Here is a 144,179-nt window from a genome sequence, read left to right on the forward strand (position 1 = left end):
TTAGTGCCATCATTCCTTTCCTTAAACTCTCTCAGTGGCTCCTGTCACTTTCAGGGTGAAGTTCAAAGTCCTTAGCTTAAATGTGTGGCTCCTGCCTAGTCTCACCTACCAGTCCTCTATAGTACCTGTGTTTCAGGAATTTAATTCCAATTATAAATAGGTGCTTGAATACTCCATACACATATCACCCCCATAAATTTGTGTCTGCCCTATCTATACCTAGAGCATATGCCTCATTTTCTCTGCTTGCTAATTTCTACTAACCTTATTATTCTCAGCTTAAGTCTCAACTTCTTTTTTAACCTCCCTAGATCAATTAAACACTTCTACTCTGGAATCATCTATGATATTCTGAAACCCCAGGCTTACTCTCTTGTAGCAATTGCACTGTTATAACACTTGTTATTCCTCTGCTTCCTCTATCAGGGGCAGGTACTTGCTTCTGCATTCTTCTCACTTTTTGGAATCTGGTAATGGTAACATGTTATAAATGATTACTGGATAAGGTTTATGGTGCTTTAGAGATGAAAAAGAAACTTTCCATTCATCTGCACATTTGAGCTTCACCCCAAACTTGTCAATTTCCCAAATAATCATGTCACTATTTGTTAAGGATCTACTGTGCAAAGAGAGCCCCTTTCTGTAGGAACCCTAATTGTGGCAGGAATTGTGTATGTGGAATAACAACCACAATAGCAATTTTGTCAAATCAAAAAGCAGAGTTGTTTTGCCTGGAGCAGTGCATTTGGTGGCAGACATTGAGGATATTGTGACACGCTTTCAATCATTTGTCCCATATATATAGTGTGACCAGAATTTTCCTCTGTGAGATCAACAATAAGTAGAAACCCTGTTCTTAATGAGTCTGAAATTGAGTTGAGCAGTTGACACAATGAAATGTTCAGTGTCCATAAGGAAGTGAAGAAACAAAATAATCTGAAAGATGTCACAAAGTACTAGATAGTTTTTTTTGCTAAATGAATGGTATAGGCATTTTTTTCACTTTCAAAAGGTGATGTGACATTCCTATAAGCATATTTCAAATTGATAAAAATCATATATATTTCCCCATAGAATGTAAAGGCAGAGAGGGAGGGAGGGAGAGAGAGAGAGAGACAGAGAGAGAGAGAGGGAAGTGGGGGAGGGGAACCAATATATGGCTAGATTCCTGGCAAGTGGTTCAAGATCCATTTACTACCCATAGTAAATATTTTGCATTGAATTGTGTTCCCTCAATAAGATATGTTGAAATGCTAACTCCCGGACCCTCAGAATGTGATCTTATTTGGAAATAGGGTCTTCACAGAGGTAATCAAGTTAAAATGAGGTCAGTAGGGTGGGAGCTAATCCAGTATGACTGACACCTTTATGAAAAGATGCCAAATTTCCAAAAGACACTTGGACACAGAGATAGATATCTATAGGATGACGATGTGATCAAATGAAGAGAGAAGACAGCCTTGTGACTGGATTGATGTGTGTGAAAGCTAAGGAGTACCAAGCATTGTCCACCAAACACCAGAAACTAGAAGAGGCAAGGAAGGATCTTCCTCTAGCATTCTCATAGACAGTGTAGCCATACTGACACCTTGATTTCAGACTTCTACCTCCACAACTGTGAGATAATAAATTTCTGTTGTTTTAAGTCACCCAGTTTGTGGTACTTTGTTACAGCAGCCCTAGGAAAACTAATAAAATAATGAACTCTATGGCAACTAAAATTATTCCTATTTCTTATGCCATAATGTGTTTTTTTGTGCTTAAACAAGACCTATATAATCAGACCACATTTATTTCATTTTATTTCAGGGAATACCAGGAAAGGGACTTTGTATAGATGTAACAAAAACCCTGGAAGCTGTCCATAATTTGAGGGAGGGGCTCTCAGTAGCCCCTTCCTTGCCTCAGCCTTGGTCAGAATGAAGCATGTCTGGTAAAGTGTTGTGTCCACTACTTGCTGGACTACTCCACAGTAGTTCAACTACTATTGTTGAACTTCACCCCATCCAGCTGCACTCAGCTGCAAATATTCAGCATCTGGACCAGTAAGAATCTATCTTGACTGTGCATGGGGAATCTGCTCTTCAACAAAAGGTGGTCTAATGGCCACCTTGATACCCCGTGGTGGGGGTGGGGAAGCAGGCAAGCATGCTCAAGATGGTACAGCCTTTTGTCTATTCTCCTTGGTGTGTACTTGATCTGTATGACATGGTTTTTGCTCTGTCTCCCTCTGAAGTTCAGCTGGGTCTGGAGGTCTATTAGGATGCCCAGCTGGGGCTGGCACCCCTCCTCTTTGCTAGACTTTAGGCTTGTGTATGCAGGCCTTGTGTGTCCTGTTCATTGTTATACCATTTGGGACCATCTGACATTCAGGGACTCAAATATGTATCACAAGAACAGATTTCTAGCTCTCCTTGCTATTGTCCTTCCTTGCTACCAAATTCTCAGCACTTATAGCACTTCTTTAAGTAGACTCAAAGATGCCTTGGGAGAAGAATACTATTTCTTATGGGACCATCATTCATAGAGTAACAACCCTGAATGTCTCACATGCCCTTCTCATCCTGTTCTTCCCCTGACACACATCCAAGTCCAAGTCACACTTGTCTTTAAGACCTCATGAGTAAGCTGCTGTTTCACTTTGACTATATCACCCCTCTCCCAGGCCAGCACAGCACCCCACCTAGAGGGTGTCCCTGGGCCTACAGTTTTTCCTAAGGGTAAAGAGAGCCCAAGGTGGACATCCAGCTCCTCTAGCATTCTGGGATGCTTCCCAGGAGGTCCACTTTGATCTTACCTCATCCCTGAGGCAATTAGTGATTCCCTCAGGGCTAGACCTCCAGGGATTAGCTAGAGACCGAGAAGAGGGAGAGGCTCAGAGCAGCTAGTGTGTAGATTGGCCGATTGCATTCCTGCTGGTGGTGGCACCCTAGTGGAAAGCCCAGCCAGGGATTTTACCTATCTATCTGCAGAGCCCAGCCAATAGCCCTGTCTGGCCAGGGAGGTTGGTTGGCAGTTCTGCCCAGTTTGAGTTCCCAGCTGTAGATCCCATTCTATGGACCTGTTCAGACAGGGTGGCAAGCTAGCAGACCTGCCTAACTACTGAGCATAGCTTTCAGCCCTGCTTAATAAGAGAGCCCGGCCAGAGACTGTAGGGAGGCTTAGAGCTCAGTTCATCACCTTGCTCGGGCAGGAGGCTAAGCCAGCAACCCTGCCTAACTGCAGAGCACTGCTTGTAGCCTTACCCAACTAGGGAGCCTGGGCATCTGCCTTGCCCAGTCTCAGAGCCTAGGTTGATTGCTAAGCATAGTCTCCAGCCCCACCCCATCAAATATCTTGAATAGCAAGCCCAGCCCACAGGAGAGCAAACCCAGCAGCCCTTGCATGAAATCCAACCTGTGATCCCACCTAACTACAGGTACAACCTATGGTACTACTTGATCATGCAGTCTAGCCAGCCACATTTTACGAGGCCAGCGTTACCCAGATACCATAGACATATAACAGCACTAAAAGAAAAGAAAACTATAGGCCAACATCCCTGAAGAACATAGATGCAAAAATCCTCAACAAAATATTAGCAAACTGAAGTCAACAGTACACTAAAAGGATCCTATACTATGATCAAGTGGGATTTATTCCAGGGATGTAAGGATGGTTCAATATATGCAAATCAATAAATGTGACACACCACATTAACAAAATGAAGAATAAAGTCATATGACCATATTAACAGATGCAGAAAATCATCTGACAAAATTCAACATTGTCTTAGGATGAAAAGTTTCAACAAAGGTACAGAGGGAATATACCTGAATGTAATAAAGGTATTATATGACAAACCCATAGCTAACATCATACTCAACAGTGAAAACCTCAAAGGTTTTCCTTTGAGATCAGTAACAAGACAAGGATGCCCACTCACCACTCCTATTCAACATAGTCCTGGAGGTCCTGGCCAAAGCAATTAGGCAAGAAAAACAAAGAAAAGACATCCAAATCAGAAAGGAAGAATTAAATTGTTTCTCTTTGCAGATGATGTAATTTTATATGTAGAAAACCCTAAAGCCTCCACCAAAAAAACAGAACTAATAAACAAAATATATAAAATTTCAGGGTCCAGAACCAACATATGAAAATCAGTTGTGTTTCTAAACACTAAGTGAGCTATCTGAAAAAGAAATAAAGAAAATAATCCCATGTACAATAACATCAAAAAGAACAAAATATTTGAAATAAAATTAACCAAGGACAGAAAGATCTGTACACTGAAAACTAGAAAACTTTGATGGAAGAAATTGAAGAGGATGCAAATAAGGGAAAGATATCCTGTATTCATGAACTGTATTAATTCTGGGGTCTGATAAATCTGCTGCCATCATTGCCTGTCATACAACTCAGGATCATGGAATTGTACAGATCAGACACATGGCAGAGACTGAACAGCCAAGGAGATGAATGCAGACTAACCCCCAGCCCTTGCTTTCTCTGCTGTCCCTGAGCTATGTACCCAAGGAAGGGGATGCTGTCATCTTGTTCCTCTTCTTCCTCCTTCTTCTTCTCCTTCTTCAGATTTGCACAAAGGTACTGTGTAGGTAGCTGTGGTCCTGGGGGTCACCGCTGACAACTGATCCTACTCAGAAGAACAGACTTGCTCCCATTTGCTGAGAAGGTCTCATGTGGGAAGACAATCTCCTCTCTCAAGACCAGAGCCCAGGAACGTTGGGTCAGGACTGGCTGTGGCATATGTCACCTCAGGGATCCAGCCCCACCATGCTCCCCTTTCTTCTTTCTTTCTTTTTCTTTCTTTCTTTCTTTCTTTCTTTCTTTCTTTCTTTCTTTCTTTCTTTCCTTCTTTCTCTTTCTTTGGATTTCCTTGGGTCATCAGCTTTTCCTTTTAACCACCTTCTCTGAACTGTGGGTGTTATGGACTGAATGTTTGTATCCACCCAAATCTGTACATGGAAAATTAATCCCCAATGTGGTGATATTTGGATGGAAAGGCCTTTGGGAGGTGATGAGGTCATGAGGGTGGAGCTCTTATGAATGGGATTAGTGTCCTTATCAGAAGAGGCCAGAGAGCTAGCTCACTCTCTTTCTATCCTGTGAGGACACAGAAAGAAGACAGCTGTCCATAAACCAGGAGAAGGGCCTTCCTTCACCAAGGACCCAAGCACACTGGCACCCTGATCTTGGACTTTGAGCCTCCAGAATTGTGAGAAATAAAGGTCTGTTGTTTCAGCCACCCAGTCTATAGTACTTTGTTATAACAGCCTGAGCTAACTAAGACTGGGGCTCCTTACCTTTTTTTTTTTTTTTTTTTTAAATATTTATTTATTTTGGGGAGAGTAAAAGTAGAGGAGGGGCAGAGAGAGGGGGATAGAGGATCCAAAGTGGCTCTGCGCTGACAGGCTGACAGCAGCGAGCTTGATGTGGGGCTTGAATGAACTGCAAGATCATGACCTGAGCTGAAGTCAGATGCTCAACTGAGCTACCTAAGTGCCACTGGGCTCCTTACTTTTAAGGCAGGGCTCCCTCAATGTTTCTGGTTTATTTCCTGTTCCTGTCTGTGATAGTTCCTATTGTAGCTTGCAATTCCCACCTTCTGGGAGGTCTCACTGAGGGTGGGTGCTGGCTACATTAGTCAGGGGGTCTGAATGTTGAAGGGCATCTTTGGAGGATCTGCAGTCAGACAGAGCTGACTGTTAATTCCTGCCTTTCCCTTGTAGCTGTGTGCCCTTGGGCAGATTACTAAACCAGAACCTCAGTTTTTAATTCCATCAAATGGCAATGACGATATCACATAGGATTGTGGCTGCACTAGATGACATCTATGGAGACCCCAGTATTGTATAAAGACCACTCATAAACAGTAACTATTATTGTTCCCATTACTGCTCAGAGAGGCCTCAGCAGAGAGCTTGAACTTCTCAGTCCCTCCCTTCTTTGCATCGAGTGAGGAAGGGCTCTGGAAGCCCCAGGATTTTCATCTCGGGATTTAAAAGGTCACTGGAAGCTCTGGTGCTGAGAAAGGCCCATCCCTCCACAATGACTCAGAAGCCGTGACTAACCAGTCCCTTCACACGAGCTGGCTCATAAAGGAGCAATGGCAGAGCGAGACTTTACCCTAGAAGACAAAACAAATTCCCCCACAAAGGACCCCCAGCAGCGGCTGGCCAGGAGTCTGCATCTTCCTGGCTTCTGTGTCTCGTCCTTTTCCTGGCGGGGAGCTGGCCTCCCTCTGAGGGCCGAAGGTGGATGGTCAGTGCTGTTCCCAGGGAGCCTCCGGGGACACCCGAGTCCTGGGTGCAGAATGCTGCTCAGAACCTGATCTCTTAATCAATTCTGTCCGTAACAACAGGACTTCAATGCATGGCCGGGGATGAAGTGGCTGAGAGAAACTCGGGACACATTTGAACAGTAGCCCAGAACTCAGACAGAATCTGAATCACCTTGGCACAGGCCTGGGTCTTGGTTGCTGCCAGAACATTGTAAGAAAAGCCATTCTTGCCCACACAATGGCATGAGGAAACAGGAAGTGCGGCAACATGACTTTAATTACTATCCTTTCTATGGGCAGGGCCACAATTCAGTGCGAGGGCCTTACCTTTGCTCCTGTATGTTACCACACAGCAACTGCTGAGAGCAAGTTGGAAAATAGTGGAAAATGGGAACAATTACAAGTGCAACAAGAGCGACCCTGGGCCTGGAGATCCGACGCTGCACTAGACACAGACCCAGGCTGACCTGTGCTGAATTCCGCTTCTGTCTTTTCCCAGGGATGCCTGCCACTGGTAGAATTATTGAACTTTTCTAAGTGTTGGCTTTCTCATCTGGAGAGTGAGAATACAAATACTCCCTGTTTTTTAGGGTTGGTTGATGATTAGAGATCCTGTATATAGCTACTGGCAAAGGGCCAGGCACAGAGCTGACTCCCAGGCAAGGGTAGGTATTGTTATTTCTAACCCTTGGATGTAACCAATCCTGCTACTTACAAGCGCTGAGTGAGTCAGTCACGTGACCATTTTTGAATGCGTTTTCTCAAATGAAGGCTCTGGTGTCTCTGCTGGTGGCTGTGAGATGAACTAAAATATAAACAGTCGCCAGCATAGTTTATGCCATGTGCAAGGCATCAGTAAATATTAGTGGAAACTGAAACTCACATGGTCAGACAATACAATCCTTTCTTTAGCTGTGAATTTTTTTTCCATTGCATCTGGAGTCTGAGGAAGACCAAAGTCCTGTTGGCTATTTAGTGGTGTCCCACTCTATTCCTCATACTTGTAGCCGAGTTTTAGATGGGCTTGATATCATTTCTTCTTCTTGTTTAATTTTTATTTCATAATCATAAACTTTGTACTCCAGATAGACTCGGAAGGAGTAAGAAAAATATGGAACGCATAGACTTGCAGTGAGATATTACTTGTCCTGCTTACTTCCTTATGTCGTAGTGAGGAGCAAGGGAGGCAAAGCATTGGCAATAATATGTAGAAGGCAAAGAACACAACAGTGGAAAAAGTCACAAGTTCTGCTTCTGCCCTCAGTTGCCTTGTGATCTTGGGCAAATTAATTTCCCTTTTAGTCCCTTAGTTTCTGCAACTGCAAAATGGGACCAGTAATGCCTAATGCTGGCCTCGGTGGGGGACCGATGTCATGGGGACCAAGTAGAGGGTGTTTGTGAAAGCATTTGAAAAAGTCGAAAGCTTGCATTAAATTACAGTAGTATAATAGTCTTTATTTCACAGATGATGAAACGGAGTTAGTGTGAGGTGACATCCCCCTGAGCATTCAGGGCAGAGCTGGGGATCTGGCCAAGCCTTGTGGGCTCCGTGTCTCTGCCTCCTGTGGACATCCTCCGTGCTCTGCTCAACAGCACTGACTTCTCTTTACTCTCGCTTGCCAAACTTCCCAAAGTGAAGGCAGGCCCAGACCCATTCTTTGCGGGAGGCCACGAAGAATAAGGCCATTTATATCTCTGTTCAGATGACTGGAAAATCCTTTTGTCCTGCTTCACTGAAAAGCATCTCAGATCAAAACTTGGGGAATCTAAGAGCCTAAAGAGCCATCTAGTGGTAACACCTGTGAATGACTCCATCTTTCGTTGGTAGCTCCACTGGCATGGAGGTAAGAGGAACAGATTTGTTTTCTTCCCCTCTTAAATTTGTCAACCCTGGCAACCACCAAATGGAAATTGATGTAATTCTCCACCCTCTCTTCTTGTAGACCAGACTGCAGAGTGGTGCTGGATGAAAACTGGGAGCTTCTGCAGGCTTGAACTGCTACAAAGTTACAATTTCTATTCTTAGGTTCTGGCTTGCAGTTAGATGTGCCCATGTGACTGAGTTTTAGGCAGTGGAATGTGAATGGAAACAATATGATTCACTTGTAGGTTGGGCTCATAAAACTTCCCACATGTGACCCTCTATGCTTTTTGTCCTTTTGTAGTTTGATGGAGATGGGCAAGACTGTCTTTGAATTCCTGACTAACTCCGTGGCATTGCTTAGCCAGTTGCTGGACTGGCTTCACCTCTGCCCATGTGCCACTGGGCCATCACTGTGGGTTCTACTGACAGGTGGTATGGGAGACTGTCCACTGTCACTGAGCTCCTCCACTGTCAATGTTAGGAAAACCCTGTTGTGCCATGCTGGGGTTTTGTGTTATAGTCACTACCATGACCATTTCTCCTAGTCTTGGGTCTAAGAAAACCAAAGATCTTTGCACCATAACCTTTTAAAATTCATGAGGTCCTGGGTTTTGGCACCAACCTCTGCCCTCAACCCCTCCCAGCCACAAAACTCCACCCCCTCAAACAAAACAAAACAAAATTCCCAACAAACTGACCTCAATTCTTATTCTGCATAGGCTTGTCCAGCAGGGCCAATTCAGGTGTGGCCAAGTAGATTTAGGGCGGCCATTCTGTAGCAGACTTTTCATATCAAAGCATGTGCAGATGTTGTAGCTGGACCGCCTGCTCTATCATTTACTAGTTCTTAGCATTTGAACAATCTACCTAACTTCTCTGCTTGGGTCCTCTCCTCTGTAAAATATAGATAATACCAAGATCTACCTCATAGTGTTATTATGTGTTATTGTGAGGATTGAATGAGAGACTATGCTTAGAAGGTGCATAGCACATAGGAAGTGATAAAGCCTAATAATTTAAGCAGAAGCTTAATTTTCTAGCAGACGGGGAATCGCTTCTGCATTACAGTAATTCCTGGCATGACCAGCTAGTCTTCTACAGCATAAGCAGTTACAAACCAGGGAAGGGGAGAGGAACAAGGAAGCATTACAAGCTTGAGCCTTTCACTCAATAACTGTTTACTGAATGACTTCTGTATTTGACAGGCTCTGTGCTAAGCAGTGGGGATGCAGTGGGGAGCAAAATGTGCGCGGTCACTTCCTGGAGATTATAGTCTAGTTGGGACACACACATTTTTTTTAAAGATTTTATTTCTAAGTAATCTCTATACCAATGTGGGGCTCAAACGTAGAGCCCCAAGATCAAGAGTCACACGTTCTACCAACTGAGCCAGCCAGGTGTGCTGGGACACATATTTTAATCAGTTAAATACACAATAAATAAATGGCATGAGCTCTGATAAGTGATATGAAGGTAGGGTACATGTTGTGTAAGTGTATGAAAGGAACGTAAGCCTGGGCTAGTCTGAGAAAGTTTTTTGCTGCCTAGGAGGGGACTGGTTCATCAGAAGCCTGTTTGCCTGAGGGTCTGAGGAGCCTCTAAAAAAGACCTTGCCCTAAGAGGGGAAAGGTCTGGATAAACTAGACCCAACCAGGAGGCCTTGGTGGCAAACTGGGAAGGGCAAGTTTGAGTATAGTGTGATGTCTGCTATTTCAGTTTGTTTCCTCATTCAGTCCCTATTGGTTCTGGGTCTAAGTTTTTGAAAAGTGAAGAAGAGGGGTGGGAAGAGGAGACAGATTATGTCACTCATTTGGTAGTGGCCTGGCTTTGCTCCAGAGCATGGGTTAGACATATCTCAGGCATTCTTAAAAATATTCTGAAGCTATTTTTGCAGAAGTTGGGGTTCTACATATACAAGCAGAGGCAAGAAAGAATAGAATTTGGATTTTGACCATTACTGTGACCCCAACCTCACTCACAGGTAGCATTTGAAAGTTTGGGGCAATATGGGACCCGTGAAAATTTCAAGTATATTCTTCTGTTGCATGAAGCAGTTTAGACTCTGGGTTACACCACAATGTACCAGGCACTGAGTTGGCATTAACATTATGTGACACAGCTTTTGTCTGGCTCATAATTTGGAAGGGGATACACAGAACTCCAGTTCAAGGCTGATCTTACACCTGAATTTTGTTGGAGATTAAAGTCCCCAATGATGTCACAGTTTGGCAACACTGGGAGGAGGTATTGAGATCTATAATAATGATGTGGTTTAATCATGGCAGGAAAGACTCAATGAAAATTACTCTTATATGCTTGACCCTTAAGAAATGAATAACTGCAAAATAATCCAGTGAAGAAATGGGCACAAGACATGAATAGACACTTCTCCAAAGAAGATATCCAGATGGCCAACTAACACATGAAAAATGCTCAACATCACTCATCATCAGGGAAATACAAATCAAAACCACAATGAGATACTACCTCACACCTGTTTGAATGGCTAATATTAACAACTCAGGCAACAACCGATGTTGGTGAGGATGTGGAGAAAGAGGATCTCTTTTGCATTGTTGGTGGGAATGCAAGCTGGTGCGGCCACTCTGGAAAACAATATGGAGGTTCCTCAAAAAACTAAAAATAGAACTACCCTATGAACCAGCAATTGCACTACTAGGCATTTATCCACAGGATACAGGTGTGCTGTTTTGAAAGGACACATGCACCCCGATGTTTATAGCAGCACTATCAACAATAGCCAAAGTATGGAAAGAGCCCAAATGTCCATCGATGGATGAATGGATAAAGAAGATGTGGTATATATATACATGGCATGTGTATACACACACACACACACACACACACACACACACACAATGGAGTATTACATATATGTATATATGGTATGGAATATATATATATGGTATGTATATATATGTGTATACACACACACACACACACACACACACACACACACACACACAAAATGGAGTATTACTCGGCAATCAAAAAGAATGAAATCTTGCCATTTGCAACTACGCGAATGGAACTGGAGGGTATTATGCTAAGTGAAATTAGTCAGTGAGAGAAAGACAAAAATCATATGACTTCACTCATATGAAGACTTTAAGAGACAAAACAGATGAACATAAGGGAAGGAAAATAAAATAATACAAAAACAGGGAAGGGGACAAAAGAGAAGAGACTCCTAAATATGGAGAACAAACTGAAGGCTACGGGAGGGGTTTTGGGAGGGGGGATGGGCTAAATGGGTAAGAGGCACTAAGCAATCTACTCCTGAAATCATTGTCACACTATATGCTAACTAATTTGGATGTAAATATTAAAAAATAAAAAATAAATTAAAAAAAAAAGAAATGAATAACTGCAGCCATCTGCCCATGAAAAAGAAAGGCAAAGGATGCCTGGCATGTCTTTTTTTTTTTTTCTCTTTTCTTTTTTGCCCTGGGATAGTGATCTCCATGTTGTTTTGACAGAAACAGTTCCATTCTGGAATCTACTTCAATGAGTTTTTAATCCTCTAATTTAATCACTCTTCTGGATGATCCAAAAACACGTTCTGGGATAAAATATTTTACAAGATTTTCCTTTAATGAATCCCACTGGGATCTAGCAGAAGCCTAATTATTTCTCTTAATTAGTTCTCCTATATGAGGAGGCTCAAGCCAACTGCTGCTGCTAGTGTCCTCACTTTGCTAAGAGCTTCAGCCCCTGGTATTTGGCAGTTATCACTTACCCAGACAGATGGTGGATGGGCTCATCATCCCAATGACTTGTGTACCCAGTAGAAGAGGATAAATGCATATTCCACTCAAGAATACTGATTATCTCTCCAGAAAGTGGCTTTGTGAATTAAACAAGTTTTGCTTCAAATTTTGTAGCCACCATGATATGACTTGGGGTCACATATGCAAAGCTCATTTGCATAAGAATGTGATATCAGTGGAATATCTTAGATGGCCTCTGATACTTGGGTTTATCCACTATGTATTGTCTTAGGCCCAGTTCATATACCAGATCCATGTTAAGTCACCTTTGACCTCCACTACAATGGGTAACATGGTGTCATGGAAGGACGTAGGTTTTGAAGCAACACTTAAATTCGTATCTTATTTCTATTTAAAGTTAGCTTAGTGATGTGCAATTTCCTTAATTTTTCTGATCTCAGTCTCCTGAGCTATACAAAGGACAGAAAATATACTGAGCACTGTTATTGTGAGGATAAAATCTGACAAGCTAAACAATAAATACTGAGCAGAAAATATCATTTCTTCATCTGTGCCCTTCAAAGCACATGACTTATATCTCTACCCAGCATTTACTTCATTCTACCTTGTATGACAAACAGTTTTAAAATTAGTATGTGCAGTCCAGGCATGTAATGGCCTGTAATGGCCATGTGTGACCCACACGTGTAATGGTTCAACATAGTAGAAGTTTATTTCTTTCTCTTGCAACACTCCAGAGGTCCACAGAAGGGGATCTGTTCTATGTAATAGAAGAAGATAAGGCTGGGAAAAGTTGGATTACTAGGAACATAAATATTTCTTTATTAAAGATAGGACATTAAGCAAATACAAGATTAAGGGTGTTATTTTCCCATTCAAGCCTTTCTTTTAGTTAGTCTGAAGGTAGCTAGCCTCACGTTGAAAAAGAAAGAGAAACATGGGGACAAGCTAGAAAAGAAATAAAACAGACCTCAGAGCTGTGTCTAGGAAAGAAATTAGGTTGTGGTAATTGGCACATAAAACTGAAAGCAAATTATATCCAGTCCAGAGGGGTATATACCTGTCTCTGTCTAGAATGCAGTTCCTTTAAGAGCAGCGATTTTGCTTAATACTCTGAATCTGCTTTTACAGTACCTGGCAATTTATAAATGCTAAATTGAATTGTAGCTCTTGTATCCTTTGAGTGAGAGCTACATTAGTATTGCAGACTTAAATGCCAGCGTTTGGACACTGCCGGAGGTGGAGGGGGGGGGGGTGGTGGTGGCTATAATGGCCTTGATGCTAATGATAAGAAATGGGTCAAGGTAGAATCCCAGAGCTGCTGCAACTAAGGAGGATATGATGTTTATTAAATGTGCCCACAGAAAATATTTTGCTACTTACAGATTCCCATATACCTTTAAAGAGAGCAGGTAATATTAAATGGCAGGTTCTTTGTTCCTTTCAGTGACTTGATAACTTTGGTTCTATAGTTTTGGATAGAAAGGGAGAAAAATAAGGAGTTTCTGGCATAGGGGATGAGGTGAGGACAACTGTCAGGGTAAGGTTAGGGGCAAAGAAAGGAGGAAGGAGAAGTTGAGACAAGAGAGGCTGGAAGCAGGTGGCCTGAAGGGTCTCTGAGTCTCCCTGGTGCAGGGCCTCAAGGGAGTGGTGAGAGAGTACAACCATTCCACTGGAAGCCGCTTCTGTGCTGTGCTGTGTAGCCCTCCTCCCTCCCCAAATCTCCAGCCAAGGCAAGCAGCCTACATAGGCACAGGTGAGGGGAGGCCTCCTTGTGAACTGAAAGAAGAGGAAAGTTTCCATTCTGGGAAAAGTGGTATAAACCAGAAAGAAATGTGGAAAAACAGGCGCCTAGAAGGTAAAGCAGTGGAAGCTAGGAGATAAAAGCCCGCTTCTCTCTCCAGTGCTCGAGGGCTTCGTGCATCCACAGTACTTGGCATTGAGCTCATTGCACCTTGATCTCCAAAAGCTGGTGGCCCCAGCTGGCATCTTTTCCTCTGAGGAGCAGGGGTTCAAAATTGGAATCTCTGAGCAAGTGCTCATGGTGACAGTACTCATTCCTTCCGTGTCCTAGAAGGCAAAGGGACAGTTTTAGTTACTACTAAATGTGGTCCCTAAATGTCTCTGTGGATCCTTCCCTAGTTGGGCCAAACTACCTGTGAGTGCTAAGGCCTCCTTTCACTGCGACTAGACATAGGTCAGAAGGTCCTCTGTGCCTACAGCTGAACAGGGCAGGGGAAATAAGCATTCGTCATTTGTTGGGTTCTAATTAGGTGTCAGGATCACTTCTAGGCATCCCAGCATTGATAATCCTTACAGAAGCTTTACCAGGAGATATTATTATCCCCATTTTATCTATGAGTAAACTGGGCTCAAAGAGTTTAAGTGACTTGTCCAAAAACACATGGCTGCTAGAAGGCAGACTTGAGACTCAAATTCAGACTATTTTATTATTTATTATGCATATACTTGTTCATATTATATGTGTATTTTTGGTAAAACCTTGTTCTAGGTGCCGCAGTTATGACAGGAAGAGGCTGTCCCTGACCTTACAGAGCTCACAGTATAGCAGGGAACACAGATGAGGGAAATGGGAGTTAAACATATAGAAACCAAGGAGGCAGGTGCTGGCTTACTGCAGGTTTCCAGGCAGGTTTGAAGGAAGGCTAAAGGGAACTGAAATTGAGGGAAATGACAAGAAAGTAACTCAAGTGAAGAAACTTGGGATGGAAGTTTTCATTTTTTCAATCTTCACATTTTTCATTTAGTGAAAATATTGTGTTCATTTAGTTTCAATAGTGTCTGCCTCCCTGTCCTGTTGTGAGGACCCCATTTAATCTGAAAATATACTTTAAAAAACTCTTCTAGTCATTCATTCTTTACTCACGCAGCTTATGCACTTTTGATGTCGATAGTATTCTAGGACTATGCTAGGTGCTGGGAACACACTGGGAACAAAGCAGATGTAGTCCCACTCCGCCCTCTTGTGGCTGTCAGCCCATGAGGGACCCACCATTTATCCAACAGTCACAGAAATATTTAAACTCTAATAAATGCTCTGCATGTTACTTAAAGCTGAAAATATGGAGCAAACAAGCAAAAGGGAAAAAAGTAAGAGAGAGGCAAAGCAAGAAACAGACTCTTAACTACAGAGAACAAATTGATGGTTACCAGAGTGGAGGGGTTGGGGGATGGGTGAAATACGTGATGGGGATTAAGGAGTTCACTTGTGATGAGCACAGACTGATGTATAGAAGTGTTGAATTACTATACCATATACTTGAAACTAATATAACACGGTATGTTAACTAATTGGAATTAAAGTAAAACTTAAAAAATTTTAAAAACAAAACAAAAAAAAAAACTGAAAAGAAAGATGAGTGGCTAAATGTCAGGTATTGTGGAAGGTTAGTGTGGGGGCCCCTGGGTGGCTCAGTCGGTTGAATGAGACTCTTCATTTTGTTTCAGGTCATGATCCCAGGGTGGTGGGATTGAGCCCTGAGTTGGCTCTGCACTGAGCATGGAGCCTGCTTAAGATTCTCTCTCTCCCTCTGCCCTCTCACTTGCTCATGCTCTCTCTCTCTCTTAAAAAAGAAAGAAAGAAAGAAAGAAAGAAAGAAAGAAAGAAAGAAAGAAAAAGAAAGGCTAGTATGAGAGGGAATTAACTGCAGACACAGGTGTGTTCAGAACGTATTGAATCCCTCTCTGGCAGGCAGCTACTCATTCTACTACACAATACCTAGCCTGCAAATGTTTCATCAGACGATGTTGTGGATGGAACTCATTTTTGAAGTCAGGTAGATTGGACTTCACATTTTGGTTCTGCTTTTTACCAGTTGGGTCACACTTACCCAGTGTGGGTGTTAATTAAGTGGGGTTAATGATGATGATGATGAAGCCCCACTGTGTGCTCGGCAACGTCCCGTGTACATGAATTCATTTATCAAGATTGTTGTGAGGCTTAAGTAGTGTATTTAAAGTATGTGGCACAGTTTGTGGACAAAGCAGGAATCCAGAAACAGTAGCCAGTAACAGTGGTATAACAGGCGGGTGGAAGTGTCTGCCCCCTGCATAAGCAGTAAAGGGGTGCACTGTCTGTGGAGAATTTATAAACAGTAATAAAGCTGTCTGGAAATTGGTTTGCTTTTTATTATCACCATAAACTAGGAATTCTAAACAACGTCAGCTACAAAATACTTGTCCCTGAAAGAGAAGAAAAACAAACCACCATGAGTACTGTGGAGTTTGAATTAATTATGACATGTACACATATATACGCTTCATCCAGTATGCTTTTTTACTGATCTTTTTTTTTTTTTAATTTTTTTTTCAACGTTTATTTATTTTTGGGACAGAGAGAGACAGAGCATGAACGGGGGAGGGGCAGAGAGAGAGGGAGACACAGAATCGGAAACAGGCTCCAGGCTCTGAGCCATCAGCCCAGAGCCCGACGCGGGGCTCGAACTCACAGACCGCGAGATCGTGACCTGGCTGAAGTCGGACGCTTAACCGACTGCGCCACCCAGGCGCCCCTTTTTACTGATCTTTTATCAAAGATTGGAATTTACATGGAAATTAATTTGGAGAACTTACAGTTCTTCCATGAGCCCTCAACATACGTGGACTCAGCTACATGTGTGGGTGTGGAAAGTAAATTCAAAATGATGTGGAATTGTTTTAGCCCATTTGGGGCATGGTTTCCTAAGGATCTATATATGTCTGCATTTAAGCAGTAGATTCAAAATAAAAATGGATAGCGCAGTGATTGGGAGACGAAGAAACTGGAGTTACTTCAGTTCCATCCTTCTCTGTGCTGATCATTCTTGGAACATCATGCAGTTTGGTCTCTTGGAAGCATTTCTTTATGTCTTTACTGCCCTCTCTTTTATTTAAAAAAAAATTTTAAAAATAATGTTTTATTTATTCTTTTTTAAAAAGATTTTTTAAATGTTTATTTATTTTTGAGAGACAGAACGTGAGTGAGGGAGAAGCAGAGAGAGAGGGAGACACAGAATCCAAAGCAGGCTCCATCCAGGCTCTGAGAGGTCAGCACAGAGCACAATATAGGGCTCGGACTTATGAACAGTGAGATCATGACCTGAGCCAAGTCAGACGCTTAACCGACTGAGCCATCCAGGCACCCCTGTTTTATTTATGAGAGAGAGAGAGAGAGAGAGGGAGAGAGAGAAAGAGCATGCGCGCACGCGTGCGTATGAGCGGGGCAGGGGGCAGAGCAAGAGAGGGAAACACAAAATCCGGAGCAGGCTCCAGACTCTGAGCTGTCAGCTCAGCCCCACATACTGCCCTCTCTTTTAAAGAAAAAGTAAGTTAATATAAATATGAAGTCTTAATCCACAGTTCCTTCGTTTTCTACTTTAAGTATTTCAGTTCTTTTATGTTTATTTATTTATTTTGACAGAGACAGAGTGTGAGCAGGGGAGGGGCAGAGAAAGAAGGAGAAAGAGAGAATCCCAAGCAGGCTCCGCACTGTCAGTGCAGAGCCCGAATCAGGGCTCGAACTTCGAACTGTGAGATCATGACCGGAGCTGAAATCAAGAGTTGGATGCTTGACCGAGCCACCCAGGCGCCCATAATTATTTCAGTTTTAATTTTTATTGGCGTGAATATATATACATAGTGCAAAAAAAGGGAACAATTTTATCACCTGCATTCCTTGTTTTATCATCCTGATTATTTGTTTTAGTTCATGATTATTACCGAAATCAAATTTATTTTATGGAGGAAGGAGGTGTTAAAAAATAACCCCCACTAGATGTCAGATATGTTGGGTATGGGCCATGAATGCTATTCTCCTCACTATTTTTATTCGTTAGATCCGTTAGATGCTTCGTTGTCTCTGCATAAACCTGCCGATAAAATACTATTGCTTCAGCTTCGCTGCTTCAGTTTTGCCTTGGAAGGAGATTGAGGGGGGTGAGTAATGACTCATTGACTTTCCTGTGACCACAGAAGAAATTCCTGAAACTCAGGCAATTAGTGACTGAGGGGTAGATCATTTATTCTAAAAGCATCAATCACAGGAACAGAGGGATGTGATCAAAATACATGAACGTCTTTAAACTGCTCGCCTGAGACAGAGGAAGAAAGGGTGTTCATTGAATTGAAGAGCTGGAGTGACAGGGGAGAAATCCTCAGGCACACTCAGGTCTTGGTAGCACCTGAAACTGCCCCCTGGACGCTGTTTTCGTGAGAGGTGGTCTGGGTAAGGGAGCATGCACTGCCTCTTCCATATTCGTTGTAATTTAACCATCTTTACTGACAGGTTCAGGTATGTGATGGCAGTGGGCTGGGCTGTGCAATCCATTGTGCAAGTTTCCACTGAACAGCTGCCATTCTCTTCCAGCATTTATTGAGTGCCTATGAGGTACAGGTGCTATGCTAGGAAGAACTTTTACATACACTCTTTTAAGAACGTGTGAGATGCCATTAAGAGACAGCAATATGTGAGGTAAACAAGCTGGGCTTTGCTGTTAAACAAACCTAGGTTCAAACATGAGCTCTGCCAGTTCCCAGCTCTGTGACACTGGGCAAGTTGCTTAACCTCTCTGAGCAAGCACTTTCTCATCTGTAAAATGGCTTCCCTGAGTAGTTGAGAAAAGTGAGGGCAGCAGTGTAAGTAAAGCCCAAGCATGGCACGTGACATAGTAGGCCATAAAATGGGTACTGTTTTTTCTTTTGTTGCAGACGAAGAAGACCTAGAGAGGTGTGTGACTTATTTAGAGTGTAACAAACCAGCTTTTAGTACTTGGTATGTTTATTTCTTACTAGGGTGCCCCCTGCTATGGTTTCCCTCCAGGGGTTTGCAAATCCATACTTCTTTTGTTAGGTGGGGTCTGTCCCCCACGTTGGTGTTGACAGAGGTGATAGAACCACATACAGACATAACATCCCCTGTTAGAGCAAGAAGAAAGTATTTCCCAGAAGAAGCTGTTGTACCCCAGATGGGGAAGGTGTGCAGGTGCTGGATAGACAGAATATTGGGTGTCCACTCAGTGGTATTATAGGTCTTGTAGTTCTGCATTTTGTTAACTATTCAGAGCTACTAGAGACAACACATGCATGTCCTTAGAATTCCTGGCTTTCTCCTCCTGCTAGGTGATACGTAGTCTATGTGATATGGTTTTTTTTTTGTGAGGCTGGCATTGAGTGAAGGTGCTTTAGCTTCCCTAATGTTGAAATTCATGATGGAAGATTCGAGGAGCTCACATTTAGAAAATAGGTGGGGAATTCCCAGGACCTGCATCTCTGAATTAGGGGTCAGAGTATTGGGAGCATCTGACATCTCCCCAAGAATGCCCTTAATTGCTTCAGTTAAGGATAGGGGCTAAAGCAAAGAGGGGTAACAAAATGCTGCCACAGGAAAGGTCCTTTTTCTACCCCCATCCTCACTTCTAACTTAAAAAAACAATTTCAAAATGTACCCTTTGTATCCATGTGGGAAATATTTGTCCCTTTTCCCCATGATTGGCAGGTCATATGACATTGATAAAACATCAATGTGGCCCTGATGTCCTATTTATTTTAGTTACTGCAGCACCTCAAAGAGGGTTTTGCTACTACTAATTTGTTCACCTGCTTTATTTGTACTCTTGCCTGCCTATAAACCAGCTGACAGAATTAGGAGCTGCATTTAGACGAGTTTAAGCTCTAGATTATAGAAATAGAGAATTTGATCTTCTGTCTAATTCATTCCTTAGTACATGCAGGCTTAGAAAATGCTTCTTGAATAGAGGAATAAACAGAGATACTTCCACATTTCAGAGACACAATGTTGTGGATGTAGATTCTGTGATGCAGTTTAGTGTGTAGGATGGTTATTAACATGTGCCCTTCAGATAGACACCTATGGAAAAGAGGGACAGGAAGCAGGACTGGGCAGAGGGGGAAGCTCTTTGAATGCAGGTCTGGTGACAGCCCCAACCAACCCATGGGGGAGCTCTGGAGAGAGAATGGCTCTTCAGGGGTATCTTTGTTGGGCCAGAATCACCAGCCTTTACATCACTGTGTCAGTCAGACATTGTATATAAGTCTCCCTAGGAAGGATGTGACCTTGGGCAAGGCAGCTCTCTGCAGCTGAGGCAATTCTTAGGGCTGACACCAAAAGGCTGTCAATAGTGGTGCACTCCTTTACTGACAGGGGATGTAAGCAGAGCACACTGTGTCCACCATACAACGGTATTTTATCAAAGAGTGGGGTATATATGACTGTGTGTGTGACCATTAACATTCATCAACCTGGAAAAAAAGTGACTTCTACCTTATTTACATGCTTCAACTGGGGTGACATAATGGCCTTTGAACACAAGGTGGCGCTGCAGTGCCAGTTCTGAGGCACTTAGATGAAGCTAGGAATTCTGGAAGAAAGGACCATCCTATTCTCTTGAGAGAGTGAGAGAGCGAGAGCGAGAGAGAGCGAGCGAGAGCGAGCGAGAGAGAGAGAGTAAACATAGGAAAGAGGCTGAGATGCTGTTTTGAAGTTGCTTTTTACACTGACAACTGACTCAGAAGAGGTGAGATACCTTCCTTTCTCCCTCCCTCCTTCCCTTCCTTCCTTCTGAAGATACTCACCTTAGTGCCAGCTCCTGGGCTCCAGGCTCTGGCTTATCACTGAGGTAACACAAATGTCAATATTTGGCTTCTCTTTTGGGAGCTTTGATGGAACAAGGAAATGACATCTGTATGTATTCCACAAAGCATGGGCTTCATGGGTGTTACATTCCCAAGTCAGAGCTTAGGCAGTGATGGGGGACCTGGAGAGGAGTTAAAAGCATGGAATTAGAGTACTTAGCTCTCCATCAAGAGTCAGCTGGTAGCACAGGGGTTCAGCCCATGGTTCTGAGGTCACACGTCTGGATCTATATTTGACCACTACTACATTCCAGCTGTGCAAATTTAGGCAAATAACATAATCACTTTGTGCTTTTAAAAGGCCTCTTGGCTAGAACTATAATCACAGTTCCTCCATCATAGGGCTTCTGTGAGAATTAGCTGACAGCTAATCCATGTAAAGGGTTAAATGCCTGGCATATGACTGGGCGAACTATTATTTTCAATATTTTCTATTAGTTCCCAGATGTTGTCGAGGATTTATACTTTTCCAGGTTTTATGCTAGTTGCCTAGGAAGCAAGGATGAACACAGAACCCTCATGGAGCTCACAGCAGACAGGTGTCCCTATCAGGCAATTAAAATGAGGTGTGAAGTCCTAGGATTGAGACACATGCAGGGTTTATGGGAGCAGGAGGAGAGGCCCCAAACTCATTCTTGATGGGGAAGGACATCAGTGAGGAGCTTGGGGAAAGCTTCTATGCTGAGGTACTTCTTGAACTGTCATTAAAAGATGAGCAAGAGTTCAAGTGAGGGTAGAAATGGATGGCTGGATAAGAGCAATCCAGGAAACTAGTGACAGAAATTTGTGAGCAGGGAACAACTAATAGTTTAGTGTTGCCCAAGTATGAAGTTTGAGTATGAAGGGCCAAGGGTTTAAATGCCAAAGTTTTAGTATGAAGTGCATCACAGACTTTGTCATGACTGGTGAAAGTCATTGCAGGTTTCAAGCAAGACAGTGATCAGGCACTCAGAGCAGATTCAGTGTTAATGGCTGAATGAATAAAGGCCGAGTAGGATTTTCGCAAATCAGTGTAGGGAGTATCAGTGGGATTAGGACTAAGGTGGATGACGGCATCAGTTCAAGTCTAGAGACTCAATTGTAAATAACAAATATATGTATATGTTTATGTATGTATATATACATGCACATGTATATGTGTCTATATTGTAAAGGCAATGCATGCTTATTATAAAAATAGTCAAGTTGTACAGAAAGCCATAAGTTAAAAGATAAAACTTTTCCTTCTATTCATTCAGTTTCCTAATCCTGACTCTTGAAGGTAACTAGTGTTGAAAGTTCTCAGGGAGCCTGGGTGGCTCAGTCAGTTGAGTGTCCAACTTTGGCTCAGGTCGTGATCTTGTGGTTCATAAGTTCGAGCCTGCATGGGCTTGCTGCTGTCAGCACAGAGCCAGCTTCGGATCTTCTGTCCACCCACCATCCTTCCCCCCTCCACCGCACCTTCCCCCCGCTCCTGCTCTATCTCTCAAAAATAAATACATATATTAAAAAAAAAAGAAGAGTTTTCTTGGGTTTCTTTCCAAACAAATGCGGGCAGACCTACCTACAGAGAAAAACGGGGTGTGGTGCTGAGATGCTGGACTCTGGACCCAGCCTGCCTGGTTACAATGATAACTCTCAGTCCCTGTTAGCTTCATGGGCTTAACTGCAGTTACATAAGCTCCCTATGCCTCAGTTTTCCTAAGTGTAAAATGGACACCTACCCCATAGGGTTGTTATGAGGAGTAGGTGAGTTAATATATGCAAAGTACCTAGAGTATCTGGCTTGTAGTGTTTGTTATTTTTATAGAGAATCTCTTAAAAATGAGGAAGAGGATATTATAAAAATGCTTTGAGGTATGCCTTCTCAATTACTGAAGAAACTTGCATATCTTTTCACATCAGTAAACATAAATCTACCTCATTGCTTTTAAAGCTGTGTGGCACTGTATGGCATGGATATACTATAATTTTCTTAATCAGTCATATTTATGAACATTTATGTCGTTTTCAGTTTTCTGTTACAATGGCTATCGTGTCCTTGTTCAAGTATTTCTGTAAGGCAAATTCCTACAGTTCACATTCCTGGTGTAAGGGAGAGCCCTACCATACATTAACTATTCTTTTTCGGTGAAAGCAGCTGGCAGCTTCTCTCACCCTCAAGCACATCTTGAGGGATGACATCTTTCATCTGCAGATGTATACCAGGCTGGGACCCTGCTCCGAATAAAAGGTTTAATAGAGCCCATGGGAAGCTCTGGGGAGGCGTTAGGTCAATAGCTGTAAAAAGTCCCTCTGGGAGGCCGGGTGTTCTACTCTTCTCCCCTTTCCTTCCTGCATGCATCTATCTTCTGCTTTGGGAGATCGATTTTGGTGATCCTAGTGATGGGGAAGAGTGGCGAGTGCACAGAAGCCAGCCCTCCTGCAGCTCTCTTGCCCTCTGGGGAAGTGGCTCTGAGTGAACGTCTAAGCCTGTAGCACCTGGACGGAACCCTCTGGTTTGGCTATAAGCCAGGAGCTCACAGATTTTCAAAGAACTACTGGTATCCAGAAGAGGGTCCACCACCAGCCCATCTGGCAGAGGCCAGATCCGTTACAACACTTGGGCACTGCCTACTCCCAAGCCCTCTGGGGCATGTTTCTGCTGCTGCTAGAAGCACCACCACGCCCAGCCTGTGAAGGACAGACGCTGGACCTGCACCTTCGCACTAGGTGGCATCCTCCAGCCCTGTGGAAGGGGGATACAGTATTCTTTTATATCTGCGGTTTCGCGGTCCGCAGTTTCGGTTACTCTCAGTCAACCACAGTCTGGAAGCAGAGGCTCCTCCTTCTGACGAATCATCGGGAGGTCAATAAGTAGCCTAACGCTACGTCACAGTGCCTGCGTCATTCACTTGACGTCATCCTGTCACGCAGGCGGGATGTTGTCTCTCAGTTATCACAAGAAGGGTGAGTACAGTACGGTCGGTGTTTTGAGAGTGAGGCAGCGTTCTCTTAACTTTTATTGTAGTACTTTGTTATTATTGTTCTGTTTCATTATTAGCTATTGTTGATCTCTTACTGTGTCTGATTTATCAAGTAAACTTTATCGTAAGGTAGTGTTGATTTTAAACAGGACAAAGAGCAATTTTATTTAAGTAAAAAAAGTGAGTTTATTCAGGAATAGCAGAGGAATTGCAATTTGGGAAAAGCAGGCTGTGGTGAACCATAGGCAAGTCTGAAGAAACAAAGAGAAAGTCAACGTTTAATTAGGTTTTAGGAGGAAATTGGGGAGGGTCGTTCTGAACAGAAGTTCACTGGAGAAGGACAACAGTGTGAGGTTGTGTAGCTCTCTCAGTGGCTGCAGGCAGTTGTTCGTGTGTTGTTGCTGGGGCAGGGAGGGCTCTTCCTTCCTTGGTTTAAAGGCAGGAGATAGGTGTACCTGGGTGGCTCAGTTAAGCGTCTGATTATGGCTCAGGTCATATTCTCACGGTTTGTGAGTTCTAGCCCCACGTTGGGCTCTGTGCTGACAGCTCAGAACCTGGAGCCTGCTTCAAAATCCGTGTCTCCCTCTCTCTCTGCTCCTCCCCCGCTCGTGCTCTCTCTCTCTTTCTCAAAAATAAACATTAAAAAAAAAAAAATAAAGGCTGAAGATAAATTCCTACGTGAAATGTGCCTTCCAGCTTCTGGGACTTATGTCATACTTAGAAAGTGTTTATAAAACTATTAACCTATTTTTCCTGTTACTTCTCTAATTATATTTCTTTGTTTTTATGTAAATGTTTTAAAAATCTCTCTGGAATTTATTTTGGTATTGGAAGCAAGGTAAGAATCTAGCTTTATTTCCTTTTTTAAGATGGCCAGCTAGTTGTCCCAGTGCTATTTATTGGTTAATCTTTCTTTTCCCTGCTGATTTGAAAGGCTTCTTTTTTCATATGTCAAACAGCCTCGCTCTCTCTGCATGAGATCTGGGTTTTGTCTCCATCTCTGTCACTAATTTCATGTTATCTTTGCAAAGCTCCATTCTCATGGGCCTTAGTTTACTTCCGTATAAAATGAAGGGTTGGTAGAGATGATGTTTAAATTCCTTTCTAGCCTGAACACTGTAGCCTGATGCCACAATCCCATCATGATATCAGATCTTCCCTCATTAAGTCTTTTCCAACCCATTGTGGAGACAGGCTCACCTAGCACCCAGTGCTCAGGGTCTGTTGCCAGGGCTCTGTCTACATCGTTTTTATTGTTTCCTTTTTCTTCAGGGAATCATTAGGTTTGAATCTTTGAAAGCTTAATCCCTCTTTTACACAAATTCTTGTGTGGCCTCTCTTGTGAGACAGAAGGAAAAAAAAGGATCTTAATAAGAGGCTCTTAACTGAGGTCTCTGGGGAAGAGGGTTATGAAGAAAGTAACAGGAAGTTGTTATTTAAACAGTTAACAAGCTTTATGAAAATGGGACCCAAGGACTAATTTCGACATTAACCTTCCTTGCTTTGAGTAAGATGTCTGTATATATAGTGAGCTCACATTAGTTTATGCTGGTGGTAGTTGGGGGGTGGCGGTGGTGGTGAACAAATATTTACTGAGTTCCAGGTGTTTTACATACAGAATTGATTTAATTCTTTACAGATGTCGCCAGGTTAGTACAACTAACTCTGTTCTGAAAATGCAGAAGCTAAGCAGTAAGTTGCCCTAGGCCACCCACAGCTCAGTAGGTTTGGAATTGGAGGATTTGAACTCAGGTCCATACAATGCTTTCTCCCCCTCATACTTCCCACACTACAGTTCCCCAGGGGAAGGTGTGATTAATAGTGAAATATGTTGATTGCTAAGAAAAGGGGTGATGGATCTATTTCCCTTGGTAGATAGTCATGGTACAAACCTGTAAGGGTTGACGCTGATGGAATCGCAGGGCTCCACAAATTGATGCTTTTGATTGAGGATTAAATTAGCTGTATTGGCCAGAATTCCCACCGGGTGGCGCTGCAAGCTCAGCAATAGAGTCCTCCTTCCTGCAGCAGCCACCTTGAGCCCATGGGTGCCTTTCGTGACCTCCACACAGATTCAGCATCCTCCAGTAGGTGGGATTTCTCTTTAAGCTTACTCTGAATTCTGGGCAGGTGGGAGCACAGCTGAGTTGGTTCTCTTTTGAGTTAAAGAGGGCCTAGCATGATTCTTTTCCTTTTCATGACCTGAAACTGGTACAGGATCCATCTTCTTGGCAATTAGGTGGCCCACGATGAGGCTCCTGTGCTGTGGGGTGGCTGCACCCCCAGTTATAACAGATGGTATATTTCAGGTTGGGAGAGATCTTTCTGCTTCTGCTTTTGATGTGGTACAGGCAGAAGCATTAATAAATGTCAACTGGAAGGTCCCAATGGAAAGTCGAGAAGTGAGTTATGAGACCCTGGTGTGCTAGGGTTAAGGCAGCAAGAAGGAAGCAGTGTAAGGGAAGAGAACTATTATTTATCGAATGCTTACTTTGTGCCAGGCACTGAGAGGGGAGCTTTCTCTATGTTATATATATTTTTTTAATGTTTATTTATTCCCCATGTTATCTTACTTAGTCCTCACAATAATCCTGTGAGTTAGCTGCTATTATTGTCCCCACTTTATAGATGAAGAAACAAAGTCTTGGAGAGATGAACGGACTTTCCCAAAGTCTCTGAGCAGTTAGGATTCTAGTCTATGCTTCTAGGACCAGATCCTAAAGATGTTGGAAGCATGGGTACAAAGGAGGAGCTCTAAAATCCATCATTTAGTAATGCAGTGCAACCAGCATCAAACTCACTCTTTCTTAAAGGTTCAAGAAACTATTTATTTAAAAAAAAGGGGTGGGGGGGTGCAATATTATCACCATGTTACAGATGAGAAAACTGAGACTCAGTAGCACACTAGGATTCAAATAAAGGTTTATGTGACTCAGAGCATTTGCCATTTTACAAAGGCAAATATCATAGGAGCATGCAAACTTATCTATTCATTCATTCACTCAACAAACACTGACCAGGCAGCACCTAAGCACCAGGCATGGTAGCAGCTGCTTTCACTTAAGATTAGTTCTTTGTAAATATTCTTTAGTCCTACAGGTTCAGCTTTGTATCATTCATCCTAGTGCAGTGTCCTGCATCAGAGGCAGTCAGTAAAGGCTTATGGAATGGAATGGAGTTGAATTGAACTGATTAGAGATAGCTGGAGTGCTTGAAGTCATTCAGGTCCTTGGACTTTCCACGTCTTATGAAACCCAATTACTGAAACTATTCAATTTGATTCAATGCAGCCAGCACTTATTGAGTGCCTGCCATTTTATTCCTTTAGTATTTAGCTAATTTTGGCCATACCACCAGCCAGCTGCTAAAATTAGATTATAAACTGAAATATAAAGCTAAGCTAAAATCTAAAGCAAGGGCAGGAACATATATGCCTTGCACTAGAGGTAGGTGGAAGAGGGGAACCTGAAACTCTAGGCTATGGAAAGGTGGTATTTTGTTTACATAAAGCTGTATTTGGAGTTTGTTTATTCTTTTAACTAGCTGTGTGAACATGCACAGATAACATACCTTTCTGAATATCGCTTTCCCCCTTTGTGGGATGCATTGTTCATCTCATTGGATCATCACCAGTATCAGCTCCTTGCAGACAGTCTGAGTGCTGAGTGTTATATTTTCAATTCCAGGCAGAGGATCTGGCAACTAGTTAGTGCTCAATAAATATTGAGACAAGGACACTGTTCTTTGAAGTAGGTAAGGCAAATTCCCAGTTTTATAGATAGGGAGACAGATTCAGGGGCTTTGTTGAATGAGAGAATTAAATTGAGATTTGTTCAAGGTTATGCATCTGAAAGTGGTAGAAGCCGGGTTTTCTGAATCTTGGCCTTGTAATGTACTGATCTGAGTTTTCCTGTGAAAGTGATATCCTAAGAGATCTCTGTGGTCCTTTGTACCACAAATGCAACAATTATTCTTTAAGCACTTACTCTGTGCCAGACCCTGTATTATATTTTGAAGGTAAACATGAAGATGAGATACAGTCCCAGCAGATGAGATACAGATGAGATACAGTGCTTGAATTTAGTCTGGTGGAAAGTACCAAAAGCAGCAATCATGAACAGGCTGTTGGTGCTAGGAAAGAGAGTGTTTGGGAGGGAGAGGGAGAGAAATGAAAGATCCGAGAAGGCTTCCTGGGAGATGTGTCATGTGGTAGGTTGAGAACTTAAATATGAATAGAAGACAGCAAGGAGAAGACTCAGAAAGAAGAGTCTGTGTAACTGTGGAGTGCGGCTGGCTTCATGTCCTCTGTTAATGCTCTTCTCACCTGGAAGGAGGGAGAGGAACATGCAGTCTCTGAGGTAAAGTATGGAAGCATGCATTTCCTTTTGTAGGGAAGGAGGTCAGCACATGGTTACCTGGCCACTTTATCTCAGGAAATTCATGTTGACACAGGCCTATCTCTGATAACCTCTATTTCTGGGTGGATGGCTTTGGTATTTTGGTTTGGGTTCCCCAGCTTGAGACCTTGAGACAAGGATTTGAATGCATTCAGTTTATTAGAAGGTGGAAGAAACATAGAAAGTGAGGAGGAAGTGATGGGGAGAGGGAAGTCAGCCACTTAAGCATGAGCTTTAAGCTAGTTGTCAGAGTGGGAAATGGTTGCTTTGTTCCATAGAGAAACTCTAGAAAACACTGCAAAGCACATGTTTCAGAATTCTCCCAGCCAATGGAAGAAGGAGCTGGGGTATTAGTAGTTATTGGTTGTAGGCTACCTAACTCTCCCTTTCCTGGTGTGTGTATGTGTAAATGCCAGGCATTTCCAGTGCATGCAGTGGGTTCTGTTAACATGAGGTAGCTCTATGAGAAGACACAGGTTCTGACATGAATGTAAATAGTGAGGGATCTGAACGGGCACAGAAAGAGCACTGACAGTGTCTCCTACACTTGGGGCCTTAGCATCACATTGTTATACGTTGTATTATCATATTGGTAATGATTCTATCAGATGTCATTGAAGCTTTTCAATTGTCCAATTCCTTCTAGTTCCAGCCGTAGCCCTTCAGATGGGAAAAAAGGTAAGATACATAAATTCAGTACAGAGAACATGGTTTTCGTGACTAATCTGGAGAGTTCCTGGTTTATTCCAAACTCCACAGGAATTCATCTATGTATCCCCTTGCCTTTTGTAATGTTTGAGCTGACATACCACAATACCAGCACCTGGTCCCATCTAGAGGCATGACTCCAGTAACAGGAAGAGAGTGGATCATAGGACTCCTCTCTCTTGATCTAAGGTGATCTGTAACTCCAACAGACCTACAAAGTAAGCAAATAGATTAGTTTAGAAGTTACTGAAACATACATAGGAAATAGTTAACCATGCCAGACTAAGGACTGAATACTCCAAAATGGTGACAGAGATTCAAACACTGATTTTCCTAAAAGGAAGATTCATTGTGGGCCTAGTTGATGGGGATGAGGGAAGAAGATGGATTTGAGTTAGACTTTGAAGGATAAGGTAGGGTTTAGATACCTTATCTAAATGGAGGGGAGGATGGAAAGATTCCAGTAGAAAAGTCACTCCAGGAAGAGGTGAGGATGAGTAGGGCAAACTCAGAGATTGCTGAACAACCTGAAGGAAAAGGTTCACATTGGAGAGGATGAGAGAATTAAGAGGCATGTGGATATACTTATGGAGAGCCTTTGAGTTCAGCTTTAACACTGTAAGTAAGTGGCTTTCAAAGCATTTTTCATGATGTTTCCTACTCCTTTTCAGACACCATTGCTAGAGGAGGAGGGACAGTGGGGAAAGATTCCACGCCTCCTCCTCCAGTTCAACCAGGGCAGCTCAACTTTATTTCCTTTGCATTTTGGGTTTCCAAATACACTCATTTTAACAAAGGTTTAAGAAAAGTCTTTAAGAAAGGTTTAAGAAAAGACTGAAAAGCATGGTGGTAGAGATGGGGGAGCCATCAGAGTTTTAAATCAATGGACAAATTGTCACATTAAGTTAATAAGTCATTATTAGGTGCTTGCATTACCACAAGCTGGGCATTGGGAGATGTACAGATGAGTAAGGAAGTGGTGTACAGATGGCAACCATGTCAGTGCTCAGGGAAGATACAGGGAAGGATTTCTGGAAGCATGGAGACAGGTTATTAGCAGATTTTAGTTATCCTGACATGAGGTGATAACATCTGGAACAATAACTATAGCATTTTAACTCTTTCCTCCACACCTTCTGGACTTTTGTGTTTACTTTGTGCCAAACTTCCTGCTGATACCTCTACCCTATGCCAAAGATTTCTTTTGTTTTTTTTTTGGAAGTGCCTATGACTCTATAGGTTAGGGGATACAACAGTGTACTTCTAGATCTACAAGAAGCAGTGGATAAGTAGAGTGGCCAAGAGTGAGGCAATAGGGGTTTGGGATTCATAATGACCTACAGAGCTCTTGCAAGGCCATTTAGACATTCAGAGTCAATGAGAGAAAAGCCATGAGTGGGCCAAACAATAGATGTCTGTGAGCTGGCAGCCTCTTCTTGTTCACTTGTTCTGATCCATGCCCATATAGCACATGGCTTTTCTCTGCATTGGTATAGACCTGCAACTTTCTGTATCTTTCTCGACTGCTCTAGTGTGTTGACTCAGTGTCTTGCCTGTGCAGAAGTTATTGGCAGAATTTTAGAAGCTCACTCATTTGGCAAGAACAATGATGTGCAAAGGGACATGCTCACACTAATGCCGTATTGTGCAGATATAAAAAAGATTTTTTAAGGGAAAAATTTTAGAAGCTGAAGTGTTGAAGGACAAAAACCCCATAGTCTTATTATCCCACAAGGATAGGTTCCATGCTTGGAGTTTCAGGAGAGAAACTTCCCAAATGCTCCATATATGTAAAGCTACAGTGCCAGAAGGACATCTATATTACTGTTAGAATAGAAGGTTTCTGGTTAATAGGGTCACCAACCATCCTGTTTTGCCTGGGACTGTTGTTTAGGTTATAGAACTCAACGTCTTGCATCCTGAGAAACTCCCCAGTCTCTTGCAAATTGGAATGCTTGAACAAGGAGTCTTGTTAGAAAAAAGAAGCCATCAGAAAGGCTCAGGTACTGGTCATAGTATGTTTGTTGAGCTAAACCATACCTACTGAGTCAGTGCTCTATTAAGTTACCAAAGGGGGAATGGAAGTCAGCCTCCACAGGATTTGTCTTTCCTTATTCTATCCCCTACTGTGTGGCTTATGAAATTCTCTTCCATTTCCCCAGCTGACTCTATGTCACTGTGTAGGAGTGGGAAGTCAATGAAGTTTCTGCATCTGGGTTTGCTAAGGACTTATATAGATAAACATAGTAATGAGATTACATTCCAATCCAGTGTTTGGGATTCTCAGGGAGAGCTTTTTGGAGCTCTTTGACCATATCTATAATAAGAATGCAGAAAGTTATTCACTGTCTGAATCTCCTAGAGGTATGTTTATTATTCCTCTTTGAGGATGAAGCAGGCTCTTTACCCTTTACTCCAGAGTGCAGGAGAAAATTCAAGGCCATTGTCCATTTGTCCAATTAGAGGGTGCTGCCCGTATCAATCATCCAGCATTACCTAGGTCAAAGCCTTATTGCTTGGAGTTCTCTCCCCTGATGCCCTTGGGTCTTATAACCATGCCAGCAGAGCAAGATATCCCAAAGTAGGATATCCTAGGATATCCTAGAGAACAACCTTGTGTTCTCTACTTATATCCACTTCTTCTAGGAAATCTCCACAATGGGTGTGTATACACAGTTCCACAAAGTACCCAATTTAAGACAGTGATGCTTCTCCCATTATTCTTAGTCAACCCAGAGAATTCACTCTATGGTGAGAGTCATATGAAAGTCTCCCCATAACAGGCCAGTCAGCTTCATTCAACAAGGCTGATAGCATACTTCTTCATGCAAATTAACCATTAAAACCTCTAAGGATGTCTCTGGCTTGGACACTTATGATAGAAGAGACAGTTTAATTCTAGTTTTTCATACTAACACACTTGCTTCTGGTGATGTTTCCCTTGGGCCTCTGTTAGATTTGCCACATTTCATATCAACTATTTCATATCTACTGGGGTTGACTTCCATGGCTCTAGTAGCATTATAAAGGGAGACTGTCCTGTTTCCCTTCTGGATATGCTTCTACTGTTTCCAAGGGAGTCAACTGCCCTGTTAGCTGAATTGTAGTCCTGTAGGGGCTGGGGTGCCCCACCTCTCTGTCTCTGAGATAACCTATTATTTTTTCTTATGGCTCAAAAAAGACTTCCAATGTAGTAAAAATGCTCATGTTTTGAGCATTCTTATCTTCTTTAGAAGCCCTTTAACTGCAGACCTACTGAGCTTCCATGTTTAATGGTAACCCAGATGACTGGTGACCTACCATTGTTACCCAGCATTGAGGTTTTCCAATTGCAGTAGTCTGGTTAAATTATTTTCCCACTTCCAAAATCCTGTAACACTGGAATGAATGACCCACCACATTTGATGCCACCATATATATGTGATATATAGTAACCCACACTACTAATGATGTGTGGTGTTCATTATGAAAAGATTTACTGAGAATTATCTACAAGTGGAGGAGTAGTGGAGTACATAGGATCCCCTGAATCTCCATAGTTGTGCATTGAGGTGTGTTTGGTCTACAGAGATGGGTAATGCCGTGGAAGGCACTCTGTAGAAGAATGTTAACTGCTTTACACATTTATAGAGAAGGCAAGGAAGGAGAGGCTGGGACAGGGGGGCACTTAGTTTTCCATGTAACAATGGGAGTAGGCCTGAAGAGCCTCCTGAGTTTAGCTAGGGAGTTTGTGAAGCTGTCCTTGCTATCAGGGGAACCCTCACTTCTATTCAGTTAAACTAGCTCATTGTGAAGACCTCTGGGCATGGGGAGGAGGTGGATGTTCTCTGGCCTTTGGAAACCAAAGGCTTCTCCAAAACCTTTCTCCAAAAAGACATGTTTAGATTCAGGTTCAGCAGTAATAAATTTCTTTAACAAGGCTACAACTTTCAGTATATCCATATTGGAAATCCTCCCTGATTTATGTAGCTCTGGGACTCGACTGTTAAACTATTTACATGCACTGTCTTGGGCTAATAACAAAGAATTTAAAATCAGAAGACATAGGTTTGAGTACATGCTTGGCCATTTACTAGCTATGTGGTCTTGCAGAAGTCATCAATCTTTCTGAATCTGTTTTTTCATCAGTAAAATATCTAACTCTTGGGACTTCTCTAAGAGTCAAATAAAACAACAAATGTCAATGCTATTTTCAGACTCCAAGGCACTCTACAAGAATTTGCTATGATTATTATTGCTACCTGCAGAATTCTAGGGAACCTGATGGCACATAAATGGTACTGCTTGGCTCACCCTGAAGCAGCTGTTCTGGTTGTTTACCGCACATGGGTGAATAGTTTACTCCAAGGGAATAGTTTACTCATTACAGGATTGTGACTGCTACAGATAGCACAGGGTGCCTCCCACCTCATGTAGAACATGGCCCATGCCATCCCAAGAGCCAGCCAGATGCCAGATGCCACACTATGTGTGCAGTAGAGAGTAGCCAGGCCTGCTGTTTTATAAAAATGTAATGGCAGGTATCTAATGTGATTGAATCTTGGGTGAAGAAGCCTGATTCAATGACATGTTGTTCTGAATCCCCTTACAGACATTCTTGGACAATGAACTCCATGTTTTACCTGATTGCCTGTATGAGTTTTCCTGAATTTGGCTGAGCCTTCAACTGGCTATTCATCTTAAGCAATATGGTACAGTGGGATGAGCATGTACTCAAGAGAATAAACAGACTTGGGTTCAAATCCTAACTTTGATTCTTAGAAAAGGCCTTTGCTGAGTTATTATAACTTTCTGAGTTTTCTCACCTATAAAAAAGGGGGGAATAATAATATTTACCTTGTAGGGTTGTCGTGAGGAGTAAATAAGATGATATATGTAAAGCACCCAGTCCAGGACCAACTGAGCTGCATCTAAAAGTCAACTGTACAAAAAATAGCCATTGAGCCATCTGCAGCCCATGTGACCCTAGAGTAGGGTCCAGTTAGGATTTGTTAATATGTTCCAGTGCTTTTCAGGTTTCACTGTGCCTGCAAAGCAGTGGGTAACCTTGCTAAAATCCAGGTTCGAATTCAATAGGTGTAGAATGGGGCTTGAGAGCCTGAACTTCTCACAATTTTCCAGGTGAGACTGCCGCTACTACTCAGGGGCCATGTATTGACTAGTGACATGTTTTAATCTTAGCTAGCACATCTAACCTAGTAAACTAATGCAGCCCAACCATTTGTCCCTACTGTTCTTGCTTAACTCAGAAGTTCTCAAGCACCATTTAACTAACTGGTGCCTGCAAGACTGCAGAAGAATCACTTGTAAAAATAAAGATTCCTGAATCTACCCCAGGATATTCTAGTTCTATAGGTGAGGGAGTTGGGGGGGGGGGGGCTTCGAATCTGTATTTTTTAATTAATTAATTTTAAAATTTACATCCAAATTAGCTAGCATAGAGTGCAATAATGATTTCAGGAATAGATTGCAGTGGTTCATTCCCTATGTATAACACCCAATGCTCATTGCAACAAGCATCTTCCTTAGTGTCCCTTACCCATTTAGCCCATCCCTCCTCCCACAACCCCTCCGGCAACCCTCTGTTCTCTATATTTAAGAGTCTCTTATGTTTTGTCCCTCTCCCTGTTTTTATATTATTTTTGCTTCCCTTCTCTTATGTTCATCTGTTTTGTATCTTAAATTCCTTATATGAGTGAAGTCATAGGATATTTGTCTTTCTCTGGCTGACTAATTTTGCTTAGCATTAATACCCTCTAGTTCCATTCATGTAGTTGCAAATGGTGGAATCCATACTTTTATGGATTCCTAGATGATCCTAATGGGAACCAGCCATGCAACAACTGCTGCCAGATGTTGGATTAGCATGTTGAGATCTCTTAGTTATTATAATTGAAGCTGAACAAACTCATATATAATCCTGAGTGCTATATCACACAACTGGGCACCATGGAGGGTTACTGACAGAAGGGTAAATGGGAGTGAGTCAGGTCTCTTTGGGCACTTGATTCTCATCATGACCAGTACTAGAAATCCCTTTCCATTCGCCACAATTATTAATAAAATAGTCTTATGTCTACACATTTATGAAATTCTGAGTATGTGGTCACTCATGGCAAAACTTGGATATTCCTAGCTTTTGCTTTGCAAAGCAGCAGTAGGCAGTATTAAAATGCCTAGGCTTTGGAGTCAGATAGACCAGAGCTTAAATCCTGGCTCTATAGCTGAATAGTTGTGTGATCTGTGGGTAAGTCATTTAACCATATAAACAACAGTTTTCTGATTTGTAAGATGCGGATAACATTACCTACATCATAGGTTTGGTGAGGATTATCAAGACAATTTCATTTTTAATCTTGCCACATCAGAGGATGGCAACCTGATCCCTCCACCTTCTCAGGTCAGAAGCCATACAGTCATCCTTGACTCCTCTCTCATATCCTACATTCAGCATGCCACCAAATCTGTGTGCTTCACTTTCAAAATTAACACAGAATCGAGCTACTTTTCACCAACTCCTCTGCTGCTGTCCTGGTTTATGCTACCATTCCTGTTTTTGCAGTAGCTTCCTAACTGGTTTCTTGGATTCTACTCTTGCCCCACCATGCATGGTTTATTCTCAATATATTAAGCAGAGTGATCGTGTTAAAATGAAAGTAGATCATGTCACTCCTCTGATCCAACCCTCTGTCAGTTTTCTCAGAATAAAAGCCGAAGTCCTTACATTGGTGTTTTACAAGGTCCTATGTGATCAGACTCCCTGTTACCTCTCTGACCTCATTTCTGATTACTCTTTCTCCTCTGCACTCTTACTCCAGTCACAGAAGCCCCGTTAATTTTTGACAGACATGTCTGGCAAGCTCCAACCTTTCTTTCTTTGTCCCAGAATACTCTCTGCCTGCAGTGCTCTTCTCTCTGATATCTACATGACCAGCTGCTTCAGCTTCAAGTCTTTGCCCAAATGTCACAGTGATGGCTACCCTGGACCACCCCATTTAAAATTTCCTCTGTCCCTGTACTCAGGACCTCCTTTACACAATGCTGCTTTTATCTTCCCCCCATTATCTTCTAACGTATCCAATAAGTTACTTTTTTATGTTTGCTCTTCATTTTCTGTCTTGCTTCGCAGGAATGTCAGCTCCACGTGGGCAAGGGTTTGACTTTCTCTTCAATGTATTCCATGGACCTACATGTACCAACATCTGTTACATAGTAGATGATCAATGCATATTTTTAAAATATATGAATAATGCATATAAAATGCTGATCATAGTGCCTGACAGCAGTAAGTAAATGGTAATTTTTATCACTTGTGCAACACCTGAAAAGCTGTTCCTATCTTGGAAGCCCCTGCCTAGAGCTCTGCTCAGCACTTGTTTGCACCTCAGGGCATCTCTCATCACTGCCCAGTGAGGTGGGTGGAGCTGGGATTCCCACCTTTGTTCTGTCAGAGAGAAGCAACTAGACACATGAGGCTAAGTAATTCATATAAGTAGTGTGTTATACCAGAGTGGAATGGATTCCTGGGCTCAGTTCTGAGCCATGCTTTTTTTGTGCAGAAAGAAGGAGAAGACTTCTTACATCAAATTCTTAGCTTTCCCAAACCTGGATTACGTGTTAATCAAACATCCAAAGTGCTGAGGTGCACAAGTGCCAAGATAATGTCAATAGTCTAACGTGAGACTCATTTATCTACATTACCTTGAAACAAAGATCTGTAAATTTGGGTGACATTGAATTGAATGACAAAGATCAATTACAAGAACTTACACACAGTGGATAAAAAAAATCACGGATTCCCCAAAGAGATTGTAAATGTCTTGCCTTTTTCTGTTATTTGGCTAAAAGAAAGTCAGTTTGGAATAATGCTAAGCTCAACTAGAAATAAGTTATAACAAATGGACTGGAAATTTAAAAATGGAGAACAAAACCATCTATAATTCTGTTATCCTTATAAATCAATAGTTGTCATTTTAATGTTCTCTTCTGCTTCTTGCTTATATGCATATGTTATTTTTGCATGACAGAGTAATTTTTTCTTTTTTTGATTTAATGTATCCTGTACTTTTTAGCTTCAACTATCCAGTATTTAGAAATATCCTATTTAACAGTTACATAAAATACCATCTGGTTGGTGTACCACAGTTCATTTAACAATTCTCCTGTTGTTGGATTTGTAGTTTATTTTCAACGTTTCGCTGTTTACATGGTATTGCAATGAATGTTTTCACATCTGCAACTTTTCCTGTAGGGATTCTGTCCTCCCCCTACCCGTTCCCCTCATTTTGATATCAATTCCCAAGAATGTTTCTACTGGATTAAAAAAAAGTTTCGTTTTTTTGCTCCTTTTTATGGTTTGTGATGGTTTCATCAGGTGGCTAATATATATTTTATATATGGGAAATTAGAAAATAATAGACCATTATCCCTTGCTTGCTAACTTTCCAATCAAGGCAATAGCTTCTATGATGGCCTTATCTTGGGGATGATACTATTGGAATTCTTTTCTCCTCTGGAAGACTCTTTTTGGAGGACTATATTGTCATCCATTAGGTATCTGAACTCTTGTTTCGATTCCCTGAGACAGGCTCTGGTGGGAAGAGGGCTGGATTTGGAGTTAGAACATGGATTTATTTTATTTTTTTTAAGTTTTAATTTATTTATTTTGAGAGGGAGCATGCATGTGAGCAGAGGAGGGGCAGAGAGAGAGAGAGAGAGAGCGAGCAGGGGGAATATCCCAAGCTGGCTGCACACTACCACACCACCAGAGCCCAAAGTGGTGCCTGAACTCAAGAACAGTGAGATCGTGACCTGAGCCAGAAACAAGAGTTGGACACTTAACTGACTGAGCCACTCAGGTGCCCCAAAAAACTTGGTTTTAAATCTTAGCTATGCCGTTGAAAATAAATACTTTCTAAAGTTTTTTACATAGTAAGGTATTATTATCTTTTTATTACAGAGAAAGAAAAAAAACCCAGTTATCCAAATAGACTCCCAAATTCCCAAAGAGTGCTCTGAGGCTTTAGATTTCTGCTTTGGGTTTTAGACCTGACTCATTAGAAAGGTATATCTGTGGTGCATGTAAGATTGTGTTTTCCAGTGTGTTGATTGCATGTGGTAGAAAGACAGACCTGGATTTGACTCTAAGGAGATTTGACAACCTCTCTGAAATGGGGATAATAATAGTGATAGAGGGAGAATTAAATGAGACCACGTAAGTCAAACATCTTGCAGAGGGCTTCTCTAGTGCTAGTTACCTGCCCCACCCCTCATCCTCATACCCCAGGAGGGCTTAATAGATAATGACAGATTATTTTTCATAAGCTTTAAGAGTAGGAGTAAGTTTACTATAGTCCCAATCCATTTTATTTTGGTGTCCATAAAATATTTAGGAGTATTTTAAGTAGTGTTTTCTTATTTCAAGGGCATCTTGAATTATTTCTGGAGATAGTCGACCCAGCTGGCTATATTCAGCAAAAGAGAGCCTACACTTAAGCTATTTATTTCAGTATACTTGCTATGCACTGTGTCTTTTCTGTTGGACCAGATAGAATGGATTTATTTTCAAGTCAAGATGAATGCTTATGTCCAAGACTCAGAGTTTGGATGCAGAATTGCAAGCATTGGTAGTTTAAGAGCATAAAAATTGCTGCAACTTGTCCATGAGATTGAAAGTAATAATTTCTCTCATCCATTGCAATCCTATTTAAAAAGGTCTTTGTTTTACTGTTAAAAATATAACAGTTCTTTCCACTTCTGTACCACTTTGTATTTTGTATAATATGTTCACATGAATTACCTCAACCAAATATTACTTCCTTGAGGGATTCAGATTTGAAAGGCATTTTTTATTTAAACACTCACTATGTGTTAGGTTCAGTTACTAGGCACTTCCACATGATTTTCTCATGAAATCTTCACTTTCAATGCTTGATAAGGTGTAGGAAATTGGAAAGCAGGGTAACCAGGACACAAACCCAGGTCTTGGGTTCTTCGTCTAGTGCTTTTGCTTTTTTTTTTTTTTTTCTCCCAATAATCTTGTTCCTCAAGTTGATAGTGTGATGCTCTTGAAAGAGTACCAACTTGAGTCAGAGAGTTGGGGCTTCAACCTCAGTGAGTGGCTCATGGGATCTCGGGGGAGTCATGTCCCCTCTCTGGGCCTCAAGTACCTCATTTATAAAATGAAGAGCTTATATATAATGGCCTCTTTGATTTCTCCCTGCACTGACAAGCCTTTGGGACACACTCCTATAATGGGAAGATTCTGAGGATGTGCATTCACTGGAACACTGTCAAGATTTGGTAAGGAGTTTATGAGATGACCTTCAGCTTTGGAATAATCTCCTTATCTGATTCTACCCCAATCCCAGCAGTTTTGACTTTCAGTGTCCCAAATAGCCTGCTCAGGGAAAACCAGAAGTTTGATATGATCCTGCCTCCCTGTTTAACACAGAAGACTTTTTCCTCATTCTCAAGGAAAATAATGAGAAGAGAAAATGGAAAGAATTATTCTGATCTATTTTTATAATAGCCTCAGATGCATAGACTGTTACTGTTGGCAGAAACTTTGGCCAGGATTTGTTTTATCTAGTAATTTAGAATTCTAGGAAACTGAAGCCTAGATCAAGGGAGTGCAAGGAGGCCCAAGTGAGATAGAGGCAGTCTGAACAGAATTCAGGGCTCCTGGCTCCAGTGCTTTTACTCCCAGTGAAAGGAAACTTGGAGCAATGTTTATTTTCTTTTGTCTTCTTTTTTTTAATGTTTATTTATTTTTGAGAGAGAGACAGTGTGAGTGGGGGAGGAGCAGAGAGAGAGGGAGACACAGAATCCAAAGCAGGCCCCAGGCTCTGAGCTGTCAGCACAGAGCCTCATGCAGGGCTCGAACTCACGAACCGTGAGATCATGACCCGAGCTGAAGTTGGACGCTTACCGACTGAGCCATCCAGGTGCCCCAAGCAATGTTTATTTTCATTTCATGCTAGCCATCAAGTATATAAAGCTGTTGGTTCACTGGTGCATTCTTAGATTGCTTTAATAGAAGCAGCAGACATAAAACGTGTAGTACTGATAAGAACTTAGGTTTTAGAGTCATGTAGTATATTAAGTATGTAATAGCATTATGCCTAAAAAAACACGTACATATCTTAACTAAAACTGCTTTATTGCCAAGAAATGCTAACCATCTTTTGAGCTTTCAGTGAGTCAATCTTTTTGCAGGTGGAGGGTCTTGCTTCGATGTTGATGGCTGCTGACTAATCAGAGTGGTTGTTGCTGAAGGCTGGGGTAGCTGTGGCGATGTCTTAAAATAAAACAACAGTGAAGTCTGCCACATTGATTGACTCTTGCTTTCATGAACAATTTGTCCATAGCATGTGATGCTGTTCGATAGTATTTTACCCACGGTAGAACTTCTTTCAAAATTGGGGTCAGTCCTCTCAAACTTTATCAACTAAGTTTATGTAATATTCTAAATCCTTGTTTGTCATTTTAACCATCTTCACCAGGAGTAGATTCCATCCCCAAAACCATTTTCTTTGCTCATCCATGAGAAGTAACTCTTCATCCATTCAAGTTTTATGATGAGACTGTGGTACTTTAGTCATATCTTCAGGTTCCACTTGTAATTCTGGTTCTTTTGCTGTTTTCACCTCATCTGCACTTACTTTCTTCACTGAAATCTTGAATCCCTGAAAGTCATCCATGAGGGTTGGAATCAGCTTCTTCCAGACTTCTGTTAATATTGATATTTTGACCTTGTCCCATAAATCACGAATGTTCTTCATGGCACCTAGAATGATGAATCCTTTCCAGAAGGTTTTCAATTGGCTTTACCCAGATCTGTCAGAGAATCACTTTCTATGGCAACTATAGCCTTATAAAATGTATTTCTTAAATAATAAGAATTGAAAGTTGAAATTACTCCGTGATCCATGGGCTGCAGAATGAATGTTGTGTTAGCATAAGTGAAAATAAGATTCATCTTACTGTACATCTCTGTCAGAGCTCTTGGGTGACCAGATGCATTGTCAATGATCAGTAATATTTTGAAAGCAATTTGTTTTTCTGACCAGTAGGACTTTACAGTGGGCCTAAAATATTCAGTAAAATTGTTATAAACAGATGGGCTGTTATCCAGGCCTTGTTTTTACATTTATAGAGCATAGACAGTATACATTTAGCATAATTCTCAAGGGCCCTGGGACTTTTGGAATGCTATATTAGTGTTGGCTTCAACTTAAAGTCACCAGCTGTGTTAGTCCCTGACAAGACAGTCTGTCCTTTGAAGCTTTGAAGCCAAACATTGACTTCTCCTCTCTAGCTATAAAAGTCTTAGATGGTATCTTCTTCAAATAGAAGGCTGTTTCATCTACACTGAAAATCTGTTGTTGAGTATAGCCACCGCCGTGAATTATCTCAGCTAGATCTTCTGGATAACTTGTTACAGATTTTATGTCAGCACCTGCTGCTTCACATTGCATTTTTATGTTGTGGAGACAGCTTCATTCCTTAAACCTCATGAACCAAGCTCTGCTAGCTTCAGACTTCTTCTGCAGCTTCCTCACCACTCATGCTTCATAGAATTGATGGGAGTCAGGGCCTTGCTTGGGATTAGGTTTTGGCCTAAGGGAATGTTGTGGCTGGCACTAAGGCTATTTTGCTTTCTTAACATTTGTATGTTCACTGAGTAGAACTTTCAGTTTTCTTCAAGAACTTTTCCTTTGCATTTACAATGTGGCTAACTGGTGCAAGAGGCCTTGCTTTCAGCCTGTCTTGCCTTTTGACAAGCCTTCTTCACTGAGCTTAATCATTTCTAGCTTTTGATTTAAAGTGAGAGATGTGTAATTGTTCCTTTCACTTGAACACTTAGAGGCCATTGCAGGGTTATTAATTGGCCTCATTTCAATAGGCTTGAGAAGAGGGAGAAAGATGGGGAAATGGCTGGTTGGTGGAACACTCAGAATATACATTTGTTGGTTAAGTTCACCATCTTATGTGGGTGTGGTTTGTGATGTCCCAAAACAGTTACAATAGTAACAACAAAGATCACTGATCACACATCACCATAATGAGTATAATGATAGTGGAAGAGTTTGAAATATTGCAAAAATTACCGACATGTGACACAGACACACAAAGTGAGCAAATGTTGTTAAAATGGTGCTGATAGGCCTGCTCGGTACAGGGTTGCTCCTTGCTTCTTCTGTTTGTGAAAAATGCAATATCTGTAAAGTGCAATAAAGTGAGACAAAATAAAATGAGGTATGTCTGTAGTCACGCCTATATATCTAGGGAGTGTAGAAGATTTTAGTTTCCCTTTTTCAGAGACAGGAACAACTTTACCAAAATGAAACCCCCATGACAAAAGAGCCCAGGAAATAAATCTCATCAGAAAAATAGAGCAAGTTTTCATGGAGTTGCTATGCGTTAGAAACTTTTAATGAATCCAGTTGTATTGTTTACCAAGTTAAGATCCTCTCAGATGTCAGGAGATAGATGCATAGATGTCAGCTCATAAAGTACCATTCTGGTGTGATAGAAATATGAGAGGCTGGAATCCCTCTGTGCAAAGAGATAATGAAGGAGGCCAGAGATAAGTTGGAAGAAACACTGGTTACCAAGAGGGATAGCAATTGTTTTTTGTTAAATCAAATATTTATGAGACTGGGATTTGATTACCTATGGTTTAGCAATTCAAGGGAAAGATAATTTTCTAGAGATGCCTAAGGTGTTGGTGTAATTCTGATAACTGTACCTTGTATGAAAATAATTAATCACTAGGATTTGGAATGCATGCAAATTGTGATGGGGTTAGAAGATATTTTACAATATGAAGGCTTCATGGTGTAACATGTTGGAAGGATTAAAATATATCCTGTTGTCATAGGCACCATTCTAATTCTTGTCGTTTTGATACTTGATTTTACTAACATTAAAGGAATGCCTATAGTGTGTTAGACACTTTTATATTGGCTTTAAATTTTAATAATCCTAAAAACATTAAGTTGTATATTATATAATTTTATGCAAGAGGGAACTGATAGTCAAAGAAATCAAATGGTGCTCAAGGACAAAGAATTAGGTGAAAATTTGGCTTGGTACTCATGTCTGTATGACACCCAAATCCAGAATCTTTCCCCCATTACACTCTGTCATTCAGGCATTCATAAACTATAATTTCTGGCCCAAATGGGGGTTACGGAAACCTGGTCTGAGGTCTGTAGTCTAGGTGAAGCAAAAAATGTGATACATTATTTTGAGTGAGGATAAAATAAGGTAGGTCAAAATCATTCATCAAGTGTGTGCACTGATTCATTGCTGGAAAAATTCTGCTCATTACCTTTGGTGAGAAATGATGCAAACTGTATTGGAGCTGAAGGAACTTGGCACTCATGTGATTCAGCCTCCTCATTTTACAGATGAGCACCCCGGAGTCCATCAGGGGTAAGTGATTTGTCCAGGCGTGTTATGTGATGGTTCAGTGTCAGAGCATGCTCACCAGAATCCTTGCTTTTTGCAGCGCAGTTTTGGGTCTGTTCTCTGAAACTACATGAGAAAAAACTAATTCTCCTTCTACATGACAGCCCTTTAAATATTTGGTGACAGTACTCTTGTACTCCCAAGTCTTCTCTTCTTCAGGCTATGCGGGCTTTCATTGGTCAAACGCTTCCATTGTGGCGGAGCTTCCAGATTCCTCACCATGTTCAATCTTTTCCAGAAGTGTGTCATATTGTCAGTTTTCCTTTCAGCCTTTGGTATCTGGAAATGAATATGTCACCCCAGGTTATATCAGTAAAATATTTAATGAAAGAGAGTGGGTAGAAGTTCTTGCAACTTGTACAATTAAGTTTGAAGCTGCAATTTTTGGTTTTAGGATTATGGAATCATGAATATTGGCAAATTGAAATGGGGGGACTGCTTTTCCTGCTTCAAATTTATGAAAATATTGGATAAAATAATTCCAAAGACCTTTTGCATACATACCTGAAGAATAAACCAGGAACAGAAAATACTCAGGTGCCAAAATAAAGAGGAAGCTCAGTCAGAGTAGTAAAGCTGAAAAGCTTGTATAGGTATTGTAACATCATAAAATTTAAAGTCTAGGGACTGGTGACTAGGGTTCTCTGATATTGGCATCAGGAGGTTATTAAAGGCCTCAGATTTCTGGGAATGCAAGCTGGTGCATCCACTCTGGAAAACAATATGGAGGTTCCTCAAAAAACCAAAAATAGAACTACCCTATGACCCAGCAATTGCACTACTAGGCATTTATCCAAGGGATACAGGTATGCTGTTTCAAAAGGGCACTTGCACCTCAATGTTTATAGCAGCACTATCAACAATGGCCAAAGTATGGAAAGAGCCCAAATGTCCATCGATGGATGAATGGATAAGATGTAGTGTACACACACACACACACACACACACACACACAGTGGAGTATTACTCGGCAATGAAAAAGAATGAAATCTTGCCATTTGCAACTATGTGAATGGTACGGGAGGGTATTATGCTACGTGACATTAGTCAGAGAAAGACAAAAATCATATGACTTCACTCATATGAGGACTTTAAGAGACAAAACAGATGAACATTAGGGAAGGGAAACAAAAATAATATAAAAACAGGAGGGGCAAAACATAAGAGACTCATAGAGAACAGAGTATTACTAGAGGGGGTGTGGGAGGGGGGATGGGCTAAGTGGGTAAGGGGCGCTAAGGAATCTACTCCTGAAATCATTGTTGCACTACATGCTAACTAATTTGGATGTAAATTAAAAAAATAAAATTAAAAAAAAAGAATGTAAAACAAAACAAAACAAAAAAGCCTCAGATTTCAAGCTTATGCTATTGATGAAATACTTGCCTAAAAGCAGGAGTCATGAAGATCTCTCTAGTTCTGAACAAGGACAAGAAAAACTTGGCCTGCCTCTCCTGAGAGGCATCAAGGAAGTTTGTAGTCTACCTGGGTCTGTGTATGATAAACAAATCACCAATGAGAAATCAGAAGCTCAGGTCTGCATCACATATGGCTATCAAAGTAGTACAATGTAGTATTAATACCAAACCAAAGAGTTAACATAAAAACTAGTCTAAAACCAGTGAAAACTGTGGAGACTAACAGTGACAGATTTAATACAGGGATGCATCTAAAGTACCAAGACTCCAAAAGTATTGGTGAAGATGACCATGCATCAAATATCAAAAATCATACAGTAGAATAAAATGCTATGAGAGAGAGAAATCAGCAGGTAAAACATATATCAGCAGATGAGATAAGTATCACCTCAATGTATAGAAATAATAGATCAATCTAAAAGATATTAAAATAAATAGATATAGGAGTGCCTGGGTGGCTCAGTGGGTTAAGCCTCTGACTCTTGATTTTGTAAATTCAAGCCCCATGATGGGCTCTGCACTGACAGTGCGGAACTTGGTTGAGTTTCTCTCTCTCCCTCTCTGCCCATCTCCACCTCGTGCTCTCTCTGTCAAAATAAATACACTTAAAAAAATAATAAACTTTCCAAATTTCTAAAACAAATATACTTAAAATGATCAAAGAAATAAAAGATCAAAGAGGAAAAGAAACTAAGGCACAGCTCCTATAATCCGACAAATCATAGGTAGATTTGAAACAGAACCAAAGTGAAATTATAGAAATGAAAGAAAAAAAGTCATTAAAACAAAACTCTCAATTGACAGATGAGGGTAAGTTTGAAGGATAATTGTGAAGATAGATCTGAGAAAATTATCCAGAATGCATAGAGAGGTAAAGAGATAGAAAATATAAAAAAGAAATTGAGACATGGGAGGTGAAGATTCTAACATAAGAGAAGTAATGGATAGAGACAATAGGATAGAGGCAATATTGAAAGAAGTAATAGCTGAGAATTTCTAGATTTATACAAACTGAAAGAGAGCACAGATTCTGATCGGGATAGATTCATTAATTTATTTAGTAAATACTTAACGAGCAGCTACTGTATGCCAAATACTTTTGTCGGTGCTAACACCAATAGATAAAAACTTTTGCCCTCGTAGAGCTTACATTGTAATTGAGCATGGGAGGAAATGGACAATAAATACCATAAACAAGAAAAATAAAGCAAGGAAGTGGGAGAATTGTGCTTCTGGTCATCTGGTATCTGTATAGCTATTTTGCTCATGTATTTTCTGCCATGCTTTGAGGCAGAGATCTTTTGTTCATTTCTGCGCAAGATGAGGCATCATGTATCATGGTTCCTGTCACAATCTGGATGTCCAATCAAAATCAGATGAATTTAATAGAATTACATTCTGTATAATCTTATCTGACCGTCTTTTTGCTCTTGCTCTGATTTCCAAGGCTGTACTCATCTGTTCTTCCAAAGAAGTAACCAAGAACTTCATTCTCTGCCTGCTCACAGCTGTGCCTTTGGAATTGTCATCCTTATTTTGTGCTTGTCCACTCATCTACATCTTTACTGCTACTCCCTCAGATTAGTCCTCATGGTCTCTTTTTTAAATGATTGCGACTGCTCATTAACTGGTCTTCCTAATTCTAGTCTCTCTCTTTTCCACACACTGTCCAGACTGTCAGTCAGAATGATTTTTCTAGAACATATTTGAGTATGTCATTTTCTTGATTCAAGCCCGTCAGTGATCCTGTAGCTTTCTGAAGCTACACGAGGCATTCTGTCATCTGGTTCCTCCCTACCTGCCCAGCCTCCCTTCTCCTGCTGCCTCTATTCCACCCTATGTACCATCCACACCAGAGGACTTACATCCCTTGGTTGCCTTCCACATGTTTCAGTCCCTTTATTTATTCTGTTACATCTGTATGACAAGCTTTTTCTTTTTTAATTCCCATTCTTTTTTTTTTAATGTTTTTATTTATTTATTTTTTTTGAGAGAGAGAGACAGAGTGTGAGCAGGGGAGGGGCAGAGAGAGAGGGAGACACAGAATCGGAAGCAGGCTCCAGGCTCCGAGCTGTCAGCGCGGAGCCCGACGCGGGGCTCGAACTTACAGACTGTGAGGTCATGACCTGAGCCGAAGTCGGACACTCAACTGACTGAGCCACCCAGGCGCCTCTAATTCCCATTCTTGATGCCAGATGAGTCCATATTCATCTTCAGATTCAGTTTAAGTATCATCTCCTCCATGGTGCTTCTCCTGACCCCCAGCATGTAGTAGAAATAATCCCCTGTTTTTTGAGATCTTGCATACTGATCAGAGTTTTCTTGTAACACTCTTTTGCTTGCTTTGGATTTTTTGAGCATATTTACCTTCGCTGGTCTTGAAAGTAGATGCCATTTCTTATTTTACTCTCTTTCCCCTCCGAATATCTTACACATATCTCATACCCAGTAAATGCTTTCTGAAAGGGGAAATAGGGAAAGGAATGAAGATTGGCACAAAGAAGATGTCTATTTTGAAATAGAGAATTGATTTAGTTGGCTTTGTTTAATACTAGAAACCTGGTTTGTTACTCTTTGGCCATGAAGAGGTAATCTCTAAGTGTTGATTTTTTGAGACACAACTTCAGGTCCTAAAACTATGGTTTTCTTTTTTCTGTCTTTATAGGAAGCTTCCAGACACTTGGAGACCTTGAAAGTCCCCCTCAAAGGTAAAGAATGACCACATTTGCTTTAACCACAGAAGCAATTAACTCTCCAGCAGTGTGGAAAACAGCTTTTGAGCTGTATTTATCGATGCATAGATTTCACAGAGCTGTGATATTTGAAGACAAATGGCTGTGTCCATAATTAAGACTGCTGAGGAATTGGCAAGTGTGATATGATGATGGAATACCCAGAGAAAGGGCAAGGGAGTGAGATCGGTGAGGATAGTACTGTCTCTGTGACCTTGGTACTCTCTTTCTATTCATTGATTTCCCAATTAAATATAACTTTTCAATCAGTCACTTCCCATATACTGCAAGTTATTGATGCCCTGCTCTAGGAAGTGAAATGTCCTACAGATGAAACTGTAGGGGTGGATGATCTACTTTATTTTTTTAATTTAATATAAAAAGATGCTGAAGAAGAGATTCTCCATTAATAATCTTTTGTATGAAGACTGTTTCATTACACAGGCAGTAGTCAAAATAGGAGACAGCCTTGATTTTTGTATAGGGTTTGAGTTCTGACTTCACCATATTAAATGTTTTGTCTCATTTGATCCTAACAAAAATTTTCAAGGTATCGTGATCCCCATTTTAGAGATGTGGAAGATGAGGGGCACCTGGGTGGCTCAGTCAGTTAAGCGTCTGACTTTGGCTCAGGTCATGATCTCACGATTAGTGAGTTTAAGCCCTGTCTAGTTCTGTGCTGACAGCTCAGAGCCTGGAGCCTGTTTAGGATTCTGTGTCTGCCTCTCTCTCTCCGCTCCTGTCCCACTCATGCTCTGTCTCTCGCTCTCAAAAATAAATAAACATTAAAAAAAATTAGAGATGGGGAAGATGAGTGTTAGAGGGATTAATTGATTTTTCTAAAATCACACAGTAAATGGTGGAGTTATTTGGTATCAAACACTGATTCCAGAGAAATAAGAACACAAGTTCTTGTTTGTTTTGGGTATCAGTCTCACTAGCTATGCTAATAATTAGGGGTCATAATGGTTCTCCATCTCCTACCAGGTAAAATCCACAATCATTGACATGGCATCCATGTTGTGACTTACATCCACGTCTCTAGTTTCACCTCCTTTCCTCCCTACCTCACACCTTATATTCCAACAGTATGAACTGCCTCCAATGACTAGTACACATAGCTCTTTTCTTGTCTTTGCTTTTACTTATGCCATTCTGTCTAGAATGCTGATTCCTCACCATGTTCCTCATGAACTCCTACTACATTGTTTAGTACTCTACCAATGTACTCAAATAATATTCAAATAAAAAATACAAAAAGATATTCTTAAACTACTTCATTCATGTAAACTTCCTTGAACTCTACAAGTTGGGTTAGGAACCTCTTTGATATAGCACAATAATGTTCTGCATATCCTAATATTGCATTCATCACATTGTATTATAATTCTTTCTTTGCTCTTTGTATTTTCAACTAATCTGTGAACTCTGTGAAGGGAGGATCATGTGTTTGTAACTTGAAAGCTTAGTAGAGTGTCTGCCACTTTGTAGGTATTTAGTACAAACTTGCTGAATGAAAGTGTATTAGGGTTCTCCAGAGAAAAGCTAATAGGATATATGTAGATATATATAAGATGAGATTTATTATAGAAATTGGTTCACGTGACTGTCCCATAATCTTCCATATGCAAGCTGGAGAACCAGGAAAGCCTGTGGTATAATTCAGTTTAAGTCTGAATGCCTGAGAACCAGGAGATCCAAAGTAGAAGGGGAGGAAAAGATAGATGTGCCAGCTTAAGAAATGAGAGAATTCACTTTTCCTTCACCTTTTGTTTCCATCTGAGCCCTCAAAGGATTGGATGATACCTACCCATGTTGGCAAGGGAAGTTCTGTTAGTCTACTGAATCAAATACTAATTTCTTTCAGAAACATCCTTGCAGACATATCCAGAAATAATGTTTTATCAGCTACTTGGGCATTTGTTAGTCCAGTCAGGTTGATATATACAAGTAGCCATTGCAGAAGACACTGAGACATCCACTTATATCAATTTATGATACCATTTTGACAGACTCAGTTGGTTGAATTAATAGGTTTATCTGCCAGAGGAGACTGGGGTGGGGTAGAGGCTGAGGCTAGGCTCTTACTGCTCTAGAACAGGTAGGACACAGGTACTAAAGATACCCAGTCTCTAGGCTCAGCACCTCTTGGGGGTGAGGTGATGAGCACCAAGTTTTATGCTGTGCTGAAATTTCCTTTATTAAGCACAAGTGGAGTTTGGGTTTAGTCTTATTGTCCTTGCGATAAAACTTGATAATGGACATATGTATTGGGCATTTGTCTTTTCCTCAACACCCTGGGGGTGTCGAGGCTTTATTCAGGCTTTATGACTGACCATAGTATGAAGTTTCCTCTCCTTAGGGATAGTTATTTCCCACGAAGTTCCTTGAAGCCTCAAGAAAGTAAGTCCCTGGATCTCTGACCCTGGACAACTTTTATGGCCTGAGGCTTGGATTCGAATTCTCCACATATAAATCTGCTGCCAGCCACATCCCTGATATAACCAGATAAATGGAGACAATGAATATCATAAATGACTGTAAGTTTCTGCTGCTATATGCCATCCTATGAAATCAAGCCCTTCACCTGTCGATGCCAGCCTGGATCAGACCTGAGTTTTCCAAGCCTCTTTGAACAGAGTTTTTTAGGTTTATTTTAAGGCTTACTTTATTCTTTTTGGACGGCATTAAGATCTGGCATGTCTTGTAACCCAGATTTTTGGGTTATGGCAGAGAAACAGGATGGTGGGAGAGGCCTTGTGTAAGTTTTCAAGGTCTGAGCAGCTCCATCTGGATGAAACCAAAACAAAGAAAAATTCTGATCATAAGCGTAATGCCTTATGCACTTTAGGGAGATAGATATGTCAACACAACATGAAGAAGAAATTGAACCATTCGATAAATTGAGACACACAGTATTTTTGAGTAAGTCAGCCATTCTCATTCTTCTTCTGGACAGCTACAAGGTCATGCCTTCTTGGGGGAATTTTAGAACTCTGAGAACTCACTCAGTGGACTGGCTTTAATCAGACTGCAACCATTTCCTTTTCTGTTTTCTTGTCATTGAGGGGGATTTGGTCAGATGCCATCTCTCCAGCCCATAAGTCGTAATGCAGGTTTTATGCCTGGTCTGAACATGTAGGTTATAGATGGTCCCCAAGATGCTTGAGAAGATTGCCTTATGACTTTGCCCTTAGCAACTGACCTTCACAAACTCGAGGCGTCACCTTCACAGAGGCAGCTTCGGTGCCTCCTTTGAAAAAGTAATTTTCTTTTGTGAGTAACATGCTGTGTCATGGTTTATAACAATGGGAAGAACTAAAAGCTGTGGAACCCAGGAGGCAAAGAAGGGCTGTCTGTCTAAGGAATAACAAGAACTGATTTTATTCTCTGCCATGCAGTGATGAAAAGGCATCTTGTAAAAGCTTTTAGTTGGTTTTCTTTTCTCCTAATCATGTTCAGGAACGCATCTAATGCATTTTGTGGTTTTGAAAGGAAAAAGGAGAACCATTTTAAAGAAGAATTGCCTTCATTTAAAAAGATTTTATCTGACTGGAGTTGGAGATGTGGGCTCCTTATGAAGTATACAAGCCAACACCACACCATAGGAACGTGGGAGAGTTAGCACGAACTCTGCTGGGAGAATCTGGAAAGGTTTCACACAGGAGTGACATTTGAACTAGACCTTAAAGGGTTTATAGAGTTCTCTAGGTGAAAAAGGAGAGTGGACATTCCAAACAAGGGGAAAAGCACGTGCAAAGGCACAAAAGCATTTCGGAAATCTTGATGTGTGTGTGTGTGTGTGTGTGTGTGTGTGTGTGTGTGTGTGTGTGTGTGTGTGTTTTAAAGAGCCAGACTTTAAAGGGTTTATAGGAGTTTTCTAGGTGAAAAAGGAGAATAGACATTCCAAACTAGGGGAAAAGCATGGGCAAAGGCACAAAAGCATCTCGAAAATCTTGACGTGTTTTTTTATTTTTTTTTTTAATTTTATTAAAAAAATTTTTTTTCAACGTTTATTTATTTTTGGGACAGAGAGAGACAGAGCATGAACGGGGGAGAGAGACAGGCAGAGAGAGAGGGAGACACAGAATCGGAAACAGGCTCCAGGCTCTGAGCCATCAGCCCAGAGCCCGACGCGGGGCTCAAACTCACGGACTGCGAGATCGTGACCTGGCTGAAGTCGGACGCTTAACCGACTGCGCCACCCAGGCGCCCCTTGACGTGTTTTTTAAAATAAACACTCAGACTGCTTTTTTCCTGGACTCAGTGTAAGAGATGCTGCTTAGGTTTCCAGAGTAGACAGAAGTTCTACATTAGTAATAATGTACCTAAAATATTGAATTAACAGTACAATTTTTTGTTACAATTTGTAACAGTACAGATGTTTATTGAGTACCTGGCACTGTTCTAACTGCACAACAGTTAGGTTATATAGCAATACATAAAACTGATAAAAACCCCTTCCCTCATTGTACTTAAGGCTCCTCCTGCTATTAGGCTTTATAACATTTCTGGGAGCTTTGATTTGAGGATTCTGGAAAAGCAGTTCCCTTCCTCTGTGCCTTTCTCGCTGTGTATTTTAGTGAGGATACATGGATGCCTCTGTGCTATTGTAACAGAAGTAAGTCTATGTCAGGGATGCAAATGCAGGCATGTGTGGTCTTTCTCCCTGCTCTTGTTCCTTTCTCAGACAGCTACCTAACTATGACTTCGTTTTGTGTTGAATCTGGATCCAGCCCCAGAATCCTTTCTTGATGTAGCACTTCATGTAGCTACTTCCAGCTAGTCAGAATTGACTTATAAGATGAAAGCTCCAGGTCAGTCACTCTGTGTAGTCTTAAATTTGGGGAAAAAAGGGCAGTTCAGCAGGCTCTTCCCTGGATGTGGGAGTCAGTCCACACTGGCTGATGATGATAGCGATAAATATTTAGCTTTCTGCTTAGTTCAACACAGAAATTTCTTGGGCACAAACTGTGTTTTGACATAAGTTAATGGTTCTTGCTATCAGGAGCTTAAAGTTTAGTGAGTAGGGGAGACAGCTAGCTATGTTAGCCAATCCTTGCAGTGGTGGGTTAATAAGCAGTATAGAGATTAGGATAAAACATAGAGGGAAACAAAGGTGGGAATGACCCACTCTACTGGAGAGTGGGGAAAGGACCATGGAAGACTCAGAGAAGATGACACTTCATCTGTGTTTTAAAAGATAATTAGGAATCCATCAGGTGTGTAGGCAGCTGGAGTGAGAATTCTAGACAGAAGCAAAGGCATGGAAATACAAAAACATATACATTATCATTGCATGGATCACCTGTATTATAGAGTTGTAGGCTTCTGCCAGGTTTCTTGTCCTTGAGGGAAGAAACACATAATAACATCTCTATAGCACCTAGCCTCAATGTAGGTGTTCAGTAAATATTTATTCAAAGAATGAAAATAATCTAGTCTTTATTTTGTCTCTCTGATGGTGTTACCTCTGTTATTAATTCCCATGTCTACTGAAGTTTTCTAAAGTGTTTTAAGTTCAGTTGCATTGAGAAATCAATTTGATTCTGTTCCATTAATCAGTATTGAGTGCACATTCTGCATAAGGCCTTACCTTGGAGGATCCAGAGAAAGGTCCAAGAGGAGCTGACTTTTGAAATGAACTTCCTTTGAATGTCTACAAGTAAGATGGCTCCATAATTTATCATCCAAGTCTGAACCTTTTTGGAGGTAAAAGTATGTGCTATTCATAATTACACTGGGGTAACAGGCATGAGATGAAACTGTCTCAGGTGAACAGGGGCATATGGGTCACTCTGCCTATAACTAACTGACTTTAGAATCAGTCTTGGATTTAAGTTTCTTCTTTAGTTTTATTAACTATATGACTTTGAGTCAACTGTAAAGCCAAGGCTATTATACATACCTCATAGCACAATTGTGAAGACCAAATGAAATATAGTATGTATATATAGCTTAGCTCAGGTTTTGTGGTGGGTAGCCTCTGAAATGGTCCCCAGTGATCTCTGCTGGTAGTCCCCAATAGAATCCCATCCTTTGAGTGAGGACCGGACCTAGTGACTTGATTCTAAAGAATAGAATGTGGTAAAAGTGATGGGTTGTCACTGTTGAGATTAGCTTTAGAAGGCTGACTTCTGTTTTGCTCTCTCAGTTCTCATTTTGGGAGAAGCAAGCTGCTATATAGTGTGTAGCTCTGTGGAGTGGTCCATATAGCAAGGAATAGATATTATTAGTTAACAGGTAATGAGGACTCAGGGCCAGCTGATAACCATGAGAGTGAACTTGGTAGCAAATCTTCTCCTATTTGAGCCTTGATGTGAGATTGCAGCCTTGGGCAAGAACTTGATTGCAGCCTTGTGAGGAAAGCTAAATCAGAGGCACCCACCTAAGCCATGACCAGATTCCTGATCCTGAAACAGTTTTTTTTTTGTTGTTTATTAAGTTTTTATTTTAATGCCAGTGTAGTTAACATTCAGCCTTATATGAGTTTCAGGTGTACAATATAGGGATTCAACAATTCCATATATCAGCTGGTGCTCATCATGACCAGTGCACTCCTTAATCCCCATCATCTATTTCACCCCCGCTCCCACTCTGGTAACTGTCAGTTTGTTCTTTATAGTTAAGAGTCTGTGAAACAGTTTTAAGTCGCTAACTTTTAGGGCAATTTGTTACACAGTGGTAGGCCTAATATAGGGCCTGATGCATTCTTGCTGCTAAATAATGTCTCTTTTAGTGGAAATACCTAAATAGTTCTTTCTTACTGAGAACTTTTCACACCAAAAGCTTCTCTTCTGCTTATGTCTTCAGTAACACCTTAGCCTTTTCATTGCCTTTGATGGACAACACTAAAAATGTGTCTGGAGGCCTATTGTACTTTAAGCTCTACAATTTCACCCGTTTGCTAGATGTTCACATTGGTTTTGGGGACAGTTTGCATATGATAGTGAAATCAAGATATCAGGAAAATGCCTTTTTGAGTCAATTCTTGTTGGACTTTCAAGTTTCTTAGAACCTTCTCTCATTAGTCAATGATTCAAGTATCATCAAAAGCACGTACAGAGAAAAATCAGATGCATGTCTTTTTCTCCACCGCTTTATAGTTTACAAGGGAGGTTAAGACATGTTCACACCTAGAGGCAAAGCAAGACAGCAGGTGAAGACAGTCAACTTGAAATAATGGAAGGAACAAATAATTTGGGGTCAAAGAGTCTAGATTTAAACCCTAGGTCAGTCATCTAGTAAGCTTTGTGATTTTGGACAATTTCCTGTCTGTTTTCTTCTATAAACTACATTATCTTTGTCCTATAAAGTGGAGATAATCACATTGCTTTATAGCATTGTTGCTGAGTGGGAGCCTAAGTGATGTTGGGTGTAAAAGAGCTTAGTAGGTAATAAAGCAGCTTATAGGATTATTTATGATAGGTTATAAGAACCAAATCAATATGTTGTAACTAATAATAATGACAACAAATTACAGACTTACGGGGGGTTCAACAAAAATAGGGGAGATGGTTTCTGACTGGAGGACTTAGGGAAACTTCACAGAAGAGCCAACATTTGAGGTAGGTTTTAAGGAATATTTTGGAGGTGGGAATGTAGGCCAACGGGTAGTAGAGTTGGGCACACATGGTGCATCAGAGTTTATGTGGTGCATTTGGGAAAATAATGAGTTGTTTAGGGTTTCTGAAATTACGTGATAGGGAGACTAGAAATTGGACCCAGGCTACAAATTCTCACATTCCAGGCTGACAAGGCTTTTATAAACATTTTAAAATTTGTCCTCATGCCCACAAAGTTTGGAAAGTCTAAGGCATTGTTCCTTTTTGGGTCATTTTCAGACTTCTCATGGTTTCTTGGAGACCCCTTTTCTATAGGTCATCTCTCTCTCCCTCTCTCTCTCTCTCTCTGTATGTGTGTGTGTGTGTGTGTGTGTGTGTGTGTGTGTATACATATATCTACATATTTTGTCTTCATGGAGACTACTAAAACTATTCATCTCTTTTGTCCCATGTCAGAAAAACCAACTGTTTGTCCTGGCTTAGATCTCCATGTTTTTTCCTTTTTTTTTTCAGAGTCCAGAGTCTCTATGACAAATTTGACCTTTTACTTGCTATGTTGGCATCCTTTTCTAACTAGCTTTGTTGTATTATTATAATTAAAGACCCTTTCCTTACAAGGAAGATATGTAAAGTAACAAAATTGGGTGAAGAGAACAAAAAACTCCAAATTCATACTTACTTATTTAATTCATTTATTCATATAACAAATATTTATTTTTTAGGCAATATATTTATACTGTTAGCTAAAATATATTATTTCTGTCTTGAGAAGCTTATATTTTCATTTTTAGGAGCTGGTTATTAAATAGCTAATTACACAAAAAATAAAGATTTATTCACAATGGTGGCAAATGTTAAATTTCTAGGGTATTCTAAAAGTGAATAACAAGAGAACTAACCCAGCTTAGAATAGATCAAAGAATCCTTTCTAATAGAAATGTGTAAGCTGAGATTTAAAGGATGATTAAAAATAAGCAAGGGGAATGGGGAAGAGGGAGAAGAGGATTCTAAGCAGAGGGAGCAGCGTGTGCAAAGGGGCTGTGGGAGGAAGCATGTCACTTTTGAAAACTACCGTAGTTGGAGAATAGAGAAGGAGAATGACATATGATATAGCCAGAGAACTTTCCAAGAGTCAGAATATGCATGAATGGGAGTCCATGTTTGGGATTTTGATCTTTATCTTAAGGGAAAAAAGAAGCCAGGTGTTAGACAGGGGATACTAATATGATCAGGTTTGCTTTTTGAAAATCACTCCATATGTAATGTGGACAAGAGATTGGAGGAAGACAGAAGTGGATATAAGAAACTGGGTGTTACAGTTCAACCGTGAGATTAAAGTGGCCTGGATTAGGGTCAGACTAATGGGGATGGAGATAAATAGACTCAAGAAATGTAAGTGGTTAAATCGAAAGGACTTGATGGTTGATAGGGTATGGGTGGAGAGGAGGATAAAAAATGAGTCACAGATTTCTGACTGTTGGGTGTTCGATGGTGATATCCCTTGAGATGGTAACCCTGAAAAAGGACCAGGTTTGGATGAAAATTGTCTTACATTTTTATATTGCACCCTAGGTACTCAAGAATTAGAGGAGTTATGTGAATTTCTTCAGGTTGTATAGCAAATTAGTAGTGACCAAAATTTAGATTTCTGGATCCCTCATTGTTCAGTTTCTGTTCCTTCCATTCACTGCCATGGCAACAGCTTTCTAAGTGATTTCTGGGTTTATAGACTGGCCTCCTTTTGATCTATTCTCCACACTGATACACCACTCTGTCTGAAACCCTTCAGTAACTCCTAGTCTCTGACTAAAGAATAAAAGCAAAAGTCCTTTCAAGGCTTATGAACCATTTCTTCATCTGAAAAGAGCTCAAGTCACTTTAGTTTAGTTGGAATGTAGAATGTGAGAGTGGGAGATATAAGAAAAAACTAAGAAGCCTATTAGCATCCAGATTAGAAAGGATTTTTAAAGTAATTTTCGTATACTTAGATTGTAATTTAAGAGGAATGGAGAATCATTAAAGGTTTTCAAATAGCTTTTAGTTTTATCGTGTTATATATGCTCACAATAGAAAGAGTCAATTCATTCTACAGTGCTTTTGTAAAAAGAACAGTCCCCTGGTCTGTACTCTACCCCCATTTTCCCACTTCACAGAAGTAATCACTTTTAATACTTTTGGTTGATTTTAGATATTTACTTATGATTTTATAAATCATGTGCCTATATTGCTACTCTTTGATTTTTTTAGTTTTAGGCATTTATCAACTTCCCACTATGGAAGATGAGAATTTAACTCTTCACTTCTCATCTCTTTCCTGGCCCCATCGTACACATATTGACTTACCATCCCCAATTTCTCAAGATACATCATAGTTTTAGCTACATAAGTACTCAGAATTTACATTATTATGACTTTTGTCAATTCAATTCAGAGTTGAGAAACAAGGTAAACTTTTTTCCCTGCTCAGTTGATTGGTTTCTATATAGTTAATGAAGGTCTTGAGTTTTATTTGCTTAGTTCTAGGTACTTGTAATTAATTTGTCTCTCAACTCACCCCAAGTTGCGCACATATCCTCTCACATTAAAATACATCAGGTATTTTATCAATTTTATTCTCCAGAAGAAGTGTAGTTTAGTATCTTCTGTTATGAAGTCTATGCTCTCTTTTCTCCATCATCATGGGTACTCCCTTTGCCTCTCCCTAATGAATAATTCTTTATTTCTGTGATTCTATTTCTTTTTCTTTTTCTTTTTTTATTTAAAACTCACATGTCCTCCAAAAACTTGATAAGGAAGGGTGAATCTTCAGTAAATATTTTGAAACCCTGCATGTCAAATAATATTTTTACTCTGCTCTCATACTTAATTGATAGCTTGGTTAGGTATAGAATTCTCAGTTGGAAATAAACTTCACTTTAACTTTTGCTCTATTCAAGTTTTTTTTTAAATTTTTTTTTTTTTCAACGTTTATTTATTTTTGGGACAGAGAGAGACAGAGCATGAACGGGGGAGGGGCAGAGAGAGAGGGAGACACAGAATCCGAAAACAGGCTCCAGGCTCTGAGCCATCAGCCCAGAGCCTGACGCGGGGCTCGAACTCACGGACCGCGAGATCGTGACCTGGCTGAAGTCGGATGCTTAACCGACTGCGCCACCCAGGCGCCCCTCTATTCAAGTTTTTATTGAGAGGTCCAATGCTTCTTCTGATTCTTTTTTGTATGAAACCTGTATGGACCCTTTTAAGATCTTGTATGGAACTTGTACATATCTTTTAGGATCTTTATTCCTCTAGCTCTCAAATTTTGTTTTTTCCATTCTTTGGTATAGGTCTATTTTATCCATCATTCTGGGCACTCAGTAAGCCCTTAGAAATATGAAAACTTCTATTTTTTATGGAAAAAATTCTCTATTTATTAAGATGATTTCTTTATTTTTATTTCCTTTGTTCACTCTTTCTGAAACTCCTAATATTTTGATACCAAAAAATTGAACTAGTGTTTTAATTTTGTAACTTTTTTCTCCTTCTCCATTCTTGTTCTTTTTATTCTGTTTTCTAGGGTAATTGCTCAACTTTGTGTTCAAACCTCTGTTGAATTTTTCATTCTTATAGTATTTAGACACTTTTAATTTTTATGTACTTCTGAATGTTTCCTTTTATTAATATATATATTTATTTTATTTTGAAATCTGGCCTTCTAAAAGTTTATTTGTTTATTGTGTAAGATGAAGAGAGAGAGGCAGAGAAAGAGGGAGAGGGAGAATTCTAAGCAGGCTCTGAACTGTTAGCACGGAGATGCATATGGGGCTTGATCTCACAATCCTTGAGATCCTGACCTGAGTGAAATCAAGAATTGGGTTCTTAACTGACTGAGCCACCCAGGCATCCATGAATGTTTCTTTTTATTTTTAATAAACTTTTATTTTTGTTTTATGGATGCAATGCCTTCTCTTATTTTTTGAAAAATATTCTTTTCCTCAGCTTGTCACTGATTTTATTTATAGTATTCTATTTAATGAAGGAATATTTAATTTTTTTTGCAATCAGTTGGAGAGATTTTAATTTTTTTCTTTTGTTTTCTTTTTTCTTTTTAAAATTCCAGTTAAATACAGTGTTATATTAGTTACAGGTATACAATATAGTGATTCAACACTTCCATACAATACCTGGTGCTCATCATGATAAGTGCACTCCTTAATCCCCATCACCTATTTCACGCCCCCTTCCCCAGCCATCAGTTCTCCATTATTAAGACTCTGTTTCTTGATTTGTCTCCCTCTCTCTTTTTTTCCCCCTTTGCTATTATTTCTATTTATCCATTCATCAATCGATGGACACTTGGGCTGCTCCATGTCTTGGCTATTGTAAACAATGCTATTATAAACATAGGGGTACAAGTATCCCCTTGAATTAGTGATTTTGTATTCTTTAGGTAAATGCCCAGTAGTGTGATTGATGGATCATAAGGTAATTCTATTTTTAAGTTTTTGAGGAGCCTCCATACTCTTTGCTAGAGTGGCTGCACTAGTTCTTATTCCCACCAACAGTGCAGGTAGGTTTCTTTTTCCCCAATCTTTGCCAACACCTGTTTCTTGCGTTGTTTATTTTAGCCATTCTGATGGGTATGGGGTGGTACTTCATTGTAGTTTTGATTTGCATTTCCTTGATGGTAAGTAATGAGGAATATCTTTTCATGTGTTTATTGGCATATGTATGTCTTGTTTGGAGAAATGTCTGTTCATGGCTTCTGCCCATTTCTTTTTTTGTTTTCTTTTTAAAATTTTTTTTCTTTTTTAATATTCTTTAAATGTGGAGAGGGTGTTCTCTTGCTGCCCACCTTTTATTTTTTAATTTAATTTAATTTTTTATTTTTTTTAATTTTTATCCAAATTAGTTAGCATATAGTGCAACAATGATTTCAGGAGTAGATTCCTTAGTGCCCCTTACCCATTTAGCCCATACCCCTCCCAAAACCCCTCCAGTAACCCTCAGTTTGTTCTCCATATTTATGAGAACTCTTTATGAGTTTCTTCTGTTTTGTCCCCCTCCCTGTTTCTATATTATTTTTGTTTCCCTTCCCTTATGTTCATCTGTTTTGTCTCTTAAAGTCCTCATATGAGTGAAATCATATGATTTTTGTCTTTCTCTTGCTGACTAATTTCACTTAGCATAATACCCTCCAGTTCCATTCACGTGGTTGCAAATGGCAAGATTTCATTCTTTTTGATTACCGAGTAATACTCCATTGTATATATATATACCACATCTTCTTTAGCCATTCATCCATCGAGGGACATTTGGGCTCTTTCCATACTTTGGCTATTATTGATAGTGCTGCTATAAACATGGGGAGGCATGTGCCCCTTCAAAACAGCACACCTGTATCCCTGAGATAAATACCTAGTAATGCAATTGCTGGGTCATAGGGTAGTTCTATTTTTAGTTTTTTGAGGAACCTCCATACAGTTTTCCAGAGTGGCTGTGCCAGTTTGCATTCCCACCAACAATGCAAAAGAGATCCTCTTTCTGCACATCCTCACCAACATCGGTTGTTGCCCGAGTTGTTAATGTTAGCCATTCTGACAGGTGTGAGGTGGTATCTCATTGTGGTTTTGATTTGTATTTCCCTGATGATGAGTGATGTGGAGCATGTTTTCATGTGTCGGTTGGCCATCTGGATGTTTTCTTTGGAGAAGTGTATATTCATGTCTTTTGCCCATTTCTTCACTGGAGTATTTGTTTTTTGGGTGCTGAGTTGGGTAAGTTCTCTATAGATTTTGGACACTAACCCTTTATCTGATATGTCATTTGAAGATATCTTCTCCCATTCTGTCGGTTGCCTTTTAGTTTTGCCTGATTGTTTCCATCACTGTGCAGAAGCTTTTCATTTTCATGAGGTCCCAAAAGTTCATTTTTGCTTTTATTTCCCTTGCCTCCAGAGACGGGTTGAGTAAGAAGTTGCTGCGGGCAAGATCAAAGAGGTTTTTGCCTGCTTTCTCCTCGAGGATTTTGATGGCTTCCTGTCTTACATTGAGGTCTTTCATCCATTTTGAGTTTATTTTTGTGTATGGTGTAAGAAGCTGGTCCAGGTTCATTCTTCTGCATGTCGCTGTCCAGTTTTCCCAGCACCACTTGCTGAAGAGACTGTCTTTATTCCATTGGCTATTCTTTCCTATTTTGTCAAAGATTAGTTGGCCATAAGTTTGTGGGTCCATTTCTGGGTTCTCTATTCTGTTGCATTGATCTGAGTGTCTGTTCTTGTGCCAGTACCATACTGTCTTGATGATTAGAGGTTTGTAGTATAGCTTGAAGTCTGGAATTGTGATGCCTCCTGCTTTGGTTTTCTTTTTCAAGATTGCTTTGGCTATTCAGGGTCTTTTCTGGTTCCATACAAATTTTAGGATTATTTGTTTTAGCTCTGAAGAATGCTGGTGTTATTTTGATAGGGATTGCATTGAATATGTAGATTGCTTTGGGGAGTATTGACATTTTAACAATATTTGTTCTTCCTATCCAGGAGCATGGAATCTTTTTCCATTTGTTTGTGTCTTCTTCAATTTCTCTCATAAGCTTTCTATAGTTTTCAGTGTATAGATTTTTCACTTCTTTGGTTAGATTTATTCGTAGGTATTTTACGGGTTTTGGTGCAAGTATAAATGGGATAGATTCCTTGATTTTTCTTTATGTCACTTCATTGTTGGTGTATAGGAATGCAACCGATTTCTGTGCATTGACTTTATATCCTGCAACTTTGCTGAATTCATGAATCAATTCTAGTAGTTTTTTGGTGGAATCTTTTGGTTTTCCATATAAAGTATCATGTCATCTGCGAAAAGTAAAAGTTTGACCTCCTCCTGGCTGATTTGGATGCCTTTTATTTCTTTGTGTTGTCTGATTGCAGAGGCTAAGACTTCCACTACTATGTTGAATAACAGTGGCGAGAGTGGACATCCCTGTCTTGTTCCTGACCTTAGGGGGAAAACTCTCAGTTTTTCCCCTTTGAGGATGATATTAGCATTGGGTTGTTCATATATGGCTTTTATGGTCTCGAGGTATGCTCCTTCTACCCCTACTTTCTTGAGGGTTTTTATCAAAAATAGATGTTGTATTTTGTCAAATGCTTTCTCTGCATCTATTGAGAGGATCATATGGTTCTTGTCCTTTCTTTTATCGATGTGATGAATCACATTAATTGTTTTGCGGTTATTGAACCAGCCCTGCATCCCAGCTATAAATCCCACTTGGTGGTGGTGAGTATTTTTTTTAATGTATTGTTGGATCTGGTTGGCTAATATCTTGTTGAGGATTTTTGCATCCATGTTCATCAGGGAAATTGGTCTATAGTTGTCCTTTTTAATGGGGTCTCTGTCTGGTTTTGGAATCAAGGTCATGCTGGCTTCGTAGAAAGAGTTTGGAAGTTTTCCTCCCATTTCTGTTTTTTGGAATACCTTCAAGAGAATAGATGTTAACTCTTCTTCCTGTTTCAGTTTTGGTAGTGTATATGTTTCTAGGAATTTGTCCCTTTCTTCAGATTGCCCATTTTATTGGCATGTAATTTCTCATAATATTCTCTCACTGTTGTTTTTATTTCTGCTGTGTTGCTTGTGATCTCTCCTCTTTGATTCTTGATTTTATTTATTTGGGTCCTTTCCTTTTTCTTTTGATCAAACTGGCTAGTGGTTTATCAATTTTGTTAATTCTTTCAAAGAACCAGATTCTGGTTTCATTTATCTGTTCTACTGTTTTTTCTTGGTTTCAATAGCATGAATTTCTGCTCTAATCTTTATTTTTTCCTGTCTTCTTCTGGTTTTGGGTTTTATTTGCTGTTCTTTTTCTAGCTCCTAAAGGCGTAAGGTTAGGTTGTGTATCTGAGATCTTCCTTCTTTTTTTTTTATTATGATATTTGTTGTCAAATTGGTTTCCATACAACACCCAGTGCTCATCCCAACAGGTGCCCTCAATACCCATCACCCACCCACCCCTCCCTCCCACCCCCCATAAACCCTCAGTTTATTCTCAGTTTTCAGGAGTTTCTTATGTTTTGGCTCCCTCCCTCTCTAACCATTTTTTTTTCTTCCCCTCCCCCGTGGTCTTCTGTTAAGTTTCTCAGGATCCACATAGGAGTGAAAACATATGGAATCTGTCCTTCTCTGTATGACTTATTTCACTTAGCATAACATTCTCCAGTTCCATCCATGTTGCTACAAAAGGCCATATTTCATTCTTTCTCATTGCCACGTAGTATTCCATTGTGTACATAAACCACAATTTCTTTATCCATTCATCGGTTGATGCACATTTAGGCTCTTTCCATAATTTAGCTATTGTTGAGAGTGCTGCTATAAACATTGGAGTACAAGTGCCCCTATGCATCAGAACTCCTGTATCCCTTGAGTAAATTCCTAGCAGTGCTACTGCTGGGTCATAGGGTAGGTCTAGTTTTAATTTTTTGAGGAACCTCCACACTGTTTTCCAGAGCGGCTGCACCAGTTTGCATTCCCACCAACAGTGCAAGAGGGTTCCCGTTTCTCCACATCCTCTCCAGCATCTATAGTCTCCTGATTTGTTCATTTTGGCCACTCTGACTGGCGTGAGGTGATGTCTCAGTGTGGTTTTGATTTGTATTTCCCTGATGAGAAGCGACGTTGAGCATCTTTTCATGTGCCTGTTGGCCATCTGGATGTCTTCTTTAGAGGAGTGTCTATTCATGTTTTCTGCCCATTTCTTCACTGGATTATTTATTTTTCGGGTGTGGAGTTTGGTGAGCTCTTTATAGATTTTGGATACTAGCCCTTTGTCCGATATGTCATTTGCAAATATCTTTTCCCATTCCGTTGGTTGCCTTTTAGTTTTGTTGATTGTTTCCTTTGATGTGCAGAAGCTTTTATCTTCATGAGGTCCCAGTAGTTCATTTTTGCTTTTAATTCCCTTGCCTTTGGGGATGTTGCTGCTGCTGAGGTCAGAGAGGTTTTTCCCTGCTTTTTCCTCTAGGGTTTTGATGGTTTCCTGTCTCACATTTAGGTCCTTTATCCATTTGGAGTTTGTTTTTGTGAATGGTGTAAGAAAGTGGTCTAGTTTCAATTTTCTGCATGTTTCTGTCCAGTTCTCCCAGAACCATTTGTTAAAGAGGCTGTCTTTTTTCCATTGGATATTCTTTCCTGCTTTTTCAAAGATTAGTTGGCCATACTTTTGTGGGTCTAGTTCTGGGGTTCCTATTCTATTCCATTGGTCTGTGTGTCTGTTTTTGTGCCAATACCATGCTGTCTTGATGATGACAGCTTTGTAGTAGAGGCTAAAGTCTGGGATTGTGATGCCTCATGCTTTGGTCTTCGTCTTCAAAATTACTTTGGCTATTTGGGGCATTTTGTGGCTCCATATGAATTTTAGGATTGCTTGTTCAAGCTTCGAGAAGAAAACTGGTGCAATTTTGATTGGGATTGCATTGAATGTGTAGATAGCTTTGGGTAGTATTGACATTTTAACAATATTTATTCTTCCGATCCATGAGCATGGAATGTTTTTCCATTTCTTTATGTCTTCTTTAATTTCCTTCATAAGCTTTCTATAGTTTTCAGCATACAGATCTTTACATATTAGGTCAGGTTTATTCCTAGGTATTTTATGCTTCTTGGTGCAATTGTGAATGGGATCAGTTTCTTTATTTGTCCTTCTGTTGATTCATTATTAGTGTATAAGAATGCAACTGATTTCTGTACATTGATTTTGTATCCTGCAACTTTGCTGAATTCATGTATCAGTTCTAGCAGACTTTTGGTGGAGTCTATCGGGTTTTCCATGTATAATATCATGTCATCTATAAAAGTGAAAGCTTGACTTCATCTTTGCCAATTTTGATGCCTTTGATTTCCTTTTGTTGTCTGATTGCTGATGCTAGCACTTCCAACACTATGTCAAACAACAGCGGTGAGAGTGGACATCCCTGTCATGTTCCTGATCTCAGGGGAAAAGCTCTCAGTTTTTCCCCATTGAGGATGATGTTAGCTGTGGGCTTTTCATAAATGGCTTTTATGATGTTTAAGTATGTTCCTTCTATCCCGACTTTTTCGAGGGTTTTTATTAAGAAAGGATGCTGAATATTGTCAAATGCTTTTTCTGCATTGATTGACAGGAGCATATGGTTCTTATCTTTTCTTTTATTAATGTGATGTATCACGTTGATTGATTTGTGAATGTTGAACCAGCCCTGCATCCCAGGAATGAATCCCACTTGATCATGGTGAATAATTCTTTTTATATGCCGTTGAATTCGATTTGCTAGTATCTTATTGAGAATTTTTGCATCCATATTCATCAGGGATATTGGCCTGTAGTTCTCTTTTTTTACTGGGTCTCTGTCTGGTTTAGGAATCAAAGTAATACTGGCTTCATAGAATGAGTCTGGAAGTTTTCCTTCCCTTTCTATTTCTTGGAATAGCTTGAGAAGGATAGGTATTATCTCTGCTTTAAATGTCTGGTAGAACTCCCCTGGGAAGCCATCTGGTCCTGGACTCTTATTTGTTGGGAGATTTTTGATAACCAATTCAATTTCTTCGCTGGTTATGGGTCTGTTCAAGCTTTCTCTTTCCTCCTGATTGAGTTTTGGAAGAGTGTGGGTGTTCAGGAATTTGTCCATTTCTTCCAGGTTGTCCAATTTGTTGGCATATAATTTTTCATAGTATTCCCTGATAATTGTTTGTATCTCTGAGGGATTGGTTGTAATCATTCCATTTTCATTCATGATTTTATCTATTTATCATTTCCCTTTTCTTTTTGAGAAGCCTGGCTAGAGGTTTGTCAATTTTGTTTATTTTTTCAAAAAACCAACTCTTGGTTTCGTTGATCTGCTGTACAGTTTTTTTAGTTTGTTTATTGTTTATTTCTGCTCTGATCTTTATTATTTCTCTTCTCTGCTGGGTTTAGGCTGCCTTCGCTGTTCTGCTTCTATTTCCTTTAGGTGTGCTGTTAGATTTTGTATTTGGGATTTTTCTTGTTTCTTGAGATAGGCCTGGATTGCAATGTATTTTCCTCTCAGGACTGCCTTCGCTGCATCCCAAAGCGTTTGGTTTGTTGTATTTTCATTTTAATTTGTTTCCATATATTTTTAAATTTCTTCTCTAATTGCCTGGTTGACCCACGCATTCTTTAGTAGGGTGTTCTTTAACCTCCATGCTTTTGGAGGTTTTCCAGACTTTTTCCTGTGGTTGATTTCAAGCTTCATAGCATTGTGGTCTGAAAGTATGCATGGTATAATTTCAATTCTTGTATACTTATGAAGGGCAGTTTTGTGACCCAGTATGTGATCTATCTTGAAGAATGTTCCATGTGCACTCGAGAAGAAAGTGTATTCTGTTGCTTTGGGATGCAGAGTTATAAATATATCTATCAAGTCCATCTGATCCAGTGTATCATTCAGGGCCCTTGTTTCTTTTGATCCTGTGTGTAGATGATCTATCCAATGTTGTAAGTGGAGTATTAAAGTCCCCTGCAATTACCACATTCTTATCAATGAGGTTGCTTATGTTTGTGAGTAATTGTTTTATATATTTGGGGGCTTCTGTATTCGGCACATAGACATTTATAATTGTTAGCTCTTCCTAATGGATAGACCCTGTAATGATTATATAGTGCCCTTCTTCTTCTCTTGTTACAACAAGAAGAAGTTACAATTGTTACAATTTGAAGTCTAGTTTGTCTGATATAAGTATGGCTACTCCAGCTTTCTTTTGAGTTCCAGTAGCATGATAGATAGTTCTCCATCCCCTCACTTTCAATCTGAAGGTGTCCTCTGGTCTAAAATGAGTCTCTTGTAGACAGCAAATAGATAAGTCTTGTTTTTTTTTTTTTATCCATTCTGATACCCTATGTCTTTTGGTTGGAGCATTTAGTCCATTTATATTCAGTGTTATTATTGGAAAATATGGGTTTAGAGTCGTTGTGATGTCTGTAGGTTTCGTGCTTGCAGTGATGTCTCTGGTACTTTGTCTCACAGGATCCCCCTTAGGATCTATTGTAGGGCTGGTTTAGTGGTGATGAATTCCTTCAGTTTTTGTTTGTTTGGGAAGACCTTTATCTCTCCTTGTTTTCTAAAAGACAGAGTTGCTGGATAAAGGATTCTTGGCTGCATATTTTTTTCTGTGCATCACATTGAAGATTTCCTGCCATTCCTTTCTGGCCTGCTAAGTTTCAGTAGAGAGATCTGTCACGAGTCTTATCGGTCTCCCTTTATATGTTAGAGCATGTTTATCCCTAGCTGCTTTCAGAATTCTCTCTTTATCCTTGTATTTTTCCAGTTTCACTATGACATGTTGTGCAGAAGATCAATTCAAGTTACGTCTGAAATGAGTTCTGTGTGCCTCTTGGATTTCAATGCCTTTTTCCTTCCCCAGTTCGGGGAAGTTCTCTGTTATGATTTCTTCAAGTACACCTTCAGCACCTTTCCCTCTCTCTTCCTCCTCTGGAATCCCAACTATGCATACATTATTTTGCTTAATTATGTCACTTAGTTCTCTAAGTCTCCCATCATAGTCCTGGATTTTTTTATTTCTTTTTCTCAGCGTCTTCTTTTTCTGTAATTTTATCTTCTAATTCGCCTATTCTCTCCTCTGCTCTTCCATCTGAGCTGTGGTTGCCTCCATTTTATTTTGCAGCTCATTTATAGCACTTTTTTTAGCTCCTCCTGTTTCTTAGTCCCTTGATCTCTGTAGTAATAGATTCTCTGCTGTCCGCTGTGTTTAAGCCCAGTGATTAATTTTATGACTATTATTTTAAATTCAGTTTCTGCTATATTGTTTAAATCGTTTTTGATCAGTTTGTTAGCCGTCGCTACTTCCTGGAATTTCTTTTGAGGAGAATTCCTCCATTTCATCATTTTGGATAGTCCCTGGAGTGGCATGGAACTGCAGGGCTCTTCCTCTGTGCTGTCTGGAGTAACTTGCGTTGGTGGGCGGGGCTGCAGTCAGACCTGATGTCTGCCTCCAGCCTGCCTCTGGGGCCACAGTCAGACTGGTGTGTACCTTATCTTCCCCTCTCCCAGGGGCAGGACTCACTGTGAAGTGGTGTGGCCTCTCTCTGGGCTACTTGCACACTGTCAGGCTTGTGGTGCTGCTTCGATGGGATCTGGCGTATTAGCCGGGGTGGACCCGCAAGGTGCACGGGGGCGGGAGGGGCAGCACAGCTCGTTTTGCCTTTGGTGGTCCACTTTGGGAGGGGCCCTGCAGCATCAGGAGGGAGGCAGACCCGTCGGAGGGATGGATCCACAGAAGCACAGCGTTGGGTGTTTGCGCAGTGCAAGCAACTTCTATGACGGGAACTGGCTCCCTTTGGGATTTTGGCTGGGGGATGGGTGAGGGAGACGGTGCTTCCTAGCACCTTTGTTCCCCAAGAAGCTGAGCTCTGTCCTCCGGGGCTTAACAACTCTCCCTCCCACTCTCCAAGCAGAGCTGTTGACTTATAACATTCCAGATGTTAAGTCCCACTGTCTGTCAGAACACACTCCATCCGGCCCCTCCACTTTTGCAAGTCAGACTCAGGGGCTCTGCCTTGCTGGGTGGGCTGCCCCTCCACTGCCCCGGCTCCCTCCTGTCAGTCCACGTAGCACGCACCACCTTGCCACCCTTCCTACCCTCTTCCATGGGCCTCTCGTCTTTGCTTGGCTCTGGAGAGTCCGTTCTGCTAGTCTTCTGGTTCTTATCGGGGTAAAGTAGGCAGATGTGGGTGGAATCTAAGCGATCAGCAGGACGTGGTGAGCCCAGCGTCCTCCTTCGCCGCCATCTTCCCAATCTCCATATCTCTTTCTTCCTTCTTTAGGAAGGCCTGAATTGCTATATACTTTCCTCCTATGACAACAACCTTTGCTGTGTCCCAGAGGTTTTGGGTTGTGGTGTTATCATTTTCATTGGCTCCCATATACTTTTTAATTTCCTCTTTAACTGCTTGCTTAGCCCATTCATGCTTTAGTAGGATGTTCTTCAGTCTCCAAGTATTTGTTACCTTTCCAAATTTTTTCTTGTGATTGATTTTGAGTTTCATGGCATTTTGGTCTGAAAATATGCATGGTATGACCTCGATCTTTTTGTACTTACTTAGGTCTGATTTGTGTCCCAGTATATGGTCTATTCTTGAGAAGATTCCATGTGCACTGGAGAAGAATGTATATTCTGCTGCTTTAGGATGAAATGTTCTGAATATATCTGTTAAGTCCATCTGGTCCAGTGTGTCATTCAAAGCCATTGTTTCCTTGTTGATTTCTTGATTAGAGGATCTGTCCATTGCTGTGAGTTGGGTGTTGAGTCTCCTACTATTATGGTATTACTATCGATGAGTTTCTTTATGTTTATGATTAATTTATATATTTGGGTTCTCCCACATTTGGCCCCTAAATGTTTACAATTGTTAGGTCTTCTTGGTGGATAGACCCCTTGATTATGATAAAATGCCCTTCTGCATCTCTTGATAGAGTCTTTATGTTAAAGTCTAGATTGTCTGATATAAGTATGGCTACTCTGGCTTTCTTTTGTTGACCATTACCATGATAGATGGTTCTCCATCCCCTTACTTTCAATCTGAAGGTGTCTTTAGGTCTAAAGAGCGTCCGAGTTCGGGTCATGATCTCACACTCCGTGAGTTCAATCCCCACGTCAGGCTCTGTGCTGACAGCTTGGAGCCTGGAGCCTGCTTCAGATTCTTTGTCTCCCCCTCTCTTTTCCCCTCCCCTGCTCATGCTCTGTCTCTCTCAGTCTCAAAAATAAATAAAAACATTAAAAAAAATTTATAAAAAAAATAGTGGGTCTCTTGTAAACAGCATATAGGTGGATCTTGTTTTCTTATTCATTCTGTTACCCTATGTCTTTTTATTGGAGCATTGAGTCCATTGATGTTTAGAGTGAGTACTGAAAGATATGAATTTATTACCATGATGCTTGTAGCGTTGGATTTTCTGGTGGTGTTCTCTGGTCCTTTCTAATCTTTGTTGCTTTTGATACATATATATGTAAATTTTTTTTCATCTTTTCTCCCCCCTTAAAATTTCTCACAGGGCTGGTTTAGTGGTCACAGACTCCTTTAATTTTTGTTTGTCTGGGAAACTTTTTATCTCTCCTTCTATTTTGAATGACAGCCTTGCTGGGTAGAGAATTCTTGGCTGCATATATTTTGATTCAGCACATTGAATATATCTTGCCACTCCTTTCTGGCCTGCCAGGTTTCTGTGGATAGTTCTGCTGCAAACCTGATCTGTCTTCCCTTGTAGGTTAGGGACTTTTTTTCCCTTGCTGCTTTCATGATTCTCTCCTTGCCTGAGTAGTTTGTGAATTTGACTATGATATGCCTTGTTGATGGTTGGTTTTTGTTGAATCTAAGGGAGGTCCTCTGTGCTTCCGGGATTTTGATGTCTGTGTCTTTCCCCAGGTGAGGAACATTTTCCGCTATGATTTGCTCACATAACCCTTCTACCCCTATTTCTCTCTCTTCCTTTTCTGTGACCCCTATGATTCTGATGTTCCTTTTTAATGAATCACTGATTTCTGTCTCTAATTCTTAAATAGTGCTCTTTTGCCTTAATCTCCCACTTTTCTTCTACTTCATTATTCTCCATAAGTTTGTTGACCCTATAGCTGGTTCTCTGTTCTGCCTCATCCATTCTTGCTGCCACAGCATCCATCCATGAATGCAGCTCAGTTATAGCATTTTAAATTTCATTCTATTTTTTACTTCTTTTATCTCTGCAGAAAGGTATTCTAATCTATTTTCGACTCCAGCTAATATTTTTAGTATCGTGATTCTAAATTCTGGTTCAGACATCTTGCTTCTATCTGTGTTGGTTAAATCCCTGGCTGTTGTTTCTTCATGCTCTTTCTTTTGGGGTGAATTCCTTTGTTTCATCATTTTGAAGGGAGAAGAGGAACTAATAGAGTAGAAAAATTAAAATAAAAAAAGTAAAATTAAAAACATTAAAATTAAAAATACATACACACAAAAAATCGAATAAATGATGGTAGATCTTAGGTGTGTTTTGGTCTGGGTGTTGAAAGTGGTTTGACAGGTTATAGAAAAAAAAGACGGTGGGGGGGAAGGAAATCGTTTGAGAATATGAAAAAATGAATATACTGAAGTAGGCTAAAATGAGATGATGGGAGTAAGATAGAATTTGAAAAAATTTACACAAAAGTAAAGAATATAGCAGAAAAAAAATTAAAGAAAATATTTTTAATAAAAATTAAAAATAAAGATGAACTCTTTCTTTCTATATTGAAGAAAAAGAAAGGAAATGAAAAAGAGAAAAAAGAGTAAAAAAAGGAAAGAAATCGTTTGAAAAGTTGAAAAAGTGAATAGACTGTAGTAGACTAAAATAAAATGATGGAAGTAAATTAGAATTTGAAAAAATTTACATAAAAGGAAAAAATATACTGAGAAAATTAGAAAAATATTTTTAACAGAAATTGAAAGTAAAAATGAAGTTTTTCTCTTTCTGCATTCAAGAAAAAGAAAAGAAATGAAAAAGAGAAAAAAGAAAAATAAAAAATTAGAAAAAAGGAAATCGTTTGAAAATTTGAAAAAGTGCGTACACTGAAGTAGACTAAAATAAAATGATGGAAATAAAATAGAATTTGAAAAAAATTACACAAAAGTAAAAAATATATTAGAACAATTAAAAATATTTTTAATAAAAATTGGAAATAAAAATGAATTTTTTCTCTTTTGTATTCAAGAAAATGAAAAGAAGTGAAAAAGAAAAAAAAGAGAGAAAGTTGAATAGATGGACCTGCTAACAGATTGAAATATGACTGAAATTACTACGTTTTCCCCTAGCAGTCAGACTATGAAGCGCTTTATAGTCCATAACCTAAGCAGGTGGTGAGACTTGTGTTCTTGAAGAGCAAGGTTGTCCCATTTGGGTGGGGCTCAGTGTAATAGATCTGTTCTCCACTAGATGGTACTGCTAGACTACTGGGGTGGATTGTTGCAGCGCTCATAGGTGCGTATGTGTATGTGTGGGAGCAGTGAAAATGGTGTCACCCAGCTACCCAATCTCTAGTATCAGAACTCTGTTCTCCCTGATCAACAATCATGTACCTGTCCTCTGTCTTCAGCTTTCGTCTACTCTCCATTTTTTCACTGTCCATGACCAAGCCCCAGGCAGTACCTCTCTCCCGAGTTTTGTCTGAGATGCAGCTGTTTTCCCCCGCCCCTTACTTCTGAAGGACTGCGGCTTTGACCTGTTTGCCCCTCTGCGGGATGGTCTCACTGAACAATGGCCGAATGCCTGCAGCACCTAGGAACACCTGCTGGACCCTGCTGCTGCTGGTGTCCTGAGACTGCAGCCAGGTGCCAGCCCACCCCAGAAAAAGTTTGCGAAATAGTGTAGCAGCAGCGTTTCAGGGATTATGGAAAATCACAACACACATCTGGCACCAGGCTTCACCCTTAACAACCTTGTTCCAGCACCAGCGAATGTGGCAGTTTTCTGGGGTCTGCTGGGACCAGGTGGCTTCAACAGTCTCTACCAAATGTCCTTCCTGCAGTGGAACTGTTTCTCCCCATGTGGCCCAAGAACCTCCTGGACCCCACTCTGCTCCTGGGGATTCACCCTTCCCACCAGAGCACCGCCAGGTATCGAGCTGCGGAGTTGCAGACTTTGTGCTCCCCTTGTTTACAGTCTTAATGGAATTTAAACTTTCTCCTTTATCCTTTCTCCCTTTTTAGTTTAGTCCCTGTGGCTGTTTCCAATTTTCCACTTTCTCTCCAGCTGCTTTTGGGGAGGGGTGCTTTTCCCATATTCTCCCCCCCCGCCCTGCCCCGTCTCCCTCCTCTCTCTGCCCTCAAAAGCACCTCTCTTCCCGCTCCCCAAGTTCACCTCTCCGTGTCGTGTACCTGCTGAATTCTGTGGTTCGGGTTGTGCATATAGTTGTGTTAATCCTCCAATCAATTTTCTAGGTGTGCAGGATGGTTTAGTGTTGGTCTGGCTGTATTTCATGGATGCAAGACACACAAAAAGTTCCATGCTGTTCCGCCATCGTGGTTCCTCCCCTGCTGAATTTTTTAATGGATTATTCATTTTTGGGGTTTTGGAGTTTTATAAGTTTTTTATATACTTTGGGTACTAACCTTATTGGATGGGTGATTTTCAAATATCTTCTCCCATTCTATTGGTTGCCTTTTAGTTTTGTTGATTATTTCTTTTGTTGTGCAGAACTTTTTATTTTGATGTAGTCCCAGTAGTTTATTTTTGCTTTTGTTTTCCTTGCCTCAGGAGACATACCTAGAAAAAAGTTCTTTTTGGCCAGTGTCAAAGAAGTTACTGGATATGTTCTCCTCTAGGATTTTGATGGTTTTCTGAGTCACATTTAAGCCTTTAATCCATTTTGAATTTATTTTTATGTATGGTGAGAGAAAGTGGTCCAGTTTCATTCTTTTGCATGTTGCTGTCCAGTTTTTCAAACACCATTTGTTGAAAAGACTGTACAACATCCAGTGCTCATCCCAACAGGTGCCCTCCTCAATGCCCATCACCCACTTTCCCCTCCCTGCCATCCCCCACCACTCCCACTTTATTCTCAGTTTTTAAGAGTCTCTCATGTTTTGGCTTCCTCCCTCTCTTTTTATTTTCCTTCCCCTCCCCCATGGTCTTCTGTTAAGTTTCTCAGGATCCATCTAAGAGTGAAAACATATGGTATCTGTCTTTCTCTGTGTGACTTATTTCACTTAGCATTACACTCTCCAGTTCCATCCACGTTGCTACAAAAGGCCATATTTCATTATTTCTCATTGCCAAGTAGTATTTCATTGTGTATATATACCACAATTTCTTTATCCATTCATCAGGAAACCAATTTGACAATAAATTTCATATTAAAAAATTAAAAAAAAAAGATGCATTTTTAGGGAGCTTTTGGTCAGATTACCACTGTCCTTTCACACACTATCAATGAGAGAGGCAGGGATGCTGGATGAAAGAAATGCATTGTCAAAGAGTACTGGGTTTGGGGGAAGATTTATAATAAGGGTTCAACAATTGTGGTAAATACTTCATTTTAAATTATGCTTAATAAATTATTCTTGAGTCAAAAAAACTGCTGTTTTCCATTGGGTATTCTTTCTTTCTTTGTTGAAGATTAGTTGACCATATCGTTGTGGGTTTATCTGGGTTTTCTATTGTGTTACATTGATCTATGTGTCTGTTTTTGTACTGGTACCATACTGTTTTAATCACTACAGCTTGGTAATATAACTTGAAGTCCAGAATTGTAATGCCTCCAGTTTTGCTTTTCTTATTCAAGATTTCTTTGGCTAGTTGGGGTCTTTTGTGGTTCCATGCAAATTTTAGAATTGTTTGTTCTGTGAAAAATGCTGTTGGTATTTTGATAGGGGTTGCATTAAATGTGTAGATTGCTTTGGGTAGTATAGACATTTTAACGATATTTTTTCTTCTAATCCACAAGCATGTAATGTCTTTCTATTTCTTTGTGTCCTCTTCAATTTCTTTCATCGATGGTTTAGAGTTTTCAGAGTACAGATCTTTCACCTCTTTAGTTAGGCTTATTCCTAGGTATGTAATCATCTTATGTGCAATTGTAAATAGGATTGTTTTCTTTCCCTTTCTGCTTCTTCATTGTTGGTGAATAGAAATGTGATAGATTTCTGTATAGTGATTTTGAATTCTGCGACTTTACTGAATTTTTCAGCTCTAGCTGTTTTTTAGTGGAGTCTTTGGGTTTTCTATATATAGTATCATGTCATCTGCAAATAGTGAAAATTTTACTTCTTCCTTAGCTATTTGGATGTCTTTTATTTCTTTGTTGTCTGATTGCTGTGACTAGGACTTTCAGTACTATGTTGAATAAAAGTGGTGAGAGAAGACATTCTTGTCTTGTTCCTGACCTGGGAAAAAGCTCTAAGCTTTTTCCCATTTAAGATGAGGTTAACTGTGGGTTTTTCATAGGGGACCTTTATTATGTTGAGGGTATGTTCCCTCTAAGTCTACTTTGTTGAGGGTTTTTATTATGAAGAGATGTTGTACTTTGTCAATTGCTTTTTCTGCTCATTCTTATCCTCTCTCTTATTGTTGGTTGATTTGCAAATATTGAGCCAAACTTGCAAACCAGGAATGAATCCTATTTGATTGTGATGAATCATTTTTTAAGTGCATTGTTGGGTTTGGTTTGTGAATATTTTGTTGAGGATTTTTGCATCTGTATCATTAGAGGTATTGGCCTATACTTCTCTTTTTTAGTGGTATCTTTATTTGGTTTTGGTATCAAGGTAATGCTGACCTCTTAGAATTAATTTGGCTGTTCTCCTTTCTCTTCTCTTTTTTGGATTAGTTTGAGAAGAAGAGGTATTAATTCTTCTTGAAATGTTTGGTAGAATTCACCTGTGAAGCCACCTGATCCTGTACTTTTGTTTGTTGGGAGTGTTTTGATTACTGATTCAATTTCTTTGCTGGTTATCAGTCTATTTAAATTTTATATTTCTTCCTCTTTCAGTTTTGGTAGTTTATATGTTTCTAGGAATTTATCCATTTCTTCTAGGTTGTTCAATTTGTTGGCATATAGTTTTTTTTGTACAATATTCTCATATAATTGTATATCTGTAGTGTTGGTTGTTATTTTTCCTCTCTCATTTGTGATTTTATTTATGAGTCCTTTCTCTTTTTTTCTTGATATGTCTGGCTAGACATTTATCAACTTATTGATTTTTTTTTTCAGAGAACTAACTCCTGGTTTAATTGATCTGTTCTATTGTTTTTCATTTGTAAATTATTTCTGTTCTAATCTTTATTATTTACTTCCTTCTACTGGTTTTGGTTTTTGTTTGTTCTTTTTCTAGCTCCTTTGGGTGTAAGGTTTGTTTGTTTATTTGAGATTTTTCTCGCTTCTTGAGGTAGGCCTGTATTGCTATAAACTTCCCTCTTAGAACTGCTTTTGCTACATCCTAAAGGTTTTGGACTGTTGTGTTTTCATTGTCATTTGCTTCCGTATACTATTTTATTTCTTCTTTGATCTCCTGGTTGACCAGTTCATTGTTTAGTAGTTTGTTATTATTATTTTTTTATGTTTATTTTATATTTTGAGAGAGAGAGAGAGAGAGAGAGAGAGAGAACATGAGTGGGGGAAGGGCAGAGGAGTTGGCAGACATAGAATCCGAAGCAGACTCCACTTCGCCTGCTGGGCTCAGCACTGTCAGCACAGAGCCCAATGTGGGGCTTGAACCCATGAACCATGAGATCATGACCTGAGCCAAAGTCGAACACTTAACCAACTAAGCCACCCAGGAATCCCAGTTGTAGCATGTTATTTGACCTCCATGTATTGTGGTCTTTCCAGATTTTTTCTTGTGTTTAACTTCTGTTTTTATAGCTTTATGGTTATAAAATATGTATAGTATACTTTGACCTTCTTGAATTTATTGAGGCTTATTTTGTGGCCTAATATGTGATCTTTTCTGGAGAATGTTCATTGTGCTAGTGAAAATAATGTGTATTCTGCTTTTTTAGGATGGAATGTTCTGAATATGTATGTTAAATCCATCTGGTCCAGTGCATCATTTAAAGCCATTGTTTTCTTGTTGATTTTCTGTTTAAATGATCTGTTCATTGATGTAAGTGAGGTGTTAAAATCCCCTACTATTATTGTTTTACTATTCATCAGTTCCTTTATGTTTGTTATTAACTGTTTTATATATTTGGGTGCTTCTATATTGGGTGTATAAATATTTATAATTGTTTTATCTTCTTGTTGGATTGCCCCTATATTATTATATAGTGCCCTTCTTTGTCTCTTGTCACCATCTTTGTTTTAAAGTCTATTTTGTCCTGGAGGAGGAGTTAAGATGGTGGATTAGTAAGGGAACCCTGGGCTTGTCTCATCCCTTGAACACAGGTAGATCAACATCAAATCATTTTGAACACCTAGGAAATGGATCTGAGAATTAAGAGAACAAAGTGCATAATTTGAGGGGGAGAATGTGGGAGACACCTGGCGCAGAGAGGTGAGTTGGGAGAGGGAACAGCTGCAGTGTTTACACAAGAAAAACATTCCCCCTGAAAGTAGCTAGAAAGAAAGAGGGAGAGAACGAGTGAAAACATGCACAGGGGACTGCACAAGAAAACTATTCCACAAAATCATTGGTGGGGAAAAAGGACAGGGTTTCAATACTGCCAGTTTTTTATAAACAGCGGAGTACAGTGTCTGAAGTTTTGTAGCTCAGCGCCTGGTGGTGCTTCTGTGAGGAAGCAGGATTGAGCCCTGGGAGCAGGCAGCAGTCTGAGGATCCCCTGGGTCACATGGGGAGAAGTGGTTCCTCTGCTCAGAGTGCAGTTTGTAGTGGCAATATGGCTTCTCCACTGGCAAAAGACCCTGCAGGTGCCATACACCTGCCCGTTCACTGGTGTAGGAACACAGACACCAGTTGAGGGCAGCAAAACCTGGTGCTGGCTGTGTATCAAGGTTTACCATGAACTCCATGCCGCTGCCACTATGCAGTCTTGCAGCGGTTTTCTCAGACAAGCTGGTACTGGCCACAGCATGGCAAGACCCTCTCCCAGGGGATTAGTGTGGGTACAAGCTGTGGGGGTGTCTGATGTATGGGGTTTTGAAATACAGCTGCTCCTGAGATAAAACCCAGGAGGGTGGACAGCTTAGACACAGATGGTGAAGGTGGGGGAGCTGACAGAAGCCAGGGGCATGGGAGGGGTGATTGTGCATCTGTGAAGGCATAACTGTGAGGGTGTGAACTTCCCACTCTGGAGAGTAGACAGCAGGGTGAAGGCATTTTCAGCATTAGCCCACCAGCACTGATTGACCTCAGTGAGCTAAACAGTGAAACAAACCATGAGAGACTCTTTTTTTTTTTTTTAACGTTTATTTATTTTTGAGACAGAGAGAGACAGGGCATGAGCGGGGGAGGGTCAGAGAGAGAGGGAGACACAGAATCTGAAACAGGCTCCAGGCTCTGAGCAGTCAGCACAGAGCCTGACGCGGGGCTTGAACTCACGGACCGCGAGATCATGACCTGAGCTGAAGTCAGATGCTTAACCGACTGAGCCACCCAGGCGCCCCGAGAGACTCTTAAAGGTAGACAACAAACTGAAGATTGATGGAGGGAGGGGGTTAGATGGGGAATGGGTATTAAGAAAGACACTTGTTATGATGAGCACTGGGTATTGTATGTAAGTGATGATTCACTGAATTCTATTCCTGAAACCAATATTGAATTGTGTGTTAACTAGAATTTAAATAAAAATTTGAAAAAAAAGGTCTATTTTGTCCAATATAAGTATTGCTACTCTGGCTTTCTTCTGACATCCATTTGCATGATAGATATTTCTCCATTCCCTTACTTTCAAAGTAAGTACTTTGGAGTGCTTAGTCCATTTACATTCGAAGTAATTATTGATAGATATGTATTTATTGTTATTTTATTATTGGTTTTGTGGTTGTTTCTGATTATTTTATCTTATTTTTCTTGTCTTTCATAGTTTGTTGATTTTCTTTAGTGATATCTTTGCATATTTATTAGTGGTTTGATACGTGGTACCGTTAGGTTTGTATATAACCTCTTCTACATATAACACTCTATATTAAGTTGATGGTTTTTTAAGTTTGAACCCATTTTTTACTCCTCTCCTTCCCACATTTAAGGTATATTTTATTATATATTACATCCTTTTAGTTTGTGACTTCCTTGACTAATTTTTTTTACAGAAATACTATTTTTTAATGTTTTTGTGTTTCCTACCTTTATACTGTCCCTTTTGGTCTCTTTTCCACTTTAAAACTACATTTTACTCTTTCTTGATGGGCTGGTTTAGTGGCCATGAACTCCTTTAGCTTTTGGTTTTCTGGGAAACTCTTTATATCTTCTATTCTGAATGATAACTTTGTTGGGTAGAGTATTCTTGGCTGCAGATCTTCCTGTCAGTACTTTGAATATTTCATGCCACTCCTTTCTGTCTTGGAAAGTTCCTACTAAGAAATCTCCTGGTAGCCTTATGGGTTTTCCTATGTTAGTAACTCCTATTCCTCCTCCTCCTCCTCCTCCTCCTCCGCCTCCTCTTCCTCCTCCTCCTCTTCCCCCTCCTTCTCTTGTTGCTTTTAAAATTTTTTCTTGGGGCTCCCGGGTGGCTCAGTCAGTTAAGCAGTGGACTTCAGCTCAGGTCATGATCTCACAGTTCGTGGGTTAGAGCCCTGTGTTGGGCTCTGTGCTGACAACTCAGAGCCTGGAGCCTGTTTCAGATTCTGTGTCTCCCTCTCTCTCTGCTCCTCTCCTGCTCCCACTGTGTCTCTCTCTGTCTCTCTGTCTCTCTTTCTCAAAAATAAATAAACATTAAAAAAATGAAATAAAATTTTTTATCACTATATTTTTCCAATTTAATTTCAATATGTCTTGGTGTAGGTCTGCCTTTGTTGATTTTGATGGGAGTTCTCTGTGCTTCCTGGATCTGGATGCCTATTTCCTTCCCCAGATTAGGGAAGTTTTCAACTATTGTTCTTCAAATAAATTTTCTGCTCCCTTTGCTCTCTCTTCTTCTGGAACTCCTATAATATGAATGCTATTACATTTGATGGAGTCACTGTGTTCCCTAAGGCTATTGTCATTTTGCAAAATTCTTTTTTTTTCTATTTTGTTCAGCTTGATTACTTTCCATTGCTCTGTCTTCTAGGTCACTAATTCATTTTTTCCACTTCTTCCATCCTACTGTTCATGCCCTCAAGTGTGTTTCTCATTTAATTTATTGTATCCTTTATCTCTGTCATGTTATTTCTTTTCTCTGTGTTAAGGGTATCATTCATGTCTTTCACTCTTTTCTCAAGTCCAATGAGTATCCTAATGATCATTACTTTAAGTCCTGTATCAAGCATGTGACTTATATATGCGTTGTTTAGATCTCTGGTCATGGCCTTGTCCTGTTCTTTAATTGGGGTAAATTTCTCTGTCTTCTCATTTTGTCTAAGTCTCCATGCCTATTTCTTTGTGTTAGGAAACTCAGCTCTGTCTTCTTTTCTTAAGGATAATGGTGTTATGAAGAAGTCCTGTAGTGCCCTGCTGTGTTGTGTTCTCTGTTCCTCAGGGTCTCGTCCTTCTTTTTTTTAAAAAAAATTTAAATGTTTTATTTATTTTTGTGTGTGTGTGTGTGAGAGAGAGAGAGAGAGAGAGAGAGAGAGAAAGAGAGCAAGAGTTGGGGAGGGGCAGAGATAGAGGGAGACACAGAATCTGAAACACAGAATACGTGCACAGAATACGAAGCAGGCTCCAGGCTCTGAGCTGTCAGCGCAGAGCCTGACTTGGGGCTCAAACTCAGAGCAGTGAGATCATGACCTAAGCTGAAGTCAGATGCTTAACCCACTGAGCCACCCAGGTGCCCCAAGGGCTTCATCCTTCTGAGAGTGTCTCCAGTGTGTGCTGTGTGCCCTCTACTGTTTTGTCCTGGCTGCTTTATCCTTTATGCCCATCATCTGAAATGACTTCTGTCTGTCATGGGCAATGTTTGGTCCTTGGACTGAATGTGCTGCATTTTAACTAGGTGTGCTTTGGTCTGTTTGTGAAATGAGACCTGTTGCCGCTGCCATCTGAGCCAAAGTTCTGCAAAACTCTGGTGTCAGGAGACATGGTGTTGGTAGGGGTTTGGGCTGATCTTCTGAGGGATGGTGCCCACCATGCTGGGACTGGGGTAAATGTGACTGAGCAGGGCACTTCCACTAGAGCATGGTGGGGTGGGGCTTGGTGTAAGCAAATTAGATAGCAAGTGTGGGAACTGCGCTGGTTCCTGCAGGTGGCCCTGTGCTTATGCTGAGTGGTAGGGGAGGGAAATGGTGCCAGCCAGTTCCTTTGTTCTTGCAGGGTTCTCTTCATGAACTTCCCCACTGTGTGCCTCAGATGCTCTTCAGGTCACTGTTTCTACACTGTGTGTCTGTGGTTTGTTTACCTGCCTTTTCTCTAAGAGCAGCACAATACCTTCTGGGCTCCATCCCAGCCAAGGCCACTGACCTTTAAAATTCCAGGCTTTATGCCCTGCTGGTCAGAAATCATGAAATTCAGTCCCTCTTGCTTTCCAAGCCAATTGCTATGGAGATTCATTTTCCCTGTGCACTCCCCTGTGTGTTAGTCTGTCTCTAACCCTTCTCTCTGACAGTGGTTCCCTCTCTACTGCAGTGGCCATGATCCCTTTCTCTCCCAAATCACATCTCCACACCTCCCACCTTCTTCAATGTGGCCTCTTCTCAACCATTAGTTGTAGAGTTTGTTCTGCCAGTCTTCAGCTGAATTTCTGGTTTATTTAGGATAATTTGATAGTCATCTAGTTGCATTCATGGGACAAGACAAGGCTACGGTCCTCCTACTCCACTGCCATCTTCCTAGATTCAACTATTGATTATTTTTTCTGATTATATCTCCATGTGTAGTCTATTTACTTATTAAATTACTAGCTTCTGTTTATTTTGACCTTTGTCTTTCATTTTAAAACGTTTTTATCAAGTAGCTGGTGATTGTTGACCATTTTATATTTAAGAGTGGTGTATAAAAAACTTAATTATGAGCTGTATGTACATTGGTAGGACTTCTTTTCAACATGAGTGGGTTTTCTGGCCAACTGTGAGCTTTACCTCACAGAAACCTGGCTGAAAACTTTCACTGGGGAGCCCTTGATATCACTACTTTGAGGTCTTTTTCCTTAAGCTGGTCAGATTCCCTAGAAGAATATCTCATCTCTTGCATCAAAGGTATTATAGTTTGGGTTCCCTGGGAAGCAGAGATTAGCATGCAAGAAGTTTATTAGGGAATACCATTGGGGTCAACACTTATGTAAGTGAAGAGAAAAAAGCAGGATTGTGCAAAAGAGAATTTGGGCTATGATGTATTCTCAGTGAAGGCCTTGGCCGACCCCATGGGAGCTCTGATCCTGTGATGGCCCTTCTAAATGATCTGCATGGGTATGAGCAGGGCCTCCATCTTTATACCCTCATATTGGTCAGTCATTGGATGTAGTTGTCCCTGACAGGAGCCATGGCCTTGGGAATTCTTCAGTTGAGACATTTCCTGAATAGGACTGACGGCTAAGAATTGTCTGCTGTCAGTACTTCTGGCACCTGGGGGGAATCTTTGGTCTTTGAGATGGTCAATTTTATGTGTCAACTTGATTGGGATAAGGAATGCCTAGATAGCTGGTAAAACATTTCTGTGTATGTCTGTTAGAGTGTTTCTGGGAAAGATTGATATTTGAATTGGTAGACTGAATAATGAAGATGCAGGTGGACATCGTCCAATTTGCTGAATGCCTGAATAGAACAAAAAGGTGGAGGAAGGGAGAATTTGTTCTCTTGGCCTGAGATAGGATATTCATCTTCTCCTGCCCTCAGACATCAGTGATTCTGGTTTTCAGGCCTTTAGACTTGGACAGAAACTTACACTGTCAGTTTTCCTCGTTCTCAAGGTTTTTGACTCAGACTGAATCATACCAGCAGCTTTCCTGGTTCTCCAGCTTGTAGATGGCAAATGGTTATGAGATTTCTTGGTCTTTAGAATAGTGTGAGTCAATTCTTAGAATAAAACTATCTATATTCTATGTCTTTATCATGTATCTATCTATATGCATCTAATCGCCAATCAATTCTGTTTCTCTGGAGGACCTTGAGCATTACAGTACTGAAGAGACATCTGGGTGGCACACCACTTCATCCAATATAGTGGCATAAGCTTGGCTTCTAGAGTTCTGCATACTGTGTTGGGGTAACAGACTATTAAAATGTCTCAACATTTAGTATGTATATGGAGTCCACAGGAGAAGAAAAATATTTAGCAGATTATCAAATAGAAATGCAAATGTTTTATTCTTCCAAAATATGTGCAGTAGATAACAACAGAGTTATATTTGGAAATTTGAAACTCACTATTCTCCATCTCCTCTTTATGTGGTAACTTTTATTTGCTGCTTTATTTTGTCATAGATTATTGTCTATATATCTATTTTGGTATCCTTTTCACCTAGCAGGATGCTTGATACGTAGTAGCTATCCAACGAATCTTTATTTTGTTAAATAGGAATTGTCTACTATAGTAATATGTGTAGTATTTTATTCTCTTGAAACTGATGCTGTCCCTTCATCTCCAACCAAACATCTGGGTGAAGATAACTAGTGAGAGAGATGGGGATATGGTGAAGTCTGTTAGTGAGCTTGCTGGAGTTCCTCCTTTCTCCTAGTAATGCCTAGGTGGCCTTTTATGTCCACTTGCTGGTAAGGTCTCCTCCTGATCTTGGCTGGGGCTCTCATTGCTGCTTCTGTGTGGCTCAAATGATAGCTGAGATGGCACTGTTCCATCTGTGGGGCTAGGCTGTTCTTCCAGTCTACAGTTGTCAACTTGTCATCATTTCTCCTGGGCCGATGTGATTTTCTCCACTTCCTTGCTCTAATACTTGCTTTTACTGAGACCAGGAAATGACCCTCTCTGCGTTGACCCTTTCTTTGGTTAGTGCCTCTACTTTTATTTGATTAAGTTTTTATTGTTTCTGTATTTTTTATTTTTATTTATTTTTATTTTTTATTTTTTTTTTCAACGTTTATTTATTTTTGGGACAGAGAGAGACAGAGCATGAACGGGGGAGGGGCAGAGAGAGAGGGAGACACAGAATCGGAAATAGGCTCCAGGCTCCGAGCCATCAGCCCAGAGCCTGACACGGGGCTCGAACTCACAGACCGCGAGATCGTGACCTGGCTGAAGTCGGACGCTTAACCGACTGCACCACCCAGGTGCCCCTGTTTCTGTATTTTTTAAAAAGAATTACACATATCAGTGATATTGTCCAAATGCTTGTGTCCCTTCCCCCAAAATTTGTATGTGCCCAATATATTGGTGTTAGAAGGTCTTTGGGAGGCGATTAGATTGAAGGGCTCCCTGTGGTCTCATGAATGGGACCCTAGAGAGCCCCATCACATGAGGATATGATGATGGCATATGAAGACAGCCATCTGTGAACCAGGAGGTGGGCTCTCACCAGATAGTGAATCTGCCTGCATCTTGATCCTGGATTGCTCAGCCTCTAGACCCATGAGAAATGAATTACTGTTGTTTATAAGCCAACCAGTCTATGGTAATTTGGTTATAGCAGCCCCTAAGACAATAAGGAACTGGAAACAAATTCTCTCTAGGACCAGTGGTAAGATGTTAGTGACATCATATGGCCTTCTAGTCTAAATAGTCCCTTTTTGTTTATACTTAGCTAATATCTCTGTCCTGACTCTAACCACTTTCCATATTTCCTATTTCAGGACAAATCTGTTGTCTGAGATTTTCTCTGAGGCATAGGAGGATTTTGTTCCCTATACTGGATTATGGATTTCAGTCTCAAGGTTGAGGTCAAATACATACCAATATACAGCAAGCAGAACCTGAGCTGGCCCCCTGCCCCTACCCACCAATTTCCCACTAACATACTTAATACCGATATCAGGCTCCCTCTGGAACCCTCTGCACACAGGATTTATGAAACACGCATTCAGTGAAATACACAGTTGAAACTGTGTAACAGAGTATCTGATATGTGGTAACAGTTCAGTAATTGTTAGGGAAAGGAACCAACAGTTTTTTTTTTGTTTTTTTTTTTTTTACCATGAGTAAGGCCTTGTGCTATGTGATTTATAAACTTTGTCTTTTTTAAACCTTAAAATAGCTTAGGGTTTATCCATATCTTACCAAGGAAGCCCTAAGTTTCAGATAATTTAATTAAGCTCTTCAATGTCATATAATTAGCAAGTGGAAGAACTGGGATTCCATCTCAAGGCTGTTTCTGAAGTTCATGTCCTCTCCATAGTGCCCTGTTTCATTCTATTTGAACTTGGGTATGAATTTGAATATCTACATTCGAGGAATATTACTGTTTCTAATATATGTGTATATATAGCCTCTGACATGTCCTATATAAAATACTATACCATAAATTTTCATACCTCACTCCTCTGTGCTGGTGGACAGGCCAAAGGGATTTTGAATGGAAGCTACCATCTCAAACATTCGTTTCAAGAAAGAAATAGGAGGAAGAGAAGAAACAGGAGAAGAAGGAAAGTATAATAAAGAGAAAGATTAACTTATAGAGTAGGGATTTTGGGGCTATGATCTTGGAAGAAAAACAGAGCATAGATTATTTAAACCCACATTTGTTTTACTGAGAAAGTAACAGAGAAAAACCCACTGAATGCATGTTAACTGCTCAATACTTGTGTGCTGAATGCAAATTAATTACTAAAACCATCTGGTAATCATTCGAATCTGGCAGTAAAAGTGATGAGTGAAGCATTTATCATCACTCTGAAGGCACATTTTTCTAATGGATCTTTTACTCAAGTTTTATGTTTCTGTTGTGAATTTAAGAGTTTTTTCTAGCCACATAGTGCTTCCAACTTCTATTTGTAATTAGGATGATTCTAATTATGTAGTGGTGGCACCAGGAATAATATTGCAATTGGCCTTCATTGATCAATAGAGCATCCACCTCTTAACTCACAAAATAATGCAAACTTTGATTAAATTAGAGAAAACCGATGAACACACTTTTATTGTAAGGAAGCACCCTTTACTGGCTTCAGAATATGCATAGAAGTATGTGTGTGTATGTGTGTATTTATGTGTATGTGTTTGTGTGTAGGTGTGTATGCATGTGGCTTTTGGAGCACAAATTTAATTTTCTGTTGTGTATCATTGCAGAGATACCTATCTAACCTTCACAATAGTATGCTGTTCAAAGGGCATAATCAAAAGAAGTAGCACCTTTGGTTTCAGGCTAACACCTTAAGGTATGGCATCACCCTTAAAAGTTGGGCAAGAGGGGTCCCTGTAAAGGGCCCTGTGCTTTATTGGGCCATGCAGATGACAAACACCAAAATAAAACTTACTTAAGAGCTTATGGATAGCTCTCTCACTTAGAATCTGGTGCTTAGCGCTGGTATATTGTAACCCATTTCCCAAATATTAGCTCACATAAGTACCACCATTCAGGCCCCAGGGAAATACTTTTTCATATCTCTTGCCCTATATTCTCAGAATAAAGACAACTGTATCTGAATACTTGAAGTTCTGTGGGTTTGTCCATTCATATCATGAATACAGGGAAGATTTGAATAGCAGAAGCTTTAGATAAAGAGAGAAGGCAAAATTATCATCTTGTTGAATCTCTCCTCTTAGGTAGCATGACTGTAATAGATTTTGCTTAACAATGTGTTATTCTAGCACTGCCCAGCCTCCAATAGGAAATGTTTCTCTTTGTGTTTCAATATGTAGTTCCAGAGGTTTTCATGAATCAGCATGATAAACATAAGAGCTGTACATAGACGTTGAACAATATTAGGGGGTATTAATCAAAATTATTTAAGATGGGTTTTAAAAAAATTATTTCTGGTGTAGTTAACATACAGTGTTATATTAGTTTCAGGTGTACGATATAGTGATTCAGCAGTTCCATATATTATTCAGTGCTCATCAAGGTAAGTGTACTCTTAATAATGGTGGAATTTTTAATTTAATTTTTTGAAAGTATAATTAATTCTTGTTAATATTTTAAAAATAAACATGGTAATTTGCAATTGTAGTATTCAGTGTCCACCTACTTGCCAATGTAAAGAATCAGTCTCACAATTCACATGTTTATGTCTAGACCTGTCTGTACAAATTGGCAGATGAAAGTTTGAATGTCTTTAGGCTCTAATTTTGGGACTCTTGAAGTTAGAATTGACTAGGGAAAAATGTGGGTAAGATGATTACGAGACATTACCTAGATAAAGAGTTAATTAGATGGTTAAATAATAATCGGCAAGTGTATATTGGTTTTCTATTGCTGCTATAACAAACTATCACAGACAAAGCAGGTTAAAACAACTCAAATATATTCTCTTAGTTTCTATAGGTCAAAAGTCCAGGTACAACAGGGCTCAGTTGCTTCCCTGCTCAGCATTTCCCAAGGCCACAATTTAGGTGTTAGCACGGCATCACTCCTTTGTGGAGGCTCTGAGGGTGAGTCTGCTTCCATGCTCATTCAGAGTGCTGGTGGAGTCAGTTCTGTGTAGTTGTAGGACTGAGGTCCCCATTTCTTTACTGGATGTTGGCCAGGTGTTCTGCACTTCTAGAGGCTGCTTATATTCCTTGGCTTGTGGCTCACTTCCTCCATCTTCAAAGCTGGCAATGGTAGACCTAGTGTTTCTCATCCTTTGAATCTCTTTGAACATTTCCTTCCTCATCTCTCCTGCCTTCTTCCATGGCAACTCTCTAATTCCTTTTCTGCTTTTAAGAGCCCATGTGATCATATTGGATCTACCTGGATAATAAAGACAATGTTCCTATCTTAAAGTCAGCTGATTAGCAAGCTTAATTACTAATTAATTACATCTGCCAAAGGTCTTCACAGCAGTCCCTCATGATAATCTTGATTTTTACTGTTTATACAGAACTTTACTATGATGCTTGTTTGCATTTATTAGTTTGGTTGAGTTCCACAACCACCCCATTAGGAGGTGGTGCCTCCATTTTTCAAGGAAGGAATCTATGCATAGAAGATGTTCAGTGGTTTGTCTTTGTGCTCCATTCTCACTGTCTGCTGATACTTCCCCTTTTTGCTTTATCAGTCTTGGTGCCATGGTTGCTTGGGGACAGAATTTGGCTTTTAGCTTTGATTCTTGGCAATCCTTACGCAATGACTCAGCCACAGTCTTTTAGTTTTTGACCATTTTGCATTAGTTCTCAGAAGGATCAGGCTTGGAAGTGTTTTTTTTTTGTTTTGTTTTGTTTTTTTTTTTTTTTTCCTATTTAAGCTGGTGCCCCAGACTGCCTCAGGATATCACTGCATATCTTGCTCCTGGATGTAGTCTATTTCCCTCCTCTAGCCTATACATCTGGAAAGACTATGTGGTAGAATGGGGAGAACATGAGCCTCATAGTAAAGGAGGCTTTTTTGTCATCTGAGTGTATGTTGTTGGGAAATCTGTATAACCTCTTTGAGTCTAAACTTTCTCAATCATAAAAATGGGAATAATTATACTTTCCATGTCAGAGTTGCTTAAGGATTAATAATATATGGATGCACCCGGCACAGTGTCTGACATATGTTAGCTGCTTGAAAAAATTATAGCTGCTTTTATCATAATTAAAAGTTATATCCCAGCTTTCTCTTTCTATTGTGAGTGCTTGGAGGGTCAGAATCATATTTTACTCATTTTTGCATCCAGATTTCCTAGCACACAGTGGGTTCTTAATAGATTCTTGAATTTAATTCAAAATAAACTTAAGACTGAAGTTCCTCTTAACTATTCCTATGTTATTTTATGGGGAAAATGCTTGGTGTAAGATAAATGTGACTAATGGCTACTGCCTCCTAGCTATTAATTGAAAAACAGAACTAGAAGTACATTATTTTTTCTTCTGCTCATTAACTTTATTTGTTTTCACTTGTGTAGGTTCATTCTCATTGACTCTGAGTTGTTCCCAGGTGTATGGTTGTATTCACTTTGTTCTCATACAAACAAATTATGTTCTCACAGTTTATTGCAGGGGGCTGCCATTTTTTGGTATTTTAACGTCTATAGTCTTTTTCATGGTTCTCAGATTTAGTTCTCAGTGTAGCATATTTGTGCCACAGGTAACTCCTGCTTGTCTTCCATTAACCTGTTAAGACCTCCCTAGCAGATATTCTTCTTAGTGCTTCTGTGCTGCCATGGATTGATGATTTGGGGAGTTTCTCTTTAAATGGAGTCCAGAGCATGCCCAGATGCTACAGAGTTTTGAATGATCTGTTCCTTCAGGTTTTTTTTTCCTTCAAGAAAACATTGGAAAGAGAAAACATTTGTTTGCGTATAGTATCTTCTACCAGACCTTTCCCAGGATAGGGCAGTGATGGGCTGTTAATATAGAGGCCGATATACAAAATCCAAACTTAACATCCTAGTTCAGTAAGAATTGTTAACTCTTACTGGGATTATGGCAATGGCCTTCCACCTGGACTACTTGTATTCGTTCTTGCCCATTTTTGCCCCTTTCCAAGTTGTTTTTTGTGCATGATTTAGGGTAATGTTTTTGAAATGCAAATTTCATTTTGTATCCCCCTAGTCTGGAACACCTTTTAGACTTTAAGTAGTTCATTTGTTACTGTGTCTAGTGAGTTTGTTGGCATTTTACTAGTTAGGACAAATCTAGCACTTTATTTATTTTTAAATGTTTATTTATTTTTGAGAGAGAGAGAGAACACAAACAGGGCAGGGACAGAGAGAGAGAGGTAGACAAAGAATCTGAACCAGGCTCCAGGCTCTGAGCTGTCAGCACAGAGCCTGACCCTGGGCTTGAAATCACGATTGGTGACATCATGACCTGAGCTGAAGTTGGATGCTTAACCTACTGAACCACCCAGGCACCCCAAATCTAGCACTTTAAATGTCCTTAATCTAGCATTTAATGTTGATTTTCACTGATCATTGGAGTAGATCATAATAACATGAAACTTTGTACTTATTCCAGAGAAGTGAATTAGGCGTGTACTTAGGCTGTAAATTTAGAGCCAGAGAGTCCTGGTTTTCAGTTCTCAGTTCTATCAACTGTCAAAGCCTGTGCCTTTGGCTTTTTAACTTTAGTTTCCATAGCCATAAAATAGGAATAGTAGAACCAGTCTCTCTCCTATGAGTATTAGATAGGTTGATAAACAGGATACTTATGGTATCCAGAATAGAGTTAGCTCAACATGGAAGGTAGTAAACTTGCTGTTATGGGAGAAGTTCCAGGGAAAGTTCTTGTAACCAAACATTTTTTCCTTATTAACTGTCTTTTGCATGTAATTCCAAATTTTCTATTAATTCCTTTGTGATGAAATGTGAAAGGATCTGGTTCATTTAAGTGTTCTGTGAAAAGCAATGTGGTGCAACAGTGGGGTCATATGGTCTCTGGCTCAGGTAGACGTAAGATTTTATCACTGCACTGCAGCCTACTGGCTGCAGGGGCAAGTTAGTTTAACTTTCTGAAGTAGTATGTTCTATAGATATATAGTACTGCAACTAAAAATAAGCTAGAACAGCACCAAGTATGCTAATTCAGCTAACAAATATTTATTGAATGCCCACTCGATTTAACTTTGTTAAAGTGTAGGGATGGAGAGATAAAAAGCAAATCTTTGTCCTCAAGGAGCTCACAGTTTAAGCTTTCTGAGCTGAGATGGCATAGGATCTGTCAAATGCTGAAAATGGATCAGCCAACTTAGGTACATCCTCATTGGGGGTGGACAGCAGGTACTAACATTTGTTGTGGATTAGCTCTGAGTGCTCTTGTTTGGGAATAGCTGTGGATCCTGGCAGGTAACAGGGACTGGCAGCATCCCTACGGAATGTTTTCTGTGGCAAGGGCTTCAGCTGGCACTCCCACCTGGTGACCCACCAGGCTCACGCACACAGTCAAGAAGTCCTACGCCTGCACTGGCTGTGGCAAGAGCTTGGCGGCAGCTCGCACCTTTTCCGGCACCAGATCATGCCCCCGGGCGAGAATCCCTCCACCTGCCCCTCCTGCTGGAAGAGCTTCAGCCAGCACAACACCCTGATCCAGCACGAGGGCATCCACACGGGCCAGAAGTCCTATGTGTGCCATCGCTGTGCCAAGTGCTTCACCCGCCACTTGGACCTGGTCACCCACCAGGGCACCCCCACAGGGCGCCAAGCCCCATAAGCGCCCCATCTGCAGCCGGTGCTTCATGCAGAGCTCGGCCCTGGTCACCCACCGGTGCGCCCACACTGGGGTCAAGCCCTACATGTGCCCCGAGTGCGGCAAGTGCTTCAGCCAGCACTCCAACCTCGTCACCCACAATTGCACGTACACGGGCCACAAGCCCTACCACTACCTCGACTGTGGCAAGAGCTTCAGCCACAGCTCACACCTCACCGCCCACCAGCGCATCCACCACTGCGTCCAGCCCTCCTCCTGCCCTTCGGCCCACTGGAGCTTCGGCCAGTGCTCCAACCTGCACCGGCACGAGAAGATCCACACCACGGGGCTCAAGGCCCTGGCCATGCTGATGCTGGGCGTGGTGGGGACTCTGGTGGCACCCCTGCCTGCTCCCACTTAGGCCGGGAGGAGGGCCCAGCTGTAGAGGAGACGTGAGGGCAGCATGAGGGGGGTGTGGGAAGGGAGTGGGAGGTGCTGGCATGGGGTGGGGCATGGCAACACAGAGGAGCTAGGGTGAGGTGCTGGTTACCAATTAAAGGCCTTGGAATTCAAAACAAACAAAACAAGTCCAAAAAGTGTGAACAAAACAGTGATTCTTGTCACCTGTAGTGACCTATTCAGTTACTATTCAAGGTCCTCAGAAGTTTCATTAACTATTATATTGGGGATACAAAAAGAGCAAAATCATTTCCTGAAGGAGACCAAAGCCCTGAGTCCAGGGCAGACTAGAAAATAGTCACAGAGCAATGCGAAGTATTTTATAATTGAGAATGTTCCAAGATGCTTTGGGAACAGACAGACTGGCCTAGATCCTAGCTTGGGATGAAATGGAAAGACTGCATAAGATGGTGATGGGTGGACGGAATCTGGAAGGTGCTCAACAGATATATTCAGATAACTGGCCATCCCTCAGCTTGTCTCTGATTATGAACTGATTTACTGAGATCAAACCTAGGGTGTTCTTGGATAGGGCTACCCTCTTTTTTATTTAAATTCCAATTAGTTAACATACAGTGTAATATTAGTTTCAGGTGTAGAATTTAGTGATTGAACACTTAACATTCAATACTGACTGCTTATCACAACATGAGCTATCTTGTTAGTATAGGATCCCATAACTTTGGGTACATGGAGTGTGAAAAAAGATTTTTGTTAGTATTTGTTAAATTTATACTTTTGCATAAATCTAAACATAGCATTGATGAATCAAGATTTCCTCACTTTTTAAGTTATGAAGAGGCATTCTTCAGATAAATTCTGGTATTTCTGTCTGGGGCATCTTGAGGATTTTCCGTTCTACCCAGGTGTCTTTGCTACTGTGGTGACTCAAACGATGCCAATCTCTAATTTAACCAAAGAACTTAATGCCCTTCAAGGTCCTGCTCCAGCAACCTCTCAAGACAATGGGGTGTTTGGGCCCCATCTCCTTTATAGGCCAACTTGCCCTATTTACTTTCATCATCTCGAGCACACAGGGGTTCAAGGCACACATATAAGTTTTCTTAGTAAAGAATGAGGCAGATCTCATAATGCATCACAGTGAAGGAGAATAAAGCTTGAAATTCCAGATAACATAGTCATTCATTCTATTGGATGTAAGCTTTGGTAAGCATATTCCCACTGGATATGCCTGAACTAACTCTAATCTTAGGGGATCTTTTTCTTATTAAGCCACTTTTCAAGTTTCTCAGGTTTGTAATCCCACCCTCCTCACTCAGAAAATTCTGCTTATCCTATACAGAGGATGAGGTGTAATACCTTAAATCTTGCAAATTTGTATTTTATTGTAGCTTACAAATTTGAACAATATCATAAACTACAGCTGGATACAAAAAGAGATCCAGAAAAGAGGTGAGATCTGGTCTCCTGAATAAGGCTAATATGGGTCCCCCTTAGTCTTTGAACCGTTGGAAACCTTGACTTGACTATTCTCTTTATTATGTCATCTTGAAGTAAGCTGACCTTTGTACATACAAACCTTATTTTTCCCCAGAGATTATGCAGTACAATCCTATACTGAAGAAAGGCTATTTCTCCTGTCAGCAGGATTTTGTCCTTGATCTTATGAAAGATAGACTCTCTGGTTACTGGGCTGAGAATCTCTTGGCTCTTCCTGCTCCTTCTTACTTGCAGCTAATGGGTATTCTCTTTGGTACATTAAAGGAGGGGAGGATGGTGCCAGCTTGGATTTGCTGGATGTGATTTAATTATTTATTCTAAGTCTCTTTCTGATAAAAGCTGGTAGATGTGAGGCTGTGGTAGGAGGGGTGAGGGGGCTGCACAGTTTATCTTTCCACACAAACAATATTGGACTGAATCCTAGATAGGTTTCTGTTCATAAGACAAGAACCCAGACTAGGTCAGATGACTTTACTTTAGGTTATATAACCTTCTCTCTCTAATTATTAGTGGACTTGTGTTTCACTTCCTATTTGACTATGAATTCCTTGCAGATAGGGCTTATGTTTTTCATGTTTGAAAGCACAACATCCAGCACCTTAACTAGCCACTTGATTGGTATTCAGAAAGGTGTTTGCTGAATTGAACAGAACCAAAGCAAAATAGATTGCATAATTCAAAACAATCTTTTAAAAACTTTCGACGGGGCTATTAAATGCGTCTCAGTAGTGTGAAAATATTTTGAAAAATATATGTCAAATCCCCATTCCTTCCTAAAAGTGCTCTTTGTTGGCAGACCTGTCAATAGGACCAAGGAGTGAGCTGTTTTAATGTTTGTCTGGAATCTTCTGAATGTCAGTTTTCTGTGACATCCTCACATGTGGCTCTGCTCTGTTTCCTTTTTTTGGTTTTTGTTTTTGTTTTTATTTTATTTTTATTTTTAATATGAAATTTATTGTCAAATTGGTTTCCATACAACACTCAGTGCTCATCCCAACAGGTACCCTCCTCAATGCCCATCACCCACCCTCCCCTCCCTCCTACCCCCCATCAACCCTCAGTTTATTCTCAGTTTTTAAGAGTCTTTTATGGTTTGGCTCTCTCCCTCTCTAACTTTTTTTTCCCTTCCCCTCCCCCATGGTCTTCCGTTAAGTTTTTCAGGATCCACCTAAGAGTGAAAACATATGGTATCTGTCTGTCTTTGTATGACTTATTTCACTTAGCATAACACTCTCCAGTTCCAACCATGTTGCTACACAAGGCCGTATTTCATTCTTTCTCATTGACAAGTCTGTTTCCTTTCCTAAACCTACTGAGGCAGCTGCAGTTGGAAGGTTGTTAACCTTCTGTCAGCAGGATCCTTTTGCAGAGACGAGCTTCTTAAGGGCTCTTGCTGCATTGATCAAGCAATTAATTCATTGATAGCTCAAGACATACCTAAAAGTGCAAGGTCGCTTTTTATTTTAAACATATTGATTTTTGTTCCCCTTTTTCCCCTACTGCCAACCTTCAATATATGGATAAATATTTGTGTCTATGTTTGGTATATGTGTATCCTTTGGTACTTCTTTTTCAACTAACTTCTGGATTCAGGAAGAAAGTGACATGGTTTTGATCATAGAAATTCAGCTGTTCGTATTTTTCAGCATAGGTATGGCTGTATCAAGTTATATTTTTATCTTAGTATTTGGCTCATTCTCTCCTCTTCAGATGATGTGAATTCATACTTCCTCTTATTGGTTTGCTGAAAACAAAGATAACAACCCTAATCTGTTGCCTAATCAAGAGGAAATGGATTGCTATTAACCAATAGGTTGCTGGTTATGAGGGAATAGGTGTCAACAAAGCAGCTCATGTTGGCCTGGGAAAGCCACCATGGTCTCAGTTACTGCTTCCTCTTTTTTCCAGAAGTATAGTTATTGGTTGTCCACAGTTCATCCCTAGTAGTGCAGTGAAGAAAAGGTACTCAGAGGTGGGTGCTATGACTTGGAGGTAACATGTGAACAGATCCTCCCTAATACTTGCAAGGTTCAGGGCCGGGGTATAAATGAAGGCCCACATACCATATATCTAAATATTTAAAAGCTGGGAATCAAGCTGTGCCCACAGCCTGCCCTGTGTTTCCACCCAGGGCCCTATAGCCTCTGGTCTATGTTCATGAGACTTGAACATTCTTCCCTGGCCCAATCCCCTATAAGCCTCAAGTCTCTGGAGAAGGCAGAACAGAATCTAGGCCAGAGCTTAGGACTCCTGGGCAGTGATGGGTTAGATTGAACCCAGGATGGAGACTGATTTAGGGACTGGGGGGGTCGCAGTTTCTCTTCAGCACATTACTTTTCCAGCTGAGGAATAATAGGCTGTTCAAAGCACTTCCCCAAACTATACCATCTGAGCAGTGAGGATGAAGGAGAGCAGTTATCAGGGGTAGCTGGCCCTAGATGTACACTTTGGGTGAATTTGGGGTAGCCAAATTTAAACAATAGCAGCTACTCTTTATTTGGTTTCCCAGACAAGAGGTGGTGATTTTCTCTTCCTTCTGCACACACTTTCAATCCCACACTGGTCTTGGTCGGCGGTAGGGAGAAGGGATTTTGCTTGTAGGACCTTTTTCTATAATTCCTGTTAGTGCTATAGATAACTGAAATTTAAAGAAAAATCTTTCTTATGAAATTAAAAGGAAAAAGAATTTATGATTTGGTGTTTGTGATACATAGAGCCTTCCAATCCCTGGAGCCCAGAGTGAGGGCTCCTCTTTCCTCTGAATCTAAAGGTAGGTCTCTAGGTTCTGGCCTCTTCAGTGGCTTCAGTTTAGAGTGTCTGAATACTGGAAGGATGCCCCCCTCCCTGCCAAAGCCTCAGTCCCTTATTTATTAGTCCAAGCAAGTGAGAAAACATCTCTTTTATTATAAGTAGCCAGGCAGCATGGAGGAGGAAGAATTGGTTGTTTCTAGTGGCGACATGGCTTGGCATCTTCAGTAGGGGTTAAGAATATGTGGTTTAAGAGAACAGTTTAACCATATTCTTTGATCTTGTTGAGACCTCTCTTCAAATATCTCTTTAAGTTGAAGAACAGAGAAGTTTCCCTAGTTCTACCTAGAACCTCTATCTTATCATATTTACAACTAAGATTGAGAATTTACTATGTGCCAGAGACTATACTAAGCACATTACATGCATTTAATTTTCACAGCAACCATATGAAGTGGTTAATATTTGAACAGGCAAAGAAACTCAAGCACAGAGAGGTTAATTTATAAAAGATCACCCAGCTAGTAAGTGAAAGAGCTGTGATTAAATACAGGTTTCTCCCACTCCCCATTCTTCACTGTTGATTTTTACGCATTACTGCCTTTTACAAGAGGTTTTTATATATTTATCTGCCAATGGAGTCAAGAATATTGGTCATAATTTTATTTCAGGCACCTGGCTAATACATATTTATAAAAATTATTCTTATTGTTATAATAATAAGCTATGTTGTATTAAGCACATATCCCAGAAATTCTATATGGTCTGTGTATGTTTAGTTAGGTTCATAAGCATGAGTCAAAGTTCAGGACAGGGGTTGGAAAACTTTTCATCTAAAGGACTGACAGTAAATATTTTACAGATTATATGGTGTGGAATTATAATCTTTGCAGATTATGTGGTGTGGTAGAAAGAATAGTGGTCCTCCAAAGATGTCTACCATAGTCCCAGGAACCTAGGAATATGTTGTGTTACATGGAAAAGTGAAATTAAGGTTGCAGATGGAATTAAAGTTGTCAATCAGCTGACTTTACAGTAGGGAGGTTATTGTGGATTGTCTGAATGGGCCCAGTGTAATTACAAGGGTTCTTAAAGTGGAAGAGAGAGGCAGAAGAGAAGATCAGAGTGATAATATGTGAGACGTGGGAAGGCCTCAGTTCACTGTTCTGGCTTTGAAGATGGAGGAAGGGGGCCATGAGCCCATGAGTGCAGGCAGCTTCTAGAAGTTGGAGAAAACAAGGAAATTGAGTGTCCCTAGAGGCTCCAGAAAGCAATGCAGCCCTACTGATACCTTGATCTCAGTCACGTGAGACCTGTGTTGGGCTTCTAACCTATAAGATTGTAAGATAATAAATGTAGTTTTATGCCACTAAGTTTGTGCTCATTTTGTTACAGCAGCAACAGACAACTAATACATATGGTCTATGTCACAACTGCTCTCATTTGTTACTGGGGGTGAGACCAGCCACAGATGTAAACACATGGATATGGCTATGTCCCAATGAAGTTTTATTTACAAAAAACAGGGTAGTCAGCCAGATTTAGCCTGTATAATATAGTTTGCCAATCCATAGTTTATGATCTCGAGCAAAACTAAGTGTATTTTGTACACAAATATAGGGATGTCTATGATAACAGAATGAAGATTTGAGCAAGTAACAATGGGAATTGTAGGTAGATTAGAGACAAAAGAGGGGAGAAAACAAATATTTATTGAGCATCTACAATGTCATGGTGTGTAAGAGGTACTACTCTACATGTTTCATGTGTTTTCTAATTTAAGCCTTGAAATAACATGGTAGGGTTTTTTTTATTACCCTCATTTCTATAGATGAGGAAATAGAGTTTGGAGAGACTAAGAAAGTTAGGTTTACACAGTAAAACTAAATTTTGAACCAAATTCTCCCCATTTTTCTACATTGAGGGGTGACTTCTTTGTTCTACATTTGCTCTTTCTGAGTTCACTTCACAATAAGGTGTACTGACTATGCAAACAAGCCTGGATCGGAGAAGCTCAATATTTCAATTTTGTTTTGGACACAAATTCAGTTATAACACTCAGTGCTTGGCTTCTCTGAGTTTTGCTAATGTTAGCAATCTCACTTATAGCTCTGACCACTCTTCAAAGAAAAGATAAAATGGTTGATGGAAGGAAAGCAGCAGGTAATAGCTAATTTGATTTCGGTTTGAATGTTTTATTGAAGTTAATGGGGTTATTATTTCAAACAAATGACACAGTAGGTAAATTCTCAATTTGGAGCAGAGAATTTGAGCTCATACTTAGCAATGCATATTTTTCCACATTTCACTGCTTCTCTGATGTAAAGAATTATTAATGCATCAATCTTAAGAACATACTGTTATGGTTAGCAAGACTCAAATCTGATATGCTTTTTCTTGGATTTTGCAAAATCTATTTAATTCTATGACAGGCAGAATTAATAAAATTAGAACCAAAGATCCACTATTATTTCCTGAAAATAAAAGTAATAAATATTTATCAGGCTCAGAAACCAACAAGACGAAGGATTGACTAAATATCACACATAAAACCATTCATGTGTAGGAATGGAGTTCCCAAGAGGTGTTTTACAAAATGCTACTTTTAGGGTATGTAAGTCCCAGAAAATTTTACTTGAAAAAAAAATTTCTACTATCAAATGCCTTAATAAGGAGTTAAATAGACTTCCTGATTTAGGACATCTCAGAGCCTAAAGAGTCTCTAGAAGGAAAAAAAAAAAGGTGTGCAGCTTTTCTAAAACTTGTTTGACTAGAGGTCACTTACTTCATAGAGCATCTTTGGGGCTGAGTATTTCACAAACTATCCTTTGGGAAATGTGGAGAAAATGGCATGAGCAAATGCACAGAGGCATGAAATAGCCTGGCAGACCTGGGGACCAATCAGGAGTTCACTGGAGTTGTGCTGTGTGGAGGGGGATGTAACAGGGGCCCTATAACAGAGAGCACTGTAAATAGGATGGACTTTATCCTAGACAATGTGACCAATTGAAATATTTTTAAAAGGGTAGGTAAATGATCAGATTTAATGCTTTAGAAAGATTACTCTGGCTTTGATGTGGAAATTGTTTTTGAGGGACTGAGGCCTGGAGAAAGGTCAACTAGATAGGCCACTACTGCCTTAGTCCACAAGAGAGATGATGGAGAGCTAAACCAACATAGTAATGACACATTCTCACTGACTGAGCTGAAAGGAAGGGAAGATGGGAAGTAGATAGATTCTATAGGACTTGGTGACTAGGAGTTAAGGAGAGAGCAGAATCTGAGTTGACTTAAAGCTTTCTGGTTTAGGTGACTGAAGGGTGGGGTATTATTCACCAAGATAAGGACTGTGGGAGAGAGTGCAGGTTTAGAGGGAGAGACAATGAGTTCAGTTTATGATACGTTGACTTTATAGCTCCTATGCATCTCCATACAGAGCTATTTGGGAAGCAATCAGCTTCTTGTTTAGTCTTCTATTTCCCATTGGACTTCATGCTTCAGCTTCACAGTCTTTGTACTATTCTCTTCAATTCTTCACTATTGTATGAATGACCTTAAAAAAAAGCTTAACTATTGGGGGGTTGACACAGCCAGACACCCTGCTAAAGCACCTTAATGAAATATGATATCATTTACTTTTATTTAGTCTTCTGAACATCTGTATTCAGTATGTTTTTTTATGCCATTTATGAGTGAAAAATTGAGACATGAAGAGCTAAAGTAACTTGCTATCTTCACATAATTATAAAGCGGTAGAATTGGGTGCCTATTAGACTTTTTTTCAGACTTTATTTTTTTAGAGCACTTTTACATTCATAGTAAAATTGAGCTGAAGGTACAGAGATTTCCCATATACCTCCTGCCCCAGCATGTGTCACCTTCCCCTTTATCAACATTCTCCACCAGTGTGGTACCTTTGTTACAATTAATGAACCTACACTGACATGTGGTTATCACCCAAATCCATGGTTTATAGAAGGATTCATTCTTGGTGTTGTACATTCTATGGATTTGGACAAATTTATAATGACATATATCATTATAGTATCATACAGAATAGTTTCACTGCCCTAAATATCCTCTATGCTCTGACTATTCATCCTTCCCTTTCTCCCCTCACTTCCTGCCAACTGGACTTTTAACCACTAATGTATGAATGAATGTGCATATCAGGCCCCTCCATGTAAATTCTTAGCCAGAGATCAAGCTTTCCCTGGTCCTGCTTCACAGAATGAGTGGCACCAGGCTTTGAATGCTGGAAGACCTTGGACTGTATCTCCTTAGAGCCCTTGCCTCATTCTTCCTTGCATTACTGCTGGTAGAGGACTTCTTATTCTTCCTCCAATCCTGTTATTTGCTCTGGGGCAGAGACTCTTCCTGAATCTTATCTTTGTTCCCAGAGTCCAGCACAGTGTCTAGTATGGAGTAACTGAACTATATGTACTAAGATTTTTCACAGACCAAGATTTTTACTTAACTTTTGCCTCTAGGTTTATTTTAGGTTGGATAGATTCCCTGCCCAAATGGGTGTTTCCCATAAACTCAGGATATTGGGACTAGTCCATGTCTGTAAGGTGTGATGAGAGAAGTTGTTCTGGAAAACCAAGCAGAAAGATCTGGGGAGAATTCTAAGAAGTATAGAGAGGTCTTTCAGCATAGTCCTTTCCTTCTGTGTCCCATTTTTTCTTTTGTATTGATTTTTTTCTGTGAAGATAAAGGGGAGCATCAGGAATTGGCCTCTACCTGAATCTGTTCTCCTCTTTTTCCCTTATGTGGGTGTAGTGTAGTTGAAAGGGCAATGGATGTAGAATCAAAGATTATATTTAAAACTTTGCAAAGCCCACTTACCAGCTGTGGGTTATCAGGCAATTACCTAAACTGCTTGAATTTCTCTTATTTGTTAAATGGGTATGACACATATTCCTGCCTACTTCACAGAGTTACCAAAAAACCAAATACTCTAAAGGGTGTGAAAACACTTTGTGGATTTGAAAACACTCTGCTTATGTAGAAGTTTGTGGGAAAGTGCCTTGGGAAAAGATGTGTCATAGCTCCAGTGAGTGAGAAGAGTAATAGAATGTTCTGGAAAGCCAGATATGAGATTACTGTGTATATCAAGGAAATCTTATAGATACTAATTCTGAGGACAACTCTTCCAACACAAAATTTCTGGATATTTACCTACTGATTTATATGGAGTGCAAACCAAATGATCTTGAATAATCAAGAGCTTTGCTCCAAACGCTTGGGTTTGAATGTTAATTTTCAGGCTGTGGGATGGCTAACAAGATATTTAACCTTCTGAATCTCAGTCTCTTTACATGTTAAACAGGAATAATAATGTCCTACCTCTAAGACACTGAGATAATTAATAGGAAAGTGTGTTTAAAATGCCAGGCACAGGGGTGCCTGGGTGGCTCAGTTAAGCCTCCAACTTCAGCTCAGGTCATGATCGCGTGGTTTGTGAGTTCGAGCCCTGTGTTGGGCTCTATGCTTGACAGCTCGGAGCCTGGAGCCTGCTTCGGATTCTGTGTTTCCCTCTCTCTGCCCCTCCCCTGCTCACGCTCTGTCTCTGCCTCTCTCAAAAATAAATAAAACTTAATTTTTTTTTAAATGCTGGGCACACAGTGGTAGCTTCTTGTGTCAATGCGTTCTTCCTTTTATTATTATCACCCAAAGCCTTCACCTTCTCTCCTGGCAAAACTGATTACGGTGTCCTCTGTTGTCCTAAGTACTCTATAGCTCTCTGGCATGGTCACCAGGTGGTGTTACAGCCAACAATCTGTATGTGTGGTCTTTTTCCCACGAATGTTTCCACCTGCATCAGCACAAACTTCTTGAAGACAGACATAGATTTATATTAGTTTCCACATTATTTAGTTCAGTAAATAGTGTCCATTACATGCTTAATAAAGTTACCCATTGTACCCTTTACCCCTTACATTGCTTTATTTTCCTTCATAGATTTTACAGCTGCTTAAATTTATACCATCTATTTATTAATTTATCTGTCTCTTTTACTGACAATGTAAGCACCAAGATAACAGGGATTTTTAAAATCTCTTTTACTCACTGTTGTGAATAAAATCCATAATGCTTGGAACATAGTAGATAATCAGTATTTGTTGAGTGCATGAATTAATTTTATTTCTCTTACCAATGCTGTTGGGTAGGCATTATTAGATGTTAAGTGACATGCCTACATCATTTCAGCTAATCAGAGGTTGAGAAGAGATTTTGAAATCAGATCTTTCTGACTCCAAAGCTTATTCTGAATTCAATATACTGACTGCATCCTTATTAGTAACTATCACAAATAAAGATGCATATAAGTATAGTGTTAGGGGAGACTTGAAGAGGCATAAAGCGGCTTCCTCTCTACCCTAACCTTTTGACAATGTAATACAGAAAGAAAGTCATGGGATCTTTGGTCAGACAAACTTGGCTGAATTCTGGTTCTACTCTTCATTAGCTGGTTCACCTGTAAAAATTCCCTCACTTTTCTCCTCCCCTATTTTCTTATTATTAGTTATAATACTTTTCTTTTTGTTGGCAGGATTAGATGAGATAATACTTGAAACCAAGTAGGAGATTAATAAATGACAGTCTCCTACTAATGGCACTTCCATCTGTATCTTTCAGTTTGGCATTTAGTTATTCTGTTGAAGTTTTCGTGTGTGTTGGTATTATCTCCATGAGAGGATTCTAAGCTCTTTGAAGATAGAGGTAATATCTTCAACTACTCATGTATTTCACATGACACCTCTTGAGTCTTATGATGATGGCCTCCATATACTTTTCTTGGTGAGGAAATTCTTTGATTTTTTTTTTTTCTGGATTCCAGGAGGTTTCCTGGCTGGGGATGAATAGGTGATAATAAGGATGTTCCCTCCAATACATTTTGGGTTGAAAATGGATCAATTTGGGGTGGTTTGGTGGCTCAGTTGGTTAAGCATTCGACTCCTGGTTTTGGCTCAGGTCATGATCTCATGGGTTTGTGAGTTTGAACCCTGCATTGGGCCTCTACTGGCAGCACTGAGCCCTCTTGGGATTCTCTCTTACTCTGTTTATCTCTCTCTACTCTCTCTCTGCCCCTCCCTGACTCGTGCTGTCTCTTTCTCCCTCAAAATAAATAAATAAACTTAAAAAAATTAAAAAAAGATGGATCAATTATGTTAAGCCTCAAGAGAAACCAATAGAACAAAGTCTGTAAACTTCTGAAATAAGATGACACTATCTTAAAAATATTTTCAGTTGCTCTTTTGATTTTCTTTTCTATTTCTTTTCTGCCACCAAATGAATGCCATTACTAGTATCAGAGTTGATGGAAAGTAAAAAGCGAATAATATGTTCTTTGAGTGAATGTTGTGTTTTAAAAATTAAAATGGATTTGTCAGGTAGTTTACACATCCGCTTTCTAGATTGCTGGTTAATACTCTAAACTTCCTAGCTTACAAAAAAACCTATTTAGACAAGAGGCTCAGTAGCCTCTGGGAAAAGTCTTGAAAATAAATTTGAGCAAAGCGGAATATTGTGTGAAATAAGTCTTTTAATGTGTGAATTCTAAAAAGACGGTGGTGAAATGAGAAATATACATTTGTTATTAACAACTAAGGTTATAAAGGCATTTTGATTTACAACAGAGGTGGATTGCAATTTCGCTTTCCACTGGATAGGCAGAAAATGGGCTCTGCCTCATTACATTGTGAGATTAGTGTTTGTGCTGAATCCCCATCCAAGTGAACAAAGTGAGCTATTGAAGTCTGAATTATTGGGTTTCTTTCCAGGAAGTTGAAGGCTTTCAGCTCAGAGCCTAATGCTCATTCTTCCTGACGATTCTTGTCCCACTGGTTTATTTCTTTTCCTTCTTAGAGATTCAGTTGAGACCAGGTAACATGGACCTCCCAACTTTGCTCACATTATCAAGCTACCAAGTCAAGGGTACTTGTTTAGAGGCAAAGGAGAGTTCTACTCCTTTGTCCATCTCCTGCCAACTTTCATGATGAGCCAATATAAACTTTACAAAGACAGACATGATAGGTATGGGAAAAACTCAGATGTGACTCCAAGTTCCCATTCCTATAATCTCAGTTGTCAGAACAGTCATCATATTCTATGTAATAAGTCACCCCCAAATTAGTAGCTTACAAATGACTGTTGAACTCATGATTTTGTGGGCCAGAAATTTGGGCTGGGATTGGTTCCATAGGGTCAGATTTTGTTGATTTTGGCTGGATTATTTCATGCATATATGGTCAGCAGTGTGGATTTGAGCTCACTGGTCCAAGATGTCTTACTGGGACAGCTTGTCTTAATTACATGTGGTCTCTCATCATCCATCAGACAAGCTTAGACTTATACAATGTGACTTTCACAAGGATCCAAGGGAGCAGATAAAAGTGTTCAAAACCTTTTGTGGCTCAGGCTCAGAAACTGCATAATATCATGATCACTTTATATTACTATTACCTAAAGCAAATCACCAGTGCAGACGGATTTAAGGGTAGAGAAATATGTTCCACCCTTAATGGGAGAAGCTGCAAATGATTGTGGCATTTTTTGTAATGTACCATAGGGGTCCTTTGTGTTTTATTTGTTTTAAGGTTTTCCTTCCACTTATTTGAAGTCCATCAAATGATTCTGTGCTTAAAGGAACACTTCTATTAAGTCTCTTATTCATTTCTGGGTCATTTTTGAGTCTTATCTCAGATACCTAGATGTCTTGGGCACAAACCCAGATCCTTCTTCACATCTCTTACTCATTGTACAGAGAACTTATGCAAACCAGACTGCAGAAATGGGCACCAAAAACCTAAGTAGAGAGATTAAACTAGAATAATATTCTTAGATTCTGAACCACCTTTCCTTCAATATCTCTTCCATTCTCAGTTCAGTCCTATGAGGTAGGCAGGGCAGGTGTTACTGCCCTCTTTTTCCTGATGTAGAAATTAGGGTCAGAGAATTTAAATGATTTCTGTGAGGCCCCACAACTATAAGTGGTAGGGCTGGGATTTGAACCCAGGTTATTTGACTGTAGGTCCTTCTCTGGATTCACTATTGCCTCTAGCTGGCTGGCTTACTACAGGCTGATGTTAAGATAAGATTGACTTCCTTTACTGGTCATAAAAAATCTGATATAATATTTCTCAAACTGGAACTTTGCACCTTAGGTAATGAGGCCTGATGGTGTCCTGGACCACAGCAGCCTGAATAAGGGACATAGTCAACCATGAGAAAAATCTAAGGGCTGGCCCAGCTTTCTGAGTTTCCTGTTTTGTCCTTTCTTGAGTTTAATTTTTCTTGCCCCTCCTAAACTATGAAGCTTTCAAGTAGGTAGTGAGGGATGGGATGTAGAGAGGAGGATGATGTCTTAATCTGAAAACAGAGGGCACTGCTTTTTAGTCTCATATTGGCAGAAGTCCAAAGATGTACCTGCCTTCCCTGGACTCTTGCTGTGATGCTCACAGAGGTCTGATAATCTCAGGCGCAGCAGTGGGATGGTGGAAAGAAGATAAACTCTTGAATCAGATATGTCTGGGCTCAAATTCCTGTTATTCTATTTACTGTCTTCTTATTTGTAAAATAAAGCTAAATCTGTCAACGAGATGAGCTTATTAAATAAATAAAATGAGATAATGTATTTCAAGTGCTTCATACAGAGTAAATGCTAAATAATTTTGTATGTTTCCTACTTGAGGAATGCGCTCATATATGATAGAAATTTCTCTCTAGAATTCTCCAATTCCAGTTCAAGCTGCACACAAACTAGATAAAAACATGATATTTCTCTTTTCGTCATTTAAATGGTTTTCTATGTTAACTTGTAGACTTAGTAATCCAGTTGTACCTAATATATTCAATTAACACCTACCACATTAGGCATTATGTTAGGCTTTAGGAGAAGCATTGGGATAGAGACATAACAATGACTGAAGTAATTCTTTGTTTTCAAGCTTCTCACAGGCAGGGGAGATGTTGGTTGTGGGAGAGATGTAAGGAATAGGGCTGTATGATAAGATAGACCTATGATGCAAATGGAAAGAGGGGGCCAACAAAGAGTTATGAAAATGAAACAAGAATAGATGTTAACGTCAACTGTAGTGCAAAGCTTCTTAGAGGAGTTTTCATTTGAACTGGATGAGTTAGTTGACTTTTACAGGTGGGATGTGATGTTGACAGAAAAGATCAAAAGAGAAAGGGCTAGTGTGTTTTTGTTTGTTTGTTTGTTTGTTTTTGGTAAATCCAGTACTGTGATTACTGGATCATAGGGTAGTTCTATTTTTAATTCTTTGAGGAAACTCCATGCTGTTTTCCACAGTGGCTTACCAGTTTGCATTACCACCAGCAGTGCAAGGGGATTCCTTTTTCTCTACATCCTTGCCAACACTTGTTGTTTCTTGTGTCTTTGATTTTAGCCATTCTGACAGGTGTGAGATGGTATCTCATTGTAGTTTTGATTTGCATTTCCCTGATGATAAGTGGCATTGAGCATCTTTTAATGTGTCTGTTGGCCATCTGTATGTCTTCTATAGAAAAACGTCTGTTCATGTCTTCTGCCCATTTTTAATTAGATTATTCATTTTTGGGGTATTGAGTTTTATAAGTTCTTTTTTTATTTTGGATACTAACCCTTTATCAGATATGTCATTTGTAAATATCTTCTCCCATTCAGTAGGTTGCCTTTTAGTTTTGTTGTATGTTTCCTTCAAAGGGATAATGCACCCCTATGTTTATAGCAGTATTGTTTACAATAGCCAAATTATGGAAGCAGCCCAAGTGTTCACTGATAGATGAATGGATAAAGAAGATGTGATACACACACACACACACACACACACACACACACACACACACATTCAGCCATAAAAAAGAATGAAATCTTGCCATTTGCACCAACATGGATGGAGCTAGAGAATATAATGCTAAGCAAAATAAGTCAGAGAAAAACAAATACCATATGATTTCACTCTTATGTGGGATTTCAGACACAAAACAAATGAGCAAAGGAAAAAAATAGAGAGAGACAGATCAAGAAATAGACTCTTAACTATAGAGAACAAATTGATGGTTACCAGAGGGGACGTGTGTGTGTGTGTGGGGGGGGGGGGTGGGGGTGGGGGTGAAATAGGTGAAGGGGATTAAGAATGCACTTATCATGATGAATGCTGAGCAATGTATGGAATTGTTGAATCACTATATTGTAAACTTGAAACTAATATGCTGTATGTTAACTATAAAGGAATTAAAATTTAAAAAAAAAAGAGAGAGAGGGGGCAAAAGACAAGGACTTAAAATTAAAAAATTATATATTTCTTGTCAAGTCTTAAGTAAGTCCTAATCTTAGAGATCTCTGTTAGAGCTTTATCATCTATCATCTATGATAGGAATTACCCAATTTAATTTGCAAATGACATATCAGATAAAGGGTTAGTATCCAAAATCTATAGAGAACTTACCAAACTCAACACCCAAAAAACAAAGAATCCAGTGAAGAAATGGGCAAAAGACATGAATAGACACTTCTCCAAAGAAGACATCCAGATGGCCAACCGACACATGAAAAAATGCTCAACATCACTCATCATCTGGGAAATACAAATCAAAACCACATTACATCTGTCAGAATGGCTAACATTAACAACTCGGGCAACAACAGATGTTGGCGAGGATGCAGAGAAAGAGGATCTCTTTTGCACTGCTGGTGGGAATGCAAACTGGCACAGCCACTCTGGAAAACAGTATGGAGGTTCCTCAAAAAATTAAAAGTAGAACTACCCTATGACCTATCAATTGCACTACTAGGTATTTATCCAAGGGATACAGGTGTGCTGTTTCAAAGGGACACATGCACCCCAATGTTTATAGCAGCACTATCCACAATAGCCAAAGTATGGAAAGAGCCCAAATGTCCACTGACAGATGAATGGATAAAGAAGGTGGTGTGTGTGTGTGTGTGTGTGTGTGTGTGTGTGTGTGTGTGTGTATACACATACATACAATGGAGTATTACTCAGCAATCAAAAAGAATGAAATCTTGCCATTTGCAACAATGTGGATGGAATTAGAGGGTATTATGCTAAGCGAAATAAGTCAGTCAGAGAAAGACAAATATATGACTTCACTCATCTGAGGACTGTAAGATACAAAACAGATGAACATAAGGGAAGGGAAGCAAAAATAATATAAAAATAGGGAGGGAGTGAAAACATGAGACTCAAATATATAGAACAAACAGAGGTTTGCTGTAGGCATTGTGGGAGGGGGGATGGGCTAAATTGGTAAGGGGCTTAAGGAATCTACTCTTGAAATTATTGTTGTACCATGTGCTGACTAACTTGGATGTAAATTATAAAAAATAAATAAATTATAGAAAGCAAAAAAAAAAAAAAGAACTATCTAATTTATATCTCAGGCCAGATCTCTTTTGTATTCTAAGCTAACATGTTTAATCAGTTTCTTCATATCTACATTTGGGTTACTACTTGACATCTCAAACTCAACATGTCCAATACTGAGCTTATCTTCCCAACCCCAAGTTTTTCATACTCACAATCCTCTTCATCTTAGTTGATGACAACTTCTAATTTTTAGAAACTCATGCCAAAAATGTTGAAGTCATCTTTGACTTGTCTTTTTTTTACATACCATATCAAGTCAAGGCAAAATGCATGCCTCAGCTCAGGACCTTTGAACTGACTGTTCCCGCTATATGGAATGATCCTACAAGCATCTCCATGGATAACCTTCTCATCTCTTTCAAATCCCCCTTACAGTGAGGCCTGCCTTAATAACCATCTTTGATACTCTGACTTGTCTCTTTCCCTCGACCAGGTACCTCCTCTCCTCCTTACCCGAGTCTAAATTTTTTCCATTCTAGTTATTATATTCTATATCACATAATTTAATTTTTAAAATCTAAAGATCTGTGTGTGTGTGTGTGTGTGTGTGTGTGTGTGTGTTTACTGTGCATATCAAGTATCTCCAACAGTGCCTAGTACAGAACAGGCATTCAAAAAAGATTTGTTGAACAAATAAATAAATTCTGACAAAAATTTTGTTCATTTACATCTCACCCAAATCCTTTTATTTGCTTCTTCTGAGTTAAATACATGCCATGTTTCAATTGACAGCTCAATTTATTTTTGTAAACCGGTTTAGTGTAGAAGAACATGATTGTTTATAAGCAGTGTAAGTATAGTATATGACTATAACTAAGCTATTTTGAAGAAAACAACATAGTTACACAAATGTTAATACATTTTTATCCAGAATTCTGCACTGAGAAAAAAGAAGTATCTTGGGAAAATTATCAGCTATGGAGAATACAATGCACATGAATTAACATTCAGTTCTATTTGAATAGGCTTTGTGGCTGCACAGTTTTGAGATGGAAACCTTTGCCTTTTGCTTTTCAAATCATTCTTTGCAAAGTCTTAACCTGACCTGCCATGTCCACTTACTTTAATGAAACATGAAGCTGCTTAAAATGAAATTTCTCATCTCCACATTCTGTTCCTCTGATTAATTTAGTGTTGGCATTTAAGCATGATTACATTCCCTTGGGAATCAGTGATGTTTTAGGCAATTTCATCTGTTTAATTTACATTTTGTTGAAAGACTTAGGAAGGCAACTGCTTTTTAAATCAAGATCCCCAAATGTCCATGCATCCTGATTATAGCTGATCTTTCTATTTTCATTATGCTTTCATGAGTTGAACTTATTAAAATATGAAAATAAAGGAAAGCAAATCCACCATGTCAAATAAAATGCGCCACTGCTCTCCACTCTCTACACAGAGACGCTTTTCCATCATGCCTCCATGCTTTTTAAATTAAATGTCAAGTTTTGCACAGCTGCCTCAAGAGACTTGATCATGGGGTGCAAAGTTTTACTTTGCCTTCCCCTGGATTGTATTTGACCTGGTGCTTATTACCAATAATACTTTTATGTGATCAGAAAAACTAGTATCTAATTTTAATGTTGAACATGTCAAGGTGGTTTTTAACCAATGTCTCATAATTTTTTCTTTTCATCATCTATAATAAAAATAATGAGGATCTAAATTACTTTAAAAAGTCTATTTTAGAGATTTTCTATCAGTTTCACTTGGTAGTATAAACTTTATAAGATAGAGAAGCAGAAACATTATGTTTCTAGAGCTAAAGGAATATTATACATCACTACTATTTTTATTATTTTCCAGTATGTTTTTTTTCTTCCCTTCCCTTCCCACTCCTTCACCCTTCCCTTCCCCTCCCCTCCCCTCCTTCCCCTCTCCTCCCTTCCCTTCCCTTCCCTTCCCTTCCCTTCCCTTCCCTTCCCTTCCCTGACTGAAAGCAGTTGGCCAATAAATGGTAGAGGGCAGGAGATAAGAGTCTTTCAAGAAGCAGGACCTGGATTAGAGTACTGTTTCCCACTTGTTTTCATTAATTTCACAAATCCAACAATCCTATATTGAGTTCTGTGTCCTATCCCTATGCTAGAAGTTGGGCAAACAACAAACAATAAGACATGGATTCTGACTTTTCTTTAGAAATTGTGTTTAAAATCCTCTTGGCAGAGAACTGTTCTCTTAAAGTCCAAACTTATGGATATCCTCTTTGTATAATATTATGCTTCTTTTATTTATGAACTAAGATCTACTTTTAAAAAAATGTTTATTTATTTATTTTGAGAGGGAAAGGGCAGAGGAGGGGCAGAGAGAGAGGGAGAGAGAGAATCCCAAGCAGGCTGTGCTGTCAGTGTAGAGCCAATTGTGAGGCTCGATCTCATGAACCATAAGATCATGACCTGAGCCGAAATCAAGAGTCAGACACTTTACCAGCTGAACCCAGGCAACCCATAATATTATAGTTATATTTTGAATGATACAGTTGGCCCTTTAACAACAAAAGTTTGAACAGCATGGGTCCACTTACATGCAGATTTAAAAAAATAAATACAGTACATTACTATAAATGTATTTTTTCTTATGATTTTCTTTAAAGTTTTTATTTTTATTTATTTCTGAGAGAGAGAGAATGCAAGCCAGGGAGGGGCAGAGAGACAGAAGGAGAGAGAATCCCAGTCAGTGCAGAGCCTAATGCAGGGCTTGATCCCGCAAACTGTGAGATCATGATCTGAGCTGAGATCAAGAGTTGGATGGTCTGAACGATTAATACTGAATTTTTCATTAGTCTTATAATCTCTAATGAGTTAAAATATTTTGCTATAAAATATCTATTGAGTAGTATTTTGATCCATCTTACTTGGTGATATTAGTTGTATTCTGTATAAATGCTACATTCTAGAGTTCGCAGAGTGCAAACTGCAGAGCCACACATAGTGGCTTATGAATTATGCTGGTGTGAGAGGTTAGGGTTAACTACGTAGTTAGAGAGCATACAGTCCTCCACAAGACAGCCCTCACTGCTCATTCCAACTGAAGTTTGGTGGGGAGTGGAAGGGAACGTTCCTCAAAGTACCTTCAGGTTAGATAATTTTCTAGAAAAACTCACAGAGCCTATGAAAGGTTGTTGTACTCACAGTTATGGTTCATTACAGGGATTAAGGTCAGTCAAAGGAAGAGATGCCTAGAGCAGAGTCTAGGAATGTTCCAAATATGAAACTTCCATCATTAATCTCCTGGCAATTGTGTTACTCTCCTGGCAATGATGTGTGACTGTATATGAATGGAGTATTGTCAACCAAGGAAGCTCACCCAAGTCTCGGTGTTCATAGTGGGGCTCCATTACATAGACATGACTGATTGATTAATTTCCCACATGGTTGATCTCAGTCTCTAGTCTCCAGCCCCTCCAGGTGTGATCCATAGCTCCCACCCTAAATCACATGGTTTGATGTGAGTCAAAGCCCCCATTTTAACTCACATTGTTATTATGTGGTTAGCCCAAGACTCTCAAGCAAGCACAGATAGTCTACCTCCCAGTAGGCCAAGACAAAGGCCAGACCTCTTTTTGGGCAATATTAAATTCTTTGCAATACCCTTGGAAAGTCCCTTAATTTCATTTTATCTCTATTCCCCCACTTATAGAATGAAACCAATCATATGTAATTGTTAGGGTTGTTATTTTGATTAATGCTGAAGTATATAAACTAGTTAAGATTATAGAAGTAGAAAGGGAAAAATGTCTTCCTTTAGTTTACCACTGTCTTCGTTTATTTACATGTGGTGCTGCCAGCCCACTCTTATTAATTTCATCTGTGTTACCAATGCCAATTGCTTTGATAAACACAGTCTTAGTTACCCTCACTTGGAGTCCTTGGGTTTGGCCTTTTTCCTGACTCAGTGCACTGGTTCATTATTTTTATATGGGTTTTGTAATGCACTGGATCTCTTCAACTTTGTTTTATTGTGTTTATGCTTGCAGCTGAAGTCTTTCTCAAAGACTTTGCTTCATCAGGTTCTGCACTGTTCAGTGATAGAGTTTCTGTAATCATTATTCTGTAGTCTTTCCCAGGAATTATCCTCTTATCAATCCTTTTATTTTCCAGTTAAGAGACCTGCCATTTGGCAGTTTTTCATTCAAATGCTGGTGTGTGTGCGTGTGTGTGTGTGCACGCGCGCGTGCACATGTGCTTGCACACCCTTGGAGAGAATTAATTAGGATGGAAAGGGTAGTGTCTTCTTTGGCTGATTTCTGAACTAATTGAAAAATAAGAAGAGTATATTGACAAGTCTTAATTTTGTTTATTGGCAAAATCTAGATATTGGAGAATATGACTTTTATTTGTAGACAAATGAATTTTCTATTACTCAGTCCCTAAATACAACAGACACAGGCATCTCTTAGAGTGCAGAGAATGCATGCTGTCTGTAGGCAGTCCTACTCCAAGTGGGAAAGAAGAGAAGAGCTATCTGAGTATGCTTACTTTATTCTACCCAAATTTCCAAGAAAAAAACATCACTCCTACTCTCTGGGCATGAGTGAGTTAAAGAGCAGAGAGAAACCAGGAGTAATACATAATTGAGTCTTCACCACACAGAAGGAAACATTGGGAATGATATGGTTGAATACTGTAGTAATGGCTCCCAATTTGTTCATGCCTTCCTATATCCATAAATTTCTTTTGTCTCTTGTCACATTGACTCTGGGTTTGGTCATGTGCCTTGTTTTGGTTATGGGAAAAGTAGAAAACATGGTATAAGCTGCAGCTTGGAAAGTGCTTGCACTTTGGGGCTTACTCTTCCTTTCTGCTCTTGGAACTCTGTGATCACTATGTGAACTAGATCAGGTAGCCTGCTGGAGGATGAGGCATTACATGAGGAGAGGCTCTAGTCATACCAACTGTCTTAGGGAAGACCTTCATAATTTAACTAGCCCTGGATAACCCACCTGCTGACCACTTACCACATGGGGGAGTCCAGCAGAAGAATTACCCAGCTGAACCCAGCTCACATTACCAACCCCCAGAATTGTGATAGAATAAGTGAAACAACCACTGATGTAGTATGTTGCACCACTATGTTGTGCAGTAGTAGGTAATTGACAAGTGGGGAAGATACATTCTCACAAAATGGGAAGTTTATGGTTTCCATGGAAAAGGGGAGGATGTCAGAGCCTCACTCTATAACAAGTAGTATTTTATTGTACATAAAGACTGAAAGACCACATATTACTTCCTTTAATCTATAGCTGTAGAATCTGCCTCTGAACAAAAGAGCAGAGAAAAAAATTAACTATAGCACTGACATCTGTAATAGACGTAGGTGTGATTTCTTTGCAGTATCTCAGTAATTCACTCCACAAAGTTCAAGATCCTAGGTTCTGTGTCTTTCTCTCCACATCGTATTTGTTTGGATTTTACATCCTAGTTTATGTTGGTTCATGAAAACTGTTTTCTCAAGCAGTTTGTAATCTCTGTGGTAATTTACCTGGTGTTTCATTGGGATAGATAAATTCCTACCTTTGGATTTATAGTTTTCAGAGCCAGAACCCTCATTTCAGAAGAATTCTCTTTCTTAATTTGATTTCTGACAATAAAGAGCAGTGCATAAAATATAAAGTCTATAAAAAGAAATCATCAACTGCGATTATAGAAACTGCTCTCCCAGTGGGAGAATTATGCAGCTATTACCAAAGCATAGCATAATGTGACTGCATGAAATATAAATATACATACAAATCAATATCACCTCATATTTCAGATAAACATGCACATCACAAACACTTCTGTACCAAAGACACCTTGATAAGGAGAATAAAAGAAAAGTATGTTTCGCAAGGTTTGCATTTTTGTTGGGAGGAATGTTCAGGGGACTAAATTAATTCAACAAAACTTTATTGAGTACCTGTTCTGTGTCAAGTACTTTTCCCGGAGCTAGGGATACAGAGATAAAAGACTTGAAAGAAATTTTTGTCTAGTGGGGGCAAGCAGTGTGATCAGTATCATGACAAAGATAGGCACATAGGAACGCAAAGAACAATAATCTAGAACGGGAAGAGATCTCAGCAAAGACTTCTCAGAGGTGATGAAGAGGAGAAGTAGGAGTTAGCCAATGGAAGTTGAGTGGAAAGATTGAAAATTGGATTGGAATTGGGGGATTGAGCACAGTGCATTATGGAGGCCTGCTGAACAACACACCAACATGGATAAAACATAGAGTTCAAGGGCATGTTGAGCAGTAAATCCAATGAGGTGAACATGGTCCAGATAATTAAGGAACTTGTTGGACTTTCTGAGGGCTTGGAGTTATCTTGGTACAATGAGGAGTCATTCATTGAAAGGTCTTATACAAAGCCATGATATATGGTGACCTGATATTTTTTTAAAGAAGGTATCACTAATTAGAATATGGAGAATAAATTAGAGATTAGTCAAGAGGGCATTGCAGAAATCCATAAAATAAAAGATGAAGTACCAAATTAAGGTGAAGGCATTGAGAAGAGAAGTGGACAGATTCAAGAAATATCTAGAATAAACAGGATTAGATTACAGTATTAGAATACAGGAAATAGAGGGCATACTGAGACAAGTTATTTTGAGATGAGTTTTAGTATTTACTAAGGTGAGGGCAGAATGTACGTATGTTATAAGGAAGATTAATGCAATGGGCAGTTATTTCTAGCTCTAGGCTTAAATAGCATGAGAGAGTAGTTACCAGAACCTGGAGAGAAAGAACTCTACAGAAAGGCTGACAGGATCTGTGACCTTTGACTAAAGGTCACAGCTAGCTCATAGTATCCTAGTAAAGATGGAGCAAAGGGCATAAATACACTGACCTCGCCTTTTCCCCTCTTTTTTGTATCATCTGGACTGTGCATGGGCTGATTGTAAGCCCACTGATGCCCTCCATATGTAGCTAACTACTATGGACACAGAGCAAGGAAGAAACGAGAATAAAGTGGGTCTAGCGAGGGTATCTGGAAGGTATCTAGCACAGTAACACATTGAATTAAGGGGACCAGAAACAGGAGGAGTCAGGATGACTTCTACAATTCTACTGTAGGAAACAAGATGGTTGGTGATCATCTTCATTGATGTAGAGAAGTACAAGACAGATAAGTTTATTATTACTGTATTTTTACAAAAGGGAAGCTTAGAGAAAATGAATTTAGTTTTGGAGATGCTGAGTTTCAGGTGCCTGAGGGATTTTCCTTTATTTCTTTAGCAAATGCAGACTTTGTGATGACTGAAGGCCATTTCTTGTAGGGATAACGAGTTCTATCTTGTTGAAGAGCCTCAGACCAGCACCTTTTTACACTTTAGATAGTATCAGTGATTTTGATTAATGATTTCTCCAAGAGAGTGAAAAAGCTTAAAGTGTTTATTGTGTTTAAATAAGGTTTGAGACAGCCAGATAAATTTCTAAAAGTGATTAAAGTAGAACATATTTTATTGCTTAAATAGCATCAATTTAACACATTTTTATTGAGTTTAAGTAGCATGATGAAATAGAAAAGCTAGGTTTGGAGCTAGATACAGTTTAATTAGAATATGAACCCTGTAATTTACTTGGCTTGTATCCCTGGGAAAAAAATAATATTTCTCTGAATCTCAGTTTCCTCTTTTAAAGTATATGGGGGTAGCAATCTATTTGTCAAAAGTCCTTGACAGAGTGCTTGGAATATAGTTAGGGGCAGTATAGTTTAAGGCAACATTAAAACTCTCATTTAAGGTAATATTTTGAGTTAGAAATAATTTTTAGAGCTGGAAATCAGTTCAGTGGTTAATATATGCATAATAAAACTTTGGTTGAGAAATTCATTTTTAGGTTTACTGTGATGTGCTTACAAACATTTTTATGTGACTTTGTCCAGTCTTGACAGTTCATTTCCCATAAAATCAGAAGACTAGCAGATCAGTGTTTTTTGCTAATTAATTTTTCACCAAGAAATAATTATATGTAGGCCAAATGTGATCCAGCTATCAAGTGGAGTAAGTTTTCTGGAGAAACAACATTACTGCTCTCTCACTCAGTTTGCTAATTGATGACAATTTTTATTGGTATTCTATAAATTGGGTAAGTTTGGAGATATGCTACTTTTTTCTCTATCATTAACTTGTCCAGTAGCATAGACTGCGAAGCTTCCTGGGATTAATTCTTTTAGATAGGATAGGTGTAAGGGGACTAGTGTTCTGTTGGCGGCTTCAATGTCATCAGCAAATACTCTAATTTACTAGGGTCTGCACAGCTGGTGTCTTTTATGACACATTAACAGTGTGGCACTTAAATATATGAGTGACACCATATTAATTGAATCATATAGTTTTATCATCAGTATATACTCTTAAAGTAAGATGTGTAAGTGGTTTCTAAATGAGGTTATTTGGGAACATTAAAATGAACAAGTAGTATTCTAATGAAATATTTTATTGATTTGGCTGCAAGAAATAGGAACAAGATAAATGGAAGTTTCTTATAAACTGTACTGGTGTGTGGGACCCAGGAGGGAAACTTCAGAACAGCTGGGCCCCACTAAAGCTGGAAATGGAAAGCTTCACTTAAGGCAAATTTCACATCCCTTTTTTTTCCTGGGGGAATTTGTAGTCACTCTTCAGTGATAGCTCTGCTTTTTCCTGTGTATCTTCTCTTCCTTCTTTCCATAGACCAGTGTTATCTTCCTTTGTCATCATCCTGAGTGTGTCTAGTGGAGCTCTATTCATCTGTTCCCTCACATTCCATACCAGCCCTTAGCCATAGCATTACCTACCTACTTTAGTCCCTCTTTAAACTGATGCTAGCTTCAGTGTCTCAGGTCTAAATTCTCAACATCATTATTTGGCTGGCCTGGCTGATTTTTTTTTGAATCATGTCTTGCAAGTCTCAGGTCACTGGCCAGCCAATGGTTATCTGGTATTGTATCAATCCATCCCTTGTCCAATAAACTATTGCCAGGGAAGTGGCATTGTGTAGGCTGATGTTTACACAGAAGGAGTTATGAGTCGGACTTGCCATGAAAGACATATTTTGTACAAGTAGGGTCAAATAGAAAATATAATCAAGCCTTTCTCTTTCCAGAATGTACTGCAATTCATCCTTTTGTTATCTTTCTGTAAGATAAAAAAAGGAACTAATACACACAACTTCTGACATGTAGGAAGTCACTTTGAAGCTATGGCAGCCTATAAATGGGTAAGTCATCTCAGAGGTCATGGGACAGACCTACTTACAGAGCAGATTAAGGTGCTTTAATTGTATAGTTTATCAAACCAATTTAAAAGGGGAAGAGATGCAAAGAGAAAGAGATCAGGTTAGTATACTTGGGCTAAGATGCAAGCGAGATGCATGTACCATAGTACCTGAAATACATGATGTTATATATTTTATCTCTGTTGCATCAGCCTTCCTTACTGATCTTGTATATGCAAGGACCAGAATTGAGGTTTGAATAAAGGGCCCAATAAACAGAAGGTATCTGGGCCCAAATACATATCCTGTTTTTCATAGAGATGCAAGTACAAGTACACATGGCATATCCTATAGCTCAAAAATTAGCCTGAGAGTTGTTTTGGAATTTATTTGTGTTTCTTGGCCAGAGGATACCCTGGGCCATAATAGGCCTATAGTGGGTAGCTGATTTTTTGATGACATATTTGTCACACCAGAGGTGGCATAATATACCTTATGAATTTATCTTTTCATCACTTTCTATTTATCAGGAGCTCTTTGTTTATTCTCTCATACATTCCTTTATCATATCCATCTTTAACACATCTCAAATGTTACTACCTTACTTACTATTGATACTTATGATACCATGTGACTTCTGCCTACATTTTACAAACTACTTGCTTACTTCCTTTATATTCTTAATACTTCTAAAGGGTTCCATCCATCCCATTTATTTTTCTTGTTTTCTAGAGTAGAATTGAATACTCTTGAATAATAGAACAAACACACATTACAACTTCTATGGCTCCTGCACTGAGATAAAAATGTCATCTTGGGGCGCCTGGGTGGCTTAGTCGGTTGAGTGTCCGACTTCAGCTCAGGTCATGATCTCACAGTTCGTGGGTTCGAGCCCCACGTTGGGCTTTGTGCTGACAGCTCAGAGCCTGGAGCCTGTTTAGGATTCTGTGTCTCCCTCTCTCTGTGCCCCTCCCTGACTCGTTCTCTCCCTCCCTGCCTCCGTCCCTCTCTCTCTCAAAAAGAAATAAAACATCAGAAAAATGTCATTGCATTTAACATCCCCAATGGTCCTTAGAGTTAAGTACTACTATTAAATAGGAAACCAAAATTATGTAACTTGTCCCCAAATCGCCTAGGCAGTAAGAGGTAGTGGTGGAATTCACATGATTTCTGTTCTTCATGCTGTTGACATACTCAGAGCTCCAAAAGGGTCCTAATCCATAGTGGATATGCCTCTGATATGGCCCTTGTATAACACTGGAAACATCTGCTTACAAACCTGTCTTCACATTCTACTGCAAGGTGCTGAAAGACAGACATTGGGCCTCATTCATTTCATTATCTGCAATGTCGGACACTATATTCTACACAGAATCTCTCTCTCTCTCTCTCTCTCTCTCTCTCTCTCTCTCTATATATATATATATATATATATATATATATATATATATACATATACACACCCTTTTCAAAACCTGCAAGCTGTGATCTACCTTATTGTTTCATTCTTTTTTTTCCTCCTTACTTCAATTCCTTCCTCTCTTTACCCCTCTTTTCCTCCCAAGAAATCTTAACATTTATTAGATGATCTTGACGTTCTGCCAGGGATTTGTTTAAATAAGTTCTTTCCTATCTTAACTTTCCCTCTCCCCCTGCTCACTATCTTTGTTTGAAACTGTGTTTCAACTGCTCAACATTTGTAGGAGAGAGAGAGAGAGAGAGAGAGAGAGCGAGAGCGCTCTCTACATATCATTCAGTTCAAAGGTATTATGACCTATCTCTTTAATAGTACAAGGAGTGGAAAGTAGTTTTACTTAATGAGGCAGAACATCTGAGCTACTAGTCTAGAAAAGATATCAAGGAAATTTGTTCATGTACCTTGTCAGCCTCTTGGTTTTTACTGTACAGACCTTCCTCATTCCCTGAGACATAAAAAAATATGTCATTTAAAAGGCATTAGATACATTTCTCTGATTTAACATGTTTAATGAGTCTCAGATATTGTAAAAAGTTGTGGAGCCTCAACTCTTACACCCCTAGTGTTGGGAACTGTCTACATGGAGCCAGAGGGAAGCATAGAATTATGAAAATGTGGGTTAGCCACCATATAATGGAGAATAACGTTTCTCTATTTGGATTTTTCAAAAGATAAACTGGAAAAATTAGTTTGGGAATGAAAATATTAGTAGGAGAATTAAAGGACATGATTTCATGCTTGATTTTGTCCAGCAAGCGGTCTGAGAATAGGAAAGGTAAATAGCATGTTCACATTCCCACAGTGGTTTCCCAAGACTTTTTCCAACTCCTGGGCTATTCATCCATTAACTTATTCAATGAACAAATGCTTACTGAATCCCACTACATGTCAGGCACAACAGACAAGACTAAGTCCCAATCCATTCCTTAAGTTACCTAGTATATCTCAAATACCACAGTATTTCCACCCAATTAATATTACTTTCCTCTGAAGTCCCACAATTCTTTGATTGTGTCTGTTTGTAGACTATCTCCCTTATTTACTCCTGCTCTTCCACCTTTCTCCCCCATTTACTTGTTCCTCCTGCTTCTCTTTTTCCCTCCTGTCTTTCTTGGAACGTTGATTAAGTAACTTCTGTTTTTAGGCACTGTAGTAGATACTGGGAAGACAGAGGAGACTAAACATTTTTGCTTTTGAAAGCCTCCCAGTACAAATAGAGATAGTAAGTTACAATACAATATAATACAGGCTTTGTTTTAATTGTATGTCTTCTCTGTCAAGCTCACGGTACCATTTCCATCATTTTTTAAAAAGAATAAATCTTTAAAAACAGAATATGGTTCCAAGTCATCTTTATACTGCTCCTTGTATATATTGGGTGTGCAATAAATGTTTCCTGAATTAAAATGGAGAGATCACAATGCTGTGCAAATCATGTGAGACACTGGATCATGTCTTCCTATCTTTAGTTTCTTGTCATTTTCTCTTTCTGAGTTTTATTTTTTTGCCTATGCCATAATGAAAATAACCTTAATCACCCACTTATTATGTGCCAAGTGCATGGTGCTGAGTGAAGTAGCACTATTATCCACATTTTATAGATGAAGAAATTGTACCATAGAGAGATAAAGAAAGCTGACCAAGTCATGATGCTATGAAGTTGAAGAAGCTTGGATTTGATTCCATAATGTGAGCTCTTGTTTATGATTCTGTATAGCACAATGTGGTAGATGTAGAATAATCATTTAGAGTCAAGTAACCTTGACTATTTTATTTGAACTTCAGCAAATTAATTAATCCCTCTGAGTTTCAGTTTTCTGGAAAATTAGGATAGTATTATTTATTTTAAATTAGTGCCTTGAGGATTAAGTGAAATAAATATCCAGCACAAGGCCTGGCACTGAAGAAATTCTGATTCTTCTTTCTTGAGAGACTCAGTATTCTTCTTCTTCTTCTTCTTCTTCTTCTTCTTCTTCTTCTTCTTCTTCTTCTTCTTCTTCTTTCTTAGACTCGGTATTCTTGAGAACAGGATTTACTTATTTCTGTTTCCTAGGGAATCGACATTTTATACCAGGGTGAAAATGCTTTGTGACTTTTACAGGGCTTAGTGGGAAGTGGGTGATGTTGTGGTGGCAGGACTCCAGGGGCTTTGGATTTCTAAGGTCAATAATCATATTTCAGAATTAAAGCGGGGGCTACTGTGGCCATTGTATGCATGGGTCTTTGACAGATCTTGGCATCAGAACATAGATTTATTCCTAACAGTTATGTACAATAGTTCGTCAGTAATTTTTCTATGTCCTTCAAATTTTTTGAGAAGGCTGAGAGAGTAACAGATGGCTTCTACTTTAGCATCCCTTTCTCTAGTCACAGAATAACTCCAAGGTATCTGCCCTCTTCTCTTCCTGTAATAGGAAGTCAGTGTGCATATCTCTCCTTTTGGAAATTTCTTCCCCTAAGGTACTCCACTACTTATTCTGTTGCTTCAGTCTCTTCTTTGGATGCATATATATATATATATATATATACACACATATATATATATATACACATATATATATACATATATATATAATTTACTTTATATATACATATGTACTTATATATATTTATTATATATAATATATGTATATAATATATATATATATATATATATATATATATATATATTTGACTTACAGTTTTAAATTAGTTTCAGGTATGCAGTCTAGTGATTCAACAAGTCTATACATTATTCAGTCATCACATAATTGTACTCTTAATCCCCATCACCAATTTCACCCATACCCCCATCCACCTCCCCTCTGGGAGCCACCAGTTTGTTCTCTATAATTAAGAGTTTGTTTTTTTGTTTGTCTCTCTTTCTTTAGTTTGTTTGTTTTGTTTCTTAAATTCTACATGTGAGTGAAATCTTATGGTATTTGTCTTTCTCTGACTTATTTCACTTAACATTATACCCTCTAGAACCATCTATGTTGTTGCAAATGGCAAGCTATGTTTCTTTTTTAGTGGCTGAGTAACATTCCATTGTGTATATATGCCTTATGTTCTTTATCCATTCATCTATGGATGGACACTTGGGTTGCTTCCATATCTTGGCTATTGTAAATAATGCTGCAATAAACATGGGGCTGCATATATCCTTTTGAATTACTCTTTTTATTTTCTTTGGGTAAATACCCAGTAGTGAAATTACTGGATCATATGGTAGTTATATTTTTAATTTTTTGAAGAACTTCCGTACTGTTTTCCACAATGGCTGTACCAGCTTGCATTCCCACCAATGGGCTGTGCTCCTTGTTCTTCACATCCTTTCCAACTGTGCTTATTGAGGTTTTTATTTTAGCTATTTTCACAGGCGTGAGAGGTCTTTTCTCATTTTAGTGCTTTCCTTCCTAGTTGCCTCAGAAGGGAAACCCAAGGCCTTTCTGACTTAAAGGAGTTGCTTACTACTATAGAATGCAAATAATTTTAAGCAAGGAATTGAAGCAAAAGATCAGATGTTCAGAACCTTGGGAATTCCTTAGCGTTTGGCTTCCAGACTTGAGTCCTTCCTGACATGAAAACTAGAAATCCTGCTGCTTTTATTTTATTTTATATATTTTTTATTTTTATTTATTTAGTTTTTAAAATTTTATTTCTTATTTTTTAAAATTTACATCCAAATTAGTTAGCATATAGTGAAACAATGATTTCAGGAGTAGATTCCTGCTGCTTTTATTTTAAATAGTGGAGATTGCCAACTACACTCCCCACCAACCCCTGCCATTTTCCAGAGTCCACCCTTTACTGACACCAAGTTGAAAAATGGAAGGAAGATAAGAATTGATGCCTAATTTCCAGAAAACAATGTGATCTAGGCCAAGGGATCAAAACTTTTTTGGTTTAATGGAATTTTTTGGTAGTGAAGCTTATAGACCAATTCTCAGAATAAGGTTTTTATATGCATACAATAAAATATACAAAATTACAGGCTAACAATTATATTGAAATAAAGGAATACAAATATTGGCATAACTCACACCTTTCAGTATATTCACCAATTAGCAATTTTAAAGTGCCATGGAAAGCAATGACTCTGTATTGGTTACCAATGTGAGAATTCATAGCTTTATTGCTAGAGGTAGAATGACCACTAAGGACAGAATAGTGCTGTAGTTGGGCCAGTATCTGTAAATAGGAAGATTGTGAGTAAGTGTGATTAAGGGCAAGTGAAAATAGTACTGTAATTGCAAATTAGTGATATGTATAAGTGATATATTTGTAATAATTATAACATTATGTTAAAATATCTGTCATTTCTCCTGGTGACAATGTCATGGGCACTGCTAATATTACTGTGCTTTATTACTTACATTCATAGTTTAAGGAAATACTGAATTTCAGTTAGAAATAAGTGAAAATAGGAATGCCTGGTGGCTCAGTCGGTTAAGTGTCCAACTTCGGCTCAGGTCATGATCTCACCATTCGTGAGTTAGAGCCCTGTGTCAGGCTCTGTGCTGACAATTCAGAGCCTGGAGCCTGGTTCAGATTCTGTGTCTCCTTCTCTCTTTTGACCCTCCTCCACTTGCGCTCTATCTCTCTCTCTGAAAAATAAATAAACATCAAAAAATTTTTTTAAAAAGAAATAAGTGAAAATAATATGCAATATACTTTTGCCTGCAAGTTTATGGACCTCAGAGGTCATTTATTGGTGGTATGTGGACCCCAGATTAAAACCCTGTTCTAGGACTTCTTATCAGCTGTCCTCTCTGCTTGTCCTCTTTAATAGGCCACTGGGACCTGCCCTGTGGATCTTACTCACTGTCACATAGTTTTGTCTAAATATACTGGAATGTCACTAATATCAGGATAAATTAACAGTATCTGTAAGAAGAAGGAAGCTTGAACTGTCAATTTGTCTTAAGGCTGTAAAATACAGTGATAAAATTCTGCTTTGGTATCCTTGCCATTTCTTGCCTTTTTTAAAAAAGCAATTATTTAGTGGGAGAGCCAAGGGGTGGGGAAAGGAAGATAGCAATTGCATATGCGGCATAAGGACCACACAGCTCATGGTAGCTTTCCAGATGAGTATGAATATGTAGATTTTATACATATGATAATCAAAACACCTGGAGGTTCTTTTCCCAAACTCCTTATATTTCGGTGCTATTTTCAATATACATTCAGATGATCCTAATTAGGGTTTTCTCCCATATCTGTTAGAATTTCAATTATGATTGTATGTGTATCAATTTATGAATAGGAAGGAATGCCATCTCACCTCATGGATCATTTGATCTTGTCAATACAGCACTGAGAGGCAGGGGGGTGTTTCACAGCCTCAATATTAGGTGTACTGTGTTGTCCAAAGTTGTGTGAGCTGAGATGCCTCCACAACTTTGGGCCTCTAAGTGAATGCATTTTGAATGTGTAAATTGCTGCTTTCCTCAACTGACAAAAGAGGGCATCTTCAAATTTACCACACAGGTTATTTTAGTCATTTGTATTCAGAAGAGTGTGGTGTCCTGAACAAATAGGATACCAGTCCTATTAGCATACACATATAAGTGAAACATCGGAACTCTATGCTATGGTACATCACACCAAGTCTGTACGATTAGGCCTCTGCTCCTTTTGAGGTTTTTCTCCCAGCTCTCTCTCACATGGATGGTGAGACTGAGCCACACCACACAATCTGCAGATCCCCAGACACACCAGGCCATTTCACACCTCTGTGCTCCTGTATGTGTTGTCCCCATTGGCTAGAATGCACTCATCCTGCTGTTTTCTCGTGAACTCAACATTTTGCTCAAATAGCACTTCATTCAATTAAACTCCAGAAATCTTTTCCTAAAATCTCCAGGAATAGTTAAGCACTTCCTTCTATGTGTTCTCACACTACTGTGCTTAATCTTTGTATATTGGTGCCATAATTTGTTAATTCATTTAGCACATGTTTATTGGAGATCTCAGTCATGGACTTAGTCTCTAGACAGTGATGAACAAGACAGACATGTCCTTGCCATCCCAGAGCTTATAGCTCTGTAAACATTTCATAACACTGTATTTTATTATTTACTAGTTTCTTGCCATCAAATCAAATCAGGAACACAGTATTCTTTTCCTTAATTTCCTGTCAAGCCATGCACAAATCATTTATGTTGTAGCAGACATTAGAGAGGGATTTTTTTCTCATTGCAGAAATTGAAAATACCATAAATTTCAAATCTAGACATCACCTTTTTAAAAAGTTCTTCTACCACTCCACCACTGGGAACTGACTAGATTTCTCAGGAAGTTCCAGCCTTCTGCCAGGCTGATGCCTCTCTTCCTTCTTCAAGATACAATCACATCTTAATTTTCATAATAGTTTTTGAGAGCAATTTTAATTTTCCATTCCCTTATTTGTTTCCAGGCATACTTTCCAGAACCAAAAACTAATTGAGGAACTCTGCTAAAAAAGTGTCATCTGCCCTAGGTCTTACTCTTTGGTAATACAGAAGTAGTGAAAAATAGAAAATTTTAGGTTTTATTACCTTATTCATCAAACTGGAAGGAACCATGGTAGATATGTATTTTTGTACTCCATTAATATGATTTATATACCTTATCCAAACTTTTAGAAGGCAGAATAAAGTTTGGTTTTAAATAATATTAAAGAATTCTACTATAATATAATGCTATATATTGATATATAGCATTTATGGTTTTATGAAGGATTGTAACTTTTACTGAGAGCCAATAATGAAAGATTAACAGACTGTAGAAAGATGAATTTAACTTTGTTATGAGAGTCTGGGACTTACTAAAACCTGGGGTGGGTTTACTGAGTCAGAGCCTAGGTTATTTGTAATAAATATCCTTTTCTGGCAAACTTTTAAAAGACAGTCCATGTTATACTTTTTTTTTTCTTGCCATAAATCAACTACTTCATAGGTCCCTCATGTTCTTTCTGAATTTTTTTAAGTGTTCTATTTTAATTCAAGTTAGTTAGCATACAGTGCAATATTAGTTTCAGGTGTACAATATAGTGATTCAGCACTTCCATATAGCACACAGTGCTCATTACAGCAAGTGCTCTCCTTAATTCCCATCACCTATTTAACCCATTTTCCCACCCCTCCCTGCTGGTAACCATCAGATTTTTCTCTGTAATTAAGAGTCTGTTTCCTGCTTTGTCTCTCCCTCTCCCTCTCCTTCTCTCTTTTTTTCCCTTTGCTTGTTTCTTAAATTCCACATATGAGTAAAATCATCTGTTACTTGTCATTTGTTGACTGACTTATTTCGCTTAGCATAATACTCTCTAGCTCCATTCATGTTGTTGTAAATGGCAAGATTTCATTCTTTTTTATGGCTGAATATTATTCCCCTGTGCATGCGTGTGTGTGTGTGTGTGTGTGTGTGTGTGTGTGTGCGCGTGCGCCACTTCTTTATTTATTCATCAGTTGATGGACACTTGGGCAATTTCCATGATTTGGCTATTGTAGATAATGCTGTTATAAACACTGGGGTGCATATATCCCTTTGAATTAGTATTTTTGTATTCTTTGGGTAAATACTTAGTAGTGCAATTGCTAGATTGTAGGGTAGATCTATTTTTAGGTTTTTGAGGAAACTGGTGCAGTGGCTCTACCAGTCTGCATTCCTACCAACAGTGCAAGAGGGTTCCTTTTCCCCCAAATTCTTGCCAACACCTAATGTTTCTTGTGTTGTTGGTTTTAGCTATTTTGACAGGTGTGAGGTGATCAAATATTGTTAAAATGTCTATGCTACCCAAAGCAATCTACACATTTAATGAAATCCCTATCAAAATACCACCAGCATTTTTCAACCATCTGAAAATTTTGTGGAGCTACAAATGACCCAGAATAGCCAAAGCAACCTGAAAAAGAAAAAGCTGGAGGCATCACAATTCCGGACTTCAAAGTATATTACAGAGCTGTAGTAATCAAAATAGTAGGGTACTGGCACAAAAATAGACACATAGATCAATGGAACAAAATAGAAAACCCAGAAATAAACCCACAACTATAGGTCATTTAATCTTCAACAAAGCAGGAAAAAATATTCAATGGGAAAAAAGATAGTTTCTTCAACAAATGGTGTTGGGAGAACTAGACAACAATATGCAAAAGAATGAAACTGGACCACTTTCTTACACCATACACAAAAACAAATTCAAAATGGGTTACATACATAAATGTGAGACATGAAACTATCAAAATCCTGGAGGAGAACACAGTAAACTCTTTGACATCGGCCATAGCAACTTCTTTGTAGGTTTGTGTCCTGAGGCAAGGGAAACAAAAGCAAAAAATAAACTATTGGGACTACATCAAAATAAAAATCTTCTGCATAACAAAGGAAACAATCAACAAAACTAAAAGGTAACCTATGGAATGGGAGAAGATATTGGCAAATGACATATCTAGTAAAGGGTTAGTATCTAAAATATATAAAGAACTTACAAAACCAATGTCCCCCAAATGAAAGAAAATCCAATTAAAAATGTGCAGAAGACATGAATAGACATTTTCAAAGAATACATACAGATGGCCATCAGGGAAATGCAAATCAAAACTTCAATGAGCTATCACCTCATTCTTTCTGATTTTACCACAGAAAGTTTCTGTGGCTGCAGATGTATTGAGCCAACTTTTTACTATGTTTTCAAATTCTTACATGTTTAAGGAAGAATTTATTTACTTATTTATCTTATTTGCAGTGGTTAATATTTTCATAATTCTTTGGATGTGGGCTTGTGTTAATTTGAATGGAATGGATCTCTATGTGCTTAGCTTCATTTTCATATTGTTACTGTTGTTGCCATTACTATTATTACATTTCAGAAAATTTTGATATGTGTTTATGTGTTATGTGTTCTTTTCCATAGGTCTTTTCTGATCTCTGGATCTATTTTTGTGCCAGTACCTACTGTTTAGATTACTACAGCTTTGTAGTATATCTTAAAATCTGGGGTTGTGATATCTCCAGTTTTGTTTTCCTTTTTCAAGACTTTGGCTATTTGGGGTCTTTTGTGGTTCCATTCAAATTTTAGTATATTTGTTCTAGTTCTGTGAAAAATGCTGTTGGTATTTTGATAGGGATTGTATTGCTGAATTTGTTCCCATTGACCAGTATCTCTTAATTGCCCTCATCCCTGAGTCCCTAGTAACCAATACTCTACTCTCTGTTTCCCTTTTTCAGATTTCACATATAAGTGATACGTATAGTATTTGTCTTTCTGTGTCTGACTTAACTTCACTTAGCATAACACCCTCAAGAGTTATCCATGTTGTCAAAAACAGCAGGATTTCCTACTTTTTTTGTGGCTGAATAATATTCCATTATTTATATATACAGCATCTAGTGGCGCTTGGATGGCTCAATCAGTTGAGCATCCGATTTCAGCTCTGGTCATGATCTCATGGCTTGTGAGTTCGAGCCATGTGCTACCAGCACAGAGCCTGGAGCCTGCTTCAGATTCTGTCTCTCTTTGCCCCTTCCCTGTTCACCCTCTCTCTTTGTCTCAAAAATAAATAAGCACTAAATTTTTTTTTATATATACAGCATCTTTTTTATCCACTCATCTGTTGATGAACACTTAGGTTGTTTCATATCTTAGCTATTTTGAATAATGCTACCATGAACATGGGACTGCAAAGATCTCTTCAAGATGCTGCAAAATCAAACATTTTAATGATAGCATAGTACTTCATTAAATTTATAGTGTTCCCTTCACCATTTCCTCAGGGATGATTAAATTAAGTTGCTTATTTCCATTTTAAAATAAGTGTAAGCAATTCTGTGATTAACTTCTACTTGGATTTGACTTGTCCATATTTTAAATTCCTAGAGATGCAATTGCTGTCAATAAAATAGTTTTTAAGCTCTTGATATCTAAAGTTTCCCAAAGGTTTAAAATGGTATACAATTTTACCAATTAAATAGAAAAATTACTGTTTTATTGCTCACCAGCCTGTGATATGTAAAATCATTAACAACACATATAATATAAAAGATGTTACCTCATTGTTGTTACAAGGTGTTAATTACTATATTGCTATAGTTGGATAGTATTATATTTTTATACATTAGTTATTAGTTGCTTTTTCTCTCATAAATTATTTAATGTGCTCTCTGATTATTTAATCTCTTATAGTTGTGGGGAAATAGGTTCTACTTACATAAATGGGTTAGAAAAAAGCTTAGGGTGGAAAGCTGCCACCACAGGGTGAAAGCGCCCGAGGTTAGCTATTGAGATATTATAATGGAATCAAGAATAACTTGTTTTATCACATGCAGGAAATTACTTTCATCTGACACCAAGGTACCTTAATCACAAACACCACTTGCCACCCAGACCCTTTGCTTCTTAATCACATGAGTTAATGGTTACTATCTGATTGTTTTCTCTGTGTTCACGTCTCTAAGATCTTGTTTTCTTCACATTCACCATGTGTGTAAGATCTTGAAAGCTCAAAAAACAGAGATGAACCACTGTTCGGGGCTTTTCTCGCCTCCTGGACATTAGTCTCTCTTGTATTCAATTCTGTGTCCACTCTCTTGCTGGACAAGAGAGAACTCCAGACTCATAGTCTGTAACATACAGTCAGTGATATTTTACTTTATAAGACTTTTATATATAGTAAAGTTATTTCCCTGGATTATAGTTCTTAAAATTTTATTTTCTTTATAATATTTTTAAAATTTGCCACTGACACTCAAAAAATTTTAAATCTTCATGTCAACAGATCTGTAGATCCTTTCTTCTATGATAGAAGTTAAAAGACTGGTATAGATGTTCTTGACATCAGACTCTCTATTTTGTAATTTTGGGGGTTTATGACTTATGGAGAATCAGCATACACTTTTCTTCTTTCTGCCTTCAGATAGTGTGTCTTAGTGGATACTACCTTTCAATCATATTTCAGAACAACAGTTTCTTAGAGGAGAAACAAAATTTGAATGTTATATTAAAATGCTAAGAAGCACAATAAAAGCCCCAAATAATGACAAAGATTCAATACATAATTTAGGAGAATTTTATACAAAAAATCATTGAAAGGTGGCTGTGACTTTAAACTGTGCAGCCATATACTTTATTACTACTTTTCATAACAGCTAGGGAAACACAGCCATATTGTCTATTCTGGTTCCAAAACCTATAAGCTTCCTCTGTGCCTTTTTGATTTAGTGATCAGAGAACTCCATTTTATCATTGTTATAGTAACATAGATTCAATAACAAGTAAAATTTATTGAGAGCCTATGATGTGTTATGTACTCTTCTAGGTGCTAGTGATAGAAACGAATAAAAACTCTGTTACGTTTGAAAGAACTACATATAATAGGGAAGGATGTGGCTACTCTTTTGGAATCCTCCCCTCTTTTTTTTTTTTTTTTTTTTTAAATAAGGAAGCCTATAGAAAATACTGTGGCAAGGAGAAACTGAATTGAAATAAATATGACTGAATAAATTCTTTAATAAAGTAGGTAGAAAATCTCGATGCTGATGGAAGAAACCCAAGAAACAAAAAATCCCCAAAGGTATGTCTTTGAACAGAGAGAAACCCATGGACTCTAGAAATTCATTACTTCTTTGCAGCCTGGGAATGACTTTCACTCTTATTATTAGAGGGGTAAAGATCATATGTAATATATTTTCTAATCAACCTTCCATATTCCAGTAAACTGAATTAAATGTGAATGTAGCTTCTTATCTCTTTTCACCTTCAATTAGTTATAAATAAAAAATTCCATCCACATGTCAGTTCAGGCTTCTAACTCATATTCTCCATAAGATGTCTACATACCAGCAAGGGCTCTGATCTCAGAGTATGCTGTATAATTTGGGCTAACATTTTGAATGTCAGTGCCAGAGAAATGTGAAATAGTCTGCTAGAGAGGTCAAAGGAACTATTGTGGGCTAACCAAAGACATGGATGAGCCTGTTCTCACTGGCTGGGACACGGGCTTTCTTCTCAGCTGTATCTATTCCCTCCTAACTTTCTGTCTACCTTTTTACCCAGAAGACTGTTTTAGGGATCTTCAGGATGAATGAAAACAAAAATTACTCAAAGCAGGTCAAGAAAAAGAGAATAACCAGAAGGATTCAGGGAAGACGTACAGAACTCAATCATGGAAACACAAAGAAGGAGTTCCCTGCCTTCTAGTTTCTGCTTCTCCTTGTATACCTGTACTGTTCCCATGCTTGTTTCTTTTTTTCCTCCAGCTTTGTTGTGGTATAATTGACAAATAAAATTTTAATATATTTAAAACATACATCATTATGATTTGATATACATTTGCATTGTGAAAAGATTTCCCCATCAAGTTTCTACACATCAAGGTTCACATGAATTCAAATAAACTTTCCAAATACAAATATGTGTATGTGCAACAGTTTAAATTCCACTGCCCCAAAATTTTTTGTTGGCAAGTGGTAGCTGTATTAGGTAATGTTTTCTGTATGCCTGGCCTTTGTTCTAAGTGCTTTAGAAACTTTAGTTTTATATCATAAACCTATGCTGAAGTTACTGTTATCTTCATTTTAGAGTTGAGAGGTTATGTAACTTGTCCAATGTCACACAACTAGTAATGTTACAGTAAAACTTTGGTTTGTGAGCATAATTCATTCTGGAAACATGCTTGTAATCCAAAGCACTTGTATATCAAAGCAAATTTCCCCATAAGAAATAGCGGAAACTCAGATGATTTGTTCCACAACCCAAAAATACTCACATAAAAATGATTACAGTACTGTAATATAATACAAAATAAGAAATAAAATATAAAATATAAAGCAAAATACACAAACCTGCACTTACCTTTGAAAATCTTCATGGCTGGTATGAAGAAGACAAGAGAGAGGAAGGTTATTGTGTAGGATGACTTTCACTATCACTAACAGAATCACTGCTATCTGTTGGCTAAATGGAATCTTTTTCTTTTTGTGCAGCTCTAACAAGGAACCTATTTAATGACACTTAATTTTGCAGTGTCAAGATTTCACAGAAATGTGACATTGCATTGTCATTAAACAGATTGATCTCTCGCACTGCTACAGCCTTATTTAGGTGGTGCTTTTCTACAAAATTTTACACTATTTTCCATATTTTACACATCTCCCTAATCTCATATAAGTGAGGGATTCCTCTGCCTTTTTCTCCTCCTCCTCTGTAGATGAGATACAGGCATAGACTTTTTATAAAATCTTGCAGTTTCGGCCCCTCATTCCTCATTTGTACTTCTTGATGATTTCCTTCTTAACTTCCACTATGCTTATCTCCTTCTTCTTACCGCCTTTCTTTTCATTCCTTTTCTGCATGGAGGCCATTGTATATACTCGCACGGATGTTGACTATAGTACAGTATTAATAAACTTTTGTCATAAACTGTATTTAATGTAACTGGCAATAAGTCACCAGAGGAAGGGGTCTATATTTGTAGGCAGCCTGACCTAGAAGGAAGCAAAGCATTCCTAAGCTTAGTCTTGTATGGAAAATCAAAGGACTATCCATAGGTGCTTTGAAGTGGTAAAAAATACACCAGTGCCGGTTGTGGGCACCTTTCAATGTTCTGAAAAATCACTGATTTCTTTCAATCACTACAGTCTGAGACTGAGCATCCAAACATGGAAGATGAGCACCCACAATACTGTAGAAAGAGAGAGAGAGAGAGCGAGAGAGAGAGAGAGAGAAGAACCATTGGCTCAGTTGTGATCATGTGACATTTGGTGTCATGTACTACTTGTATTGCAAGACATTGCTCATTTATCAAGTTAAAATTAGAAATGTTGCTCATCTTGCAGAACACTCGCAAAACAAGCTATTCATAATCCAAGGTTTTACTGTATAGAATTGAGATTTGAACTCAATCAGTCTGGCTTTAGAGTTTATGGTGTTAGCCATCATGCCTTACTGCCTCTCAAATGGTGCTAATGGAAGCTTCTCTGGCATTGCTAGGTGTATCTGGTTTTGTTGCTGTACACTGAAATGCAGGTTATTCAATCGGGTGTGTCACCATGGACCTTCTCAAAACTGACATTTAATGTCAGTGCAAATCAACCTGTCACACAATGACATTGTGTTTGAGACAGAGATAAAAAATTGATTGTGTGTGGCTTTGTTGAATATCAGTCATCTTTTATTTATATCAAATTATTGATTTAGAATTATTCAACACATATTCATAAAATATTGGTAAAGTAAATTTACCATAATAAATTGCTGGAGATCAGTTGCATTTCATCAAGTATGGAGGGTTTAGAGTTAGTCCCTTATGATACATCATTTTGCCATTACTGTGTAATTTCAATGAAACCTGGAATAAATATGACTTCAGTCTAGAGCTGAGGCTGTATTAGTGCCCAAGGAGCTTCAAATCTACTGAATAGTTTTATTTCTGAGTACATATGTGTATCTGTCAACCACACAGAAATTTAGAAGGCAGTATGGTAGACTCTAAATTAGGTGGACTTTAAAGCCAGACACATATTAGTTCAAATCTTTTTTTTAATGTTTATTTATTTATTTATTTATTTACTTATTTATTTATGTATTTATTGAGAGAGAGAGAGAGAGAGAGAGAATCCCAAGAGGCTCCATGCTGTTAGCACAGCATTTAATAATATTTTCATATAATAAAATAATATGTAATATAATAATAAAATAATATATATTTTAATATAATAACAACATTTTAATAATAAAAACTCTCAGGAATTGACAGTTCTGTGATTTCACCTTCATTTCTTAATCTGGAAAATGGGTAATTGTTGTAAAGTTTAAATAAAGAACATAATATTTCCACTAGAGCAGTAACTGTTAGGAGATTATTTAAACTTCCTTGGCTTGCTACACAAAGAAATGGAAAAAGATTCTATGCTTCTGGATAGGAAGAACAAATATTGTTAAAATGTCAATACTACCCAAAGCAATCTACATATTCAATGCAATCCCTATCAAAGTAACACCAGCATTCTTCACAGAGTTAGAACAAATAATCCTAAAATTTGTATGGAAACAGAAAGGACCCCGAATAGCCAAAGCAATCTTGAAAAAGAAAACCAAAGCAGGAGGCATCACAATCCCGGACTTCAAGCTATACTCCAAAGCTGTAATCATCAAGACAGTATGGTACTGGCACAAGAACAGACACTCAGATCAACGGAACAGAATAGAGAACCCAGACATGGACCCACAAACGTATGGCCAGCTAATCTTTGACAAAACAGGAAAGCGTATCCAATGGAATAAAGACAGTCTCTTCAGCAAGTGGTGCTGGGAAAACTGGACAGCGACATGCAGAAGAATGAACCTGGACCACTTTCTTACACCATACACAAAAATAAACTCAAAATGGGTGAAAGACCTCAGTGTAAGACAGGAAGCCATCAAAATCCTCGAGGAGAAAGCAGGCAAAAACCTCTTTGATCTTGCCCGCAGCAACTTCTTACTCAACACGTCTCTGGAGGCAAGGGAAACAAAAGCAAAAATGAACTACTGGGACCTCATCAAAATAAAATATGCTGCACCGTGAAGGAAACAATCAGCAAAACTAAAAGGCAACCGACAGACTGGGAGAAGATATTTGCAAATGACATATCAGATAAAGGGTTAGTATCCAAAATCTACAAAGAACTTCTCAAACTCAACACCCAAAAATGAGCATTGGGACCATTACCTGTATCTTCTCTTTAAATCATCACAATCACCTACAAAAATGGAGCTAATATTTCCATTTTACAAATAAGGAAGACAAGGAACTTTATTTTTTGGATTATTTAACTTTATAGTGCAGCAATGATTTCTGGAGTAGGTTCCTTAATGCCCCTTACCCATTTAGACCATCACCCTTCCCACACCCCCTCCAGTAACCCTCTGTTTGTTCTCCGTACTTATGAGTCTCTTTTGTTTTGTCCCCCTCCATGTTTTTATATTATTTTTGTTTCCCTTCCCTTATGTTCATCTGTTTTGTCCCTTAAAGTCCTCATATGAGTGAAGTCATATGACTTTTGTCTTTCTCTCACTGACTAATTTCACTCAGCATAATACCCTTCATTTCAATCCATGTAGTTTCAAATGGCAAGGCTTCATTCTTTTTGATTGCTGAGTAATAATCCATTGTATATATATACCACATCTTCTTTATCCATTCATGCATCGATGGACATTTGGGCTCTTTCCATACTTTGGCTCTTGTTGATAGTGGTGCTATAAACATGGGGGTGCATGTGTCCCTTCGAAACAGCACACCTGTATCCCTGAGATAAATACCTAGTAGTGCAATTGCTGGGTCATAGGGTAGTTCTATTTTTAGTTTTTTGAGGAACCTCCATACTGTTTTCCAGAGTGGCTGCACCAGCTTGCATTCCCACCAACAATCCAAAAGAGATCCTCTTTCTCCACATCCTCACCAACATCTGTTGTTCCCTGAGTTGTTAATTTTAGCCATTCTGACAGGTGTGAGGTGGTATCTCATTGTGGTTTTGATTTGTATTTCCCTGATGATGAGTGATGTTGAGCTTTTTTTCATGTGTCGGTTGGCCATCTCGATGTTTTCTTTGGAGAAGTGTCTATTCATGTCTTTTGCCCATTTCTTCACTGGATTCTTTGTTTTTTGGGTGTTGAGTTTGAGAAGTTCTTTGTAGATTTTGGATACTAACCCTTTATCTGATATGTCATTTGCAAATATCTTCTCCCAGTCTGTCGGTTGCCTTTTAGTTTTGCTGATTGTTTCCTTCACGGTGCAGCATATTTTATTTTGATGAGGTCCCAGTAGTTCATTTTTGCTTTTGTTTCCCTTGCCTCCAGAGACGTGTTGAGTAAGAAGTTGCTGCGGGCAAGATCAAAGAGGTTTTTGCCTGCTTTCTCCTCGAGGATTTTGATGGCTTCCTGTCTTACACTGAGGTCTTTCACCCATTTTGAGTTTATTTTTGTGTATGGTGTGAGAAAGTGGTCCAGGTTCATTCTTCTGCATGTCGCTGTCCAGTTTTCCCAGCACCACTTGCTGAAGAGACTGTCTTTATTCCATTGGATACGCTTTCCTGTTTTGTCAAAGATTAGCTGGCCATACGTTTGTGGGTCCATGTCTGGGTTCTCTATTCTGTTCCGTTGATCTGAGTGTCTGTTCTTGTGCCAGTACCATACTGTCTTGATGATTACAGCTTTGGAGTATAGCTTGAAGTCCGGGATTGTGATGCCTCCTGCTTTGGTTTTCTTTTTCAAGATTGCTTTGGCTATTCGGGGTCCTTTCTGTTTCCATACAAATTTTAGGATTATTTGTTCTAACTCTGTGAAGAATGCTGGTGTTACTTTGATAGGGATTGCATTGAATATGTAGATTGCTTTGGGTAGTATTGACATTTTAACAATATTTGTTCTTCCTATCCAGAAGCATAGAATCTTTTTCCATTTTTTGTGTCTTCTTCAATTTCTCTCATAAGCTTTCTATAGTTTTCAGTGTATAGATTTTTCACCTCTTTGGTTAGATTTATTCCTATGTATTTTATGGTTTTTGATGCAACTGTACATGGGCTTGATTCCTTGATTTCTCTTTCTGTCCCTTTATTGTTGGTGTATAGGAATGCAACCGATTTCTGTGTGTCGATTTTATATCCTGCAACTTTGCTGAATTCATGAATCAGTTGTAGCAGTTTTTTGGTGGAATCTTTTGGTTTTCCATATAGAGTATCATGTTATCTGCAAAGAGTGAAAGTTTGACCTCGTCCTGGCCAATTTGGATGCCTTTTATTTCTTTGTGTTGTCTTCTTGCAGAGGCTAAGTCTTCCAATACTATGTTGAATAACAGTGGCGAGAGTGGACATCCCTGTCTTGTTCCTGACCTTAGGGGGAAAACTCTCAGTTTTTCCCCCTTGAGGACGATATTAGCATTGGGGTGTTCATATACGGCTTTTGTGATCTCGAGGTATGCTCCTTCTATGCCTACTTTTTTGAGGGTTTTTATCAAGAATGGATGTTGTATTTTGTCAAATGCTTTCTCTGCATCTATTGAGAGGATCATATGGTTCTTGTCCTTTCTTTTATGGATGTGATGAATCACATTAATTGTTTTGCGGTTATTGAACCAGCCCTGCATCCCAGCTATAAATCCCACTTGGTGGTGGTGAATTTTTTTTTTTTCTTTCTCACTGCTAGGGTTTATTGCTCTTTTTTAATGTATTGTTGGATCTGGTTGGCTAATATCTTGTTGAGGATTTTTGCATCCATGTTCATCAGGGAAATTGGTCTATAGTTTTCCATTTTAATGGGGTCTCTGGTTTTGGAATCAAGGTCATACTGGCTTTGTAGAAAGAGTTTGGAAGTTTTCCTTCCGTTTCTGTTTTGTGGAATACCTTCAAGGTGTTGACTCTTCCTTAAATGTTCGGTAGAATTCCCCTGGAAAGCCATCTGGCCCTGGACTCTTGTTTTTTTGGCAAATTTTTGATTACTAATTTGATTTCCTTACTGGTTATGGGTCTGTTCAAATTTTCTATTTCTTCTTGTTTCAGTTTTGGTAGTGTATATGTTTGTAGGAATTTTTCCCTTTCTTCAGATTGCCCATTTTATTGTCATATAATCGCTCATAATATTCTCTTATTGTTTTTATTTCTGCTGTGTTGGTTGTGGTCTCTCCTCTTTCATTCTTGATTTTATTTATTTGGGTCCTTTCCTTTTTATTTTTGATCAAAGCAGCTAGTGGTTTATCAATTTTGTTAATTCTTTCAAAGAACCAGATTCTGGTTTGATTGATCTGTTCTATTGTTTTTTTTTTTTTTTTTGTTTTCTTTGTTTGGTTTCGATAGCATTAATTTCTGTTCTAATCTTTATTATTTCCTGTCTTCTTCTGGTTTTGGGTTTTATTTGTTCTTTTTCCAGCTCCTTAAGACATAAGGTTAGGTTGTGTGTCTGAGATCTTTCTTCCTTCTTTACGAAGGCCTGGATTGCTATATACTTTCTTTTTATGACCGCCTTTGCAGTGTCCCAGAGGTTTTGGGTTGTGGTGTTATCATTTTCATTGGCTTCCATACACTTTTTAATTTCCTCTTTAACTTCTTGGTTAGCCCATTCATTCTTTAGTAGGATGTTCTTCAGTCTCCAAGTATTTGTTACCTTTCCAAATTTTTTCTTGTGGTTGATTTCGAGTGTCATAGCATTGTAGTCTGAAAATATGCATGGTATGACCTCGATCTTTTTGTGCTTACTTAGGGCTGATTTGTGTCCCAGTATATTGTCTATTCTGGAGAACATTCCATGTGCACTGGAGAAGAATGTATATTCTGCTGCTTTAGGGTGAAATTTTCTGAATATATCTGTTAAGTTTATGTGGTCCAGTGTGTCATTCAAAGCCATTGTTTCCTTGTTGATTTTTTGATTAGATGATCTGTTCATTGCTGTGAGTGGGGTGTTGAAGTCTATTATTATGGTATTACTATCGATGAGTTTCCTTATGTTTGTGATTAATTGATTTATATATTTGGGTTCTCCCACATTTGGCCCCTAAATGTTTATAATTGTTAGGTCTTCTTGGTGGATAGACCCCTTGATTATGATAGAATGGCCTTCTGCATCTCTTGATACAGTCTTTATTTTAAAGTTTGGATTGTCTGATATAAGTATGGCTACTCCAGCTTTCTTTTGTTGACCATTACCATGATAGATGGTTCTCCATCCCCTTACTTTCAATGAAGGTGAAAGATTACTTTTAGATCTTTAGGTCTAAAGTGGGTCTCTTGTAAACAGCATATAGATGGATCTTGTTTTTTCATCCATTCCTTTACCCTATGTCTTTTGATTGGAGCATTGAGTCCATTCACATTTAGAGTGAGTACTGAAAGATATGAATTTATTGCTATTATGATGCTTGTAGAGTTGGAGTTTCTGGTGGTATTTTCTGGTCCTTTCTAATCTTTTGTTTCTTTTGATATATATATATATATATATATATATATATATATATATGATAATTTTTTTTCGTCTTTTCTCCCCTCACAGAGTCCCCCTTAAAATTTCTTGCAGGACTGGTTTAGTGGTCACAACTCCTTTAATTTTTGTTTTTCTGGGAAACATTTTATCTCTCCTTCTATTTTGAATGACAGCCTTGCTGAGTAAAGAATTATTGGCTGCATATTTTTCAGTTTAGCACATTGAATATATCCTGCCCCTCCTTTCTGGTCTGCCCAGTTTCTATGTATAGGTCTGCTGCAAACCTGATCTGTCTTCCCTTGTAGGTTAGGGACTTTTTTTTTCCTTGCTGCTTTCATGATTCTCTCCTTGCCTGAGTATTTTGTGAATTTGACTATTATATGCCTTGTTGATGGTCGGTTTTTGTTGAATCTAATGGGAGTCCTCTGTGCTTCCTGGATTTTGATGTCTGTGTCTTTCACCAGGTTAGGAAAGTTTTCTGCTATGATTTGCTCACATAACCCTTCTACCACTATTTCTTTCTGTTCCTCTTCTGGGACCCCTATGATTCTGATGTTGTTCCTTTTTAATGAGTCACTGATTTCTCTAATTTTTAAATCGTGCTCTTTTGATTTAATCTCCCTCTTTTTTTTCTGCTTTATTATTCTCTATAAGTTCGTCCTCTACATCACTGATTCTCTGTTCTGCCTCATCCATCCTTGCTGCCACTGCATCCATCCGTGATTGCAGCTCAGTTATAGCATTTTTTATTTCATCCTGACTCTTTTTTACTTCTTTTATCTCTGCAGAAAGGGATTCTAATCTATTTTTGACTTCAGCTAGTATTCTTATATTTGTGATTCTAAATTCTGGTTGAGACATCTTGCTTGTCTCTGTGTTGGTTAAGTCTCTGGCTGTCATTTCTTCGTGCTCTTTCTTTTGGGGTGAATTCCTTCGTTTCATCATTTGAAGGAAGAAAAGGAATTAGTGAGGTAGAAAAAATTAAAATTAAAAAAATGAAATTAAAAATTATTAAAATTAAAAAATTAAAAACACACACACCAAAACTGAATAAAGGATGCTAGATCCGAGGTGTGTTTTGGTCTGGGTGTTGAAAGTGGCTTGATAGATTAGAGAAAAAAGGGGAAAGAAAAAAAAAAAGGAAATCATTTGAAAATTTGAATAAATGAATACACTGTAGTAGACTAAAATGAAATGATGGACATAAACTAGAATTTGAAAAAATTTACACAAAAGTAAAAAACATAGTTGAAAAAAATTAAAAAGTATTTTTAATAAAAATTAAAAATAAAGATGAATTTTTTTTCTCTTCCTGTATTCAGGGAAGAAGAAAAAATGGAAAAAAAAGAAACGAAAAAGAGAAAAAAGATAAAAAAGGAAATCGTTTGAAAATTTGAGAAAATGAATACACCGAAGTAGACTAAAATGAATGTAGTAAACCAGAATTTGAAAAAATTTACACAAAAGTAAAAACTATAAGAATAAAATTAGAGAAACATATTTTTAATAAAAATCAAAAATAAAGAGGAACTTTTTCTCTTTCTGTATTCAAGAAAGAAGAGAAAAAAAGAAACGAAAAAGAAAAATGAAAAAAAAAGGAAATCGTTTGAATATTTGAAAAAAATGAATATACTGAAGTAGACTAAAATAAAATGATTGAAGTAAAATAGAATTTGAAAAAATTGACACAAAATTAAAAAATGTAAAAAAATTAAGGAAAAATATTTTTAATAAAAATCAAAAATAAAAATGAATTTTTTTCTTTCTGTATTCAAGAAAAAGAAGAGAAATAGAGAAAAAAAAGTAAGAAAAGTGAATAAATGGATCTGCTAACAGACTGAAATATGACTGAAATTACTTCGTTTTCCTCTAGAAGTCAGACTATGAAGCGCTTTATAATCCATAAACTAAGCAGGCTGTGAGACTCCTGGTCTTGAAGACCAAGGTTGGCCCAACTGGGGGGGCTTAGTTTAATGGCTCCGTTTTCCACTACATAGCACTGCTTTACTACTGGTGTCGATTTTTGTGGCGCTTGTAGGTGTGTATGCACATGTGCGGCAGTGGTGACAATGGCGTCATCCAGCTACCCTGTCTTCAGTATCGGAACTCTGTTCTCCCTGATCAGCATTCATGCACCTGTCCTCTGTCTTCAACTTTCATCCACTCCCAGCTTTTTCACTGTCCGTGACTAAGCCCCAGGTAGTACATCTCTCCCGAGTTTTGTCTCAGATGCGGCTATTTTCCCCTGCCCCTTACTTCTGAGGGACTGCGGCTTTGACCTGTTCTGCCCCTCTGCAGGGGGTCTAACCGAGCAATGGCTGAATCCTGGCCACACCCAGGAAAGTTCGTATTACTCTGCTGCTGCCAAAGCCCAGAGACTGCGGCCAGGTGCCAGCCCACCCCGGCAAAAGTTCACAAGATAGTGTAGCAACAGCGTTTCAGGGATTATAGAAAATACAACACACATCTGGCACCAGGCTTCACCCTTAATCACTTGTTCCAGCACCAGTGAATGTGGCTGTTCTCTGGGGTCTGCTGGGCCCAGGTTGCCTCCCAGCCTCTCCCAAATGTCCTTCCAGCAGTGGAACCACTTCTCCCCGTGTGGCTCAAGAACCTCCCGGACCCCATTCTGCTCATGGGGATTCACCCTTCCCACCAGAGCACCACCAGGTATGGAGCTGAGGAGTTGCAGACTCTCTGCGCTCCCCCTGTTTACAGTCTTAATGGAATTTAAACCCTCTCCTTTCTCCTTTCTCCCTTTTTAGTTTAGTCCCTGCAGCTGTTTCCAATTTTCCACTTTCTCTCCAGCTGCTTTTCAGGAGGTACTTTTCCCATATTCTTCCCACCATCTCCATCCTCTCTCCACAGGCAAAAGCACCTCCCTGCCCTCCGAGGCTTCTCTTTCCCCAAGTTCACCTCTCTGTGCTGCATACTTGCTGACTTCTGTGGTTCGGGTTGTGCAGATTGTTGTGTTAATGCTCAGATCAGTTTTCTAGGTGTGCAGGATGGTTAAGTGTTCGTCTGGCTGTATTTCATGGTCGCGAGACACACAAAAAACTTCCATGCTGTTCCGCCATCTTGGCTCCCTCCCTTTTTTTATTATAATAACCAGATAACTGCTTTGAGCATCAAGGTTAAATATAGACCTTCTTTTTCTACCATCTACTTTGATCCACATGTGTACACGTATCTATCATTTTGAATTGATTGCATATGAGATGAGTCTAAGCCCAGCTGAGTCTGTATTTTATAAGAGCAGGAAAGTGGAAGATCCATCTAACATTGGGCATATACCAGTCTTCTTGAGGTAAAAATCTTGTAAATAGCCTGGTGTCTATACCATATATATTTTGCTTTCCTTTATTTAATATGTGAAGAAGTCATTTTACATCTAGGGCAACAAATCCTAAACTTGTTCACTAGACTCCATTCTCTTTTGCCTGTTTGAAGTATAGAAAACTCAAAATAAAAATACCTGTTATTGTAATGCATACAAATGGAGTTTTACTGACTCACTGCATTGACAGAGAACACAAAACATACAATTCTTAAATGGCATCTAGTTAGGGGAAATCAAGGTATTAGAAGTGGGGTAAGTCAGATTTGTTAAATATTAAGGTAGGGTCAATCTAAGTGACATGAGGTTCTTAATATAGTTGAATATGATAAAGATAGTTCTTTTTGTTCTCTGTATTGCATGACTGATTGGGTGTGTTGTATAGGTTCTCAGACCTCTATCTTTTGGTTATCCTCTAGTGAGGCCAGAGGGTCAGTCATAAAATCAGTGTCATGCCAGATTTACACCACTGTCCTGATCTCTAGGTGACATCTTTATTTCAATCACAACAGTGCAGAGTCAAACTATAGCCTACCCTCTTGCTGCTTTTGTCAGATGATGAGTGGTTGAATCATCTGACATGATGGTGGCTGTGCAGCAGCATTTAAGACATGAGAAGCCACAGTTGACAACAGCAATACACACAAAGATTAAGAGCCTGAATTCTTTGAAATCATGATCCCCAAATACCAAAATCTATGAAGAAAACGTATCCCAGACTCCTTTTTGATCTATTTTGGAGAGTCAGGTGGTCAACACCTTCAGTTTAGATGAATTGTTCTACCTGACCAATTATATTTATCCAAATTCAACATGAAGTATTGGAAATAACAGACACCATCGTGGATAACTAATAGAATGTGAAAGCTTTTTAATTCTCTATTTCTACTTGGGCTAAAGAGTTTTAGATGTGCCTTCTAAGGCTTCAACCGTAGATACTGGGAGAATATCATTTATAATTTGGCTAAGTTTAGTGATAAATTTCTGGCTACTTTTTCTAATTCTATAACCTTTATTGTATAAATTATTGCTCAGATGGTGCACATAAAAAGTGGATCAGTAATTATTGTGAGTAATCCTTCACAGTAGCTTATCTCATAGTAGCTTTGTTTTAAAATTTCTGGCAACGCCCTTAAGTGAGACATGAAGCACAGAGGTATAGTGATCATGAAAAGTAAGGATGTCTCAAAGTTAGTGTAATACCTTGCAGAGCTCTTTAATGACTGTCCCGGTATAATGAATATGGTTATTACTAGAAAATGGTTCAGATTTGCCAAGTCAAAAACAAAATCTGTCTCTGATGCTGTCAAGATGTGCTCTTTGATAAAGAAAAGCTTTCATGACCCTGAAAACAAGCATGAAACAAGTAGAATAAAAAGTAAAATTCCACCTTGAGAGTCAAATAGACCTCAAAGTTTGTGCCATTCATATCCCCTATCTTTAGAGTTTTGCTAGGATCACATTTTAGCAGGTAAGATGAACAGTAGAGACATTCTCAGTGATTTTTCCAAAATTCCCCCACTGTGTTGGTGTGCAGTGGTAGCCAGGTTGTCCTTGCTGTGGTGTGGATTTCATGAAGGATTTTAGCAAGGTTCCACTTTAGGTCACCTGTGCTACCAGTCAGCTATCCTGGGAATGCCAAAGTTTATCTCCATATAACTTATATTCATATAGTTTACAGTATTTGTTCTTTGCTGTTGGGGCTGAAATTTAGCATTCTGTGATGGTTTATTTGAACGCTTCCAAAATCTAGGTGTTTGAGGCATCATAGATGCAAATACTCTTTATAGGAACTATCTGCCTGACATAATGATGAGCTAGTCTGTGGTTTCTAGATCATCCATTTTTAAAGACAATTTTTGCCTTTAGAGTAGCTACTTCCTTTGCCAGCATTGGAACATCAACAACTTCCTTCACTACTTAATCATTGTTGATAGGAATCCATCTTGTGTTCAGAAAAAATTACTCTTTTCAAAGCATCCCAAATCATGGATAATTCCACAGATCTATCATGGGCAGTTTTGTTTGGGAGAACACAAGATGACAAGGGACCATTCAGTAGCTTTATTTTGCAAAGTCATTAACTTGTTTTTGGGTGTTATTCTGCTTTTGTTCTAAGACTCAATATGTTTGGGCAAATGCTAAACGTCTGTTAGGAGAACTATTTCCTATTTGGGTATTTGTTTACATACCAATTCCTGCATTTTATAGCATAAGGCCATTCGTAAAAAGTGAGAATAGTGCAGCAGAAGCATCTATCTGTGGATCCACTCCTGAATGTTGACCCAAGTTATTGAAAAGGTGATTTCTAAAACCTCTGATGGATTTGCCCTTTCTTTCCTTGCAAGACTGGATTAATATCTAGTCATTCTTTACTGGAAATATAACAAATATAATTCTCAGTTAGGATTGCTCCACATTTTGTACTTTTTAGAATTCTTATTCTGTTTGGTGGGCCTTGGGAATAACTTCACTTTTTTGAATATTTCCAATAATATTTTTTGTTGTCATTTTTGCCAGGCTTCAGCATCAAATATCAAATGGACCTATGAAAACAAGTGTTAGTTACTATTAGTTATTATAGATCCGGGAGATAAGGATATTGAGTTCCCAATACTATCGAAAGTCTACAGTACACTTTTACTTTTCCTTTCAGAGTTTGGGGAAATATGTGATAATTGTCTCTAAGTCAGACCAAGGCTAGATCTTAAAATCTACCTGCCAAATATGTATTCCTGCTTCAGTGATCTTATTTTTAAAGGAAATTGTGCACTTT

General features: G+C 39.1%; 1 protein-coding gene across 1 annotated transcript; it reads left to right on the top strand.

Moving 5' to 3' along the window:
- Positions 1–6,106: 6,106 nt before the first annotated feature.
- On the top strand, positions 6,107–90,858 carry LOC123600396 (zinc finger protein 205-like). The gene is given in 7 exon segments (XM_045482463.1): positions 6,107–6,261; positions 8,446–8,556; positions 23,036–23,270; positions 90,105–90,176; positions 90,178–90,226; positions 90,229–90,443; positions 90,445–90,858. Coding segments are annotated over 7 exon segments (1,251 nt in total).
- Positions 90,859–144,179: the final 53,321 nt, after the last annotated feature.

This window comes from Leopardus geoffroyi, chromosome D1, assembly GCF_018350155.1.
Source record: "Leopardus geoffroyi isolate Oge1 chromosome D1, O.geoffroyi_Oge1_pat1.0, whole genome shotgun sequence".
Classification (NCBI taxonomy): domain Eukaryota; kingdom Metazoa; phylum Chordata; class Mammalia; order Carnivora; family Felidae; genus Leopardus; species Leopardus geoffroyi.